We start from the raw sequence: 121,896 nt of genomic DNA, 5'->3' as shown, positions 1-121,896 counted from the left end.
AGCAGTGTCTTTGCTCAAAAATAGACCGTTTCGTTGTAGCCCTTGACAAACACACCTCGTTCAACTCATTGAGGGCTTGATGATTAGTTGACAAGTTGAATCAGGTGTGCATGTCCAGGGTTACAATACAAATGTTTACCTTTGGGGGTACTGGAGGATCAAGGTTGAGAAACGCTGGTCTACGGTAGCTACTGTAACAGATCAAGAGAACTGCTGCCCCCTGCAGACATTTTCTTGTATTGCATCAGCATCTGATAGACTTATTTTACAAAAGTATACAGTAATGAATTTAAAACAGCCTTATAAACATGCTTAATAGGAACATTACACAGTCACTGCTCTGTTAACCATTTGCCCCCCAATATCTCCGCATAACTTAACTATCAGACTGACATACATAACCAATGTGAAACCCATTTCTTCACAGACAAACACAGGTACCTTCTCTGCTAGCAAAGTGATTGTCTTCTCAGGCACTTGCGACGATTGAGAGAAAATAAAGCTGCATTTAAACATCGCACATGTCTAGCTCCAATGTCAGACAAAACAATATGAATACCCTATTCAAGTATAATTCAATAATTGCACAACAAAATAGTAATACAATTCTCACACATGCAACTAGTTGGAGTGCTGGGGATGATACAAAGATTCCATGAGTTCCATGTGATTTCTGTAATAGCTTCAGCACACCAGAACCTTGCAGAAAGAACGATCAATTGACAACAATAGAATGAAACAGTGTGAAGCAACTCTGTTAAAAAAACGTTCTATTTCTGACAGTTAAGATCAGGCTCTATTATTGGTTTGAGATTTACCACACTGAACATGGATCCATATCTCTATGGATGAATGGTAAACAAATGTATTTCAGTCCGCGCCTGGATATCTTTATCGGCAATGAATAAGACTTAACAGGGAATTTGACAATCAGTAACCTTTCGTTGTAATCTATTATAAACCTTTTAAACCTTTTGGGAGTCTTAAACTCTGTCTGAAAAAGAAAGAGACATCCAATCCAGGCCAAGTTTGACATTCAAAATAAAACAGTAAACCACAATTTCACACATACATACAATTGTAAATAAGACAAACATACAGGTAACTGCCAAAATAAATAAAACACCAACATAAAGTGTCTTAATAGGGCGTTGTGCCACGAGCCATAGCAGCTTCAATGCACCTTGGCATAGATTCTGGAACTCTATTGGAGGGATGCGACATCATTCTTCCACGAGAAATTCCATCATTTGATGTTTTGTTGATGGTGGTGGAAAACTCCATCCCCGGTTGAGATCTGGTGACTGAGACGGCCATATGGTTCACATCATTTTCATGCTCATCAAACCATTCAGTGACCACCCGTGCCCTGTGGATGGGGGCATTGTCACCCAGTAGGGCCACAGCCATGGCAGACAGAATTTTGATATATGACCCGAAGCATGATGAGATGTGAATTGCTTAACCCAGGAACCACACCTGTGTGGAAGCACCTGCTTTTAATATACTTTGGATCCCTCTTTTACTCAAGTGTTTCCATTATTTTGGCAGTTACATGTGTCCGCATCTGTTGTATACTAACAAATGTGTCTCATTTACATACATACTTTATGTGCACTTAAACCCAGGTCTCACTCTCATCCTGTTTGGGAGGGTATTAAATAGGTGTGCTATCCAGCTACATGAGCAGGCCATCATTCCTCTTCTCTTCTATATTTGTGGGGGAACTTCCTACTTCCTTCTCTTCATCCCACCCTCCTCTTTCCTCACCCATCTGTGGGGGCACCTTTACCGTGAGTGAGTGTAGAGGAGTGGAAGTATTGTCCCTTTAACTGCAGGTGTCACAGTGTATCCCTTTGCCCTTGGCGTGTGTCACAGTGAAAGTGTTCCCCCTGCACGCGGGGTCAGTAGCGTCCCCGGCCCCCTCTGGACATGGTGAGGGGTAGTGAGACAGAGGAGAGAGAAGATACTTCCCAGTATAAGCTACGGGACAGGAAAAGCTGGTAGAGGATCACCACCGAGATAGCCTGGCATAGAATCACACCGATTGTCACAACCTAGAAACACAGACACACACAAACATCAACAACAAAAACCTTCCGAATGAGTCAGTACAATATATATATATATATATATATATCTCTATCTATCTATCTATATATATATCTCAGATAGATAGATATATATATAGAGATATATATATATAGATAGATAGATAGATATATATATAATCTATCTATCTATCTATATATATATATATATATCTATCTATCTATCTATCTATATATATATATATCTCTATATATATATCTATATATATCTATCTATATATATCTATCTATCTATATCTATCTATATATATATATATATCTATAGAGTGTCGTCCTCTCACCTTTTCTCTCTGATGCTCGTTGAAGATCACAGAGACTAGGACCAGCACAGGGTGGCACAGGAACCAGATAAAACAACCCTGAGAAACAAACTAGTGAGACTGGAATAACCAATCTTATAATGCACTGTAGATGGCACTATAAACGCATGGAAAGGGTTACCAGCTATTCTGTGTTGTATTTCTACGCCTACCTTGGCGAAGCTGAGATAGAAGTCTCTCTTGAGGGCGCTCCTCTCTGTGCTGATGATGGTGTAGAGCACAGAGGCCAGCAACAAGGCCAGGATGATACGTAGAGAAATGAGTAACAGACCTGCTATGCTGCGCTGGGCATGGTAGCTGTGGTGCTCTGTCTCCTCATACTGCTCCCACAGCAGTAGCGCCCCCTAGTGGCCCGGCAGCGACACAGACAGGGAGTCAGTGGAAAGGTATTTAGGTCATTGGTATTGAATGTGTTTTTATTGACTGATCCCAAAGGGGAAATTGAGAGTTAATAGGGGGTTACAGTATTGGTCAGGATAGGGGATGGTGCGAGCAAGGTAGAGGTTAGTGCAAGTAGTAGGGGCTACTGTATCCAGTGAGATGGAAGTCAGGGCTTAGTATTTTGGGGTAAGGGATTAAAGGTCATGGATAGGCTGATGAGGCTCTGACCTGTGTGGCGACCCCTCCCATAGCAAGGGCTTTGGAGGCGGGGGAGGAGTCCCACTGGAGAGGTCTGCTCTGGGGCTTCCTGTTCTTGCTCATGGTCCAGCCCACACACAGACTCAGCAGCATGTACAGCATGGACACTTGGGATACCATGTCACAGACTGCAGCATGGGAGAACAACAACAGGCAACAGTCAGCACAGTCACAAAGGAAGAACGAAAGACAATACGAAGAAAGAAGCAGGAGCGACAGAGAGTGAGAATACAACACTCACACTCTGCCAAGCTGCCCATGACAGGAATGCCCACTCCATCCCTGGCATACCTGTGGAACGAGAGAGACAGGTGTGTGTTTTTACACAACAAGACTGATATTCACTCCTCCAAATATTCTGCAATACAGGATAATCCTGTTATACAGTAACTGATGTAAACCTGAGCAGGGTCGCTGAAAGGTGACTGTAACAATGACTGGGACGGAGTCAACCTCACCTGGCCAGGTGGATGTAGTTGAAGAGGGCAGAGATCCCCTGTAGGGCCAAGGCTGTGGAGAGCACCTTCAGCACCGTTTGCATGGGCCCACCCTTTCTCAGGGCCATCCACAGAGGCTGAATGTAGATACAGGATGCCACAAAGTAGGCCAGGATCAGCAGACAGTAGAAACTATGCAGGCCTGGTAGGAGCAGGGGTAGGTAGGAGGGTGGGGTAGGGGGACAGGGGTAGAAAGGAGGGTGGGTCAGGGTGCCAGGGGTGGGGAGGACACAATCAGTCAAGCATTGCTCCTGTCTGGAGCCCTAGTCATATCTTCAATTCAGAAGTATAAAATGATGTGTTATGACTAGCAGACACTTAGCAGACGCTTAGCAGACGCTTTCATCCAAAGCGATTTACAGTGCACCAAATGCATATATTAAAGTATGTGCATGTACTGACCTGCTTCCTCAGCGCTGAAGTGTTCCAGGGGGTTGCCTGCCGAGTCAGGGTTGAACAGCAGGATGGTGAAGGTCAGGTCCCCGTGGGCAGGGATGATGCCCCCCTCCCCGCAGGTGTAGCGGTCTGCATACAGCGCCATCCAGGCCGTGGGGGAGTGAAGGTGGGGGATGCTCTGGTTGTGCTCCTCCTCACTCAGACGGACTGAGCAGAGAGAGGGAAACAACGTTAGGAGGGAGACAAGCCCTAGGCCTTCGCTAAGAGGGCTAATGTGGCCTTAAGTCATGCAAACGACCAAGGTTTGATAACCAGTCGGTTACATATGCTGATGCAACATACTGCAAGTACATTCAGAATATGTCTTGTAAATGATGGTATTTATACCACTTCCCCAAATGCCTCTTGTTTATGAATGCATGTTTACTACGAGCCAGCGGGACATGAATGCAAACAGCAATACATGTGACAGTCTCAGAGACACTCACTGGAGAGCTGTGCCTTGGAGAGGCGGTCGTGGCAGCTGAGGTTGTCGATGTCGAAGCCGTCCTCCATCTCCGGGAAGAATAGCAGTCTGGACCCCTTCTCCGTGGCCAGGGGAGCATTCTCCAGCCTGCACACCACCAGACCACTACCCACTGGGGAAGAGAGAGACAGAGGGAGGGAGAGACAAGAGAGGGTGTGAGAGAAGAAGAGGTAGTGGAAGTAGATGGGAGGAGAGAGAGAAAGAGGGAATGAGGGAAGAGATCTGACAGGACACTAAATCCACCTTTCAGAGGATTGGGTTTCATTCGAACCTACAGAATATGCAGACCGTCTGTGATAAAGGAAGTAGCTCTATTGATTCTAATGTACTGCCTGGCTATCACATTTGGCAACATGTTGTACCCGGGAACAGAATGACATTGCTGATGCTCATGGGTCTGGACTAATGTAAGACTGAACCAACCTATTATTAAGACACTGCATAGACCTATGTGATTTGATCCCAACTCAACAAACATCTTCCAACGATTTCCCGCTTAAGATTGCAATGCACACAGAAAAATACTTTGAGACAATGATGCATAACACCATGCAAGAGATTAGCACTTTCCAGACTAAGAACACATGATCTGTTGCTTCCTTATTTATGTATGTACATAAGCATTGCAACTATAGTCTATATAAAACATCCAATAATAAAACGCATCACGTCATCTTGGTGCATGTGTATCCATCCACACAAGCCTCCCTCCAGAATTTGTCGCTAGTGTCAGACTGCTACACCTACCGTTGTACATGAATTTTGTGATGTACTGTCCATTCTGCTCTCTGGCTGCATCGCTCTTGAAAACTCCCGACACAGTTTTTCCAAATGTAGCTGGAATGCATAGTAAATAGGCTGTAAGTGTGAACATTAACGGATACATTGTCTCCTAAAAGCGACTTATCAAATTAGATATAAAGAAGATGATTGTACGACAACAATGAATGGTCTAGTCAAAAAGGGTGAGTTCCATCTGCACTGAATGTTTGATTGATTTAGGTTTTACCTAATCATAAAAGGACCTCTGCCCTACGTTAGATCTGTAAGCCAATCAGAGAGCGATAAAAGGGTGGGCACCAAAACGGACCAACTCAACGCAGGCCTCTGAAACGTGTCAACATTGCCATAAACCGACAAAAGACTGTCGCAAAAGTTGCACATTATATTTTGCTGATGTGGTTTGTACAGTACCAGCTGCTTCTGACATGAACTAGTGACAACACAAACATCTCAGTAATGTTATCTAACTGTTCGTTAACGTGTTGTCGATGTGCTTCGCTTTAGAATGGCCTCAATCACTTAAAATCAGTTCCCGCATATAGTTTATGAGATTATCTCTTGTTTACTCAACAATAAGACACTCTCCAGCACAGGTAAGCTAGTTAGCTAGCTAAGGTGGGCATAATTTATGTCACTAGGAGAGTGCCTTTGGGCTTCAATGAAAACTGAAGATCCAGGAGAAGAGTTGTGAGGAGACATCAACAGGTTGTGCGAGGATGGACTTTGTCAAAACGGTCCTGGTGACTGGAGGGGCGGGTTTCATGTAAGTAACAGTTAGCAAATCATCATCATCATAATGACAATCAGTAGTATTCTGACAAAGACTTAAACAACAGAAAACAAGCAAGTTGAATCTACAATGTATGTCAAATATGAGATTTCATTGCATACAATACATGTTTCATCTGTAACTCTTTCCCAATACAGTGGGTCCCATTTTGTCTGCTCCCTAGTCAACAGGCACCCAGATTGGCGTATCATCAACTTTGACAATGTAAGTAGGAGCTAAATGTGCTTTCCTGTAACGACAGATTCAAGCCCTGTTCAAGCTGGGGCCTCTCGTTCCCTTTGCTGCCTAGGTGCAACATAGACATGGAACACTGGTCACTTTAATAATGTTTACATACTGTTTTACCCATTTCATATGTATATACTGTATTATAGTCAAGGTCTATCCTATTCAACTATTGCTGTACATAAACTATTCTATCCTACGTATTCTTCAGATATACTATATATTGTATCCATATACTGTCCATAATTACAGTAGTCCAGCTGTCCATATATATTTATACTCCGGACTCCGACATTGCTCGTCCTAATATTTCTATATTTCTTAATACCATTCTTTTACTTTTTCAGACTTGTGTGTATTGTTAGATATTACTGCACTGTTAGAGCTAGGAACACAGGTATTTTGCTACACCCGCAATAACATCTGCTAAATATGTGTATGTGACCAATAAAATTTGATTTGATTTGACAACACGTTTCACTGCACATATCCGGTGTATGTGACAACAAAATAAAAAATGTAAATAAAAAAACGAAGTGAAGCTTATTTCCCGTACACCCTAACTACTACACTATGTGACTGCAGAATTCCAAGTTGTCATCATTTCCTGGGAGTGACTGTGTAAATTTTCCTGGTCCCATACAGCTGGACTACTGTTCCAATCTCAGGAACCTGGAGTCTGTAGAGGAGAATGAGAACTACACCTTTATCAGGGTGAGAGAACTGCCAAGTCCTACTGTTATGTAACATCACTGTATATGGAGTGCCAGTGTTACGAGACAGGGATGTCCTCTCTCCCCTCCTGTTTGCACTGGCAATTGAACCGCTTGCAGAAATAATTAAACAGAACTCAAATGTAACAGGTATCCGTATTGATAAACATGAATATGAACTAATTTGCTGACGATCTTCTGATATACCTGACTAATATTTGAAACTCAATGTCCCCCTTGTTCAAAATGTTTTCGGGAATACTCAAAAATCTCAGGATATGAAATTAACATTGAAAAAAAATGAAATAATGGCAATTAGAAAAATAATAACTCATGAACTACAGCAATCCTTTGTGGACCACAAAAAATATGAAATACTTAGGATGCTTAATAAGTGACAACAAATATATAAAGTTAACTTTATTCCATTACTCAACAACATGAAAGCAGATCTAATTAAATGGAACAATCTCCCCATAGATTAACCTCTTTAGAATGGTATGGCTCCCAAAGTTTTAGATTTTACTGAACAAAAATATGAACTCAACATGCAACGATTTGAAAGATTTTGCCGAGTTAGAGTTCATGTAAGGAAATCAGTCAATTGAAATGAATTCATTAGACCTGAATCTATGGATTTCACATGACTGGGAGTACAGATATGCATCTGTTGGTCACAGATGCCTTAAAAAAGGTAGGAGTGTGGATCAGAAAACCAGTCAGTATTTGGTGTGACCACCATTTACCTCATGCAGCATGACACATCGTCTTCACAAAGAGTTGATCAGGCTGTTGATTGTGGGCTGTGGAATGTTGTCCCACTCCTCTTCAATGGCTGTGCGAAGTTGCTGGATATTGGCGACAACTGGAGCACGCTGTCGTACATGTCGATCCAGAGTACCCAAACATGCTCAATGGGTGACACGTCTGGTGAGTATGCAGGCCATGGAAGAACTTGAAAATGTTTTGCTTCCTGGAATTTTGTTCAGATCCTTGCGACATGGGGCCGTGCATTGGACTCCATAGTGGCGCAATGGTCTAAGGCACTGCATCTCAGTGCAAGAGGCGTTACTACAGTCCCTGGTTCGAATCCAGGCTGTATCACATCTGTCCGTGATTGGGAGTCCCATAGGACGGCGCACAATTGGCCCAGCGTCGTCCGGGTTTGGCCGGGGTAGGCCGTTATTGTAAATAAGAATTTGTTCCTAACTGACTTGCCTAGTTAAATAAAGGTACAAATAAAATCCAAATTATCATACTGAAATATGAGGTAATGGCGGCGGATGAATTGCACGACAATGGGCCTCAAGATCTTGTCATGGTATCTCTGTGCATTAAAATTGCCATTAATAAAATGCTATTTTGTTTGTAGTTTATACCTGCCCATACCATAACCCCACCGCCACCCATGGGGCACTCTGTTCACAACGTTGACATCAGCAAACCACTCACCCAAACGACTCCATACGTGTGGTCTGCAGTTGAGGCCAGTTGGACGTACTGACAAATTCCCTAAAACAACATTGGAGGTGACTTACGGTAGAGAAATGATCATTCAATTATCTGGCAACAGCTCTGGTGGACAGTCCTGCAGTTAGCCTGCCAATTACATGCTCCCTCAACATCTGTGGCATTGTGTTGTGTGACAAAACTGCACAATTTAGAGTAGCCTTTAATTGTCTCCAGCACAAGGGGCACCTGTGTAATGACCATGCTGTTTAATCAGCTTCTTTATATGTCACATGTCAGGTGGATTATCTTGGCAAATGAGAAATGCTCTCTAACAGGGTGCACAAATGTGTGCACAACATTTGAGAGAAAAAAGCTTTTTGTGGGTATGGAACATTTCTCTGATCTTTTATTTCAGCTCATGAAACATGGGACCAACACTTTACATACATATATTTTTGTTCTGTGTATTTTCAGTTATATACCAATTACCCCACCGAAGACATTATTTACAAATGTATACTCGGCCATAACAGACTTCATGTGGGGAAATACCACTGAATAAAAATGATAGTTTAACATCTTCCTAAGTCTGAGGGTGTTTTTTAACCTTCCAGATTTGGAATTGTATCAACTCGCCACCCAAGGCTTTTACTTGCAACATGTTGTTAAATACACTAAAGAGGAACAATGGGTACATATTGAAGATGCGCATGCTCATCCCCATATTTTTTTACGCGTCTGTTTTCAAAGGATGGAGCTAAGAACATGAACAACTTCATAGTTAACAACACTGTAACAACATGGAAGAACATGAAACGGATTCTACAGGAACCAATTTCACTCCCTCTGGAACAATCCTTGGACAGCTTTTCAGAATTCACTGATAAATTGGCCCACATGGAAAACTAAAGGCATAGAAACCGTAAATTACATGGTAATAGGAAATACAATTATTTCCATGACAGAATTAAAAATACATTTTGGACTGACCAATGTATACAATTTTAAATAAATGCAACTTAAAGTTTTATATTTGAACTTCTACTTTTAAAAATCCACCTTTCTAGAAACAAGTCTCTCACCGTTGCCGCTTGCTATAGACCCCCCTCTGCCCCCAGCTGTGCCCTGGACACCATATGTGAACTGATTGCCCCCCATCTATCTTCAGAGCTCGTGCTGCTAGGTGACCTAAACTGGGACATGCTTAACACCCCGGCCATCCTAAAATCTAAGCTTGATGCCCTCAATCTCACACAAAGTATCAATGAACCTACCAGGTACAACCCCAAAGCCGTAAACACGGGCACCCTCATAGATATCATCTTAACCAACTTGCCCTCTAAATACACCTCTGCTGTTTTCAACCAAGATCTCAGCGATCACTGCCTCATTGCCTGTATCCGTAATGGTTCTGCGGTCAAATGACCTCCCCTCATCACTGTCAAACGCTCCCTGAAACACTTCAGCGAGCAGGCCTTTCTATTCGACCTGACCCGGGTATCCTGGAAGGATATTGACCTCATCCCGTCAGTAGAGGATGCCTGGTTATTCTTTAAAAATGCCTTCCTCACCATCTTAAATAAGCATGCCCCATTCAAGAAATGTAGAACCAGGAACAGATATAGCCCTTGGTTCTCTCCAGACCTGACTGCCCTTGACCAGCACAAAAAGATCCTGTGGCATTCTGCATTAGCATCGAACAGCCCCCGTGATATGCAACTTTTCAGGGAAGTTAGGAACCAATATAAACAGGCAGTTAGGAAAGCTAAGGCTAGATTTTTCAAGCAGAAATTTGCTTCCTGCAACACAAACTCAAAAAAGTTCTGGGACACTGTAAAGTCCATGGAGAATAAGAGCACCTCCTCCCAGCTGCCCACTGCTCTGAGGCTAGGAAACTGTCACCACCGATAAATCCACTATAATTGAGAACTTCAATAAGCATTTTTCTACGGCTGGCCATGCTTTCCACCTGGCTACCCCAACCCCGGTCAACAGCCCTGCACGCCCCACAGCAACTCGCCCAAGCCTCCCCCATTTCTCCTCCCAAATCCAGTTAGCTGATGTTCTGAAAGAGCTGCAAAATCTGGACCCCTACAAATCAGCCGGGCTAGACAATCTGGACCCTTTCTTTCTAAAGTTATCTGCCAAAATTGTTGTAACCCCTATTACTAGCCTGTTCAACCTCTCTTTCGTGTTGTCTGAGATTCCCAAAAATTGGAAAGCAGCTGTGGTCATCCCCCTCTTCAAAGGGGGACACACTCTTGACCCAAACTGCTACAGACCTATATCTATCCCACCCCGCCTTTCTAAGGTCTTCGAAAGCCAAGTTAACAAACAGATTACCGACCATTTTGAATCCCACCGTACCTTCTCCGCTATGCAATCTGGTTTCAGAGCTGGTCATGGGTGCACCTCAGCCACGCTCAAGGTCCTAAATGATATCATAACCGGCATCGATAAGAAACAATACTGTGCAGCCGTTTTCATCGACCTGGCTAAGCCTTTCGACTCTGTCAATCACACATCCTTATCGGCAGACTCAACAGCCTTGGTTTCTCAAATGATTGCCTCGCCTGGTTCACCAACTTTTCCGATAGAGTTCAGTGTGTCAAATCGGAGGGCCTGTTGTCCGGGCCTCTGGCAGTCTCTATGGGGGTGCCACAGGGTTCAATTCTTGGGCCGACTCTCTTGTATACATCAATGATGTCGCTCTTGCTGCTGGTGAGTCTCTGATCCATCTCTACGCAGACGACACCATTCTGTATACTTCTGGCCCTTCTTTGGACACTGTGTTAACTAACCTCCAGACGAGCTTCAATGCCATACAACTCCTTCCGTGGCCTCCAACTGTTCTGAAATACAAGTAAAACTAAATGCATGCTCTTAAACCGATCGCTGCCCGCACCTGCTTGCCCGTCCAGCATCACTACTCTGGACGGTTCTGACTTAGAATATGTGGACAACTACAAATACCTAGGTGTCTGGTTAGACTGTAAACTCTCCTTCCAGACTCACATCAAACATCTCCAATCCAAAATTAAATCTAGAATTGGCTTCCTATTTCGCAACAAAGCATCCTTCACTCATGCTGCCAAACATACCCTCGTAAAACTGACCATCCTACCGATCCTCGACTTTGGCGATGTCATTTACAAAATAGCCTCCAGCACTCTACTCAACAAATTGGATGCAGTCTATCACAGTGCCATCCGTTTTGTCACCAAAGCCCCATATACTACCCACCACTGCGACCTGTACGCTCTCGTTGGCTGGCCCTTGCTTCATACTTGTCGCCAAACCCACTGGCTCCAGGTCTACAAGACCCTGCTAGGTAAAGCCCTGCCTTATCTCAGTTCGCTGGTCACCATAGCAGCACCCACCCGTAGCACGTGCTCCTGCAGGTATATCTCACTGGTCACCCCCAAAGCCAATTCCTCCTTTGGCCACCTCTCCTTCCAGTTCTCTGCTCCCAATGACTGGAACGAACTACAAAAATCACTGAAACTGGAGACACTTATCTCCCTCACTAGCTTTAAGCATCAGCTGTCAGAGCAGCTTACACATCACTGCACCTGTACATAGCCCATCTGTAAATAGCCCAAACAACTACCTCATCCCCTACTGTATTTATTTATTTATCTTGCTCCTTTGCACCCCAGTATTTCTACTTTGCACATTCATCTACTGCACATCTACCATTCCAGTGTTTAATTGCTATATTGTATTTACTTCGCCACCATGGCCTATTTATTGCCTTACCTCCCTTATCTCACCTCATTTGCACACATTGTTTATAGACTTGTTTTTCTACTGTATTATTGACTGTATGTTTGTTAACTCCATATGTAACTCTGTGTTGTTGTATGTGTCGAACTGCTTTGCTTTATCTTGGCCAGGTCGCAGTTGTAAATGAGAACTTGTTCTCCACTTGCCTACCTGGTTAAATAAAGGTTAAATAAAAAAATATCTCAACATTTTGACCTGAAAGCTTTTGGACATCAGAGCAATATTGAGGGAATCCTATTTGAGTCAAGAAAAGATACTCATATGAAAGGTAATATATACAAAACCTTGCACAAAAAAAGCCTATTGAACTAACAATCTCTTAGAAAAAATATATATAACTATTGGAACCAAGACTTAAAAATAACTGACATTGGCACAAGATGGAGGGAGTGTTGGAACATAACGAACAAAATTACAATTATTGACAATATACGCTTAATCCAGTATAAACTAATGTATACAATGTGTTATACAAGAGACAAAATTCACAAATTCTACAGCACAACGGCAGAGTAATGTCTTAAGTGTAAAACTACCAATGGCTCAATAATTCATGCCTTCTGGGAGTGCTATGGTCCAAAAGTTATGGGTGAAGTTAGAAAGCTAGTTGTCAGAAGTTGTACAATGTAAGTTTACTTTTAATCCGTCTTTCTGCATATTTCAAGACATGGTATATAGGAGTGCTGTGAGATACCGGATGGGTTACTATTACTTAAATACTGGCAGTCAAATGATACTCCAACTTTAAGAGAATGGAAGAATCAAATGCTTTATTATTTAAATATTGAAAAAAATCTGTCTTGGACAGAAACAAAATGGGAACATATTTGGGTCTGAGTAAGTATGATGTGATCAGTGTTTGGAAATGTATGAATGTTAAGTTGTTTATTGTTTTTGTCTATGTATGTTTTTGTTTATTGTTAAAAAATAAAAAATCATAAAGACTGTTAGCTTGAATATGTGTCATGTTTTGTCCCTTTTCTTTAACAGGGGGATATATGCAATTCATGCTTGTTAAAACACATGTTTGCCACAGAAAACATCGACATCGTCTTTCACTTTGCGGCTCAAACACATGTTGGTAAGAAATTACGTTTTACTGTTTAGATTGTTTTGGCATGGTAACAACACAATCAAAGGCATTGTTGACAACACTCAGTGACCCATAGAGCAAGACATTCATCCATATGTTTCTGTGCCCCCTTTTCAGAGACGTCCTTCGTTTGGCCGTCCAGATACCACATGGTGAACGTGGAGGGGACAAGGGTGCTACTGAAAGCAGCTTTTGAGGCCAAGGTGGAGAAGTTTATTTACATTAGTACAGATGAGGTGTATGGAGAGAGTCTGTATAAGGTCAGTCCACTCATATCATTTTCACTGATATCCTGACATAATTATCATAACTTTTTGTAAGGTGTATGCCACATTTACATTTGAGCTCCCAAGTTTTTGAGGGCCACTTCTCAACTTCTTTTGCCACTTTTTAAGGTTCTTTGTCTGCAGTACTGTCAGTCCCCGGTGTTAAAAGCGGTCTCTTTTACCCCCATGTAGGAATTAGATGAAACCAGCCCAAGAAGACCCAACAACCCATATTCTGTGTCTAAAGCAGCTGCTGAGTGTCTTGTATTGTCCTACAGGGAGAGACACAAGGTAGTAAATACTGTCAATAGACATACCACAATTATAACCAAGTTTTTCTGTGAGGCATGTACACATTTTTGTATTATTTTGTATTAATATTTGTTTTTTTCTTTCAGTTTCCTGTTATAATAACAAGGAGCAATAATGTATATGGACCCAGACAGTACTTGGAGAAGGTCAATATAGTATCTATATTCTATATCAGTGGTTCCCAACCTTTTTCGGTTACTGTACCACCAACTGAATCTTGCTCTGCCTGGAGTACCTCTGAAGTACCCCCTAATGTCCTAGTACCCCTGGTTGTGAACCACAGTTCTATATATTTCTTTTGTGTGTCTGGTCTTTTAAGATGTCTCAAATGTTGTTTTTTTACCCCCAGGTTATTCCAAAATTCGTGTCCTTCCTTCAGCTGAACAAAAAATGGTAAATACTTATACTTTAAGAGAGCACTGACATCATCCCAGACTATGTGGACATGTCTTACTTCATATGTTATTGTTTCAAATAAAGCCTACATATCCCATGCTCTTCTTTGCCACAGTACCATCCAAGGGACCAGCCCCCAATCTCGCCACTTCCTGTACGTGGATGATGCCATTGAAGCATTCCACACCATCCTGGAGAGGGGGATGGTGGGAGAAACCTACAACATCGGGACCGACTTCGAGATATCCATCATTCAACTAGCCAGAGAACTTATCAAGATGGTAGGATATCCATCATTCAGCTAGCCAGAGAACTTATCAAGATGGTAGGATATCCATCATTCAGCTAGCCAGAGAACTTATCAAGATGGTAGGATATCCATCATTCAACTAACCAGAGAACTTATCAAGATGGTAGGATATCCATCATTCAGCTAGCCAGAGAACTTATCAAGATGGTAGGATATCCATCATTCAGCTAGCCAGAGAACTTATCAAGATGGTAGGATATCCATCATTCAGCTAGCCAGAGAACTTATCAAGATGGTAGTATGTCCATCATTCAGCTAGCCAGAAAACTTATCAAGATGGTAGGATATCCATCATTCAGCTAGCCAGAGAACTTATCAAGATGGTAGGATATCCATCATTCAGCTAGCCAGAGAACATATCAAGATGGTAGGATGTCCATCATTCAGCTAGCCAGAGAACTTATCAAGATGGTAGGATATCCATCATTCAGCTAGCCAGAGAACTTATCAAGATGGTAGGTGAAGTGTGTGTCTGGTCACTCTGTAGTCCTCTTTACTGAGCCACTGAAAGACATCTGCTAATAGTGTGTGTTACAGGTCAGGCATGTCCCTGATGCAGAACTGGACGACTGGCTGGAGTTTGTGCCTGACCGGTGAGTGAAGTATAAAGGAATGACACTTTTCAGAGCCTTTACTTCATTTGAGCATGTCTTTGCCATGGAAACCAGTGTGAGAAAGGCAGGCTGTGTGATTGGCTCCTAAGACACTGACATTGTTGAACCTCTCACCCACCCAAGGCCAGTGGTTGACCTGAGGTACCCTGTGAACTGTGAGAAGCTGTGGAGGCTGGGCTGGAAGCCTGCAGTGTCATGGTCAGAGGGCATCAGAAGGACAGGTACAGTACATGAACACATTACTCTATGGATTCCTTAGATTGACTTTCATATATAATTTAGCACAAGGGGTGAATCTCTAAAGTGTCCTCTCCTTCATTTGTTTTACAGTCAAATGGTACCAAGAGAATCCAGACTTCTGGCCAGATGTCAAACCAGAAGACCAACCAATTACCTTTCAGCCCGATACCAATAAGCACATAGATCGTCTTCCTGTATTCGTGGTCACCAACCCTGTTCCTGGAGCTACAGGGTGTGCTGGCTTTTGTTCCAGCCCTGGTTCAATTAATAAGGGTTGTTGACCTCCACTAGTCAAACCATCTCAATCACTGTGGGTGTGCAAGGGAACACTTATTTTGTAAATGTTTTACTAATGAAGGTGGAATGTAATATATTTATCATAGTCAATAAATAACTTTATAGCGCAGGCTTGAATGTTGAATATTAAACTCCGGATATGCAAAGACAAAATACAAGAGTTGGTTAAGTATTCTCAAGTCAAAACTTTTAATTTGGGTAAAATCATACAATAAATGCACAGGTGTTTTCTCGTGCAGGGCACAGCCTCTAAACTAGTACATAAAGCAAATACAAACTAGTGGGTGACTCAGTGGCGTTCAGGGGAGTGTCTGGCCAGCCGAAAGCTCTCCAACCTCTCCTCTCTGCAGCTTCACATTTCCATTCATACGTTTCATCCAAACCTTTACTTTTCAGACTCAGTCAGCCAATGATCCAGCTAAGACTCACCACACACAACTCCACAGAACAGAGGCCCAAATATGCAAATACAACAGAGCAGAACCACATGTTTTTTTCTCTTAAGATTGCCATGTGCCAGACAGTCACTGGGGGAGGAAAAAACCTCAAAAACAAGGAAAAGCAAATTGAATTGGAGAGAATCTGGACACTTCTTGCACTGGTACAATATTTTTTAGAAAATGTTATCACTTTTATCCAAACCTTGGCATTGGTTGTTTGTTTCGAATTTTGTTTGCCAATTAAACGTTAAGGTTGATTAGACGGTGTGGCCATGTGGCCAGTACTACTAGAAGTAACAGGTGTGGATTTTGATTGAGTCCAATATGACTGACATTAAAAAGCTCACACTACCCCGAAAAATATAAATTTCCACGCATACCGGTGACATTCAACATTCAAGTGCCAGTGTTTTTGTACTGTCTTTTGGTCAAGTTTCTTAAACTATCACTTTAGGCTTATAAAAATAAATATTTCTCAAAAATGCTTAATAAATTACACAAACTAGCAGCAAAAGTAGAATCTAGTAATCTGTGTGCAAATAGCTCAATTCTCAGACTGCTACTGAACTAACCCCTGGTCCCAAATAAATCCTGGTTTAAATAGTGATAACCCTTCCCCTTTCGTAAACAAGCTGCGTTTTTCACAATCTCCTCACACACAAAATTCGGAAGCTTTAAGGACACACACTCAAGACATTTATATAAAACTCTAGATGTGCAATAAAATGTTTGTTTTTTTAAACTTGATGGCCGTTAAGTAACATCACAAAGGGGCCTAGACCTAACTTAGGTAGCACCATTCAATCTGAAGTTAACACAATACCGTCAGTGCATCTGCTTCATAACCACCACCTCACTGTTATTGATTCAAATGTCAAGGCACAACAGACACTGAGAATATATACCTATTGCACTTAAAATGCCATTTTTCTTGCCAACGTTGGGCCTCCCTCCTATATAAGGAGGAAGCCTGGATGCCAGCTATAGTAGTAAACTGGCCAGCTATAGTAGTAGACTGGCCAGTGGTTTTACATAATACACCAAGGCGGCCCAACCCTACAAAGGGAAGAATAGCTGCATTGGTTCTGTCAGAAATGAAGGATAGATAAAGCACCCCCGTCTTTGGCCGGGTCACGTGGGCTAGATTCACTACACAGGAAAACCTCATTGCCTCTTAAAATGGTGCACTGGTAAATAAACTGCACTTCCCATCACCCTTTGCTACGTGTGCAGTTCAGTTTACTCGCCTGTACATTGCTGACCCTTAACTTCTGACCTTCCTACACTCTGAGGAGGAAGAGCTTGTGTCTTTAAACAGTTAACCCGAGAATGTCCTTCGGATTCGAACGCAGCTTGAAAAAGAGAACTAAATTAAAAGGTGTAAGAGAACGACATTTTGTAATGAAATAAAAGCCTGCTGCAGAATTTCCTTTTGCATTTTTTCTTTAAACTCCTTGACCAAAAAACAACAACACTTGCATGCGTATTTCATCCCAGGATGACCTTGACAAAAAGCAAAGCCACCCAGGTTACTGTGTGGTCCTATGGCAACCATTCGAACTTCACTTTCTATATGGCAAGCGCTGTTTTAGAATTGACAATTTTAAGAAACATTCTCTCAGAAGGATGGATATTTGTCAATTTCCATCCTTCAAAATGTTTACGTAAAAAAGCTCAAAAACTAAATTCACCCACCAGGCAGCTAGAAGTTGCCACAATGCCAAGTCAATTTGTAAGTGGGGAACTGAACTTTTGAGCATCGACTTGCTCAAACAGCTTGTATGTATGGACATATCATTTAAATATTCAATTTTAAAATTGTACAACTGGAATGGCTCGTTTAGTGAAGACTACCATATTCCTCTCCAGGATAGAGTGAGCGAAAAATATTTTGAACTCTTTATCCTTGAAGTGCACTTTTGTCACAAGGGTTTGAAAACCTATAATGGAATTCTCATAGGATGTCTGCAACATGAGGTCGGAGCTAGTTTGAGCCATCAGATTACCCTGTGACAAATTTGAAGCTCAAATGGACAAATGACTCACTCAAGTCATGTCATCTCAGTGTTTGCCAAGGTTTGATATTTAGTTCAAGCTTATTTTGTTTTCCTTCCGAATAAAATAACAAAACCACGTTTAAACCCCAAAACAAAAAAATATATAATTTAGTTCTTATTGGCCAGGTTTTAGCCAGTTATGACACTTAAAAGAAAATACAGATAAAACAATCTAATTGTTAAAGGCACAGTACATTTACAAACAAATGATCCTCAGTTTGTTTTGTTACAAAGAAAGAAAAAGCAGTTGTAGTGAAAAAAAGAAAAGAACTGCAAGTCCCAAGATCCTAAATACGCTATAGTCACTACGGGCGACCACACGATGATTCCAGAGCCTGGCGGTGCCATGTTTCTTTAGGAATCGCTCAGTGGCTCCAGCTTTCCTCTTGGTCAGCTGTCCTCTCGGTCCCCTGTCTCTCAGCTCCATTTTTTGGAAAAGCGGTCAGAGAATCACAGCTGGTAATGTACTGCAGTCTGTTTAGAAGCTACACGGGGGTTTCTATAGTCTGGCTTAGGTTACACATGTGGTTTCCTTATCAGTGAGTTTAGCGTGGCGCGACCCACTGCGATGGTGGGGGGAGGAGGGAGGTGTAGGTAGAGGGGGATAGGGTTGGAGGGATGTTTAGTTGCCCCACCAGTCCACTCCCCCCTGATGAGAGTAGTTTCCTCCATAGCCGTCACTGCTGTAGAAGTTGCCTCCAAAGCCACCTGTGATGTGGGGGGGAATCAGGACAGTGTTAAAAGGAGAATAAGGACTGTGTTGGAGCATGGTTGGAATTAAACACTAACTCTTGGACTTGTGTCCTAAGAATTGTAGGATAGACCAACAGTAATATTTACAACCAAATGTTGCTCCATTGTGAGGTTTTAATGGATATTTACCGCCGCCACCAAATCCACGGTTTCCTCCATGTCCACCGGGCTGGCGTCCACCGCGACCCCCGAACCCTCCAGTGCTGCCGCCGCCACTGGTCTGACGGTAGTCCCTGGCTCCAAAGCCACCAGAGGTGAACCTAAACAGAGAGGATGAGTCAGTGATTAAGAGAGTGAATGTCTCTAAAACCTTGTACTTCTGCTCCTTTATGTAGGTGTGTGTAAGTAAGAGTGTGTGCGTACCTCTTGGAGCGTCCGCGGGTGTTGCTCTTGTGCTGGTGTTCATAGGCCAGGCTCTCCAGCCAGGAGGGCACTTCCTGTTTGGCCTCCACTAGGATGTCTAGAAGGTCCTTGGTGATGTTGCCGTTCTTATCGTTGAAGAACGACGTGGCCAGACCTGGGAGAGAGGGTTCACCATGTTACAGTCAAATAGTTATCTAAATAAAAGAAATGTGCATTACATGTCACTGAGTGGTGAGTTGAGAGTTCTTGAAGGTTGTAGAAGCTTACCCAGGTTGCCCACACGTCCAGTACGGCCAATACGGTGGACATACTCCTCTATATCGCTGGGCAGATCAAAGTTGATGACGTGCTTGACATTGGAGATGTCCAGGCCACGGGCAGCCACCTGGTAAAAGAGACCGAATACAACTATTGGCCTTCTTGTTTGAACAGAAGCATGTTAGCTCCCTTTTTAAATGACCCCAACATGCAAACATATTGCATTACAAACACCAGGCCTTGAACAGTATGAGGCCAAACACCTAGTGTGTTTCACTATCATTTGTCAACCAATATATTTTACCTGTAACAGAGCTGTAGAATTCAAACCAAAATGTCAGCTTGCAGACTCACCGCCGTGGCGACCAGGATGGGGCAGCGTCCCGAGCGGAACTGGTGCAGAGCCTCCTCTCGGTCCCTCTGGGAGCGGTCGCCATGGATACTGGTGCAGGCGTAACCCTCACGGTACAGGAAGTCCTCCAGGGCATCAGCTCCCTTCTTGGTTTCCACAAACACCAGCGTCAGAGAGTTCTTACCTGGGGAGGAGAAGGAAGACCGGTGAGTCACTGCTTAAAAATGTTCCGAGAAATTGATTCTGTATAACAGACATGGCCTTGGTTTCTGACATGGGAGGGTTAGCGTCAGGTCTATTCGTGGCATTTCTATCTGCAATGTTCAGCGCTTGCTCAGTACCCTCCTAAACGAGCCCCAGGGGAGACATTACAGGTATGGAAACAGCATCTACCCACTACCCTCTGTGGTTGTGGATCTGAGAAGGAAGGAGGGGGCTGAATCACCAGGGGTGTTTAGAGAGAGGAGAAACATCCATAGTGTTGCTAAGAGATGGAGGCTCTGGCAAAGAAAAGCTGCATATCTAAAGCTGTGTCGGGCTACTCTACAGTGAGTCGTGATGCATGATGACCAGAGGGCTTCTTCAAAAGGTTTAAAATGTTACAGCACATTCAGATAGAGAAACATGTTCAAACATATCTATCTGGTAGAATAGTGGATCATGTTATTGATTTTTCTACCTGCAGTGAACGTTTTGCAAGCTGCCATGGCCATCATAACAAAAGAATAAGTGTAGGAAATAGCATACGGTTGCAGTAGCAAGCAGGGTGTGGGCTAAACAAATCAACAGTCACGGATTCCCAAATCAACACACAAAGGAGACAACACCCTTCAAAAACAGTGAATGACCTCACAATGACAACCACACTAGATGGCTGATCAGAACCAACGGGACCTTCTCATCTGGACACAAATGGATGACTAATATGGGTAACCAACACAGGCCAAGCAATAAACTGAAATATGAAATGAGATACAAGCTTCTACATCCACTTTAGTAATAATAAATTCCTACTTACCAGGTTTCTCTATGTTTTCACCTGCATTGTCCTGAACTTCGCTCGGAATGACTTTGGATAAAACCAAACCCGATGATAAACTCATTGCAGTTTCAACAGTTCATAAGTGACATTAAAAGGGGGAGGCTAGCCAACAGAGTTCAGAAAACCCAATGGCCACCATTAATGGTACCAACAAGTTCCAATACGATCTCATTATTAGAATGTTATTGTTCAGGAACATTTGGTGCCAACATGGAGGATGGTTTCCTAAACTCTGTGTACATGGCTCTGCATAGGAGTAACTGGGGTTTGGGGATACTAGACAGGGTAAGTTTATGATAGCCAACATACCTAAGCTAGAGTACAAGTCTTCACCTCACATCTGACCCTATGACACTACCAGCACTGGGTCACATTCAACACACAACTGCCCACTGAACACAACCCAGGCATATGACCATCTGAAAGAACAGAATACCTAATGCAAGCAATACTAGACCATCACAGCTGAATGGTTACCCATCTTCTAAGTTCTATAGCTTACATCTGACAAGCTTAAAAATCAGGAACTAGCCTAGTGTTAGGAGCAGGTGGAATCTGCTGGGAAGCTGTCCTATCAAAGACATGTCTGCATAATCAATGATTAGCTTCAGGATTTAGTTGGATTTGAATAAAGACAGCTGATGTTGGGAAATCCTGCCGTTGCAGATTCCACCTAGCCCAACTGATCAAGTCAACATATTCATAAGACAACGAGGGGCTATTCAAACACAGGGTTTCTCAACTCCAGTCCTCAAACACCCACTGTCAATGCAGGTTTTCCTTTCAACTGAATTTCAACCAATTTTTTTCAGATAATTGAATGTCCTTACCAACCACATATCAATGTATATACAATTGTTGCTTAATTGGAATAAAATCCAGAACACAGTGAGCGAGTGCCCAGGATGAGCTTTGAGAAACCCTGCACTACAAGTAAAAGTTTCAGTAAGTAACACACTAACAGACAGGGGACAGGAGAGGGGGTTGAGCCAGTGACAGGTATAGTCCAGGTAGTTACCTGTAGCATTGAGCAGGTCCAGGAGGAAGGACCTCTTGTCACCGTCCTCCACCCACACCACCTTCTGGGTGATGTTCTCGGAGGTGGAGCCCACGCGCCCCACCGCCAGGAAGATGTACTCCTCCAGGAAGTCACGCGCCAGGATCTGACCGAGGGGTTCATGTTATTGTTGTGGAGCCAACATGGAGGGCAGTTGATTAAATGTGTGTGGAAAGGTGAGTTAATTCACCATAGAGAGGACAAATGGCAAATAACACCGTCCTTCTTTCCTCATTAAGCACAACACTTTGACAAATACATAAGCAATTGTGGGGACTGGAGAGTAACAATTATTGTCCATGTACCATGATATCTTTAGGAAAGTGAGTTGAACACCATGTGTATACCTGGATCTCCTTGGGGAAGGTAGCACTGAACATCATGGTCTGGCGGATGCCTTTAGGGGGCATGGTGTCCTGCTCCACGATGCGTCTGATCTGGGGCTCAAAACCCATGTCCAACATCCGGTCAGCCTCATCCAGCACCAGGTAACTAAGAGAGACAGGGTCAGGGATTGGCTGTAGACCCGTTTTCCCATCAGTCAGAGATTCATGGGTATGTAGGATTCCTTTCCTGTCCAGCAGGCCAATTCAACTAATCAATAGTCTGATAAGCTGCATCAGGAGTTAGAGCTGGGCTAAGCAATATAGTTTCAGCTCTTGCTTGCACTCTGATGGACTAGGTGGAATGAATCATATTGCCCACATGTACGCAATTCATCTAGAGCTCTATTTGCACAGCGCTAGTACTACTAGAGAACGCTGGTTATGTAATTATTACCCCAGAATGTCTTATTCCAAAGGACGATTCAGATGGGTTATGTTTATTTCCCCAAACTGTCCCGTAATTAATTATTTTCCTACTCAATAAATTGACAGTTATGACGGAAGCCTGGAGGTTTTTATTCTAGGTGTGAAGATATACACTGCTCAAAAAAATAAAGTGAACACTTAAACACAATGTAACTCCAAGTCAATCACACTTCTGTGAAATCAAACTGTCCACTTAGGAAGCAACACTGATTGACAATAAATTTCACATGCTGTTGTGCAAATGGAATAGACAAAAGGTGGAAATTATAGGCAATTAGCAAGACACCCCCAATAAAGGAGTGGTTCTGCAGGTGGTGACCACACACCACTTCTCAGTTCCTATGCTTCCTGGCTGATGTTTTGGTCACTTTTGAATGCTGGCGGTACTCTCACTCTAGTGGTAGCATGACACGGAGTCTACAACCCACACAAGTGGCTCAGGTAGTGCAGCTCATCCAGGATGGCACATCAATGCGAGCTGTGGCAAGAAGGTTTGCTGTGTCTGTCAGCGTAGTGTCCAGAGCATGGAGGCACTACCAGGAGACAGGCCAGTACATCAGGAGACGTGGAGAAAGCCGTAGGAGGGCAACAACCCAGCAGCAGGACCACTACCTCCGCCTTTGTGCAAGGAGGAGCGCTGCCAGAGCCCTGCAAAATGACCGCCAGCAGGCCACAAATGTGCATGTGTCAGCATATGGTCTCACAAGGGGTCTGAGGATCTCATCCCTGTACCTAATGGCAGTCAGGCTACCTCTGGCGAACACATGGAGGGCTGTGCGGCCCCACAAAGAAATGCCACCCCACACCATGACTGACCCACCGCCAAACCGGTCATGCTGGAGGATGTTGCAGGCAGCAGAACGTTCTCCACGGCGTCTCCAGACTCTGTCACGTCTGTCACATGTGCTCAGTGTGAACCTGCTTTCATCTGTGAAGAGCACAGGGCGCCAGTGGCGAATTTGCCAATCTTGGTGTTCTCTGGCAAATGCCAAACATCCTGCACGGTGTTGGGCTGTAAGCACAACCCCCATCTGTGGACGTCGGGCCCTCATACCACCCTCATGGAGTCTGTTTCTGACTGTTTGAGCAGACACATGCACATTTGTGGCCTGCTGGAAGTCATTTTGCAGGGCTCTGGCAGCGCTCCTCCTTGCACAAAGGCGGAGGTAGTGGTCCTGCTGCTGGGTTGTTGCCCTCCTACGGCTTTCTCCACGTCTCCTGATGTACTGGCCTGTCTCCTGGTAGCGCCTCCATGCTCTGGACACTACGCTGACAGACACAGCAAACCTTCTTGCCACAGCTCGCATTGATGTGCCATCCTGGATGAGCTGCACTACCTGAGCCACTTGTGTGGTTTGTAGACTCCGTCTCATGCTACCACTAGAGTGAGAGCACCGCCAGCATTCAAAAGTGACCAAAACATCAGCCAGGAAGCATAGGAACTGAGAAGTGGTCTGTGGTCACCACCTGCAGAATCAATCCTTTTTTGGGGGTGTCTTGCTAATTGCCTATAATTTCCACCTTTTGTCTATTCCATTTGCACAACAGCATGTGAAATTTATTGTCAATCAGTGTTGCTTCCTAAGTGGACAGTTTGATTTCACAGAAGTGTGATTGACTTGGAGTTACATTGTGTTGTTTTAGTGTTCCCTTTATTTTTTGAGCAGTGTATTTCAACATGTCCAGGTGACAACAGGCTACACTGATAACTAGAGCTTAGCTCCCAAATTTCTAAACTATACCAAGCCATCTTTTGATTGAGGAAGTACAATCATAAGGGTATTTTAGCGGTCTGCAGTACAAAATGTCCTAAAAAAGGCCCCCAGTCTACAGATGCGAGCTAAATATCAGACTTGCAACGCATTTTTCAACGCCTGTCAAACTCAAGACATTTCTCTCACAAGACAGGGATATCGAGTCGCACAGTACTAGTATTATCAAAGGACTTTGACGATAGTCAAAAAAATGATGTTTTTCCAGCTGGATTTATTACTCTCCTGCTATTTAAAAATGACTGACATGGAATATTTGGACAGGACTTAAATTACTGATGTGGTGATTTGTTCACAACTCCCATCTCCCCCAGTAAAACTAATCCAATGCGAATGGGGCTTAGGTTATTCATCTAGGTAAAGTGCCTAGTGACTGGGCCCTGGGGCTTTGTAACTTGTCTGCACCTTTTCAAAAACAATATAGTCAAGAACCAGAAGTTGTGTCTCAGACAGCTCAGTCTGCCAGCAGTCCAGACTGTTGGAAGTCTACTCACTTGCAGTAGTCGAGGCCGATCTTGCCCCTCTCCATCATGTCCACCAGGCGTCCAGGTGTAGCCACCAGCAGGTGACAGCCTCGCTCCAGGTCTCTGATCTGCTGGCCAATGTCAGCCCCTCCGTACACCACACAAGGACGCACACGGGACCGGTATGCAAACTACAGCAGGAGAAAGGGGTGGAAGAGGGTGAATACAGGGTACAGAGAGAGAGAAGGCAGGGAAAGGGACAAGAGAAAGGAAAACACAAACAATGATTGTGTGTTACACTGCAGTTCCCCAATACCAACCCTGGCTGGTTGGCCATCAAAACAAAAACAGAGACAAAGAGACAGAGGCCCACTGGCAGACCGCTACCGACCTAGCTGGTATTGATGCTGATGGGATGTCTGTCCTCTCTGTGTGTGTGGTCACATTGTGTGGATGTGTCAAGCATTTTGCTACACCCGCAATAACACGCCAGGTGAGAAGGGGGGGGGGGGCAGTTGCTTACCTTTCTGGCCTCTTCGTAGATCTGCAGGGCCAGTTCTCTGGTGGGGGCCAGGACCAGAGCGAGGGGGTACTGCTTACGGCGACCATACTTTCCGTTGTCCTGTCCTCCAGACTTCTGGGCAGCGAGGGCTTCTCCTGGGCCTTCATTGTAGATCTGACTCAGTACAGGCAACAGGAACCCGGCAGTCTTACCGGAACCTGAGAGAACACAGTTTATATTAGTCATATACCTAAATCAACTACAGTACAATACAGTTGTTGTAAGTCATATCTGCATATAGCTCTCCAGACCAATCCAATTTGGAGTTTGTTCTGGTTCTAACCTGTCTGGGCACAGGCCATCAGGTCCCTCTTGTTCTTGATGATTGGAATGGCGTACTTCTGGACCGGAGTGGGCCGAGTGTAGCGGGTCAGGGCGATGTTACTTATTATGATCTCTCCCATCTCTATGTCTTGGAACTGAAATACAAAGACAAACCAGTCACTCAAATGAACACCAAACAGCTTTCACGCAACTCTGTTTGGGGGGGGGGGGGGGGGGGGGGGGGGTATGTGCAGGGTGAGCAACAGCACCACACAAGCTGCTCAGTAGAGCCCAAGGGAAACACTTCTGGTTTGAAGAATACTAACAAAATGCTGACTAATAGGACATAAGGGCTACTGGATCATTTGGCAAGAATACTTGGAGACTCACGCTGTCAATGTGATGGGGGCAGTTTTGGCCAGTGGCCTCAACAGGAATGTCGTCGTAATTGTCAAAGTTAATCCCTGTGTTGCCACCAGCGAACAGCTCCCTGGGGAGAAGCAGAAACACAGAAGGTCAGGAAAGTGACAGAGAAAGGTCTACGTGACCATTTTAACAAGAGGGGATATTGATAAAGCGGATAGTGATGTATTGTAAAATGACATTGGTAACCCCTCATTATTGAAATATCATTAGTATGCAGAAAGGGGGGTAGGTTAGGTTACTACTCACTGTTCCAGGCGCTCATTGGCCTGAGTGGGTTTGGACCAGTCCTCGTCATCCCTGGACTCCTCCACCCAGCGGCTGTTTCCACTGCCTACAAAACCTCCACGCTGGTAACTGTCAAGCATAACATAACCACAGGGGTCAGGAAAGCTGGCTTGCTAATGAGTTGCCTCATGGTACAGCACTGAACTCTGAGGAACCTGAAAACTGTTGGATAAGGGCTTGGGAGTGAATTATCTAGTTCTCACCTTCCTCGTGGCGCACTCCCGCCGTTGTTGAAAAAAGCAGACTTCCCCCTGTCAGGACGCGCGCCAAAGCTGGTGTAGGCATCTTTAGTTGTGTTCCAGCCGCCGCCATCTTTGTTGTCGTAGACGCCAAACATGCCGGCATTCTGCATAGGCTGTACCGGGTTGTAGGACCCGCCCCTGCCGCCGCGGAAACCTCCACCACCCCTGCCCCTCTCCATGCGAGGCGGGCCACTGTTGTACCGGTTGCCTCCATTCATGCGGTTGTCGTGGTAACCATTCTGCACGAAGCCGTTGTTGCGTCCGCCGTCCCAACCACCAGGCGTATCTTGTGTAAAAACAGAAAGGAAATAGAGGGGAGACATGGTGACTCCCATAGTACAAGAGGGTTTCCTCATCATACGCAGTCAATACAATACTTTGTTTATTGGTCCATTTGCACAGATATTCTTTAGTTTTTGTTGTCACAGTACCCAATCTGACAGACACCACAGGCTGGGAGCAACACAGGGGCAGCGGCAGAGCAGCACCCCTAGAGCACTTAGAGGTAGTGCCTTGCTCAAAGGCACAACGGAAGTAGGCAGTAACGGTAGGCAGTAACGGACCCTATAGGAAGAAAGATTTGGACCAAGTAGGCCTAGTTCCATTTCAGCCTTTAGCTACTTCCCTTTGGCCTTTCTATGTTCACAGATTAGAACGACCTGAATGGCTGTAAGAAATGTGTTGAGGTCCTTTAGAGCTAGTAGGGGTTAGAGGCACAATGGAACCACGCCCTTCTTGGTTCCTTTGACTTTCACATCCCAGACACCCACCACTTGTTACTGCATGGATGCCTCTGAAAAGGGAAATACTTCAATTAAAAACGACCTGGCTTATTTTCCCAGTAAACAATGCGCAATCCATACAATAAAACAGTCTACACAAGTCAATAATTTGTCTCATTAACTAGGGTCCTGATTAAGGAACTTTTGTTATGCAAGCAGCATTAATTTGCTAATACCTACCACTTTAAATTCCACACACAAATAAATGGAAACCTTGCAATTAAGCAGTATGTTGGAATTACATAACTAATGGAGGCTGTTTTTTGTTTGAACAAAATGTAAGCATGTGAGCGGATGCCAACACCCTTAATGCAGGAAAAAGCCAGTCATGTCTTAATTTCACCCATTGGAATGTGGTTTAAAAGATGTAATTTGAGAGCCTCCAGTCCCCTTGTCGAAATGCATGCGGCCTTGTTTTCTAATCAAATTGAGTGAGACCACTGTTCTGGTAGGCAATTTAATTCAAACATGCAGAATAAAATAAAGATAACATTTAAAATAAACGCCAGAGCGTCCCTCAGCCAAAGAGCGGACTGTAAAGGGACTTACAGCTTCCTGGTGCCATTGACAAAGCGCTCGGTCTAGAGAAAACATCTGCTGCAAAAAAAAAAAAAAATCATGGGGGGGCTTCATGATGAAAACATGCTGCCGCTGTACTGCGAAAGTTGGCCAGTAAGAGCATGGAAATGGAGTGGTTGATGGTTTGTCAAAGCAGTTCCCAGATGCTGTCACAAAATGGACATTGGATATACACGGTTTTGTGTCTGTCTTCCTGTAGTGACTTTTGGGATTAAATAAAAACAAGCGGCTGGCTATATAAGATGGGGATTCTAACGCAACCTTTACGCCACTGTTTCCAACTAGTGGAGAAAATCAATACATCCGGGTCTCCCTCTAGCTGACCTTGTCCCAGCCCAGCGAGAAGAAATGGTCAAGATTACACTAAAACTAATTGTCTGCTTTTTAGTTGAGGGAATTTCACAGCATTGTTGCTAGCTCAATCAATTTAGTGAAATGTTTATTATGGTCCACTACAATGCATTATGGCATTCTTGACCACTATGGGGCCAGGGCATTTTTACGGTGTCCAACTGGCATACCTCATAGAGGTGGTAGTGTTGATGGGGGGGGGCGACACTTACCATTTTTGGAAGCCTCTTGGTTCCGTAAATGAGGTGGAATGTAACAGGTCCCTAGAGAGACAGACTTGTGAACACAAGGGCAGTACTGTACACAAACGGACAAACACGTCACAGGTCTAATGGGTTCCTAGTCTTATTCTAGGGATGTCTCAATCCCTTTAATTTAAATAGGGATTAAGTACCATATCTGGCCTGTTTGATAAAACAAATAATAAAAAAATGTTAACCGTCTTGTACCCCAAATGAGGAAACGGAAAACTTAAATGGCATTTATGCTATTTCATAAATAAGAGCATGAATTGGCTAAAAATAAATAAGTGAAATTAAAATCACTTGATGGCATCTTACACCTAAATGAACCTAGTAATACTAATGGAAAATGTGAGTCAGTCCCAATAGTTTAAAGCTCCCTACTCTAGTCTCTTTCCCACAAAGGCCAGTGAAGTCAGGACTGGGATGTTTCGTAGGCCTGTGATTGGATGGTACAAATAATTTATCTGCAGTTTCCTGCAGAACACTAACTCAGCACCGACTTCAAGCCACTACTAAGGTCTGAAAACACCTGACAAGTTTTTGACTTTGGGGTATGAACTATCCATTAAAAAGGCCATCTGGGGGGGGTATATTCAGTCCTTGAACCACCCAATGGCCCTGAAGGAAAGGATAAGAGTGAGGGCTGCTTCAGACCAAGTGATCATAAAAGAAAAGGATCACCATAACACAAACTAGATGTCCTTTGGCTCAAAGAGTAGAGATCACTTACTGCCAGTGCCTCCGCCCTGCCCGTCAGCATTGTTCAAGCCTAGGACAGCAAGCTGAAATAGAAAATGATACGTATAGTTAAGTACTACGGTAAACACTGTTATGAATAAATGTAATTATAAACATGCATATAGGACAGTAAGCTGCAAGACAAAGAGTGACAAACTGGGTAACACTCCATCTATAGATGCTCTACAGTAACATTTCAACTAACAATCTACTAACCCTAACACTTATCCTAACCCTAACCCTTTCCTACGCCAGCAGTTGCTTATCAACAGATGGTCACACTATCCAAATAAAGTGTGACAAACTGTTGATCTCCAGAAAGCAGAAAGACATGAATATCCCTTATACTACAGTGCTTCCCCCATTAAACATATGTGAAGCAGGGAACTCCCGTCTAGTTTCGTTGCCCCCCACCACCACAATCCATACAGTAAATTCCAATTGTACATTTTGCAGAGCAGTCTACCGTGGGTGTACCTTTGCAAGCAACCAAAGATATTTTCTTACAAGGCAGACACTCAAAACTGCCAATAGGCTAGAACAGGGCTGCACAACCCTCTTCCTGGAGATCTACCATCCAACTCTAATTTAACCCACCCGATTCTACCATTTAGCTGCTCAACAACACCTTAACTAGCTGAATCAGATATGCTAAATTTGGGTTGCACTGAACCTACAGGAAAAAAGTACGTGGACACCCTTTCAATTTAGTGGATTTCAGCCACAACCGTTGCTGACTGGTGTATAAAATCGAGCACACAGCCATGCAATCTCCATACACAAACATTGGCAGTAGAATGGCCTCACCGAAGAGATCAATGACATTCAACGTGGCACTGTCATAAGATGCCACCTTTCCATTAAGTCAGTTGGTTAAATTTCTGGCCTGCAAGAGTTGCACCCGGTCAACTTTAAGTACTGTTATTGTGAAGTGGAAACATCTAGGAGCAAGTGGTAGGCCACACAAGCTCACAGAACGGGACTGCTGAAGCACGAAAAAATCTGTCCTCGGTTGCAACACTCACTACCGAGTTCCAAACTGCCTCTGGAAGCATCAGCACAAGAACTGTTAGTCGGGAGCTTCATGAAAAGGGTTTCCATGGCCGAGCAGCCGCACACAAGCCTAAGATCCCCATGCACAGCGCATCGGCTGGAGTGGTGTAGAGATTGCCTCCTTTGGACTGGAGCAGTGGAAACGCGTGCTTTGGTTTGATGAATCATGTTTCACCATTTGGCAGTCCGGTGGAGAAATCTGGGTTTGGTAGATACCAGGAGAACACAACTTGTCCGAAAGCATAGTGCCACCTGTAAAGATTTGGTGGAGGAGGAATAATGGTCTGGGGCTGTTGTTCACCGTTTGGGCTAGGCCCCTTATTTCCAGTGAAGGGAGATCTTAACGCTACAGCATACAATGATATTCTAGATGATTCTGTGCTTCCACCTTTGTGGCAACAGTTTGGGGAAAGCCGTTTCCTGTTTCAGCTTGACAATGTCCCTGTGCAAAAAGCGAGGTCCATACATAAATTGTTTGTGGAGATGGGTGTGGAAGAACTTGACTGGCCTGCACAGAGCCCTGACCTCAATGCCATCCAATTCATCCCAAAGTTCTTCGAACGCCGACTGCGATCCAGGCCTAATCACCCAACATCAGTGCCCGACCTCACTAGTGCCCGACCTCACTAATGCTTGTGGCGGAATGGAAGCAAGTCCCTGCAGCTATGTTCTAACATCTAGTGGAAAGCCTTCCCAGAAGATTGGAGGCTGTTGTAGCAGCAAAGGGGGGGGACCAACTCCATATTAATGCCTATGATTTTGTAATGAGATGTTCAACGAGCAGGTGTCCACATACTTTTGCGATGTAGTGTACGTTATTAGACCAGTAGCTTTCCGTGTTACAGTTCAGACTTAGTGAGAAGTGTGATGTGGTGTGTGCGTTGGGTAAGTGTGTGGGGATGCTGAGAAGTGTGTGTCTTAAGCCTTCTGCATGCGTCAGCAAGCCGAACGAGTGTGCTCATATACTCCCTTAAAAGACCGCTTGAAAAACTAGAAAAAAGATGTAATAGTACTTTTTGTCCATCTTGAGACGCCATAGCCAGTATACACTTGTCAAAATAGACAAGAAATCTGTAACAATCATTGAGGTTGTTGCCAAAGATGTGTTTCTTTTTTTCTTTCTTATATATACACTGCTCAAAAAAATAAAGGGAACACTTAAACAACACAATGTAACTCCAAGTCAATCACACTTCTGTAAAATCAAACTGTCCACTTAGGAAGCAACACTGATTGACAATAAATGTCACATGCTGTTGAGCAAATGGAATAGACAAAAGGTGGAAATTATAGGCAATTAGCAAGACACCCCCAATAAAGGAGTGGTTCTGCAGGTGGTGACCACAGACCACTTCTCAGTTCCTATGCTTCCTGGCTGATGTTTTGGTCACTTTTGAATGCTGGCGGTGCTTTCACTCTAGTGGTAGCATGACACGGAGTCTACAACCCACACAAGTGGCTCAGGTAGTGCAGCTCATCCAGGATGGCACATCAATGCGAGCTGTGGCAAGAAGGTTTGCTGTGTCTGACAGTGTAGTGTCCAGAGCATGGAGGCGCTACCAGGAGACAGGCCAGTACATCAGGAGACGTGGAGGAGGCCGTAGGAGGGCAACAACCCAGCAGCAGGACCGCTACCTCCGCCTTTGTGCAAGGAGGAGCAGGAGGAGCGCTGCCAGAGCCCTGCAAAATGACCTCCAGCAGGCCACAAATGTGCACGTGTCTGCTCAAACGGTCAGAAACAGACTCCACGAGGGCGGTATGAGGGCCCGACGTCCACAGGTGGGGTTGTGCTTACAGCCCAACACCGTGCAGGACGTTTGGCATTTGCCAGAGAACACCAAGATTGGCAAATTCGCCACTGGCGCCCTGTGCTGTTCACAGATGAAAGCAGGTTCACACTGAGCACATGTGACAGACGTGACAGAGTCTGGAGACGCCGTGGAGAACGTTCTGCAGCCTGCAACATCCTCCAGCATGACAGGTTTGGCGGTGGGTCAGTCATGGTGTGGGGTGGCATTTCTTTGAGGGGCCGCACAGCCCTCCATGTGCTCGCCAGAGGTAGCCTGACTGCCATTAGGTACCGAGATGAGATCCTCAGACCCCTTGTGAGACCATATGCTGGTGCGGTTGGCCCTGGGTTCCTCCTAATGCAAGACAATGCTCGACCTCATGTGACTGGAGTGTGTCAGCAGTTCCTGCAAGAGGAAGGTATTGATGCTATGGACTGGCCCACCCGTTCCCCAGACCTGAATCCAATTGAGCACATCTGGGACATCATGTCTCGCTCCATCCACCAAAGCCACGTTGCACCACAGACTGTCCAGGAGTTGGCGGATGTTTTAGTTCAGGTCTGGGAGGAGATCCCCCAGGAGACCATCCGCCACCTCATCAGGAGCATGCCCAGGCGTTGTAGGGAGGTCATACAGGCACGTGGAGGCCACACACACTACTGAGCCTCATTTTGACTTGTTTTAAGGACATTACATCAAAGTTGGATCAGCCTGTAGTGTGGTTTTCCACTTTAATTTTGAGTGTGACTTCAAATCTAGACCTCCCCAAATTTGATTTCCATAGATAATTTGTGTGATTTTGTTGTCAGCACATTCAACTATGTAAAGAAAAAAGTATTTAATAAGAATATTTCATTCATTCAGATCTAGGATGTGTTATTTTAGTGTTCCCTTTATTTTTTTGAGCAGTGTATATACTGCTACCGAAATTCTTCCCCTCGCGTCCTTTACTTTAACAGACAAATACAGGTTATCAAGGAGCGTGACCAACATGGCTCAAAGGGGGTCTTATTTCCTGTGTCAAAATAAATTGGCCCCCACCGACCCAACATCCTTTCACACTGCCAAGCACATGTCAAATGTGCATCTGCTGACTATCAGAAAATGTCATGACAGCTAACTAATTGCTAGGTTTCATCTTCCATGTTTGACCATATTTAACATAGACAAATGTTGCATTTGCAAATGCAGTTATAGTATGACTAATTTTTATAATGCTTCCATACCAAATTAATGGGTGTTTGCCTGGATACTGTCGGCTGGGCTAACGTTACAGGTGACAAAAACAACTGGATGATTTAACAATGACAGGTTCTTTAACATGGCAACAAAATCTATAGCACAACACAAAACCAAACAATGCAGTCGTTGCTAGCCAGCAACTGTGCAAAGCATAAACACGCTTTGTTCATTCGGGATTAAAACAATGTGACAGTGACGCAGAAGAAAATGTAGCCAGCTAGCTTTCATGTTAGCGTACGTACCTAACGCTAACTAGAGGCCAAACTAGCAAGCAGGCTAACAATCATCAGCTCAAGTGAATAAATGCCAGATAAAAAAAAGTGAATGTCACCAACATTGAACATAGGGTTTAGATTGTATGTCTTAGAGGTATAGTTAAGGATCAACCCAATTGTGAGAAATACCGCATTGTTGAACGTGAAGCACCGCCATCGTCACCAACCATTATCACCCACCGGCCTCCATTTTACCCAGAGATTAGACAACACACGCAGTTACAGCTAACGTAGTTAGCGAGCAAAGCTAACCAGCTAGCTTGGTAGCCACGACTGCATTTTCAGACTCGTTCTACTCATTTCTACGTGTTATAGATATGAACACACAACAATAAATACAGAAAACTCACCTGCTGTTCTAGACCGTGTAAATTTTCGACGGCCACATGACTCATAACTAAAGAATATTGAGGAAAAATGTTGTCGTCGAGAAGGGATCTCTTTGTTTGCCGGTTTGTCGACGTCCCTTAGGTTTCGCTCGTCTTTTCTTCTTTTGTCAATTTCCGAATGAATGAACCTTAAAGATACAGTTGATATATATTACTGTAAATTATTTTTGCTTATTTTCATGACACTATAGTTAGGTGGTCTAAAGCCTTTAAACCGACAACGCTTACTAACTGGTGGTGGTGCGTGTCGTTGTGTAATGGAAGCTAGAAGCAGGAACCCAGAGCGAGATTTTATTGGTTGAGACAACCACAAAGAGCAGAGGAGGACATATCGCGCATATCGCGACATTTTATCACCCTTTCAAAAAGTTTGTAAAAGTCTGGCTACATTTGTATAATTTGCTTTACTATTTCATATTCAATTGTGATGTTGTAAAAATCGACAGCGTCATAGTTGAGCTAAAGATATTCAGTAGTATATGACAGTCAATACCTCATACAGTATCAGTCAAAAGTTTGGACATACCTAACATACTCATTCATTCAAGTCCTTTATTTTTTCCTATTTTGTCCATAGAGAAAAATACTGAAAACATCAAAACTATGAAATAATGGAATCATGTAGAAGTGTTAAACAACTCAAAATCTATTTTAGATTTTTCAAAGTGAAAAACATGAGCTGGCGCACACCCAAAATAATAGTTTGTGTGGAGGTGCTGACTAACTGCGAATAAACTATAAACTATCAAAATAAAGAAAGTCGCACACTCCATGTATAATCTCCCATCAATTTAATGGGTATTTACCAACGTTTCGGCATCACTGTGCCTTCCTCAGGGTAATGTCATGAATTATTGAACCAGGTTATGTAGACACACTACAATTAGTGTAACCAATGACAGTAGTGAGATTTTTCAAAGTAGCCACCTTTGCCTTGATGACAGCTTTGCACACGCTTGGCATTCTCTCAACCAGCTTCACCTGGAATGCTTTTCCAATAGTCTTGATGGAGTTCCCACATATGCTGAGCACTTGTTGGCTGTTTTTCCTTCACTCTGCGGTCCAACTCGTCCTAAACCATCTCAATTGGGTTGAAGTCAGGTGATTGTGGAGGCCAGGTCATCTGATGCAGAATTCCATCACTCTCCTTCTTGGTCAAATAGCTCTTACACAGCCTGGAGGTGTGTTGGGTCATTGTCCTGTTGAAAAACAAATGATAGTCCCACTAAACGCAAACCAGATGGGATGGCGTATCGCTGCAGAATGCTGTGGTAGCCATGCTGGTTAAAAGTGTGCCTTGAATTCTAAGTCACTGACAGTGTCACCAGCAAAGCACCCCCACACCTCCTCCTCCATGCTTCATGGTGGGAACTACACATGCGGACCAAAGGACAGAATCCCACCGGTCTAATGTCCAATGCTCATGTTTCTTGGCCCAAGCAAGTCTCTTCTTATTGGTGTCCTTTAGTAGTAGTTTTTTGGCAGCAATTAGACCATGAAGGCCTGATTCACACATTCTCCTCTGAACAGTTAATGTTGAGATGTGTCTTACTTGAACTCTGTGAAGCATTTCTGAGGCTGGTAACTCTAATGAACTTATCCTCTGCAGCAGAGGTACTCTGGGTCTTCCTTTCCTGTGACGGTCCTCATGAGACTGTTTCACCATAGTGCTTGATGTTTTTTGAGACTGCACTTGAAGAAACTTTCAAAGTTCTTGAAATGTTCCATATTTACTGACTTCCATGTCTTAAAGTAATGATGGACTGTCATTTCTCTATGCTAATTTGAGCTGTTCTTGCCATTATATGGACTTGGTCTTTTACCAAATAGGGCTATCTTCTATATACCCCCCTACCTTGTCACAACACTACTGATTGGCTCAAACGCATTAAGAAGGAAAGAAATTCCACAAATTAACTTTTGTTAAAAGTTTATCTTCAGGCTGTATCACATCCGGCCGTGATTGAGCGTCCCATAGGGTGGCACACAATTGGTTTGGCCGGGTTTGGTCTTCATTGTAACTAAGAATTTGTTCATAACTGACTTGCCCAGTTTTTTTAAACAAGGCACACCAGTTAATTGAAATGCATTCCAGGTGACTACCTCGTGAAGCTGGTTGGCAAAGGGTGGCTATTTGAAGAATTAACACTTTTACTACATGATTCCATATGTTAAATCATAGTTTTGATGTCTTCACTACTTTTCTAAAATGTAGAAAATAGTCAAAATAAAAACCCTGAAATGAGGTGTGTCATATTTGTTCATCTTTTTTTTTTTTAAGAAAGCCTTTTAATCAATCACCAACCTACTCTTTTTGTAGTATTCCCCTGCTGTTAATCCAGGTGTTTCACATTGTGACATAACAGGTGGCTGCCTGAAGGCTACTGTACTGACACTCCTTGTTATGTGAATGCAGGGTCCCAAAATGTAGGTGTCCTGAAGTCTCTGCCAGAAGTTCTGGACTTTTATGGCACAGGAGGTAGTGTGCATGCTGAATGCATCGAAAACATTAAGGCCACTGGCTCGAGGTTTTCCTGGCTGCATTGGTTTTAGTCAGATAGGCCTGAACACTGGTGCTGATAATTCTACAGTCATGACTGACTGTGTCATATTAGGTAGAGATCGAGGAATGGATGACAGCTGTAAAGTCTCATTATATCAACACCACATCCCCTTTGCCCTTCTAACAGTCCTTGAGAGAATCTCAATTGCAATTCCTCGTCCCCATTGGAGGAGAAGGTCAGAGGGGAGGGACCTCTGGCTTTCTCGTCCAATTACTTTTGAGGAGGCGGTGAGGAGAAAGGAAGCGAGGTGTACGCAATTGAGATTCTCCCCTTGACATTCCTCCTGTGGGTGAGAATGAGCTAGAATAAACAGTGCCTGAGAGAATAGATGCCAGACATTGTTGCTTCAAAAGCAGATCTAGTATCAGTTTTCACCTACTGAAGGAGGATAGGGCTGGGGTAAAGTTGGCTGACTGTGGATCAGTGGCCGGAAGCCTACTGTGGCAGACCAGCTCATCCCTTCAGAGCGTCTGCTCAAAGTGGGGTTTATAAGCTGTGTTGTAAAGCTTGTCTGTTTGGTTCATTAGATTGACAAGTACAAGGTTAGAGGGGGCATAATAAATAATATAAAGTAATTTCCTCTCCCTTGACTCCTCCCCTTTATCCATGCCAAATCTAAAATAAATAAATAAATAAATATATATATATATATATATATATATATATATATATATATATGTAGGTTCCTCCTTGCATACAGGGCATAATAATTCAAATGACCATTTATTTGTCCTTTTCTTAAAGTATAGTTTTACAGTGTGGTGTGTTTGTAGAGTGCGCCAAGGCAAATGGGGGGGGGGGGGGGGGGGGTAAATAACTATCCATGCATGTGTCAAAAAAAAACACGAGAATTATTCAAACAAAATAAGAAGGCAGATCTGATCCTGAAATAACAGCTTACACTAAGAAAATGTCAAAATAAAACAACAAAAAACAAATCTGTAAGACCTTGCAGTCTAAAAAAATGATGGAAGAAGTGAGAGGAGAGATGACCTGTAGTGCTTTAGGGCAGGGCCTGGAAGGATGACATCAGTCCATACAGCATTCTAACCACACCCCCTCATTAGGTTAGAACCATCTACAGTCTTGTCCTCTCAGGAGGTTCCCAGGTTGCCCCTTTTTTCTCCCCAGTATGCTTTTTGTTTGGGGGACGGGGGGGACCGGTTCCCTCCTCACTTTGCTCTTTCACAGCTTGTCTGTATAGGCTACAGTTTTAGCAGACATTTTGTGTCTAATCCATTGCAGTTTCAACCCAGTCCCTTGGGGCAATGCCATTTACTGTTGGCAAATCCACTCAACGAGATATTGTTTCGTCACTGTCACATATGTCCTGATGATTTTTTTGTTGTTGCGTGCATTAGGTATTTACAATGTACCAGATGAAATATGAAACCACTACAATGTAAAGATTGCATTTTCCATGTATTCTTGGTAGCGGGCACACTGCTGTACAGACAAAAACAACAACTTCGAAGTGTGAATTGTAGCTCCAGAATTCAAAATCACACCATGGCCAAAACTATTGTTAGCAAAAACAGTTCAGGGCAGATGGAACTCAAAACCGTTGTGAACAAAGTATTTAAAAAAAAAAAAAAAAAAAAAGAATTGGACCAAAAAGTTCCTCTTCAATTACTTTCTACTTCCTTTCAAAATCAGCAAAAACAACATCTAGGACATTCAAATAAAATAGCCTACGATTCTTCATATCAAGGGCTTCTTTTTTTGCAGGGATTTTGCTAATTTCAGACAATTCTCCCAGTAAACAAAAAAGAAATTACAACAAACCACACATTCATGTTACCAACTGAAACACAGCCATCTACTTTCGTTGCAGATATAATCCTAAAAGAACAATCAGAAACGCTGGGCGAGTCAGTTAGCTTGTTTACCAGCAGTTACTGTAGATCTTGACCCTGCTTTAGAATGCTTCTTCTGTTATTCTCAACGGGCAGACATTTGTAAGACTGTAGCTGTGTTCAAGTAGGACAAAAAGTGGAAGGGAAAAAAGTAAGAAAACCAAGAAGCAGAGAGTTCTTCTCACTTCAAGTGAGCAGAGATTAAACAAGCCTTCACCCACCCTGCCATTGTCAACTGGTGCACACGGGGTGATACCGGTTTTAATTCTTTATTCAACATGTCCTCACTGCGAGAGGCGTTTGAAACCTACTATAGTATAGTGGTGGAACAGATGACTGCATCAACCAAGACCCGGTCAGCCAGTGACAGGCCAAACCTCACCTCCATGCATTGACTACAAAGCAGAGAAAACAATAGAAACGCTTATTCTTTTCCCCATTTGATTTGACTTTGGTCTTCCTTTTCAGTTTTGAAGTCACATACTAGGGGCCAATCCAGGACAGCCTTGCTGCATCATCGCTGTAGGTTGGGAGGGAGGTCGAGGGAAGGAAGGTTTTAACGATTCCAAAACATTAACATACTATGTACACCTTCCCGTCACCATTTTGTTTCACTTCCTGTACACACATTGCACACAGATCATTGTCTTTCATCTCAAAGTTTCTCAAAAACACTGTACACACAACCCTGCAGACAGGGATGTTTTTTTTCTCTGTCAGCGGTGACGTGTCTCTATGGGGCAGAGAGAAAGAGTAGGTCGAGACTCTTCCAACTCAAAGTTCTAGAAATCATAGAATTCCAATTCTACGATAGAAACAGAGACACTTGAAGAGCTTAATTGGCCCGATCCAGAGGGCAGGAGTCAAGGGTGACAAAGAAGACGCTGTTCCTCCTGGAGAGAAGAGAGCGCTGCGGCCTGGGTCTAGTCTTAAATCGACTGTTTGATCAACCGATCAATGAACTGGGTGTCTTGAAGGTATTGAGTGATATTAGTGTGCACAGAGATTTGGGGAGGTGAGTTGCAGGTTAAGGGGGTTTGGTTGCCCTCGTGTCATGTTGTTACTCTTTTGTCGTCTGGACAGCGGGCGGGGGCGCCACGGGCCCCACCTCCTCTGTGGTGCTCTCCCAGCTCTCCTGTGCTCTCTGTGGGGGCCGCTGGGGCGTGTTCATGTGCTGGGCAGCCGGACCCGTATAGGGCTGGGCGTGGTTGTTCTGCTGCAGAAAGACGTGTCAGCATTCAATATGAGCATTCTGTCAATTCTGGAGCAGTGCCATACAGTGTGTGTGTGTGTTACCTGCTGAAACTGCGTGGCAGGAGCAGGGTTATGGGGGTACAGCGCTGTGTCCTCGGGAGGGGAGGAGTCGTGATCTTCTGTTGCCTCCTGATCATCTGGCTCCTAAAAGAAATACAGACAATGGAATCAGCCAAGGAGAGCTCTGTTACATTACCCCACACACACATACTGACAAAACATGCAAACACCCATCCCACGTGCACACACCTTCCGTACCTCCTCGGGGCAAAGTTCGCAGGCCTTGGCCAGGGTCATGCGTGCGGAATGCGAGCGCTCCAGGAAGTACCCGTTGGAGGTCTCGTTGCTCTGGACGGGGGGAGACCAGTTGTTGTAGGTGTACTGGGGGTTCCCTGTGTAGGGCCTCCTCTCCAGCTCGTCCCCCAGCCACTCCACCGCCCACGTCCACTTACGCTTCAGGTCCCCGTTACTCTGGGAGCACAACAGAGAGAGAGACAGTTCTAATGTTAACACAGTTCTATTCCTGATATCCAGACACAAACATACGGTACATACTTGAAAACACCATTCTAAAATGACTGATCTGGTAGGCAGAGAGAGGTGACTACCATATCTTGTCTACTATTGTCATGTTTACCTGTAGTATCTGGTAGGCCACAGTACAGTTGCTGAACAGGGCCACCATGCACTTGATACACTGGTAGGCCCGTTTCTGGTAGTGGTTCTTAGAGCGCTGAATGGTGTCAAACAGGCCGTCCCTGTCGTCTGGTATACCCTTCAGCACGTTGTGGATCCTGTGGGTCTGCCAGGAGTCCTCTATCAGCAGTATCTGCAGCAGCAGGTCCAGGTAAGGCCTCAGCTCGTACGTGTAGGAGTACGCTACCTAGGGGTTGAGACAGGTAGACGGGTGAGGGAAACGAAAACGGTGTGCGTGAGTGAGAGTCATCAGTGTTAACTCCTTACCTGCCAGAGCAGCTCAGACAGCACGGTAGAGGAGAACTGGGGGTTTTCCCAGCAGCTGAAGCGCAGCAGCTTGACAGTCTCCTCAGAGTTGCTGCAGTCCTCGATGATCTTCTTCACGTAGCTGGTCCTAACGAAGAGGATCTCTGACACCAGCTGTTGCAGGGGCATGATGGGGGTGGTCAGGTTGGCGTCTCCGTACGGGTTGGCCAGGGCCGGGTTACCTAGAGGACAGTGAGATACATTTATATCTATTTGGACACTTCGCTTTATTCTAAGAACGCAAATAAGAGTAAAGAAACAGGAGAATGACAGACAATGAACCCGAGAGAGAGAATGCAACCATTAGAGAATGAATGAAACACAGAGAGAGAGAGAGAGAAAGGAGAGCAGAAGAGACAGCAACCACAAGGCGGTAACAGAGAGAGTGAAACATACCATTGATGGAGGACTGCATGCGTGTGGAGACATCACAGCAGCGCAGTAGCTGGGAGACCACAGCGTAGAGCTTGGTCAGTTCTGCATACTGGTACTTTATGGGAGGGCCAGGCCCCTCGTCTAGAGCCACCAGCATGAAGGTAGCAGGGACACTCAGCTTCAACAACTGGGTCTTCTCTGCCAGACCTGGGGAGAGAGGGAGAGAAACCATGTTTAATTCCAGCAAGAAACAAACCAATAGCGTTTCTCCTGCACACGCAGTCGTCTTACCCAGGTTGGCGTACATGACGAAGAGGTTGAAGAACTGCTGCAGGTGTCGGCCGTGCTCTGACACCTCTCTCCTAAGCAGGTTCAACACAGCCCTCAACAGGTGATCACTCAGACTCAGGTTATCACAGCCCTGATGCAGGAGGTCAAAGGTTACAGGTCATTTTTTAAATTTACCCATGCACCCCCCCCGTCGAACAAATATATACATATATATATTTTTTTTAATACAGCATTTCTGCTACATATATGTACATACATTTAGCATCCATGGGACTTTTATAGAAAGCAGTCACATAACAATACATTACCAACCATAAACTCTTTAATCCCACCTATCACCATTGACCACCCTTGTTTGGTTTCCATATGCCATATATTTTTTTATTGTGCTGTTTAACATAATTTTCTAACCTTTCTAAAACGTATAGTATCCACAGGTTGTGAGCTAAAGATGAAAACCTTTCCTACGAGTATTATACACTGCTCAAAAAAATAAAGAGAACACTTAAACAACACAATGTAACTCCAAGTCAATCACACTTCTGTGAAATCAAACTGTCCACTTAAAAAGCAACACTGATTGACAATAAATTTCACATGCTGTTGTGCAAATGGAATAGACAAAAGGTGGAAATTATAGGCAATTAGCAAGACACCCCCAAAAAAGGAGTGGTTCTGCAGGTGGTGACCACAGACCACTTCTCAGTTCCTATGCTTCCTGGCTGATGTTTTGGTCACTTTTGAATGCTGGCGGTGCTTTCACTCTAGTGGTAGCATGACACGGAGTCTACAACCCACACAAGTGGCTCAGGTAGTGCAGCTCATCCAGGATGGCACATCAATGCGAGCTGTGGCAAGAAGGTTTGCTGTGTCTGTCAGCGTAGTGTCCAGAGCATGGAGGCGCTACCAAGAGACAGGCCAGTACATCAGGAGACGTGGAGGAGGCCGTAGGAGGGTAACAACCCAGCAGCAGGACCGCTACCTCCGCCTTTGTGCAAGGAGGAGCAAGTGGAGCGCTGCCAGAGCCCTGCAAAATGACCTCCAGCAGGCCACAAATGTGCATGTGTCTGCTCAAACGGTCAGAAACAGACTCCATGAGGATGGTATGAGGACCCGACGTCCACAGGTGGGGGTTGTGCTTACAGCCCAACACCGTGCAGGACGTTTGGCATTTGCCAGAGAACACCAAGATTGGCAAATTCGCCACTGGCGCCCTGTGCTCTTCACAGATGAAAGCAGGTTCACACTGAGCACATGTGACAGACGTGACAGAGTCTGGAGACGCCGTGGAGAACGTTCTGCAGCCTGCAACATCCTCCAGCATGACAGGTTTGGCGGTGGGTCAGTCATGGTGTGGGGTGGCATTTCTTTGAGGGGCCGCACAGCCCTCCATGTGCTCGCCAGAGGTAGCCTGACTGCCATTAGGTACCGAGATGAGATCCTCAGACCCCTTGTGAGACCATATGCTGGTGCAGTTGGCCCTGGGTTCCTCCTAATTCAAGACAATGCTAGACCTCATGTGGCTGGAGTGTGTCAGTAGTTCCTGCAAGAGGAAGGCATTGATGCTATGGACTGGCCCGCCCGTTCCCCAGACCTGAATCCAATTGAGCACATCTGGGACATCATGTCTCACTCCATCCACCAACGCCACGTTGCACCACAGACTGTCCAGGAGTTGGCGGATGCTTTAGTCCAGGTCTGGGAGGAGATCCCCCAGGAGACCATCCGCCACCTCATCAGGAGCATGCCCAGGCGTTGTAGGGAGGTCATACAGGCACGTGGAGGCCACACACACTACTGAGCCTCATTTTGACTTGTTTTAAGGACATTACATCAAAGTTGGATCAGCCTGTAGTGTGGTTTTCCACTTTAATTTTGAGTGTGACTCCAAATCCAGACCTCCCCAAATTTGATTTCCATTGATAATTTGTGTGTGATTTTGTTGTCAGCACATTCAACTACGTAAAGAAAAAAGTATTTAATAAGAATATTTCATTCATTCGGATCTAGGATGTGTTATTTTAGTGTTCCCTTTATTTTTTTGAGCAGTGTATTATTTAGTGACTACAGCTTTCCAAATTGCCCAATCCTGCTATTTGTAAGGTTAATTTTAATTGCACGTTATGATTTTTTTAACCATTCCTTGAACCTGTGACCAGAAACAAGCTACATTGTGGCAATACCAGAATAAATGATCTATTGATTCTGTCTCTTCTCAGCAAAGTCTACAGAGCTGAGATTGTTGTGTGCCCCATATATATAGCATTCTGTTGGTGGCAAGAATTGTATATAATTTAAATTGAAAAACAATAAGTGTTGAATCAAGTGTCGTTTTTTTACCATGGAATCGGTACATCGAAAATCTCTTTCCATTTATTTACATCCTGTATGGCACAGCTGTCAACATTTTTGTCCTCAAATGAAACTGGTATATTTGTCTATTTATGCCAGTTCCTTTCAGTCAATTTCTATCTTTAATATATGGCAGACATACAAGTTCCCTACGTTCTCCCTTTTCCACTTGCCTCCTCCATTTTTGTGGTAGTGCAGTTGGTTGTAAACTTGGATTGAGCAGATATTGCCATATATTTTCGATAGCTGCATATGTGACATAACTCTTCCGTTTCTAATCATAATATCATTCATAAATATAATACTATTTTTAAACATTTTTTCCATAAAAATGTTTTTTTTAAATAATCAGTATATTTGAGTTTAACCATAACATTTGTTCTAACTTTTCTGGGGGATAAAACTGAAATTGTAACCAGCTTTGTATGGCTTGTTTAACAAAGGGCAATACTTTAAACAAAATTTCATTTTCAATTAATCAAAAACGAGAATTTGTCATCTGTATAAACGCCGAAAGTCAATTTTTTAACAAAGGATGAGCCTTAATCTACTGGAGAACCATTTTGAGTTTAAGTAGAACTTATACATAAGTGAAGCTTTTAGTGAGCGGTTTAAAGCGTTAATATTTAATCATTTTAGCCCCCCAAAGTGATATTCATGATATAAATAGGTATGTTTAATTTTGTCTGGCTTAGCATTCCAAATAAAATGAAATATTTTTTGCTCATATGATTTTTAAAAACGAGTCGTCTGGAAAAGGCAGTGCCATTAGTAAGTAAGTAAGTAAACTGTGATAGGACCAAAGAGTTAATCAATGTGATTTTTCCATAAATAGACAAGTATTTACCTCTACATGGTTGCAGAATCTTATCTATTTTTGCTAACTTTCTATTGAAATTGATTGTGGTAAGTTCATTCATATTTTTTGAGTTGTGAATACCAAGTATGGTCATTAGTATTACATCACACCCACACACCTTCTCTACTCTTTCCCTCCATCTCTCACTCCCCCCTTTTCTCCCTCCGTACCTGTGTGGACCCCTCAGGGGAGCTGGCGGGGGCGGGGCATGGCCCGTCCACCAGGGAGAAGTGTGCGATGAAGACGATGAGTTTGGCGAAGGCTCCCCGGACCTCGGCACTGGGACACTCCAGCAGGTACTCAGAGAATCGCGTGGGGTACGCAAACAGAACGTTGTTGGCAAACCAGCAGCGGACGTTCTTACTGTGGCGTAGCAGGATGCACAGGGCGTCATACCTGAGAGAGGGAGAGAAGGTGGGGGAGGGAGGAGAGTAGACAGAAAGAGGGAAAAGAAAGAGAGACGAGGGAAAGAGAGTTACAAGGCTGTCTTGCAATATAAAGAAAGCACACTTTCTCCCTCTCACAGACAACCCACTCACCAGTCACCGGCAGGCCCCCGGACTACTTTCTTAGTGTGAAACCCGGTGCTGAAGAGGAACCTAGCTGCTAGCTGGATGCTGATCATGGCTATCTCCTCTGCCTCGGGCAGCAGGTGGTCCTGACCCGGGGGAGGGTTGAGGTAGACACTGTTGCAGGTCAGCAGCTTCTTGACGAACTGGAAGTACTCCAAGCTGTACTGCATGCGGCTGTGCATGAACTGGACATTCTGCTTCCTCACACTGCATTCAATGGCCCCCGGCATCGTCACCTGGGAGAGGAGGGGGAATTCATTAGTACGGTTATGAGCATTACATCATTATACACACAAACAGACTCATTCACACCCACAGGTTCTCGCCTCTGCACTTTGTCACAAACAAATACAGACTATCACACACAGACAGTCCTGATCCCCACCTGTCGTGGTGTAGTGGGAGACACAGTCAGCTCTGAGATGCACCTGGCCAGCTCTCCGTCTGCCTCCACTGCTGCGTCCATCCTCTCATAGAACAGGATGTAGGCGTTCCACCATCTCTTCTGCCTCCTGTAGGACATCTTCTTCATCATGTGGTCAAACACCTCTCCCATGTACTCCCCCCCGAAGCACTGGCTCTTCATCTCCTCGTCGTCGTCCATCTTGCACTCCGTCACGTCGCCGTCGTCAAACTTGTACCAGCGCTCCTTCTGCCCGCTGTCGGCGCTACCGCCGGTGCCGCCGTCTCGCTGGCTGATATAGGAGTAGTAGTGGCCGCCGCTGGCCTGGCCCGAATGCACCAGCACCCCCACCAGGCGGTACTTAGAACTGCAGCCTGGTGGGTCAGGTTCCGATGGTTCGTTCTGCATGATCATCTGAGAGGGAAAGAAGGAGGGAGGAGTGACTGACTAGAGACAATGTTTGGACTAATGATGAGTTTTCTTGCCAATGATGCTTCTGTTTACTCTTTTGGGGTTCAGGCCATGGTTTCTGTTTAGAACTTTGGGAAACATTTATAGAGCTCTAATACACAAATCAAATTTGATATAAAAGTAATCTACCTGGCTCTCCGGGTTGCCGTCGTCTCCCTCCAGCTTGGCCACCCCGGCTACAGTGTAGGGCTCCATGTCCAGCTCCCTGGGGAACTCAAAGTAGTCGTTGAACTTGATGGCACACTCCCTCTCCCAGTCATAGTCAAACCTCTTTAGCTGGATGGCCAGCACTGGAGGAAGCTTCTTTATCAGCAGACGCTTCACTGTGTCCACCTGTAGTGGATAAAACAGAACAATAAGAAATGTCATCCTAAAGTATGAAAACAAAGGACTGAGTACTCAACAGGAATGATGGAGGACAGGAGAAGAGTGAGGTACCTTCTTGTTACACTTCTCACAGTGGTATGCGTTGGCTCCCTCCAGCAGGTCTCCTTTGACGTACTGCTCCATAGAGTCCAGCAGGTTCTGGTGGTTCCTGATGTCCACGTTCAACGTGGTGAATGACTCCTCACACTCATACCTGGGAACAAGATGGTGGAACAGTTTCACTTATTATGTTTCATGCCTGTGATAACTGAGAACTATGTGGTGCCATTTTGTGTCACTAACCACGTTTCCATCCACATTTCTGAGAGTAGTCATACCGTATATACACACACTTTTAAAAAAAACATTTTTGATCACGACAGCTAGTTCCAGTACAATTTTATAAATGGCGACAGACAATTTGTTCGTTCAACATGGTGGGATCTTTGTTACAAATGTATTATGCGAGAAATGGCGGTGGAAACTCTTTTATGCGCAAACAGTTGCATAATAATCATCATATGGAAGTAAACTTGGAGTCATGCGATGACACGGTGTGGGGTCCTCCCACTACGGTTCAGGAAACCATGCAGTTTATTAGGCTACAGACTAAAGGTGATGAGCTTGACGCTCCTTTCCAATAAATATCATGGGTCTTATTCTGGTGACCAGATGATAAATGCTTGACTGCCATTTTACAAATAAAAAAATGTCTCTCGCTTCTCCATAATAATGTCATCATGTAGACTAGCCGACCCACACTGACTCAGAGCTGTTAGCTAGAGCACACATATCAAGACCAGAGTAGGCACATTGTCTATTTAACACAACAGTTTTTGTAACAAAACTATTGGTCTAGTGGAAAATCCAATGGAAACACATTGCACTTCAGATTTTTATTCGATACACGAGAAGTTATGCGAAAAAGTACATTTTGTGTGCACTACGCCATCACGCACAGATTTTTTCCAAAACAAGTCCTTTGGTGGAAATGCCACACAGGTGTGAAAAAGCACATTTTCTTTATGCAGGTTTTAGAATATTCTCATAATAAAAATATGGAGGATGAGTAGTCATTCATTTGGTGCCACCAGTGTTAGTAAGTGGATGAAAATCACTCACCTGTGTGGACAGTCACGGCAGATTTTCTGGTCGGCAAAGGAGCCTCCCAGCACCTTGCTGAGCATGGAGGCGTGGCCCATGGCCTTCAGAGCCTCATCCAGACTGTCCACTAAAGAGTTGAAGAACTCCAGGGCATCGTGCTGCTCTCGCAGATTCACCGGCTCACCCCATAACCTACAGGAGAGAGAACGATAGAGATAGCTCTCAGTCTTCCAAGACCGTTTGTGTGAAATTGGTTTCAAAATAAACAGCTTGTAATCTGTATACCACTACATTCCTTGACATTTCATTGTTTTACCTCAGCCTGCTATCGTTAGCTCACCTGAACTGTTTCCAGAAGCCTCGGGGTACGTAGTACTGCAGTCGGGAGGAGGCCAGGTGACCAAAGATGACCTGTAGGTGGCGTAGCACCCCGATGTTGTACTCCTTCCTGTCCTCCGACTTACTCAGCGAGGGCTTGTCGTCAAACTGGTGTTGGTAGGTGAACACCTCGTCCCGCGCCGTTCCGTCTGCATTAGTCTGAGGAAGGAAAGTAACAATACACCGGATGGATTATTTAAGTTCAAATTGTACATCTTGGTTCTTCTACACAACATCCGTAAACACTCGGTAATATGAACTTCAGAGGGATTTCATTTCCCTAGTCCCTTAGCTCTATACCAAGTGGTGGGGCTGCCATAAAAAGCATCTCAGATTGTAGCTTTAAGCGAGTCATTTTGCAATTATTCAATCTGAAGAGTGAATACAGTTTCGATTGATTCCCAGTCAGCCCGGTCACCTCGCTCTCCTGCTTCTCGTCCCCGGACAGTTCATCGTCCACGTCGGTGCCGGTGCCCTCCACGGCCAGGACGCCGTTACGGATGGGCGGGATCATGTAGAGCTGCTGGATGACCGAGTTCATGTAGCATGTGGCCCCCGCGTTCTTCAGCCCCACAAAGCCTTTGGTGGGCCGCGGGCCCACTGGGGGCAGGTATTCCCACTCTGTCAGAGCCTCACAACCTGAGAGACAGGGAGAGAGAGTTGTTCAACGTTTATCCATTCCACATATATGATCAACACACCAATGACTATCAGAAAAACATTTATAATTCATTGGGGAGAGGTACAATTTACCAGTATAGATAGAGGAATATGTGAAATAAATAATAATTAGGAATTTCAGATTAAGTGACTATGTAGTACATATCTATGAGTGTATAGTTGGTGTACCTAGGTAGTACATATCTATGAGTGTATAGTTGGTGTACCTAGGTAGTACATGTCAGTGAGTGTATCAACAATCTCCTTGAGGTTCCGGACACAGCCGACCGGCAGAGCCACCAGCAACTCGAAGCCGGCATTGATGGAGGCGGGGCTGCTACAGACAGGGATAGCCTGCTCCGTAGGGAACTCCCCACTCTTCACGTACTGCAGGTACACGTTAGATGCCGGGAAGATGAAGTCATCTATCAACTCCTGGAGAAAAAATGGGGTGAATTAGCAGAATGGACAAAGCATCATCCTATGGTGGCTTGTCCTGTGACTATATTGAGTGGACTATTTGGCAACCATATTGGATTTCATAAACAACACAATGACCCACCTTTATGAGGTTGTTCCCACCCTTCTCACAGCCAATGTAGTACTTCTTCTCTGGTGTCTGGAAGGCCAGCAGCTCCTTGGTGACCCCCAGGTGACCTTCTAGAATGGTCTCCTCCACCCCCGTCTCTCCTGTCAGCTTCACCTCATCCTAATGGTAAAAACACCAAACTGCCATTTAGCGGTAATATTTCTGAGAGATATGAAAGCCCATCTTAGGTCTTCTCTAAACGACACCATATTAAACTTCATTTAATTTTCTAACAATGAAAATACTTCTTGTCCAATACCCTGATCTTCTTGAGCCAGTCAATCTCGTTGTTGAGCAGCGCCTCAGCGTTGGGCAGGTTGATGTTGCTGTTGTAGGCGTAGTTCAGCAGGTGCCTCAGCAGCGTAAAGTAGTCCCCTGCGTGCTTCGCCCTCTCCTTCGCCGTGCTCTGGAGGAGCGAGGAAGGACACGGGTTACAACAACAAGGGGTCCCAATGGAGTGGGGTGAAGAGTTTCAGTGTGTTACATTTCCTCCTCTAATGATGAAGGCTGGGATTGAGAGATGGTAAGCTGATCCGAGGTCTGGCCTTAAGGGCAACTTCTACCCAGAGGCCGAAGAATGACTATTGTGTCAGTAGGGGAGATGGAAGGATACTCACCCCTAAGACGGTGAAGAGGAGGGTGATGAAGAAGAGGAGGGGTCTGTGTCCCATACAGCACCTAGTGGCCATGAGGAAGAACTGCTCCTGAGCCATCTGACGAACTGACCTGGAGACAGACAGGAAGATGACAACAGGTTCATTTCACTGTCAAAAGGTGCTTTTAACATGGTCTGATGACAGTTTCATATTGGCTTGTTTTTGTGAGATTAAGTTCGAACACCAAGGGGCGGTTTTCCCGACACAGATTAATCCTAGTCCTATACTAAACTCAATGGAGAATCCATTGAAAATGCTTTTCAGTCCAGGATTAGTCTGTGTCCAGGAAATGCCCTGAATGAACGGATCCACAACACAGACATAGATTAAAAGCCAGATGCAGACATACTTGCTGTGGCAGTGCAGTAGCAGGTCTATGATGTAAGTCTGCCAGGCCTTCTCCTTACTGAGTGTGTCCAGAGCGGTGGGCAGCAGGGCAAAACACAGGGTCATGATCTCCAGCGCCTCACAGCACACCATCTCATCCTCCCCGTCCGGCTCCTTACCCGCATTCGTCTGTAGAGGTGAACACACACCGCTGTGAGTTTATAGAAGACACAGAAACTCCATACAAACCCCTAGAAGTCTGCAATACACACCTTAAGAACCAAGCACACACCATCTCAGTTTAGAAAGGGTTTTACCTTCTCATAGATCTGACTGATCTCTTCATTAGAGCTGAAGACCAGCTGTACCGTGCCACAGCCTGAAGCCCACACAATCTTCTGCACCGCCCGGATCACACAGAGGTCTGGGATGTACTTGGATGCTTGGAAGAAGTTCTGGGAGTTCGGGGGCAGTGACTGCCAAAAAAAGTGAGCAGACGTTTACGGTCTTACTCTTTTAGACTAGCCGTTGTTACCCGTTTGAACGCATGTGTAAGCACTCGTCTCAATAGATAACGCCGTCTCACCTCGTCAGAGATCTGTTGGGCCAGTCGTATGGCCACGTTGCGGAGCATGCACTCAGAGGCGGGGTTGGGGATATTCTGTAGAGCACTCTGGAGGACCAGAGCCTGGTCGTGGGTCGCCTGGTTGATCTGGAGAGGAACAAAAACAAAAGACAGTGGATTAAGAACACCAGCCATATTCAAGCTCATTCAACTACACAGTGAAGGTACGTTGAGGTGATCATGGTCTGTCCATTCGGGGTCTGGTAACAAGGGTCCTGCTACCCTCACTGTTCTGCACTCATCTAAGCTGTAGTAATACAAGGTTTTCCCCGTATTTACAGAGGTAATATAACGGCAATACAAAAGCGTTATTTACCGGTGACGCGGGGCTGGTCCCCTCCACTACGGGCTGGCAGGCCTCGGCCACAGCTTTGACGTGTCCGAACCCCACGGCGGTCAGCAGTAGCTTGGCGATCTTCAGGGCATTGAGGTACGCCCCCCGTCGCGTCTCCATGTCGGCCGACGGCAGGAAGTTGTTCCTGGTGAGCATGCTCAGTACGAGCGGGAGGCCGCCGCTCTTCAGGAAGTTGTACTGGAAGTCGCTGGCGTCCTCGCCGAGGGTGCCGCTGGCCGGCATCAGCAACGCATACACCACCTGTGGAATCAATCCAATCAATGAAACGTGGCAGGAGGATGTGAAGAGGGTAAGGGGTAATGAATCGATCACGTAAACCACCACATACACAGTGGTGTGTGTAACCAACCTCAGTGAGGTAGAGGACTTGTGAGGGCGAGGGGCCAAAGAAGCGGGAGTCCAGTGTGGGGCTCAGGCTGTTCTCTCCCAGCTTGGCATGATCCAGACAGATAGCGCGCAGGTTCTCCACGGTACCGTTGTCTACACACAGCTCAACCAGAACATTAGTAAGTCAGGACAAATCATTTCCAACCACAGTAAGAGAGAGAGACGCAGAGGAAGGATGAGAGATGCTGTTTCGGAGCCACAGAAGGACAGCAAGCCATAATGAGAAAGAATGAGAGCGTGAGCGAGAAAGACAGTGTACCTGGAGGCATAAGCTTCATGAGGAGCCTGGCTCCGTCTCGTAGCAGAGGCATGTTGAGGGTACAGCCCAGGTCTGCGACCTGCCACAGGAACGAGATGTAGCGCAGGTGGAGAGACATGATCTACAGAGAGGAAGACGTTACTCAGGAGAAGACGACACATTTGACATTTGTCAGATGAGGAAAGGTGTGTGTGTGACTTACCACTCCAGGCAGGCAGCCCTCCACCTCTGGGTTGGGCCCTTCGCTGAAGTGGTTGCCGTGGTTACTGGGCGAGCCAGTGGAGGAGTCTGAGGAGCTGTCAGGACTGGAGGGCACGGTGGCACTCACCTGGGTCAGCTTGGCTGTGATCAACTACACACACACAATATACCGATTTGAACCAAACGCTAACAGATACACTGTGCTTTCATCATCTAATCCTAGTGGATTAGTGATTCCAGGACGGAGTCAAATTGTATTTAAACACATCGGAACTAAGCCCCAATTGAAAACCAGAGCAAGGGCCATTGATTACGAAATGACTAGCTCACTGCTTTGTCCTTGAGGTTCAGCTGTCCAATCAGCTTCCTGTCATCCGCCGGGTCGACGACCTCCCCGCCAATGAAGAGCTCTATCTTGGTGTGCGTGGCGTTGGCCTTGATGCGTGTGAGGATGCCGCGGCGCACCGAGCCGATGGTGTCATTGGTGTGAGACCAGATGTCCATGTCATCCACCTGACGACCCTGGTTAGGGAAACGCACAATCAACGTGATGTGCTTCCCCCGGAACGCCCTGAGCGAGAGAAAGGGGAGAAAGAAAGAGAGGGATTGGTCAGTCAAAATATTGGCGCTGAGACTCTGACAAACTAAGTTAGACCTCGCTTTCACAAGTGTGTGTTGGTGTGAGTCCGTGTGTGTGTGAGAGCCTCTCTCCTACCTGGACATAGGCAGTATGGACCTCTCCTCGTGGTAGTCGCTGTCACACTCGTTGATGTACTCCTTGAGGACGGTGAGCACGCGAACCATGCGGATGGCCTCCTGCCGGGCACAGTTGATGCTGTCCTTGTCCCCGTCCAGGACACACAGCGTGTCGTATGACGCCTTCAGACGGTCAAAACACAACTGGATGAAGTCCTCGTGGATCTCCACCTGGTTGACCTGCAGCTTGGGCCCCAGGTTGGTGTAGATCTCCTTCAGCAGGTCGATGGCTCGGCTGGCGATGTCATCAGTACCCTGGATCACCACCTGGTAGAACAATGCAAAGCTGTTTTGTGCACTCTCCCCCTCCAGGGTTAATCCAGGAACCAGATTGTTGTCTACAAAAGCTTAAAACTCCTCTTATCGCTGTTATAACTCGAATGCCTCCCAAGGTAGTCCAGTCCTATGAGCTCCAGGTTTTACAGTATGTTCAGAAAGCTTTATAACATTTATAAGCTTTTTAACACTCACCCTCCACAGGTAGTCCAGTCCTATGAGTTCCAGGTCATCCATCATGTAGGCCCTGCGTTTGGCCACTAGTTTGCCCTCGCGGCAGTTGACGGCCTTGAAGAACCGCTCGAAGCACTTCATGCCGTTCTCCGTGAGCAGGGACGGGTCCAGCTGCAGAACATTGTTCTCAAAGAAGTCCTTGTTGATGTCCGGGTCCAGGTCTGGCTCATCTCCCATTAGCTTAGAGTACCTAGAGTTGGAAAAGACAGTATAAAGGCTCATACTTGCTTATAACAAATGATAAAGTATGATCCCAGCAGGCTTTAAGTGAAGTGCTACCAATAACATTTTAGTTGAACTAACCTGGAATAATTCAAAAGGGAAATCATATTTAATATACATCAAAGACTGGTCTAAACAAATGTGTACGTACCATTTGAAGCACGCCTCCCGGTCACACAGGAAGACGGCGCTCTCAGCCAGACACCTCCAGATCTGCTTGGCCTGAGGAGCACATAGCCACAACTGTCCGTCCTTCAACAGGAACCTGGAGAACAAGATGGTTCAAAGCAATTAGACACTAACAGAGGACTCAGAATGACCACTTTCATTCCCACAGACTGAGAAATGCCTCGCCGCCCAGAAAAGCAGTCAAGAGTCATTGTTTTCATCCTGAGATGCCTGGAGGCAGCTGCCTGCCTTACCTCAGGAAGTTGAGCCTCTCCTGGACCTCCTGAACATGACTGTAGCGACTGCCCACTCTGACCGTCTGAGGGTCAAAGTCTGCGTGTTCAGCTTTGGAGAACGGTCTCATGGTCTCCATGTAGGCAGACAAGTTCTCAGCCACCAGAGTGACCAGGGCATGGTTGTGCTGCAGCTGGTTGATCAGGTCATGACGATAGAACACATGAGGACTCCTCTGGGTCTGACTGTATGGGGAAGGGAGAGGAAAGGGAAGGAGAGAAATGTAATATTTCATCACAAGCTTTGACTCAATGGGAAAAAGAGATGAGACGAGAGAGAAAGGGAGAGAGACAGGGAGGTGGAGAGGGTCTTTTTTTACCTGAGGTTCTGAGGAGCTTCCCCAAACAGGCTGCAGATCTCTCTGATCTGCTTCAGGGCAGGTATGACCCACTTGTCGTTGGTGCGCAGCTCCTCGATGAAGCGGTCTATCCACTGGATCTTCTGGGTGTCTCTGTCCTGTTGGAACACATAGAAGCACAGAGCAGGGTCCTAGTCATTAGGGACCATCGTAGCAAAACATTTTGCAACAGAAAACAAGAAATTCTCATTTGACAAGTTCAGGTAGAACGTCCCAGTTTCAGTCTGTTTTCTTCCATTTGGTGCCTAATGAATACAAACCCAGTAGCAGTAGTTTTACCTGAGAGCAGCTGTAGTCCAGTATCTTGATGTGTGCAGTGAGGGCCTGGTCCATGATGTCCACGGGGACGTCGTCACTGTGAGCCAGGTTCCACAGCAGGTTGAGCACCTTGTGGGCCATCACTCCATCCTTATCGTCCTCCGCCAGACGACGGATCAGCTCCAGCAGCTTCTCACGCTGCTTCTTACTCGCATTCGTCCAACTCTCCTTGAAGCAATCAAAGAGATGGTCGAGCTGCTCTGGAGAGAAGTCCCAGGCCAGTTTGGCCAGAAGGTCATGGACATTCTTCACTATGGCTTCATGCTTACCAGCCTGACATAGAAACAGACACAGAAGACACTTAGGCATGGTTCTAAAAACAACCCCTTCCTTTTTATAAAGGAAAAGGTCTCTCTTGCAAAATATATATTTTTCACAAATGAGAATAAACTGTATAGGTTCAATGAATAGGAAGTATATTAAAATTCAAGATGGAGCCATCCCCATATTGCTTAGACCCATTTTCCCATGACACGTTTAACTCAGTACCTGCGCTGCCCAGATGTTGTCCAGGTCCTGCATGGTGAGGGCTTTCTCCTTGATGACGAAGCGGAGTATCTTCTCTAGTTTCTCTACGTACTGAGGCTGGTGGAGGCTGTCCCTCAGCACGATGGAGAGGATGTGGTTCTGCTGGATCCACTCCTGAGAGAAAGGGAGAGAAAGACAAACGTCAGGCATAGCAGATATAAATGAGAACTTGTCCTCAACTTGCCTAACTGGCTAAATAAAGGTGAAATAAATACAAATAAATTAGCATTCCTGTGGAGAAATTCCATGTCCAATTCCACTGACGGGAATTGACTATTAAACTCTGATGAGCAATTTAAAAGCTCTATACAAATCCAGTCCATTATCATTCATAAGGAGTAACTGTGGTGACTCACCGCCATGCGTTCTGCCGTCAGCCACTCCTCCTCCTCGGGGTTGCCATGCCGATGCGTGTAGTAGGACACGCTGGAGATGACCTTGTTGACCTCATTCAGAGCGTTCATCTTGCCGTTGAATGAGGAAATCTGCAATAACCTGGGGACCAATCAACAAATTAAAAGCATAACCATCTTATGGAAAAGGAAAATTCCACCCAAAAGCTATCTTTTGGTATTTGTTTCATTAGTCCATTGTTGACCGTCCCAAAATGTTTTGCATGTCAGAAAAATACCAGCTGTATTTTGAAAGTTATACATCTTGAAAAATGTTTTGCATGTCAGCAATCAAGTTTGGGATTATGTCAACAATGGACTAATGAAAGAAATATCAAAACATCGTTTTTGGGTGGAGTTTTCCCTTAATAATAAAACAGCAGCTGACTGGCCAAAATACTCGTCATAAGAGGTGCTCAAACCCCAATGTGACAGTTTTAATTCTATACAATAACAACCTAAAAAGACAACAGTTGAAGGAATCTCACCTAAGGATCATTTTCAACCTAAATATCTCCAAGTTCTTGACGGTCTCTTCCTGACCGGGCACCCTGGAGGCCAGGTTCTTCAGGGACTTGATGATCATGGACAGGGCATCGTTCTTGGCCTCGTTCTTGGCCTCCTTCTTCAGCTCCTCGTCCGTCAGGTTCTCCAGGAACTGAGGAACCATCTCGATCACTGGCAGGAAGTACTTCTTCACTGTGTGCAAGGTCAGGAACTCATAGCACTGGCCGAACGGCCTGGAGGGAAGACATACACGGGTTAAGACACGCACACGTCCCTTACATTGGTCCATCTGAATTTAACATACTTGATGAGGGCAGCGATGATCTGTACGTTGAGTGCCTGTCCGCTCATGAAGCGGTCGTGAAGAGTCTGAAATCCATTCAGTGTGCCAAACTTATTAATCAGGTCCACCAACCAGCCCTGAGAGGGAGAGATGGAGAGAGAACAATGAATGGCTAATCAATGACGACAGATTTACTCATGTTGAAAACTTGGATATACTGTATCAAGCGAGGAATCCTGAGTGAGCGAGGGTGAGTTGGGGCCTACCTTGGGTGAGCGAGGGTCGGGTGGGCGGGCGAAGAGCTCGTCATCGGCCAGCGTGGCCCCGGCGGGGATGGTCTCAGAGGGCCGCGTGCCGTTGTAGATGTGGAACTTGCAGTGGGGGTTGGTGGCTGTGGCCAGTAGCTCCAGTAAGGGGAACCAATCCTGAGGAAGCTTGGTCACACACAGCTCCACCAGCCGGTGTGTGTTGGTGATGATACACCTCTGTGGAGGGAAGGACAATAAGCTGTAGTTCAAACAGGAAGTGCTAGTGTGCGCACGCACGCACGCACATATACACACGAGGCCCTTACATGGATCTCAAACTTCCACCCGCTGACAGCCTCGTCTGTGAGGATCTTAGTGAAGGAGATGGTCAGGCCGTCCCTGAAAAACCTCTGGCACGCCTCACACTTCACATCAAGCCCTGCAGAAAGAGGCAACGATTAAAGGCAGAAAACAAAGAGAGATCAATAGAAGACAAATTAAAAAGATGTTGTCCTATACGGATGTATATTGTATACGATGATAGACACACCTTTTTTACATAAGTCTATAGCAGCTTCAAGTAGAACTTCTAATTCCCCCTTTGGCAGGACTGGGACTACCCATCGGGGCCTGTTGATCATGTCATCCAGCTTGGCCAGGTCAGTGTGAGGGAAGGCAGGCTCCTCCTCCTCCAGAGCAGGGGCAGAGTCTCCTTGGCCCTGCTCCTCCTCCGCCGCCGGTGGGCTAACAGGCGACGGCTCCGTGGACGACGGGTTGGGGGACACAGTCTGCAACGAGGACACCGTCTGCAACGCGCACACACATTAATACCAAGCATACTACAGACGCTGATTAAAAGAGATGAACGCTAGTCGGGAACACACACACAGTGAGGAAGGTAGGTAATTAGCCTTGGAACTTCACAGGAAGCACAAAGTCAAACAAACACAATTCATAGAGCATGAGGGACTAAATTAATTTAAAAAAAAACAGATTATAAATAAAGCTTATTCAATTATGTGACAGTAATTAGACTTACATCAGTGATCCTGTCCACAGCTCAGAAACACTTTTAAATGACAAAGAGCTTCTCTCATTGGAGAGCAGCCAGCTGTGGCCTCAACATGACTCATGCCGTTTCATTCTAAAGATGAACTCCTACTACTGTCCTATGCTCCTCATTGGGCGATGGGCCTAAGTCAGTAAGTACTAAAGCATATGGCAGATCGCTCCATATTAGTCAGTCAACTTCACGCAGACATACAGTTGATATGCGGGTAACCTTGTTCACTGATAATTGGGAAACTATCCACAGATAGACACACGTCACCGCCACACTCACCTGTGTGGGTGGGGGCTGGCTCTGAGAATCAGCGGGTGCCTGGCCCTGGCTATCATTGCCCCCCACGGGGGAGCCACGGGTGGTGACCGTCATGATCGACACGGGGCAGATCTTGGCAGTCTTGTCCGCTTTAGGAGGCCCTGGCCTGGGGGGGAATCACTGCCTGGGTAGGGAAGGAGAACCAGAGGCCGGCTGAGAGGGAACGCTCCGGCTGCTGAGGCTCAGGGAGGGTTGCAGAGACCATCGCAGAACCTGTGGGACAGAGACAGGGGGAGAGAGATTGAGAATGGAATGGTTGATGCCCCATTTTTCCCATGCATTTGGGACTGAGGCATGTGCAATTCAGCTAATCTGTGTACAATCTAGTGAACGTCACATGGTCAACTTCAGACCACTGTTGAGGTGTAAAAATAGCTGAGAAACAACACAGGTGCATCCAAAGGCCATGATTCCACAGTATGTTTGCAAGACAGGAGTCTTCAACTAAGCAAGACCAATTCAAATGGCTCTCGCTCTGCCACTATCTGGGTATAGACATTAAAATGCTAATACGCATGCTTGACAACGGGGTGGAATTATTACACAGACACACTCTAGCCCCAATACCGACAGACAGAACCCCCCCCCCCCCATCACCTCTCCTATTTCCAGTTTAGCTGTGCTGTCTATCAACCATACGCCACACTGGCCTATTAATAGTAATTGCCCAAAATTATTCATAATATCATATTGGATTGAAATCAGGCCATCTATGCTTGGCTGTCAGTGCCACTGACAAAGTTGCGGTAGTCCAACAACGTGTCCCAGTACTGTAACAGTGTTTCCCAACTCCAGTCCTCCATTAGCCACAACAACACACATTTTTGTTGGAGCCCCAGACAAGCACACCTGATTCAACTTGTCAACTAATCATCAAGCCCTCAATGAGTGGAATCAGGGTTTTTTGTCCAGGCCTATAAGAAAAATGTGTGATGTTAGGGGGTACTGGAGGACTGGAGTTGGGAAACACTGAACTATAAGTCTGTGTAGAATATTGACCTTACACAACAGCAGAGTGACAAAGCAAAACATCTTAAATCAGTATGAGTCAGGATGGAAGAGATAGCCTAACAACAGGTTTAGGGCCTGAGGCTCCTTCAATCCACTCAAGTGCCTATGAGGTAACATTAAGACTAGGGTTTCTGGGTAGGAAAGGTCTGTGTGTCTAGTTGTGAGACACTGGAAGTCTTGAGACACATTAAGACAGTCTCCAGCTGAGTTACGATCCTCTGGGCTCAGTTTACAGGTTTATTATTGGCCGTCTTCAGTTTCCCGTCTTCAGATGTATCCGCTTCCATCTAATGGAAGAGGTTAGTATTAGGGAAGGGGAATCTGATCCTAGATCTGTGGTTTGGGCCGACTTCTACCTCAAGCATCATCAGGCAAGCCGGCAGGAGTCGGCTACAGCTGACAGCTACAGTGTGAATGGAAGTTAACAAGCCAATAGTAATCACTGACCCAAGGAGCAAGAACGGTTGAGGAACCAATCAGATGAAAAGAAACCTTGAGTCTTGAGAAAGCATCTGACCGGGCCATAAACCAGGGTTTCCCCAACCCTCTCCTCAGCACCCCATGACGTTCCACATTTGTGTTCTAACCATAAACTGGCACACCTGATTTAATTAGTCAAGGCTTGATGATTAGTTGAATAACTGAATCAGTGGTGCAAGTTTAGGATTAAAACTTAAATGTGAAAACTTCTGGGGGGGTTGAGAAACACTGGTTTTCAGCTTGCTGAAAATATAGTAATTACAGCTGGCACAGCTGCCATGGTAGTGTGTATACACAGCTAGTATGCTACAAGTATTCAGGTCATCATGGTCAAGGCTTAGTTTTGCTGACTTGAGTAAAACTTGAAGTGAGCATAGCTAGGTCAAAACTGAGGAAACGCAAACCTTTCAGGTGGAATGAAGTCATTTGTATCCAGAAATGCACAAAGTAAGCATATTACCAGGCCTAAAAATCGGAAAAAATGACTTATATTGACAATGCCTTGCTTGCAAATAACTCAAATCTAATCTTTGTCAATAGATCCAATGCCAGCCTCCACCTTGGCTAGTCTCAAAAACCGACACTAGGCAGAGGCAACTAGGGTCGGGTTGTCAAGACTACCCTTGGCTACACCTTCAGTTTCCGTTTTGGAGACAGTTTGATGCAGACAGACATGTCAAGACATTTGGACATTTCTTGTGACAGCCGTTGGTTTACAAGGAGCTTGGCACAAAGGAAAACATTATGTAACGACAAATGACAAGGTTGCTTGCATGATGTGTGTGAATAAAAATGTACTTGGTCCTAGGCTTACTAATCATTCTTGTCACGATCCGCTATCCTCACCAGAACATCTTTCTGTGAGGACACGTCATTGAGTAACATTGTGCAGCTAACTAGTTAAATCAAGTTATTTGGGGAAAGGAGTATAAGGAAAACTTGATTTAGTTACAGCAAACAACTCGATCTGAAAATAAGTGTCACTGTCACATTGTATGATGTATTCTAGATATGAGAGACCGCTAACGAGCTAGCAACTATCTAACTACACTTGCTAGATTGCGTAGCATTAGCCAAATATTTCAAACAATGCGAAAATAACCAGCCTGCAAACACTGCCTGGAACACGGTTAATTGATGTGAAAAATAACTTAATGCAACAGGAGTCTGGACGATAACTAATGCATAACGTTAGACAAGGCCCGTAACGTTAGCTAGCTAGATACTGACAAGCATTGCAAGGGCCTTCTCCTTATTCAACATCGGTAGTAGCGCTAACGTGCTAGCTAGTTAACGTTAGCTAATGGCGCTGCCGTCGCCAGGGCCACAACAATCAACAGTCTGTATGCATTGATAGGTTGTTGATCAAACACCAGCCCATATCTGTCAACACCACTAGTCCAAGAAGTTAGCCAACATCTTGTCTGGTTGAGACTGACCTTGAACTAGTTAGTGGAAACCGTTATATTTCAAAATCCAAACAATTAACAGGTTGGTATGGTAAACGTCAGCCATTTTGCCACAGACAAAAATAATAGCTAACTTAACTAGCCAACGTTACATACAGAAACAAACCGGCATTTCAGCATTCATTCTGTCGATGTCAGGCACCTTGCTTGCTATTACTCTCTCTTTATCCAATGAAAAGCATATGTGTAACGTTACACCTTGTAGCTAGACAGCTATAACGTTTCATTGTTAATGATTACTCAGATATGTCGTTATCTAGCTATACTAGCCAGTTAGCACCATTGTTGCTAGCTACCCAATGTTACTTACCCCAAAATTTGATGCAACTTCCTTGAGTTGACTTGTCCTGTCTATGAATCTTTCTATTCTGGGTTTCGCTAAGTGTCAACGTGTGTTACATAATATTTTCATGCATGCATCCAGATCTGCTAATATGATCTCTCTTCCTTGCTTATTTTTTTGTCTGCACTTGGGTGTTTTTCCTGCGTCACCATCAACCCCCCTCTACTGTAGTCTAGCACAGTTTTCCCAGCCAGTCCGTGGTAAGTGCAGCTGACGGAGGCCGTGTTCGAGAGGATCAAAACCGTCATGTATCATGGGTAAATTGTGACTTACTGACTGATCTACAAATAATAATGAGCAGTTATTTACAATGCAAAGTTCTTTGTAGATCAGTCAGTCGGTCGTCGCCTGCACTGTCAGCGCCAATGTCGAACAAGCCCATTAAGGTAACGTTTTACAATTAAAGTGATAGTTCACTTCACATTTAGTTTGTCAAAAAGGTTCCTTCAGAAAGTATCCACACTCCTTGACTTTTCCCAAATTTTGTTGTGTTACAGCTTGAATTTAAAATGTATTAAATTGAGATTTTGTGTCACTGGCATACACACAATACCCAATAATGTCCACGTGGAATAATGTTTTTAGACATTTTTACAAATTAATACAATTTAAAAGCTGAAATGTCTTGAGTCAATAAGTATTCAACATATTTGTTATGGCAAGCCTAAATAATTTCAGGAGTAAAAATGTGCTTAACAAGTCACGTAATAACTTGGATGGACTTACTCTGTGTGTAATAATATTGTTTAACATGATTTTTAAGACACTGCATCTCAGTGCTAGAGGCGTCACTACATACACCCTGGTTCGAATCCAAGCTGTATCACAACCGGCCGTGATTGGGAGTCCCATAGGGCGGTGCACAATTGGCCCTGCATCGTCCGGGTTTGGCCGGTGTAGGCCATCATTGTAAATAAGAATTTGTTCTTAACTGACTTGCCTAGTTAAATAAAACTTACAATTATCTGTTAGGTCCCTCAGTCAAGCATTGAATTCTAAACACAGATTCAACCACAAAGACCAGGGAAGTTTTCCAATGCCTTGCAAAGAAGGGCACCTGGCCACTTTTCATCTATCAGTGAAGATCTGTGGACCGACCAAGGTCCACTGTCACCCAGGAGCCTGTGTCCATGACATCAACTCCCTCCTGCCCATGGTTCTGGCCAACTACTCCCATATTGACACCATCGTCACTCACGTAGGTTTTAACGACCTTTGTTTTAAGCGATCTGAGGAACTGAGTGAGGACTACAAACATTTTTAAACACTCTCGCTAGCACAGGGAAGAGATTAATTCTCTGGCTCCCTCCCGTGCTACTGAAGGGTTTCAGAACGTTTCAGTTTACTCTTTGCCCTGAATGAGTACATTAATAAACTTTGCAATGACAGGAATGTCTCTTTTTTCCCAGTAACATCGCAAACTGTTTTGGTAGTGCTCCAGTTCTCCCTGTCAGAATAAGCAACATAGGACTTGGAAATCATATCAACTCCTGCAGAAAAGGCACTATGGTTATTGTGAGTAACCTAATTGATGTTCCTTTAACTCCGCCTTCTAGTGAGTTTATTCAAACTGTTATCTCCTACCATTCTGATAAAACGTGGTTGTAATGATAATCATTTGGTTTTTATTCCATTGGTCACCTCAAGCCAGATGGCATTGAATATGGCGCTTTTAAATGTTAGAGCAATCACAAGTAAAACCTTTCTTGTGAATTACCTAATTACTGAGCGCAAAGCTTATTGCATGTTACTCACTGAAACATGGCCATCATCAGACTGTAGTGCTGCTCTTATTGAAGTCTCCCCCCGGACTACAGCTTTTCATGCTCTATCAGAAAAGGGAAAAGTGGAGGGGGACAGCCTCCATTTTCAGTAATGCTCTCAGCTGTAAGGACTTTTCGTTTGGCGACTTTGGTTTTTTTGCGCATCATGTTATACTGTTTAAATGTCAGCCACCAGTGCTGGCCATAAGACTCAATAGGCCACCAAAGCACTGCCCACTTTCTTTATTGATTTATCTGAACTATTGTCTATTGGTCTTGAGAACTATGATAAAATCATGTGTTGGGCGATTTTAATATTCATGTTGACAAAGAGACTGACTCCAAGGCCATTCAACGTATTAATCTTTTAAGTTCTATGGACTTTATCCAACATGTTACTGGGCCCACCCATAACCGCGGCCATTCTCTGGACCTGGTTATTACCAAGGGGCTTTCTATTGACATATCCTCCATTGTTGGTGTTGCTTTATCTGATCACCACTTTCTATTTCTTGCTACCTTGTTGCCCATAGCACTGAACGCATTATTAAGAAATGCTATCTTACATTGCTGCAGATTTTTTTGAGTGTATGAACAATTCTCCACCACCTCTTGTGATTATTTAGTTTATAACTTTAATAGCAAATTAAGGGCAACCATTTCCAATGCTACTCAGACGATACACAACTTTACATTTGTGTGTCACCAAAGGATTTTAGCTCCAAGGATAAATTATTAGACTGTATTAGTGATTTAAATACTTGGATGGCTCACAACTTCCTCCAGCTAAATCATCATAAGATCAAGGTACTTATTGTTGGAGCCAAAGCACAAAGAGAGAATCTAGCCGTACATTTTAATTCATGGGCAATAAAGATAAAACACCAGGTAAAAAACCTAGGTGTTATTTTAGATTCTGAACTAAATTTCTAATCACACATTTGGAATGTGACCAAAATTCATTTTTACCATCTGAGGAACATTGCCAAGGTGCGTCCATTTCTCTCTTAGGCTGATACAGAGAGATTCATCCATGCTTTTATTACAAGCAGGCTTGACTACTGTAATGCTCTCCTGTCTGGTCTACCCAAAAAAGCCATTGATCAACTGCAAAACATTACAGAATGCTACAGCATGGGTACTGACAAAGACCAGACGGAGAGAACACATTACACCGGTTTTAAGGTCTCTGCACTGGCTGCTTGTGAGTTTTAGAATACATTTTAAGATTCTTCCATTGGTTTTTAAATCAATCCACGGCTGTGCACCCCAATACATGTCAGACATGGGGGGGTGGACAAAACTTTGGACATATTTAAAAAATATATTTTTAGCTTTGCTTTTCCTTAGGGTTCTTTTTGGTTGTTCAGTTGGGTGTCATTATTTTTCCTGTAAAGCACATAGTGTTGCATTCCATGTCTGAAATGTGCTGTATAAATAAAGCTTGATTGGATTTGATTTGACCTATTGGTAGATGGGTAAAAAAATTCAAAAGCAGACATTGAATATCCCTTTGAGCATGGTGAAGTTATTAATTACACTTTGGATGCTGTATCAATATACATCCAGTCACTGCAAATATACAGGCCTCCTTTCTAACTCAGTTGCAAGAGAGGAAAGAAATCTCTCAGGGATCTGACCATGAGGCTAATGGTGACATTAAAATAGTTACAGAGTTTAATGGCTCTGATAGGAGAAATCTGAGAATGGATCAACAACATTGTAGTTACTCTACACTACTAACCTAAATGACAGAATGAAAAGATGGAAGCCATTACAGAATAAAAATATTCCAAAACATGCATCCTGTTTGCAATAAGGCAAAAAAGTAAAACTGCAAAAAATGTGGCAAATACATTAACTTTATGTCTTGAATACAAAGTGTTATGTTTGGGCAAATCCAACACAACACATCACTTAGTATTATCTTCATATTTCCAAGCATGGTTTTATGGGTAACCTAAAACACAAGGCCAAATATACGCTGGGGTTGCTGACCAAGATGACATTGAATATTCCTAAGTGGCCTAATTACAGTTTTGACTTAAAATCGTCTTGAAAATCTATGGCAAGACTTGAAAATGGCTGTCTAACAATGATCAACAACCAACTTGACAGAGCTTGAAGAATAAAATTTAAAAAATGGGCAAATACTGTACAATCCAGGTGTGCAAAGCTATTAGACACGTACCCAGAAAGACTCACAGCTGTAATCACTGCCAAAGGTGACTCAAGGGTGTGAATACTTAAATTAATTAGATATTTCTGTACTTAAATTTCAACACATTTGCAAGAATTTCTAAAAACATGTTTTCACTTTGTCATTATGGGGTATTGTGTGTAGATGGGTGAGGTTTAAAAAATATATTTAATACATTTTGAATTCAGGCAACAGACTTTGACAACAGACTTTCAGCACACTTATAGGGAAGGACACTAAACAAGCACAGCGCTTACACAAATGACTGATGATTGGCTGAGAGAAATTGATGATAAAATGATTGTGGGGGCTGCCTTGTTAGACTTCAGTGCAGCTTTTGAGTCTGCTGGAAAAGCGTATGTGTCATGGCTTTACACACCCTGCTAAATGTGGATAAAGAGTTACTTGTCTAACAGAACACAGAGGGTGTTCTTTAATGGAAGCCTCTCAAGTATAATCCAGGTAGAATCATGAATTCCCCAGGGTAGCTGTTTAGGCCCCTTGCTTTTTTTCAATCTTTACTATCAACATGCCACTGGTTTTGAGTAAGGCCAGTGTGTCTATGTATGCGGATGACTCAACACTATACACGTCAGCTACTACAGAAACTGAAATGACTGCAACACTTAACAAAGAGCTGCAGTTAGTTTCGGAATGGGTAGCAAGGAATAAGCTAGTCCTAAATATTTCTAAAACTAAAAGCATTGTATTTGGGACAAATCATTCACTAAACCCTAAATCTCAACTACGTCTTGTAATGAATAATGTGGAAATTGAGCAAGTTGAGGTGACTAAACTGCTTGGAGTAACCCTGGATTGTGAACTGTCATGATCAAAACAGTTTACAACAGTAGCTAAAATAGGGAGAAGTCTGTCCATAATAAAGCCTTCTTAACAACACTATCAACAAGGCAGGTCCCACAGGCCCTAGTTTTGTTGCACCTAGATTACTGTTCAGTAGTGTGGCCAGGTGCCACAAAGAGGGACTTGGGAAAATGACAGTTGGCTCAGAACAGGGCTGGCCCTTTAAAGTACAGCAGCTAATGGGGATTCCTAATAAATACAAATACAACAAAATGTGAAATAAGTCAAGGGCTATGAATAGTTTCTGAAGGCACTGTATGTTGTGCCCATATGAATGGTAGTAATCATTGAATAGTCTAGACTTGTTTTCTGGTGGAGTGACAACAGCTACTTTCAAATCAAATAAAACAGAGAGAATTTTAGCAAAATATGGTGTTCTGTTTCTAAGAAAAATTACTGAACATAAATGTACAACTACATTTTACTCTCGTAAGTGCTTCCTTATGATCCTGGATCTGAGGGCAGTTATGGTAACTAACATCTACAGTATTTTCATAGACCTAGATAGATATTTCATAGACCTAGATAGATATCTTCATAGACCTAGATAGATATTTCATAGACCTAGATAGATATCTTCATAGACCTAGATAGATATCTTCATAGACCTAGATAGATATTTCATAGACCTAGATAGATATTTCATAAACCTAGATAGATATCTTCATAGACCTAGATAGATATCTTCATAGACCTAGATAGATATCTTCATAGACCTAAATAGATATCTTCACTATCTGGAATGAACCTAGATTGAATGGAAAGGAATAATGATAAGAAACAAGTGCAGGCCTATTCTATCCCTATTTGTTAATAACATCAACACAGAATAGAGTACAGGATTCATTCCATGCCATCCTGTCACAGTGTTCCAGTGATAGTGAATGTTAAGGCTGGCTTCGTCTCCATCAATAATAAATAGTTGAAAGAACAATGTATAAACACTGCACATTTAGTCAATAAATGAACATCCTTCAATCAAACAAATGCAATAAGCAATAGGCCTATAGGGCTATTTAATTCACAGGAAGGGTTGAACAGGATATCAAGCACAGGTTATTATAATTTTTGTTGGTACTTTTTACCCCTTTTTCTCCACATGTTCGTGATATCCAATTGGTAGTTACAGTCTGGTCGCATCGCTACAACTCCCGTACGGACTCCAGAGAGGCGAAGGTCGAAAGTCATGCGTCCTCCGAAACAAGACCCTGACAAGCCACACTGCTACTTGACACACTGCTCGCCAAAATCCAGCCACACCATTGTGTCGGAGGAAACACCGTACAACTGGCGACCGTGTCAGCGAAAAAGCACAGGTTATGAAGGATAGTGAAATGACATACAAAATAAATAACATTGTTCCATAAGCCACTGTTAAATATGTCCATGGAGAATGAAGAGGCGGGCTTTACACTACATAGTTTTTAGTGCGACTCTGTGAGAGACTTGGAGATGAAGTCTGACAGGGTACCAGTGTCTGTCCGGCTCCTGATGACTTCCCTCTCCCTGTTGGTCCAAGCCGCTCTGTAGAATGGGGTGATGCCATATTCCTCACTAATTCGTCTCCTGGGACCAGTCCCTTTTCTTGATGAGCCGATCTCTGTTTCACCGCCTCTTTCCTTGTATGGTTTTCCATATTTTCACTGCCATCAACCTCGATGTTGGCGCATTCGGAGAGATGAGGGTAGAAACTACCCCGGTCTGATGTTGGCTCTGACAGGGACGCGTGAGGAGGAGTGAGTTCTCTTGCCAAGTCTTCATGGTGATCCATGCCCCAGAGTGCGCTTTCACACAACATCCCTGTGTAGAACAAGACAGTAAATATAGTATGAGTTTATACTGTATGTTCCGCTGTAGTTGAAGTGTTACTCGAATTACAACTGAAAAGCCTCCATGCTCTAAACTGTATTTTCGCTGTGTTGTAGTACCTCTACCTTATCAGTCACACCATTGTCATTTCATTGCTCTCCATGTCAAATGACTCACGCTGATTACAAAACCCATATAACACAAAAAGTGTTGAGAATGGCTGGGATTTGTTGTCGATTGTAAAAACTCAGTATTTAAAGAAATAAACGTTCAAGGTCTTACCTGCTTCTCCTTTGGCAACGCTGCACTTGATTCAGCTGTAGGCTATTGATTATTCTCTTCCTGAAGTTACACCAGAGATGGTCTGGGAAGGATTTCTCCTCTGTCTCTGGATACACACCGCGCATAAGCACTTTACTGATGGAGGGGATTTCTTTTGGAAAAGTACATTGAATTAAAGATTAACAGAAAATACTGCCAACTGTTATGATCATTGTAAAATAAAAATTGCTGTGACGTAATGTCAGAGCAATTTTAAGTTAGTTAAAAAAAATAGTAGTTCACGTGTTGGTTCACTCCAAATCAATGTTTGTTTGATTCCAAATCATCTTGATATTTGACCCTCCTTGAGGGGTCTGGAAACTGAACATGAACGTTACTTTGATCCTGAGCAAATCCACCTTTTACAGCAATGATCAAAGTAACTTTGCGTCAGTTTACACTTTATTTTAGGGAGCCATATAGAAAGCATACCAGGAAGTATTAGTTTTTACAATTTTGTGTCTTGTCTTGTGTTACACGTGATGTGTTGTGACACTTGTAAAATTTTATTGCGGGAACAACAGCATTTATAGCTCGTGGGAAAGCATAGGCAGCGCAATCATAATTGTTTCTTTGAAAGCGTTGGGATTCAGAACACAACAGTGTAGTTTATATTGCCACTACAAAATGCAGGGCCTAATCTATGTGTTCAGTTATGAAAACGCTCGGAAAAGACAGACATCTAAACTTTACAACTGTTTATGGTTTTTGCAGACTATGTCAAGTAATAATATATTAGAAAAATAAAATAGCTTCCTTTTGCATCCAAGGACTGAAATGCGTTATTTACTTAAAATACACCATATTCCTATGAGGCTGTTAACCCTTAATCTCACATGCAGCCTGCAACATTGCCCTGGACACTATTTCAGGACCACGGACAAGGACTTCCAACCAATAAAAGTTCAGGCAACTGTGTGTTCTATACTACTGATATACAGACCTACAAAACAATTAGGAACACCTTCCTACTATTGAGTTGCACCCCCTTTTGCCTTTAGAACAGCCTCAATTTGGTCGGGGTATGGACTCTACAAGGTGTCGAAAGCGTTTTACATGGATGCTGGCCCATGTTGACTTCATACTTCCCACAGTTGGGTTAAGTTGGCTGGATGTCCTTCTGGTAGTGGACCATTCTTGATACAGATGGTAAACTGTTGAGCGTGAAAAACCCAGCAGCATTGCAGTTCTTGACACAAACCGGTGTGCCTGGCACCTATTACCATCTCCCGTTCAAAGGCACTTAAATATTTTGTCTTGCCCATTCACCCTCTAAATGGCACACACATACACAATCCATGTCTCAATTATCTCCAGGCTTAAAACCCCTTCTTTAACTTGTCTTCTCCCCTTCATCTACACTGATTGAAGTGGATTCAACAGATGACATCAATAAAAGAACATGGCTTTGACCTGGATTCACTTTATCATTTTATGTAATATTTTGTACACTCAGTGTATATTGTATCCACAGGAGGTTGGTGGCACCTTAATTGGGGAGGACAGGCTTGTGGTAATTGCTGGAGCAGAATAGGCAGAATGGTATCAAATACATCAAACGTGTGGTTTCCATGTGTTTGATTGTCATTCCATTCACTCCAGACATTATTATGAGCCGTCCTCCCCTCAGCAGCCTCCACTGATTTTATAATCTACCAAGAGAAAGAATACACATTGAGAATAATAAAATAATTGGAAGAATTGAAGACAGGATTCATGCAACAAGAAGATGGGACTGGATGCCATGCAATGTCTAATTCTCACCATATGGTGGCAGAGTAATTCCATCGTGTGCGTGTGTGTGTGTGTGTGTGTGTGTGTGTGTGTGTGTGTGTGTGTGTGTGTGTGTGTGTGTGTGCTTGTGTGTGCTTGTGTGTGTGTGTGTGAGAGAGAGAGTGAGAGAGAGAGGAGTTAGGGGTTCTGTACATAGAGAGTACAAACCAGGAGGACGAGGACAGAGAGATACCAGAGAGATGGTGAGTACCAAGATGTCTGTTTGTTGATTTTAACATCAAGTCATTCTAGTTTTGCTTTAGACAACTATGATATCTCATATCGCTCTCTTCTTCTTCACTGTTTGTGTTCGCAGTACGGATTCATAAACACCTGTCTGAAATCTCTGGTCATTGAGAAATTTGGTGAAGAAACATGGGAGAAACTGAGGTCTGGTATTTTGTGTACTAAGTAACTGTTGATGTAAATTTGAAACGATTCAGGACATGAGTATGCCAATTCTCTCTATCTCTTCAGGACCCTGGCAGAGGTCCAGGACACGTTTATGACTTATGAGATATATGATGATGTCATAACTCTGCGTCTGGTGCAGGAGGCATGTTCTATGCTGGGTAAGTTCCAGTCTCTACGTTCTTTACAATTCTATAACGGTGTTTAATCTTGAACCAGAAACACAGGTCAGTGTTTTTGATACCCTTATATCAGTGGTTAGGAGTGTCTACCTCCTCGGGGGAGGGGGTGTGTAAGGCCAGGTGTTAACAACGTCCCTGCTGAGGCCCTCCAGGTGAGGTCAGGTGTTAACAACGTCCCTGCTGAGGCCCTCCGGGTGTGGCACAGGTGACCCAAGTGTGGCCCAGGTGTCCTGTACCCGAGGGGTCACCTCAGAGCCTGTGGACATGACACGGTGTCAGGGTTAGAATTACGGGACAGTCTACAGTCCCAAACTAAGGGGAGAGATAGGCACCATTTAGTTTGACAGGTGGTGATGATATAGTGATGACAATGATGATGATGTGGTGGTGTTGTGGCCACAGACATGTCTTCTGAGGTGGTGCTGAAGCTTTTCGGGGAGTACTTCTTCAGCTTCTGTAAGATGTCGGGGTACGACACCATGCTGCGTACGCTAGGGGGGAACCTGGTGGAGTTCATTGAGAACCTGGATGCCCTTCACAGCTACCTGGCTCTCTCCTACCAGGTGACCTTCTGTTTACGGCCTCTACAATGGATTATCTACTATGTATTTCAATCCATTAGAGCCCAGATTTAAAAAAAGATGATGTATGCAATAAATATCCTTCTTCCAGGAGATGAACGCTCCCTCGTTCCGTGTGGAGAAGAACGACGATGGGAGGATGTTGCTTCATTACTACTCGGACAGGAAAGGCCTATATCACATTGTGCCAGGTACGGTAGTCATCCATACCTAAAATGTACCTTTAATCTAAGGAGGTTATCTCTTTTCTCTCTGTGCAGGCATCATTGAGGCGGTGGCCAAAGACTTCTTTGACAGCGAAGTGAGCATGACCATCCTTAACCAATCAGAGGAAGACGAGCGCACAGGGAAGAAAGAGCATGTGGTCTTCCTGGTCTCTCAGAGGAGCAGAGGGCCAAAGAGGGATTTCCGGCCCCAAAGAGAGAAGGAGGTAACCAAGGAGGATGAGGAGATTGATAGGAGGGTGAGAAGTTTATTTTTTTATTTAAATTTGTCATGATTCAAAACAAGAGTCAAGTAGCAGTGTTTAACTATTACATGTTTTATAATGGAATGAAAATAGAATTATGTCTAGAGGGTTAAAAAATAAGAGCAAAGTAGTCTACACCCAGCAGACACTGTGGCCTCCAGGGGTTCAGTGTGAGATCTCTGGTGTATTCCTCTGGTCTGGTAACAGCATCAGGCAGAGGCATTGGAGAGAATGAGAGCCAGGTGTGCCAGTCTGCCCCACTGCCCTGCTGGGAAAAGATCACGCTGGGACATGGTTAGGAGCATTGTCATGTTTGGAAAAGGTTGGGCTCTTTCTTTACTTGAAGTGTTCACTCCAAAAGCAAAGTTTGCTGGACGCTTTCATGTTGATATGAGAACATCTAATGAGAATGATTCTTCTGCCCCCCCCCCCCAGACAACCTTCTGAAGTCGTTCACACCCTGCTACCCAGATAAGCTGTGGATGGAGGAACAAGCATTCTGCAATGCCTTCCCTTTCCACATTGTCTTTGATAAACAGGTAAGGCAACTTGTATCTTTCTAAGTTTATGCAAAACGATAATTAAGCAGTTATTAGTCCTATTGGTACATTGTTACCAGTACTCTTCTCTATGTGTGCCCAGCTCAAGGTGAAGCAGACTGGGATTAACATCCAGAAGTTTGTCCCTGGGCTGCAGACGATGGACATCCGTCTGGATGAGTACTTCAGCATTGTCCATCCGCAGGTGACCTTCAACATCGAGAGCATCAGGAAGTTCATTAACAGCCAGTTTGTCCTGAAGACCAGACGGGAGATGGTGCCACTGGCCTCTCAGCATCAGTCCATGCTCAAACTCAGAGGTTCAGTCAAACTCCCCTTCTCTGATCCGATGTCTGATTGTGCAGGTTGGCTCTGCATTGTGTCCATGGTATGACTGAATAACGCCCCTGTACCCAGGTCAGATGGTGTGGATGGAGTCTCTGGGCTGTATGGTGTACCTGTGCTCCCCGAAGCTGCGCAGCCTGCAGGAGTTGGAGGAGAGGGGTCTGCACATCTCCGACATCGCCCAGCACGACACCACCCGGGACCTCATCCTGCTTAACCAACAGCGTCTGGCCGAGATGGAGCTGTCCAATCAGCTGGAGCGCAAAAAGGCACATACATCTCTCCTTCTTTGTCCGTTTCTCATCTCACTGTTTTCTCATCCTCTTTGTCTATCATGTTGTAATTTCATAGGAGGAGCTGAGGATCCTCTCACGCCACCTCGAGACGGAGAAGAAGAAGACGGAGACTCTGCTCTACGCCATGTTGCCTCGCCACGTAGCCAACCAGCTGAAGGAGGGCAAGAGGGTGGAAGCAGGTACGATGGCAATGTCTGGCTAATTCCATATCTACCTGGTCCTCCAGACAGGGCCAGCATATCTGCTGCCTTTTATTTTGTTCTACTCTTCAAATGAGCTAGAAGACCTGTGTAATGAAAAGTATAGCCATTACAAACGTCTCTGCTTCACCTTTCTCCCTCTATTTCAGGTGAGTTCCAGGTGTGCACCATCCTGTTCAGTGATGTGGTCACCTTCACCAATATCTGTGCTGCCTGCGAGCCCATCCAGATCGTCAACATGCTCAACTCCATGTACTCCAAGTTCGACCGCCTTACCAGCGTCCATGACGTGTACAAGGTATACAGAGAGAAAGAGCGAGGTACATGAAGGGGTAAATGAAAGTTTATTTTAATTTTTTATTTTATCCCCTTTTCACCCCAATTTTCGTGGTATCCAATCGCTAGTAATTACTATCTTGTCTCATCGCTACAACTCCCGTACGGGCTCGGGAGAGACGAAGGTCGAAAGCCATGCGTCCTCCGAGGCACAACCCAACCAAGCCGTACTGCTTCTTTAACACAGCGCGCCTCCAACCCGGAAGCCAGCCGCACCAATGTGTCGGAGGAAACACCGTGCACCTGGCCCCCTTGGTTAGCGCGCACTGCGCCCAGCCCGCCACAGGAGTCGCTGGAGCGCGATGAGACAAGGAAATCCCTACCGGCCAAACCCTCCCTAACCCGGACGACGCTAGCCCAATTGTGCGTCGCCCCACGGACCTCCCGGTCGCGGCCGGCTGCGACAGAGCCTGGGGGCGAACCCAGAGACTCTGGTGGCGCAGTTAGCACTGCGATGCAATGCCCTAGACCACTGCTCCACCCGGGAGGCCCAGGTAAATGAAAGGTTGAATGAAGGAGAGGAGATAAGGAAAGGAAAATACTTTCAACTATTGAGATGCAGCCAACCTTTCAACGAGTGCTATGAACGCCTCGGCTCTTCCAGGTGGAGACTATTGGAGACGCCTACATGGTGGTGGGTGGGGTTCCCATTCCAGCTGACAGCCATGCAGAGCGGGTGGCCAACTTTGCCCTGGGTATGCGTATCGCTGCTCGGGAGGTGACCAACCCTATCACTGGGCAACCCATCCAGGTGACATTATAGTCCAAAATGAGCTGTTCTTTAATGAAGCTATGGAATTGTGATTTAAAGTGACGGTGTGTGTGTGTCTGTGTGTGTGGTGTGCGTGTACCAGATTCGGGTGGGTCTGCACACAGGTCCAGTGCTGGCTGGTGTGGTTGGGGACAAGATGCCTCGATACTGCCTGTTTGGAGATACGGTCAACACTGCCTCCCGCATGGAGAGTCACGGACTGCCTGACCACATACACCTCAGCCCCTTCACATACAGGTAGTGCCAACATGGCTCCCATTCAGATTTGCCAATAAAGTTGGCCGAAGAACTTAGTTCTTATGATTCCGATTCTCTCTAACTATACCTATCTGCAGTGCGCTGGAAGATAAGGGCTTTGACATCCTGGAAAGAGGAGAGATCCAGGTGAAGGGAAAAGGCCTGATGACTACCTACTTCCTGCTGCAGAACCTGTGTGTGTCTGAGGACACCATCATGGCCAGAGGGACAGGAGAGCCCTGCGTGTACAGAGACAACCAGCAGGGGGCGGGAGAGAGCGAGAGAGGTTAGGCAATTTGGGTTTGTTCGAATTGCTAGCTAGTAGGGAGAAAAGAAAGGTTATTAAACAACAAAATGTGTTTATTATTGGACAAGTTATACAGCCTTCATTACATATCAGAAGATATGAAAGACTCAGTTTCATATGATACAGCCAGATAAAGGAGTCTTTCTTGTCCCATTTAGACACAGAAGAACCAGACAATGTGAGAAAGGAAGAAACGACTGGCCAAACCACGGCATCTGCTTCTTCTTGCAGTGACCTCACCAACGAAGACACAGCTTTTCTGGGAGACACTACACCTTTTCAAAAGGGCTACCTCAACGACGTGAACTCACGATTCTGCCGACTGCTCTAAGTATGTGGAGTTGGACTCCATTTGGAAGCACATCATTTGAAAATCTGAGACCATTTAGGAAATGAAATGTTGAACTCCACAAAGGCATGCTAGTTCTGACAGTTTTCAAAGAATCAACAATGTTTCTACACATGCTTGCTAACCCACTGGGCACAGATGTCAATTCAATGTCTATTTAATGCTGGTTCAACGTAATTTCATTGAAATGACGTGGAAACAACGTTGATTCAACAACTGTGTGCCCAGTGGGAAGTTTTATAAATACTGTAGATAAAAAGTGATAAATCGATATCTCAAATTTTTTGTCATTAACATGAGGATGTTTAGATATTATAAACAGGTTGATTCAATCTGTGGGAGACTCCGGGGTGAGCTCTGTGTTGTTGTCGTGACTGCTGCCTGCTGGGGGACACCTGGGGTTGCCATGGGGTGGGGACACCCTGTCGGTGCATCATTGCCTTTTCCTCATTAGCACTTTCCTGGGCCTTCAAATGAGTGTAAATGAAATAAGAGATGAGGAAAGGTAGCAGCCATTATAGAAAAGACAAGCTCCATGTGCAGCTGCTGTCAACACCAGAACTCTGCCATAGCTAATACAAGCCCCCCAGGCTTGTATTCGATAGCAGAAAGAAAGCAGAGAGACGGATCTATTGAATAGAGATGCTGTAGTTTTGGGCTCCCGAGTGGCGCAGCGTTCTAAGGCACTGCATTTCAGTGTAAAAGGTGTCACTACAGTCCCCGGTTCCAAGCTGTATCACATCCGGCCGTGATTGGGAATCCCATAGGGCGGCGCACATTTGGCCCAGCGTCGTCCGGGTTTGGCCGAGGTAGGCCGTCATTGTAAATAAGAATTTGTTCTTAACTGGCTTGCCTAGTTAAATAAAGGTTACATACATTTTTTATAGTTTGGGGTCTGCTAGACAACAGCAAGGAAAGTCTCCTTTCTCTCCTCTCAGCCTTTCCAGATGCTAATCATGAGTACACAGTAACTGTAATCTGCATAAGGAGGTGTTGATGTGTGATCTTATACAGTCTAAACCTTGTACAGTTGGGATGTTCTTAGACAGGTTTAGTTTAGGTCTGGTTCCTCATTTTCCAACTCCCTGTGGCCCTTTTCGCTGACTAAAGTAAACAGATAACAGTTGAGAAAAGGGGTCATGTGGTGTGTGTGTGTGTGTGTGTCTATGTATGTGTGTGTATGTTGGGAAAGTGGCTGTCATTAACATTTAATTACCACAAATACCAGCGATAGCGCAACAATTGACGCGTGAGTGGGAGAGGTGGAGACTCTTGTGACTTAAGCGCACCTAGGTGCTCCGGAGTGCTACAGCGCTACAGACAGCGACACAGAGAGGGGCCCAAATAGAGACAGCAACGTTGCTGTACAGTCCCATGGAGCACCAAACAGAAGCACTGAAGTTGCTACAGAATGTGCGCTCCCACCGAACAGCGATTAGTAGGCCCACTAAACTTGGACTAGAAAAACAAGTGACAACCATCCAAGACTCGTCAGCAGCGGCCCACACAATAGCAGAAAAGGCGCGTGAAAGTGTCATTACGCAGCTAATCGATATTCTAACCCAAATACTCACAGTCGAGGAAGAAATCAGTCAATGTTCGTTTCAGGATCTGAGGACATTTCTGCGTCCTAAAGTGAGTGTTTTATCCCTTATATGAAATTATAATTTCTTGGTGAGTGATGGTGTGCATCTGCTGGTTTGCATAATTTGTCAAAAATGTTTGATATCTTTCCATTTGATTGATAGGCTAGAGATTAGAATAAAAATGATTATGAATGAGAAAACAATATTGTATGGTATGGATATCAAAATATTGTGTATATGTTAAAAAGAAACACTGAATTTAATATGACTGACTCATGTTGGCTAGACGTAAAAGCTTACCATACGCTTCCCAGTCGAAACAGTTCACGGATATATTATGACGACGTTCTTGTGACGTTTTGGTCTTTTTTTTCGTGAAGGGTATAATTGCAGACCACAATTAGGGGCGTTTTCTTGATATCAAGTTACACCAATTGATGCTAGCCGTTGGTCTGTGGCTGTTATTTTATGTCGGGACAACAGCATTGTAGCTAAGCCTAACCCTTTTCCTAACTTTAACCGTTAATTATCCTAACCTTTATTTTTTGTATTGTAAAGCAATTCAAAATGTCAAATATAGAAAGAACAAAGAGTATACAAACAACATTCCTTGTTGGCTCTTACCAGAGTTTCTTAACGGTCGTCACTAGTTACCACAGCCACAAAGTCCTAAGGCTTCATATTTCTACAATTTCTCTTCTTAAAATGGGATTTTGAACCTAACCATAACCACATTGCTAACCTTATGCCTAACCAAAAACTAAGACCAGTTATAGATCATTTGTAGTCAGCAATGGAGTGATTGCTTCCTACAAGAGCACAAAACAAGTACATTTCTAGACATATTTGAAAGCAAATCTAGAGCCGATTCTGTAATAATGGTATGTTAATAATAATGCATTTTATTTTGTAAAGTGGTTTCTTGCATCAAACAACAAGAACATTTTCAGTCACCTCCTTGTCTAAAGGACAAGTTGATAAACAGGTTAATGTCAAACCCAGATTTATTTTTTCAAAGGTCTCATGGAATGTAGGCCTACATTGAAAACAACACATTGGCTGCTACTGTAGGCTGAATGATAGAACAGCCATTTCCAAGTTAAAATGTTATGGAATGCATTTTCTCAGTTGTTTTTGATGGTAGGCGACACTGGTAGGCCTATATTATGATCAAATAGCCACAGTAGCTTACTTGACCACTGTCTGAAACTGTAACTTAAAGCGGGTACAGCCTCAGTGTTCACAGTAAACTCGAGCTGGAAGTTGAAATTTGTTCAGTGGCAAAAACATTTTGAGGAAACATTGCTTCTCTTACTTTATTATTTATCAAATATTTATGTGGATTAGTCCACATTAGTTATCCTAAACTGCGATGTAAACAAATCATCTGTGGTAAGAGCCCATCAGTCTAGTCTGACTAGTTTTCATGCACATTATTTCACTAGAGAAATACTGCACCAAACATCTAGATGTAAATAGACATTAAAAAAATTCAAATTATAACAGATTTCTTGATTTACCTTAAAACTGTATGGAGATTTGGTTTCATCAGCCAAAATCCATCTCGCTCCATCTTCTCCCACTGCCGGCCACTGGGTTTCCTCTCATCACCATATTTGGTAGTGAGTGGAAATGCTAACCTGATACTTCACATATATACTTCCGGTGAAATATCTGGCTCATTGTTCTATCTGTGGCTCTACTCTCTCCACCTAGGAAAGCATAGAGCTGAGGAACATCTGTATGCGCATGGCAATGAGGGACTGACTGTCAGAAGGACCGGGACCTTAGAGATCTGCAGGACTGTTTAAAAGCCATGGTGGACAGTCTGGTGTCTTCTCTCATCAACATGAACCATCCCGTGGCCATTCAGACATCATGCACGCTTGAAGAGATATATCTGAGCTTCCCTGAAATCTGAATAGCTAATATCTCACTTTACCTAATCTCAGGGTTGATAGCCTATTGTTCACTTGAATGTACTTTTTAAATAATTTATTTTATTTCAAATTATTGGAGGTGCAACTATGTAGGCCTACTTTGTAAAAAGGAATGTCAGAAGAAATGATACTGGGACAAAAATGTGTGTTATGCAAAGTGTTTTATACAAATCCTCCTTAAAGGCCTGAAGTTTCTGTCAATTTGAAAAACCTACCAGGAATTCCAGTTCCCAACAGTTGTGTACTGTAGACCTGCCCATGGTGGGTTGGCCTTTCCAAAGTATAATTATGTTTCATTGGGTAATAAACATTGATTGAATCGTTGTATGAAGTTGTTGCTTCACATTTTCGTGGATATATGTTTAGATCTGACCTTTTATACAAGGCGTGACTAAAACGGCTATGTGGATGGATGAGAAGCATGGGCATGCCAGCACACTACAGGGTGGATCCAAGCTGTTGTCACCAGATGGCGCTATTGATCAAGGATGTAGTTCAACTCCATTATCTCAGTAGTTTGTGCTAGCCCAGCACTAAAGCACCTGATTCAACTAATTTACTATATATCAAGCCCTATAGCCCTTGTTTAGACTTTGTGGATCCCAGGGCCAGGATTGAAGAGCACTGCTCTTAAGAAATAGTGGTTCTTAAAGGCTACAAGTTGTAAAATGTTTTATAGTTAGACAGTTTTTTGATAGTACTGCATACTCCTACTGTAGATAGATACTGCATTGAAGCAAGTTAGTCGACAGCCCTATCAAATATAGTTGTGAACGCGAGTTCTAATACCCGGGTCGGCCGTTCACGGGTGGACTCCATTACACGGGCACATACAGAACTCTAAGCTTGTGACACATCCTGTTCTCAGGGTCTCAGACGGTCCTAGACGGCTGAGTCAGGGCTCGGGTCAGGGCCCACCATATGGTGCGTGGGTGTCTGGAGCAGTCTGCAGTCTGGCTTTAGAAGTTGTCCCAGGATGTATGGACCCCCATCCCCCTCGTTCCACACTAGCATGTCTCCATTGTTTCCTAGGAGTTCTAGATAAAGTGCAAGATGATTAATTCAATAATTAATTAATCATTGAGTCATCGTCTGTAATCTGAATTTCATTTATCACCAGTTGTGGCTAATTGAAGACAATGTAGACTGGCAGGTAGCCTAGTGGTTAAGAGCGTTGGGCCAGTAACCAACAGATTGCTTGTTGGAATCCCCGAGCCATCAACAGGGTGAACAATGTGTCCTTGAGCAAGGCACTTAACCCTAATTGCTCCTGTAAATCGCTCTGGTTATTAAGAGTGTCTGCTAAATGACGTTAATGTTCTGTGTACGTGTGTTGTCTTTATGTACACTATGTATTTGACTAATAGGTAATGACAGCCTTCTGAACTCTGATCCAATCTATACTGCAACTCTGGAAGTATTACAAAAAGTATCCTTTCTTTTCAAATGATATTCTCTAAACCCTGCATCTGTATGGGGTGATGTGATGTGTGTATACTGTGTCTATGTTCATTTGAATGGTTCCAGACAGCACCTGTGTGATAGCGGGAGAGCCATGCAGTGACTCACGATTGTGGGAAAACTGTCGGTTCAAGAATCAGTCCCACAACAGCATAGTACTGTGGAGGTGCTAGACAGTGGGCGGTAGGTGGTGGTCAGAGGGAATTTCCCCCCCTGGTCTGATATGGGTCTAGGTAGGCCCTGACAGCTGATTGGACCTGTAACATGTTCTGTTTTGGTAGTTTAGTGTTATCCCTGTAAACCACATAGAGGGTTGTTGAAACGTCCTGGCAGTTTCGATACCGTTATCGAGTTTCTACGTCTAGCTGAATGAAATCCCCGGGAAGAGAGTCACCGACTGACGGACAAGTCACGAGTCACCTTCTCTCCTGGGGTGGGAAGGGTGATGTCATGGCTTAGATGTTGGTTGCCATGGTTGCTGCACACAGAGCGTATCTCTCTGTGTGTGTGTGTGTGTGTGTGTGTGTGTGTGTGTGTGTGTGTGTGTGTGTGTGTGTGTGTGTGTGTGTGTGTGTGTGTGTGTGTGTGTGTATGTCTCTCTCTGTGTGTGTGTGTGTGTGTGTGTGTGTGTGTGTGTGTGTGTGTGTGTGTGTGTGTGTGTGTGTGTGTGTGTGTGTGTGTGTGTGTGTGTATGTCTCTCTGTGTGTGTGTGTGTGTGTGTGTGTGTGTGTGTGTGTGTGTGTGTGTGTGTGTGTGTGTGTGTGTGTGTGTGTGTGTGTGTGTGTGTGTGTGTGTGTGTGTGTGTGTGTATATAAATGTATGCGTGGGTGGGGGACTGAATTGACTAGTGGGTTTTCGTCCATGATGTCATTCTTGCAGGGTGACTTTGGCAAGTGTGAATATGTGACTGATTGGGATCTGCTTTTTACCCCACAGAAGCAGTCCAAGAAATGATGTGCCTGCTTGAGGCGCCATTCACAAAGGTACCCAATTCAATTCTCACTAATTGGTCTTTTGACTAATCAGATCAGCTCTGAAAAAGAAAATATCTGGCTTGATTGGTCAAAAGACCAATTAGTGCAAAAAATATCAGAATTGGGCTGTCTCTCTCAATTCAATTCAAAGGGCTCCATCTCTTCATCTCTCTCTCTCTCCCTCTATCTATCTCTCCATCTCTTTCCATCTCTCTCTCTTCTCATCTCTCTCACTCGCTCTCTTTCCATCTCTCTCTCTCTCTCTCTCTCTCTCTCTCTCTTTCCATCTCTCTCTCTCTCGCTCTCTCTCCATCTCTCTCTCTCTCTCGCCATCTCTCTCTTTCCATCTCTCTCTCTCATCTAGCTCTCTCTTTCCATCTCTCTCTCTCATCTCTCTCCCTATCTTTAGCTGGAGGGTAGTAAGGCTAGTACAGAGTCAGTGTACACTTTTAGGAAGGAATCACATTCATTCTCATTAGATCTGGATTATGTCAGATGGAAGGAATCACATTCATTCTCATTAGATCTGGATTATGTCAAATGGAAGGAATCACATTCATTCTCATTAGATCTGGATTATGTCAAATGGAAGGAATCACATTCATTCTCATTAGATCTTGATCATGTCAGATGGAAGTGGAGGGAGCATGACAGGGCAGAAATCCATAAAACCCAAACCACCTCCAGGCTTCATGATGACCTCATACAGATACAGAACACCCTGACGCCATCAGTCTGTCAGTCTCACCTTCACTTATTGAGGGGCAGGGCCGGCTCTAGCCTTTTGTGGGCCCTAAGCGAGATTTGGTAAGTTTTAGATTTAATTTCTTGCAATTCTACCCATTTTGCCATAGGTGTAGAGAAAGTGTTGCAGTTTTATAACAGATTACATGCAATTCTACCCATTTGCCATGGGGCGGAGAGAAAACATTGCATTTTTATGACAAATTTCATGCAATTCTACCCATTTGCCATGGGATGTAGAGAAAACTTAGCATTTTTATAACAAATTTCATGCAATTCTACCCATTTGCCATGGAGTGGAAAGAAATGGTTGCAGTTTTAAAGCAAATTTCCTGCAATTCCACAATTTCTTTAATGACTTATGCCATGCTAACATGATATCTGAGTGAGAATGACTAACAAAATTAATGGGGCCTCCTGGAGGTCAGGGCCCATGGGCAAGTGCCCTGTGTCCCGGATCGGTATTCGGCCATGACTTACTACAAGTTTAGATACCATTCAAATCATTGTTAGCTGACATGGCTAATGGAGGGACTGACATACAGTGGCAAGAGAAAAACTGCTGATAAACAACTACATTTCAAAATTGCACCTGCTGTATTCTAGTATTCTTAGTATATTCAATAGTAAGTGGAGACCCCGGGGGCCCTAAGCAACCGCTTATGTCCCTTATGCTTATATCGCTTAGGACTTTGACCCTGTTGAGGGGAAACATCTAATGGACATGAAACAGCTAGAGACGGTTCATTTAGATGAGGATTTAGAATAGACTACAAGGGAATCAGTGAGTCAAGTTTCACTGAGGGGGTTTTCCGTTTGTTGTAGTGTATTAACAGTAGTAGTTCCTTATTTTTAGTCGAGTACACTACCATTGCTAGCCAAGCAAAACTTTATGACTCTTATAGCACTTTGTTTTCCCAAAGCAACTGCAAGAACAGACCCCTGCATTGAACGAACTCCCAGCCCAGGTCTCTAGGGACTCACTGGTCTCAGTCTTTGTTTAGTCTACTACTGTACAACAGACAAAACACACCACTGGGGACGAGATGATGAGACAATCACTCGTCACTTCACTTCTGACCTCTCAGCTCTCTCAACACTATCTTTACCAACCGATACTGAGCCTAGTATCTGTGTTGTCATGACAACGGTATACGCTTACAAGAGATTTCCATGTCAACGGATGAATACGTGACAAGAAGCCTCAATGTGTATCTCTGTGTTTAACAATCCAGCAACGGTCGCTTAAGGTCGCTGCAATCATAAACCTTTGTTGCAATCATGATTTTTTTTGTGACCTTACAACATAATTGGTTTCTATGCTGACCCCAAAGACATCTGTGACACAGGAGACCAGACCCGGTCCACCAGTAGACCCCGGTCCACCAGTCGGAAAACTCACTCTCTGCACTACAATGCCTGTCACACGATCCAATTTTCCAATCAGAGTGATTGATAACCTTGTCTATACCAATCACCATGAGGGGCTCATTGTCTCATTCAGCAGATTAACAAAAGTCAGTGAGATGATACATTTTCTTTTCACTCAGTCAGTCTGCAAAGCGATGATATCATCCTATAGAATGAGTGTAATAAATGCTATGACAATATAGGTCCAGTATTCATCCCAGTAGTTCTATAATATACACTCATGGCTCATCTTCTGTTTTGATAAGCATTGCATTGCTTCAAAACACCCATATTGATTTGAAAACCATGTTGAACTGTTGTAAAAGGAACCAATGAAATGTATGACTGGGGAATAAAAGAGCAACAATCCAGGGAGATAATCAATGTCAGTTCTCTCAGTCTGAGACGTGATGATGTCACCCTGTTCTGTAGAGTGCAGTGGGAACGATAAACTGAGGCAGACTGATAGACGGTATTTATCTCATTAGCTGTTTTTAGACTCATGAATCATTTCAGACTCTGGGGATCAGGGTGAATTACAGGGGCATTCCCATTAAAACCTCAGACCTCAAAAGAACCTTCAAATGCACACACACATGCACACATGCACACACGCACGCATACGCACGCACACACAAACACATGGTTTTTAGGTCAACCTGAGTCAATGTGTATGAAGCCCAGCTTGGGACATCATACCAACACTACTATCTTATATTAGCAGATAAACATTCTCCCTTCTCTTTGTCTGCCACAGACTGAATGTAATTTCTCTCCCAGTGCATTTGTTACAAAGGATGCTCATTCAGACATTCACAGTATATACACCAGGGAGGGGTCAGTTAAACTCATTTAGACAACAGTGCTAACTAACCACGCTTAATTGTACCATATACACTGCTCAAAAAAATAAAGGGAACACTTAAACAACACAATGTAACTCCAAGTCAATCACACTTCTGTGAAATCAAACTGTCCACTTAGGAAGCAACACTGATTGACAATAAATTTCACATGCTGTTGTGCAAATGGAATAGACAAAAGGTGGAAATTATAGGCAATTAGTAAGACACCCCCCAAAAAGGAATGGTTCTGCAGGTGGTGACCACACACCACTTCTCAGTTCCTATGCTTCCTGGCTGATGTTTTGGTCACTTTTGAATGCTTTCACTCTAGTGGTAGCATGAGACGGAGTCTACAACCCACACAAGTGGCTCAGGTAGTGCAGCTCATCCAGGATGGCACATCAATGTGAGCTGTGGCAAGAAGGTTTGCTGTGTCTGTCAGCGTAGTGTCCAGAGCATGGAGGCGCTACCAGGAGACAGGCCAGTACATCAGGAGACGTGGAGGAGGCCGTAGGAGGGCAACAACCCAGCAGCAGGACCGCTACCTCCGCCTTTGTGCAAGGAGGAACACTGCCAGAGCTCTGCAAAATGACCTCCAGCAGGCCACAAATGTGCATGTGTCAGCATATGGTCTTACAAGGGGTCTGAGGATCTCATCTCGGTACCTAATGGCAGTCAGGCTACCTCTGGCGAGCACATGGAGGGCTGTGCGGCCCCACAAAGAAATGCCACCCCACACCATGACTGACCCACCGCCAAACCGGTCATGCTGGAGGATGTTGCAGGCAGCAGAACGTTCTCCACGGCGTCTCCAGACTCTGTCACGTCTGTCACATGTGCTCATGTGCTCAGTGTGAACCTGCTTTCATCTGTGAAGAGCACAGGGCGCCAGTGGCGAATTTGCCAATCTTGGTGTTCTCTGGCAAATGCCAAACATCCTGCACGGTGTTGGGCTGTAAGCACAACCCCCACCTGTGGACGTCGGGCCCTCATACCACCCTCATGGAGTCTGTTTCTGACCGTTTGAGCAGACACATGCACATTTGTGGCCTGCTGGAGGTCATTTTGCAGGGCTATGGCAGTGCACCTCCTTGCACAAAGGCGGAGGTAGCGGTCCTGCTGCTGGGTTGTTGCCCTCCTACGGCCTCCTCCACGTCTCCTGATGTACTGGCCTGTCTCCTGGTAGCGCCTCCATGCTCTGGACACTACGCTGACAGACACAGCAAACTTTTTTTGCCACAGCTCGCATTGATGTGCCATCCTGGATGAGCTGCACTACCTGAGCCACTTGTGTGGGTTGTAGACTCCGTCTCATGCTACCACTAGAGTGAAAGCACCGCCAGCATTCAAAAGTGACCAAAACATCAGCCAGGAACCATAGGAACTGAGAAGTGGTGTGTGGTCACCACCTGCAGAACCATTCCTTTTTTGGGGGTGTCTTACTAATTGCCTATAATTTCCACCTTTTGTCTATTCCATTTGCACAACAGCATGTGAAATTTATTCTCAATCAGTGTTGCTTCCTAAGTGAACAGTTTGATTTCACAGAAGTGTGATTGACTTGGAGTTACATTGTGTTGTTTAAGTGTTCCCTTTATTTTTTTGAGCAGTGTATATACTGAACAAAAATATAAACGCAGCATGTAAATTGTTGGTCCCATGTTTCATGAGCTGAAATAAAAGATCCCAGAAATGTTCCATGTGCACAAAAGCTTCTTTCTCTCAAACTTTGCCAAGAGAATCCATCCACCTGACAGGTGTGGCATATCAAGAAGCTGATTAAACAGCATGATCATTACACAGGTGCCTCTTGTGACCAGATCCTGAGGACCATTTATTTAAGGTATCTATGACCAACAGATGCCTATCTGTATTCCCAGTCAAGTGAAATCCATAGATTAGGGCAAAAAATTTTTTTTTCAATTGACTGATTTCCTCATATGAACTGTAACTCAGTAAAATCTTTGAAATTGTTACATGTTGCGTTTACATTTTTGTTCAGTATATTTGGGTGACGACATTCCTGGGATGCTTTGTGGCTCTGTGTCATCACACCAGGAGCAGTTCATTGTTGGGAATGACCTCATCAGAATGCTGAGGTGATCGTATTCCTGTTTGACTGTCTTACGTTCTTGCGGTCAGGAACGTAAGACAGTCAGTAATGAATTCCGAGGTTGAGGAATGAATGGAGAAATACAGGCTTAAAGACCCCAGACTGCGACCCAAACGTTGACAGTCGGAATGAACGGCAGGATGTGTGGATCATGTCTCATTAGACATTGCAGGTTAGTGTGACTCACTGAGACCCCAATAACCACTCATACACACATGCGCGCGCACACACAACACAACACACATACCACTGATATACAGACAGGGTATTGTGACCTGTTGCTCTTAGGTGACGTGAGATTTAACCGGTAACGTGTCTTCCAAGAGGCCCAGAAGACTAACTGATTTTATTTTATATGTGGCTGTTTTCTAACAGTGTCGTATTCTAGGTTTCTAATTTCCTCCCTGCCGCTCTCCTCGGAGGCTTTTTGGATATGTTTGCTGCAAGTCTTAATTGCGGTTGAGAACAGTTTATGTAAGAAGAGACATGGAAGAGTTTGTTGAAAACAATAATTACCGAGGCAGTTTGTAAAATGTAGCGTGAGATAGTTCATCTAACAAGGCCCATCTTTGATGATGTTCTCTCCTTAAAGTAACTGTTCAGTGTTTCCAGATTTCTATGCAATACGACCTAAAATGAACTACAATATGAGTGAAATCGTTTTCCTTTCAAACAATTGTAATGAAGTATGTTTAAAGATTTTATGTGTTTGAATGGTGTGGGCGTACCCCAACAACAGAATGGTGTGGGCGTATACCGGTCGTTAAAAATATTTACGTGAGTAAACCACTGATTGGCCGGCTCAGCCAATGAGCCAACATGACATCATGTTCTATGAGGGAATAGCAAGCATTTTTTAAATGTTCTGTTTGAGATACAAGTTTTGAGGTGGAGTTTTTGAAGTGTTTTTTCTCCAATATATGTTTTGGCCACATATGAGTATAGGAAAAGTCAACAACATTATTTGGGTATGAGTTAACAGAATATGAACTTTTATAAGTATAAGCTAAGGAAACATGTAAACCTCCATGTACTGTAACTCACCAAGCCTTTTGGAAATGTGCTGAGGGCTTATGTCAGCATTCATTTAGTTTTTTGGTTGTAAGTCACAAATTGACGCTGGCCTGTTTTTCCAAATGAAATATGAAAGGAAATGTGTTCTGTTCTTTCAAAATAAGGATGTTGTTCAGTACTACAAGTCCCAGGTCACATACCTTTGATCCATCATGAAACAAAATAAAAGATTATGGAAATAGTTCCACAAACAACAGCCAGTTCTACTAACAAATAAACCATGTTGATCTGTTAGTCAGAATGAAGCATGAAACAGTGTATACTGCAGTATTATAGATTCACCATGCATCTCAAGAAGACAGGTCATCAACCGTGCAGGGATGTTTTGGTGGGTTATTCTTTTAGCTCTGTCTTGGTCTTGGCAGGCATTTTCCACACTTCAGAGCTCCTAATGTAAACCTTGGTGGGTTTGAAAACAAACAAACAGCAAAGCCAGAGATTATAATCAGGGTGAATGTGGAGTTTAACAGCACTCAGATTCAACTGTTGTTTTTCCATTCTCTGGACACGCCCAATCCCAGAGGAATATGGTGATGCTGGCTCTTTTGTTGCGGGGTGGGCGGTGGGGAGGGTTGGAAAGCGGGGCTGTCTAGGGAAGTTTGTGGCCTGTCTGCCACTTTTTGGGGCACTGACCAATGGAGCCGACCAAGGGCTGTATGCCTTTTAATGCCAAATAGTTTCCCCCTCTACTCTGCTCTCTGCCCTTGTTCACTTCTTGTCACAGATCTGGCTAAACCAAATAGGTGAATTGCAATATAGCCTCAGCTAGGTGGACCTATCGCTAACTTACTTGAAGGGAAGTGACGGAGAATAGAGGGCATAGGAGGAAAGGGAGCAACTTTCGGGATTGAGACGAGGCTCTGGGCTTGAGAGCAGTGAAGAGAGAGAAAAAGGCCTGTTATTTCCCTGGCGCCCACGGGACTGAGCGGTGTGAGGGAAGGAGGGAGGGAATGACGCCTGTCCTTTAATTAACTTCTACTACAACTCCATCATCCACTAGAAACCAGCAGCAGCGGGCTGGTTGGGTACACAGATCAACAGACTGCTGTACTGTGGAAATGGTTTGTTTTCTAGTTGAGCTGTATATGCTGTGAGCTGTGGCTATATGAAGCTATGGCTATAATAATATTGCTATGAATTTGGTTTATTTGCTATTTAAAAAAGTACTTTAAACACTTAAATTAACAATCATGTGGATTTTAGAACTGTGTACACTTCTATTGGTTCTATTTCTATATTTGGAGTTCCCAGCCTCTCTAACCGACTCTCAGGATAAAGACTCCCTTTGTTCTCTTGCAGACATAAAGAGAGAGCGAGAAAAAATACGCGTTTTTTTTAGGAGAATATAAAAAGGAAGGCCTCCCGTAGTTCCTCTCAGACAGCTACTGTCACGGCGCGTTACTAGCTTTCCCTGAAGATGAAGACATCGGGCCAGCGTCAGAGAGAGAGAGAGAGAGAGAGGTGGAGAGAGAGCGTCCACCTACGCCTCCATGTACAGTGAATGATTCAGTCACCCATGGTGTTAGTAGCTCTTCAGAGATATTGTAATAGAATGACTTCAAAGCTGCCCTGATCACATGGTTGCCTTTCCCTAGCCTTGGGGTAAACAAGCTAGTTAGCTAACACCAAGTTAATAGGCCATGCCATTGAAGCCATTAAGATTAGTGGGCTTTACACACGGTGTTGGGCAATGGAGACATGTGGTAGTACAGTAATGTTGGTGGTTAAGAGACAGACACTTTGGGCTGTGGTGCACCTAAAGTGGTGCACAAGGGGGGCGACGATGACACTGCATGGTGAGGTCATTAAACATGACATCATTGTCTGGACAGCAGCCAGGAGAGATGGTAGGCTTTCATCTCTCTCTTTCTCTCTCTCTCTCTCTCTCTTTCTCCTCTCTCTGCGCCCATTTCTCTCTTAAGACAAGACAGACTACCTCTGTCAATCAGTCTCTATTTTCTGTCTCTCTTTCTATCTCTTTGTTTTCTCTCTCTTTCTTTCTTTTTAAGTGTCTATATTCGGTGTAGCCTTTTACCTAGCCAGGCTGCCTGACTGCTTCTACATTCAACAACGAGTTAGCCCAAACAGAAACGGAAAAGACTCTCAGGAAACCAGGCAAGCCACTATTCATACTTCTCCTCAATTCATACAAGTTGGTGTTCACCCCTGAGGGCAGATTGTGACTGTTGGGCCTCTCTGGACTGTGTTCAGAGTCACGCGATGGGGGCAATGGTCCCCTCCAGAGGCCAGTGGCCCCCCTCTATTTATACAGAGCCCTGTTCTGGTGTGACGGCTGCTGTTGTCTGTGGCCTGGCTCTGTGAATAACCAGCTTTCTCCTCTGTAGGACCACCATGCTAATAGGGAGCATGGGTTATAGGGGGACAGAGGGGCACTGTGGACTGGGCGCTAATGGAACACGCTAATAGAATGTTAGACTGATCCTCTATCTCTTTCTGTCTCTTACACTCTCAATAAAGCTTTTTATCTCTCTTATTATTCTCAACCACACTCTCTCCCTGTCTTTCTTTTGCTTTCTGTCTCTTTCTCTCTCTTTCTTTCTTTCTCTCTCTCTCTTTCTCTCTCTCTCTCTCTGGCATGTTATCCTTCTTGGATGTCTGCCAACATACAGTATGGTTGCATAGGTTTTTGATGTACTAACACACACACATACACACACACACGACTAATGCCACTAACGCGTGCCCAAACTTGCGCCATGCGTCAGATTACTTCGACTGGGTGGAGCGTCTGCTGAACGAGGGAATATTCCAGAAGTCAGAATTTCAGGCATTTGCTGTCGTTTGCTCCGGCAGCTTGGTTATGCAGGCAGGGAGCAGCTGCTGTCATTACAGACACTGTACTGTGTGTGTGTGTGTGTGTGTGTGTCTTTCCCTACCAACGGCTTGGGAGAAACACTCTTGTTGCATCAACCAGCCACTCCCACACAGGGAGGAATGGGAATAGGATGATGTTGACCCCAAGCCACTGATCTTTGTGTTTTATATGGAGTTTTTATTTACGTACATTTCCACATGAAGTAACAGAAAACTAGTACTAAAAAAACGAACCTAATTGGTCCATAAAAATGTACTCATAACAGAATACCTGAGAGACTAACTACAGGTTTATAACCATAATTAAAACTAAGGTTTGGTTTGGACTACATAGATATGAGACTACTTTTAAAACCTGACGATGTTCTCAGTATCAACACACAGACACACGTTATTCCCCATATCGCCTCTCACAGCCCCACACTGCACTTGCTGGACATTCCCCAAACTTAAAGAGTTAAGATCTGGTGACAACTTGTTCTGGCTTTATTTCTGTACATCGCGTTTGTCGGCCATATTTGTTTATGCTGTGGTGTCTGGTGATCACAACCCTGGATCTGGATTCTGTGTCCTGTTTTGTGTTGCATTGACGGGTTGGGCTACTGCTACTGCATGGATACTGTTAGGCCCAGTCCTAAAAGAAACTCTAGAACCTTTTCTCCCTACAGATGTAGGATCTTAAATTGATCAGCCTGTTGCAAGAGAACTTTCCTGCAGCCTCAACGCAGGGGGGGGATTTAAAACTTGTGGTTTATTTGAGGTTTAAAATGTATTCTGAAGTTTGTAATTTCCACGGTTAAATTGCGGTCTTGATTTTCCCTTCCAAAGAATGTATCAACCCCTTCAAAAATGTATATTAATTATAATCCACATAATAATTCAAATGTCCTGATGCTGCAGGATTATTTTCTGGCTCAAATTAAGATCCTACATCTGTAGTTCCACCCTATGGTGTTTGTAGATCTGAGGGAAGTGGATAGTGGTAAGCAACATGGTGGAAGTTACCCAAGTCCATTTGTAAGACTAATAAAATCCTTACTTTATTGCTTAAACCTATCCAGCCCCTTCATATTTGAAATCACTAAATGGGAAGGGGCCTATGGCTAGAGGATAGGTCTCAGTATGGAAAGGGATGGGGACTAGTGTAATCGAAGAGGGTAGCAACTAGTCCTTTATAAATAGACAGGAAGCAAGCACACGTGGAATGATTGCTCAGAAATGCAGACAAACATTTAACCTGATGGGACATGAAGAAAGATAAAGATAGACAGAGAGAGATAAAGATAGACAGAGAGAGGGGTTGAGAGGTGCACAGGGGACATAGGACACCTTTTGCTCCTGTCTTGTCTCCATGGACTTTAGTCCACCATTTTTACCTTATCAGTTGCTTATACAGAAATGAGCTTCATTATCTTCTTTAGTTTTCATAAACTAATCTATACTGAACAAAAATATAAACAAAACATGTAAAGTGTTGGTCCCATTTTTCATGAGCCGAAATTAAAGATCCCTGGATACCACGAATTTGCGGAGAAAAACGGAGAAAAAAAAGAAAAAATAAGAACAAAAAAGTTTTTTTACATCCTATTAGTGAGCATTTTTCCTTTACTGAAGATAATCGATTAACCTGACAGGTGTGGCATATCAATAAGATGATTAAACAGCATGATCATTACACAGGTGCACCTTGTGGTGGGGATAATAAAAGGCAACTCTAAAATGTGCGGTTTTGTCACACAACACAATGCCACAGATGTCTCAAGATTTGAGGGAGCGTGCAATTGGCATGCTGACTGCAAGAATGTCCACCAGAGCTGTAGCTAGAGAATTTAATGTTAATTTCTCTACTAACATTGTTTTAGAGAATTTGACAGTACATCCAACCGGCCTCACAACTGTTGACCACGTGTAACCACGCCAGCCCAGGACCTCAACATCCGACTTCTTCACTTGCGGGATTGTCTGAGGAGGGGGATGGGGGTGCTGAGTAGTATTTATGTCTGTCTGTGAAGAAAAACTCATTCTGATTGGCTGGGCCTGGCTCCCCAGTGGGTGGACCTGGCTCCCAAGTGGGTGGGCCTATGCCCTCCCAGGCCCACCCATGGCTGTGCCCCTGCCCAGTCATGTGAAATCCATAGATTAGGGCCTAATGAATTTAATTAAATTGACTGATTTCCTTCTATGAACTGTAACTCAGTAAAATCTTTGAAATTGTTGCATGTTGCGTTTATATTTTTGTTTAGTATATACTTTATTCATACAGGGGATCCCCCACTCTACCACTTCCACTGAAACATGGGCTTTTAGTTGTCCCTGTAAACTGGGTAAATTTCAACATCATTGAATGTAGGCTATGTTTGTTGAGAGGATCCACTGTCATGTTTTGTTTCACTTATGGGACATCAACTGTTTCTGAGGTTGGCCTTTTGCAGATACTGTGGGTCTTCTGTTGCAATAGTAGACATGTCTGTCATCTCTGATGCCTTTTGTCGATACAGACACATCAGAGAAAGTGATGCATCAGTTTGTCTGTATGCCATGTTGTTACTGTACTTTGGTAAGAATGTAGCCCAATTAATCAGCTGTAGTTGCAAGTAAAGTATAAGACAATGACTGAATTGTAAGAAAACTGGATGAATTTATGTTTCAAATTCGTTCCATGTAGAGTAAATAAAGTATTAAACATGAATACAGTCTTCAGGTTGCACGCGGACGGCAGGTGTCATAGATTAATGCGGGATTTAGTAATAGGCATGATATTTTACAGTATTTTATCCATAGGCCTATAATGAAGATTTGGATAAATGAAAAACACCTTTGTAAGACCAATGTTCCATTACATAGGCCTCCGATACATTACATACATTATTTCAAGGATTACAAGGGTTCATAGACTATAACCTATATAACGCATCCCAAATATTAGCTTATTGCTATTTAAATGAAGACGACAAATTCAGAGTTTTGTTTTCCAACACATTTTTCTTTTCGATAATCAGACTGGGCTAACTTATTTCAGTGAGCACGCGAAAATACTCTTCCAAGCAGAGTTGATGATCGTTTGTTGAGTAGCCTTACTGTGTCTGACTGCAAATATTTTCGAAAACGAATTGTTTCTATTTCTTGTATATTCCTATCAGATAGGATTTACGCTATAGCTATAGGCTGAAAGTCTATCAGATAGACTTTCAGCCTATAGCTATAGCGTGTACATTAATTGAACTGTAATGAAACAAATTATGTTTTAATTTAACAACTAGCTAGAAATGTACTACATTTCATGTAGCCTAAGTAGTGTGACATCAAAATGTAACATTAAAATATATTATTTCAAATAAATTAATAAACTAAGCGTGAAAATGTATATAATTTACGACTAAACACATGCACCTTCAAAATACTAAGTTTTGCTCTTACAATTTTGATCACAGAAAACGAGAAACAAAGTGATGATATTGAAAATGTGTGCTACACGGAACGAGAAGGATGTGGACAACAATGTAAAAATTGAAAAGATTAAGGCAATTCCACCAACAACACTTTCACCTGCTATTTCATTTTATTAAGCAACTTTAAAACGACATTATCAACGAATGGAATATTTTCATCATCATTGCAATGTAGTGCAGGCAGCGTTCGTTGGCGTTGACGCGCGAGATACAATTCCCCACTGTAGGGCCTCGGCTTATCCAACCACGCAAAATTACGCCCCAAATAGTGCATAATACAGAGTTAAAGAAAAGGCCTGACAGCTCCTGACGACCAGCGGTGGAACAAGTACTCAATTAGAACCTTAATAGAAAATGACTCAAGTAAAAGTGAAAGTCACCCAGAAAAATATTACTTGAGTAAAAGTCTAAAAGTATTTGGTGTTAAATATACTTAAGTATCAAAAGTAAATGGAATTGCTCAACTGTACTTAAGTATCAAAAGTAAAAGTACAAGTATAAATCATTTCGACTTCCTTATATTTAGCAGACCAGACGGCACAATCGTCCTTTTTTTATTGGATAGCCAGGGGCACACTCCAACACTCAGACATAATTTACAAGCAACGCATTTGTGTTTAGTGAGTCCGCCAGATCAGAGGCAGTAGGGATGACCAGGGATGTTCTCTTGGTAATTATGTGAATTTGACCATTCTTGTCAAAATGTAACGAATACTTTTGGGTGTCAGGGAAAATGTATGGAGTTAAAAGTACATTATTATCTTAAGGAATGTAGTGAAGTAAAAGTAAATGTTCCATAAATATAAATAGTAAAGTACAGATACCGAAAAAAACGACTTAAGTAGTACTTTCAAGTGTTTTTACTTAAGTACTTTAAACCACTGCTGAAGACTATAGTCATCACTTAACCGAACTTCGAAATGTGACTTCTTCTCTCCCCGAAGCGCACGTCTTTGGAAGAGGGCTCGCCGATTATGGTTTTATAGAGATGGGGGGTGGTGGTTGCGCTCTGTCTATATATAAAGTCGATGGAGGATGCGTTGATGTATTGGTTCGTGTGTATTATCTCTTGTGTCGGCTGAGGTCAAGTGATCTCCCTTTTTTCTTCAAATGCCTTCGCCCCGCCTCCCTCGCAAAACTAGCGCTATGGGGTAGCTTATAAATAGGCTACTACAGTAGTAACAAAAGAATAGAACTTCCTTGAAGCGTGATGTCCGGCTGGTTAAACTCACTGGAATATTATGTCGTTTCAATCCGCAGCTTCCTGTGCACATTGGGAAGAGTCTGAACGGGATCATTGGCTATAGGCTACGGTCTCCAGGTGTCATACGCGCAGGTAAGTAGTACGATGTCTGCTCATTTATTCTCACTCAGTCGGTCTGTAAACATTTTTTTCGTCAAGTCGGTGTGTGACAGTTGTTTTGACCGTTATTCTCACTTAGTCGGTCTGCACACTTTTTGTCATCAAGTCGGTGTGTGCAGTTGTTGTTATGATCGCCGTGTGTGTTCCTCAATAAATACATTGCTTGAAATAGCCTACCTTAAAATATTATTACATTTCATAAATTACAATTATACTATAGCCTGTACACTTCCTTATTTGTATTTGATGTGGAGGGTCGACTAATTACAATAACAATGACCTCGTGTAACAGACAGTAGACTCAGCCACAGGGGAAAAACAACTTTTGAGGCATCAACAACTAGATCAATTTAAAAACGGGTTAAAAAAATAAAAAATAAAAACGGGTTACATCATCAACTGTAACCAATAAAAGGCGGGACTTCCGTTTCAGTTGCGGTGGAGTTCTCCACATCAACTGCTGTTTTATCACTGCCAGAGCCTAAGAAAATATGTAATAAGTGATAGAAATAAATATAAATTATTTAAAAATATATACATTATATTATATAATGCAACAATACATGGGCTTGTCAATCTCAACTGTTCATTTCTGTATTATCAATAGTGGTGCTTAGGGTAGACCGAGGCTAAATTAACACTTTTTGCCTTTTACTTATTTCTGAAAAGATTGAGTTAGATTAATAATATTTTTATACAAACAACACACATGTCTCAGCTACCATTACACACTGTAACTAAGTTTCTAGGACACACAGACGTTTACAGTTCAACGAGAGTGGCGGAAGTGAAATGCTACAAGTAAATGTAACATGCTGCAGGGTTCAATTTAACGTTCTCTTCAATTGTAAAAATAGGTGGTAATTGAAAAATGTTATGATTTGAAACTGAGATTTAGATGGAAATACACTAAGTTGTCAAAAATATTTTGATTACATTTTTTGGGCATGTCATATTGACCAACAACTAATTATCAGCATTCAAAACTATGACCTGTACTTTAAAAAAAAATGTATTGAAAAAAAAAAAAAGAAGTGAAATGTTATATCATTATGTGAATGTGTCTAAATACCATATAAAATTCCAAATTATAAAATGTTTCATTTGACCACCAATTACTAATTTTAATTCTAATCTGAGTCTTTTGAAAAAAATAATACAATAATTATTGTCATCAACTAATCAAAAGATCTATTCTTACGGATAAATTATATATGATTAGATACATGGGGAATTTTCCACTGGTCACAAAAAATGGAGGCATCAAGACTATTCACGTTAGGCCTCAAAACACTTTTTGGTCAATAAAATAAAAAATTATTGACTGGTGCTCCTAAAACGTCTCAGGTATGTAGAGACATTAACAAATTATTAGCACATTGAATAACAGCTTTCTAAGTGGTTTATGTAGCTGTTACAACTGACCCTGTGTATACTACCACTTGTGCCATAAAGGCCCATACTTCATGGCAGAGGACGCAGCAGGCTGTTATTGTTCCATGACCATACTATCCTAACTCATTGGCTTTTCTTGTCTTGTTTCAGATAGAGGAGAACTAGTCATCCTTCATACCCAGCTGATGGGTATGTGTGAATGTGTTAGTGTAGATGTGTCAGGCCTTGCAGTGCTGAAGCAGCACAGAATGGTTTGTGGGTAATACAGGGATACAGGCTGTACTGTGCTGTTGCAGTAACGCCTGGAGAAACATGGAAAAAAAGGATTGGAAGAGTGAAAGCAATACACAAATAGTTCCACCTGCTAAGCTAAGTCCTGGAGTGCCACGGTGTATGCAGGCTTTTGTTACAACCCAGCTCTAACACACCGGATTCAACTAATTGTGGTTTAAGACCACAATCAATTAAATCAGGTGTGCTGGAGCAAAAGCCTGCATACACCATGGCCCTCCAGGACCAGAGTTGCCCATCCTGTGCTTACACCCATACTATCCTCTCAGACCTATGATAAGTGTCTAAGGCAAGGGCTTGAGAGTTCAGACTGGGTACAATAAAGATGGCTGTGGTGTTGTGCATGTCTGTGACAACGTGAGCGAAGTCTGGACATCCGAGGCTTGTGACCGCCATTCTGTGACTGGCTGCCTTGCTGTAGCAGCACGTAAATATTGGAGTTCACCACTGCTGAAGCCTCCAGTATTGATGGTGCTGTTGAAGCAAAGCATTGCCGTTCGACATCAGTCTATGAGCTACCTGGTTGAATTAAACAAATAGTTTATTTTTTATGTTTTATTTGTGTTCTTGATCAAATACATTCTCAATTCTATTTCAATTTAGAGAATTGTACTTTTGGAAATAGGAAATTGATGTCAAATAAAATATACTGTATAAAATTGAGACTAATGGTGAGGTGAAGCATATTGACATTATGGCCCTCAACATTATTATCCTTTGTCGCCATCTGCTGGTCAATCCAGTCTGACTCTCAGAGAATGGATCCATCTCAATAGTCTTAAGTCCACGGATATTACAGAACTGGACATGGAAAGGGAACCACTTTAGACTTTTGAGATGCACCCTGACACCGAGTTCACTTTTTCTTTCCTTCACCAAGCAGGCTCTGTGTGTCCTCTCTTCTGAGATGTTCTGCCCTGGGGGTTTCACTCAGTACAATGATCTCAGTATCCCTGCTCCTTTCAAACATGTAGTATTCAATCTTCTCCTCTTGGGAAACTGTCCTTGTGTCGATCAGGCGAAACCCATCCTTCAGAAGGGTGTCTACCAGCAGGCCCAGGACGTTGGTGCTGTTGAGAAGCTTTCTGTCATCCGGCTCAATAGTTACAAACCTGTAAGAGTAAAACAATGCAAGTTTGGTCTTTAAAAACTGTGCATAATATAGTGCTTTGAATAAACATACAAGAGTTATTACAGATCCAGTGTTTCCCCTAACATTACACAGTCGAGTGCCTATACACTAGGCAGCTACCTGCTCCCCCTGTCCTCCTCCTGCCCCCCGGACTTCTCACTTCCCCTCTGCTGCTCCTCCAATGTACAATCCCTCAGGGACATTCTACCTGCCCCAATGGACATTTACCCTGCCCCCACCCCCCAATGGACATGTATTAGTGTTACAGTTGTAAATATGTGTATATTTTAATTATTATTTGTATTGTTTCATTCACTTCTCTTTTTGACCTGCGCTGTTGGAGCTCAGAGCTTAAGAATTTCACTGTACCCTGCAATTACATCTGCAACTCTGTGCATGTGACTAATAAACTCATCATACAGTATGGAGCCCTTGAGGAATTGGCCAATGGGATACACTGAGATGGGTATAATAGCCTACAGGTGAGTGTAACTTCCCCTCACCTGGCAGAGAAGTCATCCCTGGCTAGTTGGTCAGTCCCACATTGGAACACCATGTCGTGGTGAGAGGGTCTCTGGACCGGTACAGGATGAGGTGTGCTGGAGTTCTGAGGCAGGTGTGAGAAATTCCCATTCAGATTTGGATGTGTCACAAAAATGGATATCCTTGTCTCCAAAGCCTCCAGAGTTTTGTTGTTGGAGCAGAATATTTGGAAGAATCCGTGAGTTTCCTGGACAGAGAAGCGCAATTCTAGAACCTCAACTCTGGATCGATGAATGTTCCTCTCAACCCAAAGTGCCAATGGATAGAACTGTGCTTCTTGAGCCAAGCCATTGTAGTCAGAGAATTCTGCTGGCAAGGTGATTTGACCTGTCCTCATATAATCCAGGATGTATTTAAAGAAAGTCCAATCTCTATCTACAAAAACTTGTCCACTGATAACTTTAAAATCTGTGTCTTTGCCATCCAGGATCCTAGCTATTCTTTAGTCTTGGTGTCTTCTGAGAGTTGACAGAGTAGTGGTGAATTTTTGACCTCCAATATTGAATGATATTAAGTCCTGGGCACTCATGTTTAGATGACTGACAGTTTAAATCATTGCAGACAAGAATGGGTCTAAGGAGAGGAGTGGTATTCAGTGAACATATCCTGGCAACACCAACTGTAAACAAAACAAATCTCATGCTAGGTGAGTGCAGTCACATAACTTCAGTTGGAGAGGCTGGTGACAGTACAGAATGTTACCACCAGGGGCTAATATGAGCCACAAATTGAGATCGATCATTGAGCCCCAATGGAGAAAATTGAGTAATAAAACACAGGAGGTTGGAGGCACCTTAATTGGGGAGGACGGGCTCTTGGTAATGGCTGGAGCGGAATAATATCAAATAAATCAAACACATGGTTACCATGTGTTTGATGCCATTCAATTCATTCGGTTACAGCCATAATTATGAGCTGTCCCCCCCTCAGAAACCTCAGGTGGTACTAAAGTTACTAAATGGAGTAGTGAGGTTGGCCACCCAGGTGGTAGTTTGGCGCTAGACAGTAGATATTGGTCTAAAGTTACATCTACATTCATTCAACATGGGATTAGCATTATCCTTTTTTTGTTGCATTGTTTTTTATGTTTTAGCTTTGTCTCTCTTTTATTCAGAGTACCCTCCTGTCTGTTTAGTAAAGTAAATGACAGTGAGTGGCACTTAATCTGCACTCATCTGAAAAAACAGGAGGGGTAATATGTGAGAATATGTTTCTGTAGTTTCCCCAGGTTCAATATGATAATGTTTATTTAGTTGTAGGTAGTAAATTAAAGCAATGCTAAACAACAAAATGTAGTAGTGATTTTGTTTTTTGTTTAAATATTAGTGTAGCTACATTTGTGTGGATTAACAGTAAAGTCAATTCATTTTTTGTTTAATGTGTGAAGCATTGATCTTCAGTGATTCTTCATAATGAAGTCCTCCCTTTGGGCTCAAATCAAACCTATCTGTCAACAACAGCAAGCAATCAGTGTAAAGTAGCCAGCCATAGCATAGTTGATTAACAAGTCGTTTGGTAATAATGTACAGTATCTTCATTTGAGACTAAAAAACTGGATATATTGCAGCAATTTAAGGGTATCAACTAGTAACATTGCGCAACAATGTTGCAAGGAAGTCGGTTACACCAGGGGATGCACACATACTAGCCATAGGTCCTCCTCCCCCAATTGACAGGATTCCGTGGCTCCTCCTTGACGAGATTATCCCATCGCGGTGTATCACGTCTGGCCAGCCACCCTTCGGCAAAACAGCAGTACGTTTTCTCTTTTCCCACCGGAGCTTCAAGCGCAGGACTAGCTAAACATCCCGAACACAGACAGTAATGGCAGAAAACGCCGACTTGGATAACCACCGAATTAAGAGCTTCAAAAACAAGGGGCGCGATGTCGAGGTGAGTCTAGCTAGGCTAAAGTTAGCTGGCTGGCTAACTAGCCGTTAGCAACGAGTGCTAGCGAACACTCGGGGTTACCTTGTTCTCAATTCGGTTTGGTTGCTGCAGTATTCATTGTCCGTCCTTGTTCACGTTTTCTTTTTCTATAATGTGTCGCTGGATATGATATATCATCCACATTCACTAACTAGCTAAAGTTTATCATGCGGAGCGGGCGCGGCTTTCGCAAGAAGGCCTGCTAGCTAGCCAGGAAAGTTGCTAACTCTGTGCTAGCAGCTAGCTAGGTTGTGAGAAACATATTTTTGGAAATTAACTCTTTTGGCATCAACTAAACTAAATGAAAGTAATAGTTATAATTGGTAAAAGGCACCAGACAACTAACTATCTTGATGTTGGTCATGGGCATGACATTTGATATTTCGAGTTGGCAAGTCAGTCACTGTAACTTAACTGAGCTAGATACACTTACCAGCTAACCAAACCAGCTAATTATAGCTAGTTGTATGTGTCAAAATGGGCGGATGATGCACATTAACTGTTACAAAACAACTAGCACAACTCAACTTCCACGGCTGCAACAGCTGAGATTCAGCGTTATTAATCAGTTTATAATAATATACCCAGCTAACTCATATGTGAATAAACAGCTTGCAATTCAATATCCCAGTGACCGCAGGGTGGGTGTTTAACAAACAGTGAGTTAGAGCAGTTGCACCATAAACACCATAGCACATCTGGAACTAAAGCTAATGATGCTACTGTCACCATGCAGCGGTCTAAGGCACTGCACCTCAGTGCTAGAGGCGTCACGACAGACCCTGCTTCGAATCCAGGCTGTATCACAACCTGCCGTGTTTGGAGTCCCATAGGGCGGTGCACGATTGGCCCAGCGTCGTCCGGGTTTGGCCTGGGTAGGCAGTCTTTGTAAATAAGAATTTGTTCTTAACTGACTTGCCTCCTTAAATAAATGTAAAATTGAAACCCGATACTCAATGATTAGGGCCACACATTTATTTCAAAGGGACATGCCATTTCCCTTGTATCTGTATTGATCACACATCCTTAACATAAATATTAAACTTTTGGGACTACATAACATGTTGACTATCCCATATTCTTATGTATTAGAAACACAGTAATCTCGGATGGAGGGCATGATGGATTACTGTCCATCTGGTATGTGCTATATTGAGCGGAGAGGAAACAGAAGTGCGACATGGTTGTTTTGGGGCCAGTGTGACTTGCACATGTCTGACGACCCACCAGCCCCGCTGACAAGCTTGCAGCAGCTAAGCCAAGAATACGAGATGGATCACTTGTTGTCAGAGACGAAAGGCCTTGTCCAGATACAGGCCCTATCCTTTAAGCACAATAACCTATCAGATCTATAGAAGTGCCCCAGGCCAGGGCAACACACACTTACCCTGCTCCTATGGTGCTGAATTCTACTGCATCAGAGAGGACACACACACACACACAGCATATTCAATGAGATTTAGGCTGTGTTTAGACTTCAATGAATGTTAAAAGCTGTAGGTTACAGAACCACAGAGGGCCACAGTGACTGCCGTGTATGACGTTGTTACAATACAATAATAATCCCAACATATAACAGGATACTCCGCAATCAACATTGGCTATGCAGAATTAGTAGTATTCAAATGTAAAGAAAGGTTGAAGACCTCTGGTGTGTTGTCCAGGAGCTGAGGCAGTCTTCACAGGAAGTCACCTTCTTGTCCCAGCATGGAATGACTGTCCCAGAGAAATGCCTGGAATTCCATAGATTTGATTGATCGTTGTTGAGTTTCAGAGGTCTCTGACTACCTCCTGCCAGCTGAGCCACTCTCAGGCGTTCTCTCATGGCTGATTCACTATCCTCCCTAAACACAGTTCCCACAAAAGGCAGTGTTGACAAAACATTGTGTTCCGTCTTCAATAGATGGAGCGTTTCAAACACATACGGAACCACATCAGATTTTTACTGCGACCTTGAGTTCGGGTGTCAGGGCAGGGTTTTGCCTGCAGCAGCGGGTCACACCTTTGAGTTGGTGGATAAACGTAAACAGAATCATTGCTTGCATGAGGGAGGTTACACAGCGTTAGTAATATGAACCAGGATGCCCCAACTGGCAATCAAGTTAACATGATCCTCTGCCGCCTGTTGCCAACATGCAGCAGTACACTTGTAATCTAAAGCCCAGTCTGTAAACAAAATGGAGCCAGTTCCAATTGACCAACACTGCAAGGGGTTTGTTTGAGTGTATGGGCTGTCTTTTTAATGCTCCAGTAGTTAGGCTCTTCTCTGACTGTTCTCCTCTCTCTTACAGACTATGCGAAGACATCGCAATGAAGTGACAGTGGAGCTGAGAAAGGTGAGCCGAGCATCTCAATTGACTGTTTATAGTTCAGTCGCATCCAATGGACTAACCCATTAGCCTATTTCTGCTCCTTCCCACACTGAAATTTGAAAGGCTAGATCTCCACACTATCCTCTTGAGTTTCACCCTTCACCTCTCCCACCCTACCACACCTCTCTGGTCTCTGTTTGTGTCCTGGCCCACTCCACAGATGCCATTCCAGGGCTGCCGTGTCTGTCATGTACCTCTTATTTTGGTATGCGTGGCACAACAGACATGCACTGTCATTTTAATTGATACATGCAGGTCCTTTTTCCAGCCTGTTAAGTCTCTCTGGGACTTGGATGTTAGGTGGAAGCAGGGTTATATAAGTAATTCATATTTATTTTGATGGGAAATGTTGCAGTCTCTTTATCAAATAGGCGGAGACAGAGCAGCCTGGTCCACCCCCTGCCCCTTATGGGCTGCTCTGTCTGCTGAGTCGTTTTGTTTCTAAATAGGTATGTGTGAGGAAACTACCCCCCCTCTTATGCTCAGGTTGTTGAAGAGTCGGGATGCCTTGGCTGTATTTAGGTCATCCCTCTCTTGCTCTCCCACCCTGTCAGAGAGGCCGGACTGGTCTTACCCCTCAGCCTTGGGGAGGGTTTCCCTCTCCTGGCCTGCGGAAGCGCAGAGCTCTGGCCAGGGGCCATTAAGCAGGTTCATCAGACACACAGGCTTGTCTTGGACGTATGACTCTATAACAGCTTTTCTGGGTAGAACCATGACCATTCCTCTGGATGTATGACTCTATAGCAGCTTCTCTGGGTAGAACCATGACCATTCCTCTGGATGTATGACTCTATAGCAGCTTCTCTGGGTAGAACCATGACCATTCCTCTGGATGTATGACTCTATAGCAGCTTCTCTGGGTAGAACCATGACCATTCCTCTGGATGTATGACTCTATAGCAGCTTCTCTGGGTAGAACCATGACCATTCCTCTGGATGTATGACTCTATAGCAGCTTCTCTGGGTAGAACCATGACTATTAGAGGGGATGGTGCCAAACTGAATTTAGATCAGCGTCTGGGGGGGACTTTCATTCCACTGGAATATGACTCTGAGCTAGAGCTGAGATGATACAATAAAAATGATTGACACCGACCATACCGGTCACTTGTTGCAGGCATTTAGCTGATATCGTTCATTACGATAAGAAGCCAATATTAGAGAAAAGAGAAGTTTGAAATCAAATACATTTGCTACAATGGGTGATTTGAGAAAATGTACAAGCATCATACTAGTAGTTTAAAGGATCATTTTAAACTGTGGTGCACATCAATGTTCTGAACTTATCATTATTGCATCAATTCAGACAATTTATCGCGGTATGGATTTTTTTCCATATCGCCCAGCTCTACTCTGAGCCCTTGGTTTTTGCACTAAGGCCCTAACGTGTCGTCTGAATGCGACTTGCAGAAGTGTTTCAGGAAATCTGAGCTGACCAGCAGTTTTGTAGAAACGTATATACAGGCCTGTATGATTTGACGAGAAGTGTGAGAACTTCTGTTTTTTTCTGCTAAAAAGCCATGTCCTACCCTTACAGAAGAGCAAACCACTAATGTAGGATGAGTGCCACAGCAGTTCTCTCATATAGCAGCATGTGTGCTGCAGAAGGGAACCGTCTGTGCAGAGATGGATGCATTCCTCCCTCGTGCTATCTGCCACTAACGTCACTGGGAGGTTATGGGAGCAGTCTTAGCCTGTAGGAGTCAAGCAGGGAATCTATTCCCTCACTGTGTGGGTGAATGTTTCCAATAGCATTCACTCCTATATTCCTTCTAGGATTCAACACTTAAAATGTATATATACATTTTTTCCCCCAGAACAAACGAGATGAGCACCTTCTGAAGAAGAGGAACGTTCCACAGGAGGAGAGCCTGGAAGACTCGGACATAGACTCTGACTTCAAAGGGGTGAGTCAGTCCTCATTCTCTCTCACACTACGACTTCAAGTTCAGGAATGACAGGAATATGTTTCCTAGCTCTAACCTTGCAACATGTAAACGCGTAGCTACAGAAAATCTCACAACTCTAGTTTTTTGTTTTGCAGCAAAATGTAACATTGGAAGCCATCTTACAGGTAAGCCTGCATTCTGTCAGTGTTTTTGATCCATCCCGTACATACATCTTGAACTGTTGGAGCTTATCTTGTGTTCTCGCTCTCCTTCCTGTCAGAATGCTGTCAGTGACAACGGACTCATCCAGCTCAGTGCCGTGCAGGCAGCCAGAAAACTCCTGTCCAGTGACAGAAACCCCCCCATCGACGACTTGATTAAGTCCGGCATCCTACCCATCCTGGTCAAATGCCTGGAGAGGGACGATAAGTAAGTCTGCTTTGGGGGGGTGGGGGGGGGGTGGCTGTATGGGTCATGGGGCACCTTTGCCCTGGAAGAGTAATTGAAAGATGAGGGTGGTAAATTGCCCCTGTGGTAATTCTGTGTGATGCCCCCGTTCAAAAGCCGGAGAAGTGCGAAAGGATAGAAGGCTGAAAACCGGAGCGTGAATGAGTGGGTAGACTAGCCCCGTATGTGTCAGACTGCTCTCTCTCCATTCTCTCTCTCTCCATTGTCTCTCTGCATTCTCTGTCATGCTCTGGGGCTACTGGTGTGCCCTCCCTCTCCTCCGCATGGCTGGGCTGATGTGAACACTGTAGCAGGCTGCAGACACACAGACGGATAGGAGAGAAAGTGTGTGTTCCGCTCTACTGCTCTAGCACTGCCCCACAGCTGACAGCTCTGTCTCTTCAGTGATGGGGGGGGGTGGGGGGGGGGTGGCTGTATGGGTCATGGGGCACCTTTGCCCTGGAAGAGTAATTGAAAGATGAGGGTGGTAAATTGCCCCTGTGGTAATTCTGTGTGATGCCCCCGTTCAAAAGCCGGAGAAGTGCGAAAGGATAGAAGGCTGAAAACCGGAGCGTGAATGAGTGGGTAGACTAGCCCCGTATGTGTCAGACTGCTCTCTCTCCATTCTCTCTCTCTCCATTGTCTCTCTGCATTCTCTGTCATGCTCTGGGGCTACTGGTGTGCCCTCCCTCTCCTCCGCATGGCTGGGCTGATGTGAACACTGTAGCAGGCTGCAGACACACAGACGGATAGGAGAGAAAGTGTGTGTTCCGCTCTACTGCTCTAGCACTGCCCCACAGCTGACAGCTCTGTCTCTTCAGTGATGGGGAGCGATTAGGGGGGACTCCCCTGGACAGGGACTGGTGGATGGGGGTGGGATGAGGGGGAAATGGATGGGCTTAATGTGCAGGGTGGGGTGTCAGGCTTGGACAGGCGCAGGGCTGCTGGAGACGTGGGGGATTTATGTGTTTTGTAGACAGGGGAGGGTAGGGGAGGTTGGGTGATAGACGCAGGAGCGTGAGGCAACGCCAGAGAGAGACAGAGAGAGATAGATATACACACACTACTGGCCAATAAAAATAAAAGATTAAGATGGGCAAAACCACACAGACACTGGACTGAGGAACTCTGCCTAGGCCAGCATCCCGGAGTCACCTCTTCACTGTTGACGTTGAGACTGGTGTTTTGTGGGTACTATTTGATGAAGCTGCCAGTTGAGGACTTGTGAGGCATCTGTTTCTCAAACTAGACACTGCAATGTACTTGTCCTCTTGCTCAGTTGTGCACTGGGGCCTCCCACTCCTTTCTATTCTAGTTAGAGGCAGTTTGCGCTAACACAAGGTGCCATTGGAACACAGGAGTGATGGTTGCTGATAATGGGCCTATGTAGATATTCCATTAAAAATCTGCCGTTTCCAGCTACAATAATCATTTACAACATTTTTTATTTTATTTATTTTTTTACCGTTATTTTACCAGGGAAGTTGACTGAGAACACGTTCTCATTTGCAGCAACGACCTGGGGAATAGTTACAGGGGAGAGGAGGGGGATGAATGAGCCAATTGTAAACTGGGGATTATTAGGTGACCATGATGGTTTGAGGGCCAGATTGGGAATTTAGCCAGGACACCGGGGTTAACACCCCTACTCTTACGATAAGTGCCATGGGATCTTTAATGACCTCAGCGAGTCAGGACACCCGTTTAACGTCCCATCCGAAAGACGGCACCCTACACAAGGCAGTGTCCCCAATCACTGCCCTGGGGCATTGGGATATTTTTTTTTTTTAGACCAGAGGAAAGAGTGCCTCCTACTGGCCCTCCAACACCACTTCCAGCAGCATCTGGTCTCCCATCCAGGGACTGACCAGGACCAACCCTGCTTAGCTTCAGAAGCAAGCCAGTAGTGGTATGCAGGGTGGTATGCTGCTGGCTCATTAATAATGTCTACACTTCATTTCTGATCAATTTGATGTTATTTTAATGGACAAAAATGTAGCTTTTCTTTCAAAAACAAGGGAATTTCTAAGTGACCCCAAACTTTTGTGTGTGTATGTGTATATATATATTAGACAGAGGTGGGGGTTAGTGGTGATGCAGGTTGATATGGATTGTTGATCAGTAGTCATGTGCTGTTGATGGGCTTATTGGTCGTGTTTTGTTGTCTGGGGACAGCTTCTGTTTGTCTCTTCATATAGCTAGGCTCATTTACTCTCTCCTCTTCCCCAGTCCCTCTCTCCAGTTTGAGGCTGCCTGGGCGTTGACCAACATAGCATCAGGGACGTCACAACAGACTCAGGCTGTTGTCAAATCTAGTAAGTAGTTTCTCGTTCTTCTGTGGCCCAGTTTCAAACTGACCCATCAGGCATACATAATGGACCTGTCTATATGAGCCAACCTATCCATCTGGTTCCTGGAATAGAAACGCCTGCTCTCAACTGTCTTCCCCATCTCTCTGTCTCGTCTGCCAGACCCTCACTCTACCTCTTGTCTAACTAATCTCTCTCTCTACCTCTAATTTATGTCTCTCTCTCTACATCTAACTGATGTCTCTAACTGATGTCTCTCTCTACCTCTGTCTAACTGATGTCTCTGTCTCTCTCTGTTGTCTGCAACGTTGTCTAACATATGGGTCTGCCTTTCTCTCTATATGTCCAGATGCTGTGCCTCTATTCCTGCGGCTGCTACAATCTCCTCACCAGAACGTATGTGAACAGGCCGTGTGGGCGCTAGGCAACATCATCGGTGAGTGAAGGCTCACACACATGCATACACACACACACTGCCGATGCCAGTCAATGACACACCTGTGTTCTTCCTGTGCAGGCGATGGGCCGCAGTGCAGGGATTACGTAATTTCCCTGGGTGTGGTCAAGCCCCTGCTGTCGTTTATTAACCCCTCCATCCCCATAACCTTCCTCCGCAACGTCACCTGGGTCATTGTCAACCTCTGCCGCAACAAGGACCCACCACCCCCCATGGAGACAGTACAGGAGGTAAGACAGACAGAGGTGTGAGACCCAGCACAGTCATTCAATCTAACTGAATTTCTTTGATATCCATCTTGTCTCATCGCTGCAACGGGCTCGAGAGAGGCGAAGGTCGAGTCAAGCGTCCTCCGAAACGTGACCCGCAAAACCGCGCTTCTTAACACCTGCCCGCTTCACCTGGAAGCCAGCTGCACCAATGTGTTGGAGGAAACACCGTCCAACTGATGACCGAAGTCAGCCTGCAGGCGCCCAGCCTGCAATGAGTCGCTTTAGCGCGATTATCCAAGTAAAGGCCCCCCGGCCAGTCCCTCCCCTAACCCAGACGACACTGGGCCAATTGTAAGGCAGGGACTCCTGGTCACGGCCGGTTGTGACACAGCCTGGAATCGAACCTGGGTCTGTAGTGACATCTCAAGCACTGTGATGCAGTTCCTTAGACTGCTGCGCCACTCGGGAGGCCAATCTGACTGAATTATGATCTTCACATAGACATTTGTATCGTAAATTTTAGCTGAACCCTTTGCCCAACAGCGCTGGCTGTGTTCCATGTGTTTGGCTCTGAGGACAATCAGACGATGGGGGGTTTGATTAGGGAAGTGGTCTGGCCTGGTTCTGGAGGTCTGCAGTGTCTGCCTGCTGAAACAGAAAACACCCTGGGTCCTGTCTGTTGATCTGCTCAATAGAGTTGCCTCATTATTACGCCTCCACTCATTATGCCTGACTCTCTCTCCTCTCTACCTCTTCCAGATTCTACCTGCTCTCTGTGTATTGATATACCACACTGATATAAATGTAAGTATCACCCTACTATCACAGCAGCAAAGCTAGTTGCTTTGCCATTTCCTATGGAAATTCCTTGGTTCTAACGCCGTCCTCTCTCTCTGTGGTCAGATCCTAGTGGATACAGTGTGGGCCTTGTCCTATCTCACAGACGGAGGGAATGAACAGATCCAGATGGTCATCGACTCGGGGGTCGTCCCCTTCCTCGTCCCCCTGCTCAGCCACCAAGAGGTCAAAGTTCAGGTATGTCTGCTTCCTTTCCACTGATTGGAAGTAGGATTAGGGCTGTTACGGTGACCGTATTACCGCCACATCAATGGTCATTAGTCATGTCCCTCTTGACCGTTTAGTCAGGGTAACGAGGCTTCTCAAGCTCTGATGCTGCTGCTGGTAATTAGTAGCCTACCAAACTTGCTAACTGCCTGGTACTCAGCACTCTATTGTCCCTTGAATAACTCTGAAATCAGTGCAAATGTATTTGAAAATCTAATCAAACACTTCATGAGAGCTCATGTTGCGCAACATTTTAATAGGCTATGCAATTGCGTGAGAACAGTGATGGCTTCTATTAAAAAGAGGAGGATCCCATCAGCTTTCTATAGGCCAACTATGTTTATTTCTCACCTTTCCTAATATTAAGCACATTGCTTCTCTTTACAACAGGAGTATAGGGTACCTGCCTGGCATGAAAATAAACCACGGGGAAAGCGTCCTTCATTCGCTATACAAGTGCATAGATTGCATAATTTTTTCTCCCCTACACCTGTTCCGAGACAGCATTAAATCAAGAATAGTCTGATGGGTGACAATATTAGCCTATCAATTGTGAGTGATGTATTATCACTTGTGAATGATGCCCAGCGTGTGCAGTAAGACAAACAGCACATGCTTTTTTTGCCCGGCTTTTTGCAATCACCTCATGTAGCCTAGCCCATGGGCCTATATGTTTTGATAAGGTTTGTATCACAACTAAAGTGGCCAAATAACTTCTAAAAATGAAGCACATGAATCTGCTTTACAACCGGTGTAGTGCCTAACTGGCATACATAGGTGGCGCTTAAGTTTCAAGTTTGAGGAATTACATTTTCACCATAGAAATGCACCTTTTTTAATATTAAAGCATTACATGCAGAATCACATTTACGTTCACTTTGAGAACAGTTTTCCTGCTAATTGATTGCATTTTGGAACATTCATGCTTATGGCCTACTGCCGTGTGCGCTTTGCTGCACTTATGTGATGAAATAGCCTAATAGTTTATCAACATTTTAAGATAAATGCTCTGATCTGTTCCATCAACCACATTGCTTTTACATTTTTTTTGATGCGAGTGGTTTTATTAATTTGGGCTTTATCACATTCCACCACGGTCCCAGAGTATATTGAGAATAATTATTTATTTCACAGAAAGACACGCTGACCAACAGAATAGGTAAAGTTTTGTACTATGGGGGATAGTAGATTGACATAGGATAGTGGTTTTGCTGTTCGTTAGGCCTACTCATCTTGTTGGCTGATGAAAAGTAAATGTGGACAGTTCTAACATAAGAGCGATGCGCGCAGTTGCGTCACGATGTGTCTGTCTTCACTTGTAGCCTTCTGCTTAGCTGAGAAGGACCTGATCACGTGACAGGCATTGGCTAATTAATAAGACTTGAAATATGAGAGAACCACGTGAGGGGGAGGTGCTTTGGAGCCCGGCAGCGGGAGAAAGGATTTATAATTGTTATATTCAGCCCAAGGGCACAACGGCCACTTTGGCGGCAGAAGGCATAGATTTTATTTAGGGGATTAAGGCCACACAAGGGGATGCCGCTGGGAAATTTGAGGCCTGTTGAGAATATTATCAAGTGCTTGTCAAATTGTGAATGAGAGACTGATGGTGTGCAGCCTGCACCAGAAACAGAGCGCATGCCATTCATGCGACTTTTCAAATCATCATTAGTCGCATCATGCAGCCTTAGAATGTATTAAAAATGAAAACATATCTCCCAATGTTGGTGTATCAACTAAAGTTGTATACATAACTAAATGAAACCTATAGGAGTACCTGTTTTTTTTTATTTTTAATTGCCCAACACAGAATAGCAGCATTTGCAAACAACTTAAATTGTTTGGAGAAAATATCCTTTATTTAATTTAGTTATGTTCAATTGTGTTCTTCATACTATAAAATAATGCCATGGAATTCTAAGTAAATCTAGTCTGCTAAACTAGTGTAGCCCACAGCCATATGGCATAGCCAGGTCAGGACCTAACATAAGGACAACTCGGAGTATGCCATTCTGTTCTTCTGAAATAGACTACATTTTCTTTAGAGCTGTCTAAAATAGTGGATTTATTGTGAAGGTGTAGGCTATATTACATGGATTTATTAGATGTTCCAAAGGTCTGCATCAGTGTCTTGTAGGCTATGCGTGGAAGCCAGGAGATGCTAAATGTGTTTATGTTAAGGTCAATTACCGTGTGATTGACAGTTTATTTGCTTGACAATCACCGGCTGACAAAATTTCATGACCGCCTCAGCCCTAAGTAGGATGAAGTCGCCCCTACCCTGATCTAAGGTCAGTTTCCAGTTTTCCCTCTAATGGTTGAGGTTAGGCTTGTGGGAAGGGTAATATACCTGGAACTTACTGTACGGAATGTGTGACGTCATTAACCACCTATGATGTCATATCCTGTAGACTGCAGCTCTGAGGGCAGTGGGGAACATTGTGACGGGGACAGACGAGCAGACGCAGGTGGTGCTCAACTGTGACGTCCTCTCGCACTTCCCCAACCTGCTCACACACCCCAAGGAGAAGATCAACAAGGTAACAGCCACACGTTTAGATGCTTATGGTGGCATATGTTTGTTTTGCTGTAACTAAGTCCTGTAGCGTTGCAATGGGATGGACGCCAGTCTCGTTTATTTCCAACAGTATCTATACCTCTGTGTAACGGTCTCAGTCGTACTCATGTGGTCCATGGTGTGCGTGTCTGTGGGTTTCTCTCAGCTGAATGGCTTCCTGTGTGTGTGTGTATCCCTCCCGCCCACTAGGAGGCGGTGTGGTTCCTGTCCAACATCACAGCAGGCAACCAGCAGCAGGTGCAGGCCGTCATCGACGCTGGCCTGCTGCCCATGATCATCCACCAGCTGGCTAAGGTGAGTCACTGAGCCCTTATGTAGCCCTACGAAGCATTATGTAGCCCAAATGTCCTTGTGGAGATCTGTAAGGAACACTACCCTAACCACTGACAACCTCTCTCTGTGTTTGTCTGCAGGGAGACTTTGGCACACAGAAGGAGGCAGCCTGGGCCATCAGCAACTTGACAATAAGTGGAAGAAAAGATCAGGTATGTTCTACCCGGGCTGTTTCCATCAATACCCAATCCATACAGCGTTGTGTTTTATATGGTCCTGATTGGCTGGTTAAGTTCACCTGTCTGTAGGCAAAGCAAGGCCCTGATAGGCTGATCTGCTATGTTCTACCCGACCCTATAGGTGGAGTACCTGGTGCAGCAGAATGTGGTTCCTCCGTTCTGCAGCCTGCTGTCTGTTAAGGACTCCCAGGTGGTTCAGGTGGTCCTAGACGGCCTCAAGAACGTCCTCATCATGGCCGGGGAAGAGGCCAGCACCATCGCTGAGATCATAGAGGAGTGTGGAGGTCAGTGTGTGTGTTAGAGGGGGGAGTGCTTGTGTGTCAGTTCACCATGTTGCCATTGTATGACAGTGTAGTGTTGCTACTGTGAAGCACACATTCTAGATTGATTCACTGTGATGGACTTCCATGCTAATTTCTCTCTGCCCATCAGGTCTAGAGAAGATCGAGAACCTTCAGCAGCATGAAAACGAGGACATCTACAAACTAGCCTTCGAGATCATCGACCAGTACTTCTCAGGAGACGATGTGAGTACCTCTGCTCTGACAGAAGCCCTACAGTTTGCACACCGTTAGAACCCAGCGCTGTCCTGACAGTGCTGTGCTGGGTGTAGGATGTGTGCTACAGAAACGCAGGGCCTTTTTCCTACACTTCCTCTGTCAATGGGGTAAGATGGAGGAATCGGCTATAGGCCTTGCTACATAATTCTATATAAAATCGAATGAAAAATTGACCTATGTTTTCTGTAGTGACAATGAATCTCGTCTCCACTCTGTGTGTTTGTTCATCTATGGCACCACCCTGATCAATTTCTTCTTTTCCTTCTCTCTTTTTAGATTGACGAGGATCCCAGCTTGATCCCCGAAGCCACCCAGGGTGGAACCTTCAACTTTGACCCCGCCACCAACCTGCAAGCAAAGGAGTTCAAGTTTTAAAGGCAATCGTCCACCTAGTAGGTCTAACTCTCTAGCTGCTCTGAACCCTCCAGTCACCTCCTTCCCAACATCAATCACTGACTCACTAACAACAACAGTTCAAGCACTGAAGGAAGGATCATTGTTATCCATCTCTTTTCAAGCATCTCACAGCGATGCTTATAAATGTTCCAGAAAGAGAAAACGCCTCGTCCGTCATTCCTGCAGTTGCCAAAAAGTTGCTATTATCCCCTCTTACTCAGACATGTTCACACACACATACACCCTGAAGAGACTGAGGTCATCTGTGTGCATGGGCCAATGATCTTGTTCTACCAATCATCATATCAGCAAAGAAGAGGAATGGTCTCATTTAAAGGCGTGCTCTTTCTCTGGAGTCTGGTCTCATGGTCTGGGATCAGAGCACGTTGGGCACAGCGACTGAAGACACTCAACCTCCGAGTTAATTGACTCTTGAGGAGTACGGACAGCATCTAGGCCGTCCTTTGTTAAACATTCTAATTGATGACCTCATCAAAGGGCTGTTAATTATTTAGTCCTCATTGAACTACAGTTTTTTTGGAACAGAACACTGAGAATGAATGCTCTCAAAACCCTTCTCAGAGGGTAGAGAAGTGAGCAGTCGACATATACCCAAGTGGACTGAACGGAATTCAACAACCACCCACCACTATAATATTATCCCTTTTTTCCTTTTAGTTGTGAAATCATCATGAAAAACAATGGATTTAAAGTACAAAAAAGATATATTTAAAATTATGCAACAGGGAAGTTCTGAAATGAATAACAAGGAAGACTTTGTAGCATTGATCTATGTATGGCTTGCTGATGGAAAGGTTTTTGGGTTGAGAGGAGGGGGAATGGGAATGGAGTTGAGCTGGAACCAAACGCACCTCTCCTCAACCTCTAAACTGGGTTTTGGATCAGTCCCTCTTACCAGGTTCTATCCTCTGAACGAGAAACCCCTCAACAACGAATAAGCCTTAAAAACCAGGCTTCAACTGGGCTTTTCCAAAAGACACATCTCCTCTTGCAGGGGAGACATAGTCGGACATTGAATTTAATGACTCAAGAATGAGAAAATATTTTGGAAAGATATATCGGTAGAGGGACAGAGAAAGGCAATGTAACACTGATTTCATCTGTGTAGATTCCACATCTGCAGTTTCTATTCAGTCTTATGCACACTTCAGAGTCACCCCTCCCTCTGCTTACTGTGTGTGGAAAGCAATGTTTGCTTCAATAAGTCAAAGCTATGGTTGCATTGCAATGATCCATTGACCATACAGTTGTTCTATATGCTACATCTAATTTTACAATTTAAGAGTATTTCCCCAACTGTCTGAAGTTCGGTCTGTACAAAGCAGCTGCATTTTGCCAGTCATCCATCGATCGGTTCACTTTGCGAGGCTGTAATGTTTTTACTGTTAAAAGATTAACAGGGAGTTTGTTTTTAAACGTGTAACTTGATCGATGGCTTGATTGAAAATTCTCTCACTCTCTTGTGAACTGGACTTTTGTCTTGATTTCACTCAAGCATTTATTTGTGAAGGGACCGGAAAAAACAAAAATTACATTTGGACTAATGTAGTTATGTTTTGGCTGCTAACTACTGAGAAGGAATGGGGATTATTTCAGGGGAGCGGCCCACGCCTTTTTGGACTAGCCATTCACAACTGATGAACAAAGTCTAGCTGGTGTACAGTCATTGATCTAGATTCTAGAGACATAGAATGAGAGCCACTTTAAAGAATGGAATTTTTTGTCTTGTATCAGAAACTGATACAAGCTTATGCTTTTGGGCAAGATTTTTACTTGCTAACGAAACATGTACTAAAGACGAAAAAGCAACAGATAGCATTTTGGCCTCTGTCTTACTTTTTATACATTTTAGAATCCATATCTCTTTAAGGTGGCTCACAATGTTCCTTTCAACTCTTGTGCATATTAAAGAAAATGAGTTGAAATCCATTTTGCCTTTTTGTTTTTTAATTTTGGTAACTTATGTTTATTTCACTAGGTAGACTGAGAACCATGGCAAATGCACACTGTTTATTTGGATCCCCATTTTGTTTTTGCAGAAGCCGCAGCTACTCTTCCTGGGGTTTACAAAACTGATAGACAAGGACAGTCGCACAAATGTAAAATACCAGTGGTGGAAGAAGTACCCAATTGTCACACTTGAGTAAAAGTAAAGATACCTTAATATAAAATGACTCAAGTGAAGTGAAAGTCACCCAGTAAAATAATACTTGAGTAAGTCTAAAAGTATGGGTTTTAAATGTACTTAAGTATAAATAATTTCAAATTCCTTATTATGTAAACCAGACAGCACCATTTTCTTTTTTTCTTAAATTTACGGATAGCCAGGGGCACACTCCAATAATCAGACAATTTAGAAATGAAGCATTTATTTAGTGAGTCGGTCAGATCATAGGCATTAGGGGTGACTAGAGTTGTTCTCTTGATAAGTGTGGGAAATTAACCATTTTCTGTCCTGCTAAGCATTCAAAAGGTAATGGGTACTTTTGGGTGTCAGGATAAATGTATGGAGTAAAAAGTACATTATTTTCTTTTGGGATGTAGTGAAGTAAAAGTAGTCAATATGAATAGTGAAGTGCAGATACCTAAAACTACTTAAGTACTTTACACCACTGTAAAATACGATATACAAACGATATAAAAAGTTTGACTATTCAAATATACTATGCTTTATTTATACTATTGTCAATCGCTGTCCAATCTGCTGTCCGAGGTCCTGATTCCTGACTCTCCTGGCTTAATCTACATTCGGCGTGGCAAGATGGTCGACTGACCGCTCAAACAATTTCGCAAAGGCGAAAGGCTTGCGGCAGGCGAGAACATTCTAGCCAATGAGAGTGCAGAGACCCGTGTGAACTGGCACAACTGATTTTAAAAAATCGTCGCAATGTCACGTGCAGTACACAAGTACACTCTTAATAACTTAAGTATTATGAAACTTATTTGATCAAATAAGCCTCACCTATAAAATTAGCAATTAACTTGTATCTTCACTAGATTCGACACTCATTGCTGCCCCCTCCCCCATACAAAAACTCACTTGGTCTGCTTAAACGCTTATTTTCACGCGGACATATTTTGGGCGGAGTCGACATTCGCTTCGCTCTGGTTCACCAACTTCAGCTCCCCCTTAATTTTCTCTTAGGAGGGCCCACAAGTGTAGATTTATCCGACAGCCAATCATGTACTTCTCACAGCGTGACACTGTGGGGCAGGGGGAAGACTACGGAATCCATTTGGGACAAGACCATAGAGAATGATAGAGGCCTCTAAGTGGCCCAAAATATTTATTAGGATGGGAAGTGCCATTGAGGGCTTCCACCATTGTAATGAAGTCAACTGGGTGGGACTTACAACTTCATTGAATGATCCCGCCTGGGGACCCTGTTAGCGTCATGTCCAACCGGGTCATCAGGACGGATCAGCCAATCATGAAGGAAATGTACTACTTCAAAATTGAGATTGAAAGAATCGGCAGGGCAGGCAGACGCTATAATGGCACAAATACAAAGATGAGTCCTCTATCTAGCTTTATGGACGAGACAATAGGTGCAAGGTCAAAGAGTAATTTGCATGGTTTGAGTCGAGTTTTCTGTGAAAATGGCATCAGCGGCGTTTAAAGAAGCCCAATCGCTCTTTACTCCCGTGACGGTTTATTCTCTGCTGGCCTGCGCCGCTCAATTCGCAGTGGGATACATCCTCGCGCAGATATGGGGAAGAAAATGCTCTGGAACTGATAGATGGGTGCTCGTGTGGCTTTTCTACGACGCAATTGTTCACATTACCTTGGTGAGTGTGTGACGTGAGTGAGAAGGCGTTGTCAATATAGAAAGTTAATTTGCAGCTCTTATTTGTCTCTTTCTACTGTTTGTTCATACAGGAAGGACCCTTTGTTTACATGTCACTTGTTGGAACCGTGGCAACTTCAGACAATATTTTTGCTGAACTTTGTAAGTGGGCTACCTGTGCAATGTAAAAAATATATATACATTTAAAAAAAAAAATATTAAAACAAAATAATTTATAGTACTGTGTATTGAACATGTTTTTTTTTTAATCATGCAAAATATAAATTAAATTAACAATGGTGTGTGTGTGTGAGATGGGCTTTGGAGCCTGGTTGTGGGGAGACATCTAGTGGACATAGTATTAAAATGCTCACATTAAACTGAATAATATACAGGCATGGACTATCAATCACGGTTAGTGCTGGAGTAGAACAAAAACGTGCACTCTCTGGCCCTGGGGTTCCCCAGGAATCTATTGAGATACTGCTCTAACATATCCTGTCCATGTAGGGAAGGAGTATGGAAAGGCAGATGAGCGCTGGCTCCACTCTGACCCCACCATCGTCTCCTTGGAGCTGCTGACGGTGGTCCTGGACGGCATCCTGGCGCTGGTGCTTGTCTATGCCATCGTCAAGGACAAACACTACAGGTAGGAACACTGGTACTAAATATGCTTCATTCTCAGGCTTTTCTCATGCTTTATGCCATTCATTTCTATATTGGAACCATATTTCTTTATGGAGAACACTTATTATATTCAGAATTGTCCCATTACACAAACAAGTGTTTACATCCCATAGCAAGTCACAATTGACATTTTTATAGCGTCTGTCTTCAGCATGTGATGTGTTGAATGACCTATTACCATATACATAGATGCATTTGGAAAGTATTCAGACCCCTTTTGTTACAGCCTTATTCTAAAATTGATTAAATACTGGTTCCCCCTCAATAATACAAACAATACCCATAATGACAAAGTGAAAACGGGTCAAACATTTCTTTAAACATTTATTAAATATAAAAAGATACCTTATTTACGTAAGGATTTTTTGCTATGAGACTCGAAATTGAGCTCTGGGGGCGTCCTATTTCCATTGATCATCCTTGATGTTTCTACAACTTGATTGGAGTCCACCTGTGGTAAATTCAATATATTGGACATGATTTGGAAAGGCACACACCTGTCTATGTCTCACAGTTGGCAGTGCATGTCAGAGCAAAAACCAAGGCATGAGGTCAAAGGAATTGTCCGAAGAGCTCCGAGATAGGATTGTGTCAAAGCACAGATTTGGGGAAAGGTACCAAACATTTTCTGCAGTGTTGAAGGTTGCCAAGAACACAGTGGCCTCCATCATTCTTAAATGGAAGAAGTTTGGAACTAGTAAGACTCTTCCTAGAGCTGGCCGCCCGTCCAAACTGAGCAATCAGGGGAGAAGGGCCTTGGTCGGGGAGGTGACCAAGAACCCGATTGTCACTGACAGAGCTCAAGAGTTCCTCTGTGGAGATGGGAGAACCTTCCAGAAGAAAAACAATCTCTTCAGCAATCCTCCAAATCAGGCCTTTATGGTAGAGTGGCCAGACGGAAGCCACTCCTCAGTTAATGGCACATGGCAGCCCGCTTGGAGCATGCCAAAAGGCACCTAAAGACGATCAGACCATGAGAAACAAGATTCTCTGGTCTGATGAAATCAAGATTGACATCTTTGGCCTGTATGCCAAGTGTCACGTCTGGAGGAAACCTGGCACCATTCCTATGGTGAGGTATGGTGGCAGCATCATGCTGTGGGGATGTTATACAGTGGCGGGGACTGGGAGACTAGTCAGGATTGAGGGAAAGATGAACGGAGCCAAGTACAGAGAGATCCTTGATGAAAACTTGCTCAGGACCTCAGACTGGGGTGAAAGACTGGGGCAACAGGACAACCACCCTAAGCACACAGCCAAGACAACGCAGGAGTGGCTTCGGGACAAGTCTCTGGATTTCCTTGAAGCCCAGCCAGAGCCCAGACTTGAGCCCGATCGAACATCTCTGGAGAGTCCTGAAAATAGCTGTGCAGTGACGCTCCCCATCTTGAGAGGATCTGCAGAGAAGAATGGGAGAAAAACAGGTGTGCCAAGCTTGTAGCATATCCAAGAAGACTCGAAGCTGTAATCGATACCAAAGGTGCTTCAAAGTACTGAGTATAGTGTCTGAATACTTATGTAAATGTGATATTTCAGTTATTGTTAATACATTTGCAAAAATTTCAAACCTGTTTTTGCTTTGTCATTATTGGGTATTGTGTGTAGATTGCTGAGAACCCCCCCCCCCCCCCTCCCAATTTAATCAATTTTAGAATGTGGCTTTAACGTAACAAAATGTGGAAAAAGTCAAAGGGTCTGAATAGTTTCCTAATGCACTGTACATGGAAAGTATAGCCTGGGCGCAAGTTGGTTATCAGCCTAAGTAACTTTGTCATTGTTTGTTTTTAATCTCAACGGTCAACATGTGTTTTTAGCTTGTCTTGTTGTTGCACAATCTGGCCCCCCGGGTGAATAGTTCTCCATGTTTGTTTTCAGGCACTTTGTCCAGATCACGTTGTGTGTGTGTGAGTTGTACGGAGGCTGGATGACCTTTTGTCCAGACTGGCTGGCAGGCAGCCCCAACCTCAACACAGACCACTGGCTCTACTTATGGATCTACCTGGTCTTCTTCAATGGGGTGTGGGTGGTGGTGCCTGGACTGCTGCTGTGGCAATCATGGCTGTCACTCAAACGACTTCACCAAGCCCCGAAGAAGCAGAAATAGACATTATTTTGTATGTACATAATAGGCATTAGTAAACCCACTACACAGAAAGCCTGGCTACACACAAATAATAATGCCATTTAACAGACAGACATTTACATTAGGTTTAGCATGTTTTATTAGTTTATCATTAATATAAATAAAGTTATGGATCTGCAAACAATTTGTTTCCCTAGCTATCTTTCCCCACATCTCCACAGTGTAACAATACTCTCCAGTCTCCCTTAGCAGGCACATTTAACTGCTGTGATAAGTGTTAAATCTCAACCATGTTGATCGCACAATCGAAATGCCCAAATATGAATCCTGCGCTTAGTTCATAATTGGATTGAGAATCCTGGCTCTTCCACAATCATTGTTCTGTTATAATCTGCATTTCAAATGGCACCCTATTCCCTTTATAGTGCACTACTTCTGAGGTACTTTAATATTGTTCTAGTTTAAGGTAGTGCACTATACAGTCAGTATCTCCGACTTGTCAAGTGTCTCTCACACAGTGATATCTCCACTGACGTGTCTCCTCTCAGCTCTTCTTGATGAGTTTGGCCACAGAGAGGAAGGCTTGCTGGAGCCCCATTCCCTTCAGGCCGCTGCATGCCTGGATCTGCCAGGCTCGGTCTTTGTAGCTGGGCAGCTCCAGCTGGTTGGACACCTCTCTGATGTTCATGGTGTTGGGGAGGTCCTTCTTGTTAGCCAGCACCACCAGAGGTATTCCCTTCATGTTGTCGTCGGACAGGACATTCTTCAGAGCCTTCTGAGCGTCCCCTATACTGGCCCGGTCACTACTGTCCACCACGAACACCATAGCCTTACAGCCCTCCAGGTAGTACCTGCCAATTATAGAACTAGGGTAGTGTCTAGCTAATGATATTGCAATTTTAGCAAGTCATTAGTTGAGGATAAAAGGTTATTCTATTCCAGTAATCTACCAACCTGATCATGGGACTGGAAACAGAATGTGCATTTGTTCTAGACTTTAACTGTCACACTACACTGAACAAAAATATAAAATCAACATGTAGTGTTGGTCCCATGTTTCATGAGCTGAAATATAAGATCCCATACATTTTCTATACGCACAAAAAGCCTCATCTTGAGCACAAATTTGTTTACATCCCTGTTAGTGAGCATTTCTTCTTTGCCAAGATAATCCATCCAGCTGACAGGTAACATATCAAGAAGCTGATTAAACAGCATGATCATTACACAGGTGCACCTTGTGCTGGGTACAATAAGGCCACTAAAATGTGCAGTTGTCACAAAATTCCACAGATGTCAAGTTGAGAGAGCATGAAATTGGCATGCTAACTGCATAAATGTCCACCAGAGCATTGAATGTTAATTTCTCTACCATAAGCTGCCTCCAACGGCATTTTAGAGAAATTGCGTCCAACTGGCCTCACAACCGCAGACCACGTAAAACCCTGCCAGCCCAGGACCTCCACATCCGGCTTCACCTGCGGGGTCGTCTGAGACCAGCCACCCAGACATTAGCTGAAACTGTAATAAAGCCCTTTTGTGCAGGGATTTTTTCCCCCCTGATTGGCTGGGCCTGGCTCCCCAGTGGATGGGCCTATGCCCTCGCAGGCCCACAGGCCTGCCTAGTCATGTGAAATCCATAGATTAGGGCCTATTTAATTCAATTGACTGATTTACTGTGACTAAGTAAAATTGTTAATTGTTGTTTATTTTTTGTTCAGTCTAATAACAGGCATTATGATTAGTGGAATGAGATGTGTATGTAGTACTGGGCTAAAACAGAAATAGAATAGCACAGAACCAACAACTCACCTCCAGTTGGCCCTCATCTCCCCCTGTCCGCCCACATCCCACACGGTCAAGGCCGTTTTCTTGTTCAGATCCAGGGTCACCACGTTGAAGCCCACGGTGGGGGAAGTATCCATCACCAACCCTGTCTTGAGCCTGAAGAGCAGGGTGGACTTCCCAGATGAGCCCAGGCCCATCAGAACAACCGTGGGAGTCCTCTTGGTGTCCCTCTTGGATAGAAGCAGCCCCATGACAGACACACTTGGCTTGGCAAAGCAGGGTCTGAGGTAGAAGGTAAAGAGGAAGTACGGCAGTCCCACCTCTGCTTCTGAACAATGTTGGGTCTTCCTCGGTAGTCTCT

The 121,896-nt window shown here is 44.1% G+C and overlaps 9 protein-coding genes and 1 pseudogene across 16 annotated transcripts; 5 read left to right on the top strand and 5 right to left on the bottom strand.

Annotated features, from left to right (window-relative positions):
- Positions 1-221: 221 nt before the first annotated feature.
- LOC129859841 (integral membrane protein GPR180-like) lies at positions 222-5,495 on the bottom strand. Its single transcript, XM_055930011.1, has 9 exons — positions 5,237-5,495; positions 4,452-4,601; positions 3,970-4,170; positions 3,529-3,709; positions 3,312-3,361; positions 3,041-3,198; positions 2,584-2,775; positions 2,393-2,470; positions 222-2,057 (listed from the first exon to the last, which is right to left on the bottom strand). Exons 1-9 carry the CDS (start codon positions 5,373-5,375, stop codon positions 1,905-1,907), a joined length of 1,302 nt encoding a protein of 433 aa, XP_055785986.1. The 5' UTR covers positions 5,376-5,495; the 3' UTR covers positions 222-1,904.
- Positions 5,496-5,611: 116 nt separating this feature from the next.
- LOC129859842 (dTDP-D-glucose 4,6-dehydratase-like) lies at positions 5,612-17,635 on the top strand. Of its 2 annotated transcripts, none has more exons than XM_055930013.1 (12): positions 5,612-6,035; positions 6,200-6,266; positions 6,933-7,001; positions 13,229-13,319; positions 13,449-13,591; positions 13,790-13,888; positions 13,996-14,055; positions 14,259-14,302; positions 14,421-14,586; positions 15,141-15,208; positions 15,353-15,450; positions 15,560-17,635. In XM_055930013.1, the coding sequence occupies exons 1-12, from the start codon at positions 5,989-5,991 to the stop codon at positions 15,748-15,750; spliced, it is 1,143 nt and encodes a 380-aa protein (XP_055785988.1). In that variant the 5' UTR covers positions 5,612-5,988; the 3' UTR covers positions 15,751-17,635. The 2 variants fall into 2 exon arrangements, with proteins under 2 accessions (XP_055785988.1, XP_055785989.1); XM_055930014.1 differs by having other exon boundaries at positions 5,613-6,035; positions 15,153-15,208.
- LOC129859839 (ATP-dependent RNA helicase DDX3X-like) lies at positions 15,932-34,664 on the bottom strand. Of its 3 annotated transcripts, XM_055930008.1 has the most exons (17): positions 34,321-34,664; positions 29,603-29,654; positions 28,840-28,890; positions 26,877-27,201; positions 26,635-26,742; positions 26,353-26,452; positions 25,982-26,117; positions 25,660-25,856; positions 25,167-25,327; positions 22,436-22,580; positions 22,050-22,194; positions 21,008-21,058; positions 19,992-20,173; positions 19,647-19,764; positions 19,380-19,533; positions 19,146-19,276; positions 15,932-18,971 (listed from the first exon to the last, which is right to left on the bottom strand). In XM_055930008.1, the coding sequence occupies exons 1-17, from the start codon at positions 34,363-34,365 to the stop codon at positions 18,886-18,888; spliced, it is 2,187 nt and encodes a 728-aa protein (XP_055785983.1). In that variant the 5' UTR covers positions 34,366-34,664; the 3' UTR covers positions 15,932-18,885. The 3 variants fall into 3 exon arrangements, with proteins under 3 accessions (XP_055785983.1, XP_055785984.1, XP_055785985.1); XM_055930009.1 differs by lacking the exon at positions 21,008-21,058; XM_055930010.1 differs by lacking the exon at positions 28,840-28,890.
- Positions 34,665-38,326: 3,662 nt separating this feature from the next.
- Positions 38,327-61,753, bottom strand: LOC129859838 (probable ubiquitin carboxyl-terminal hydrolase FAF-X). Of its 4 annotated transcripts, none has more exons than XM_055930005.1 (42): positions 61,501-61,753; positions 58,192-58,443; positions 57,400-57,655; positions 57,176-57,288; positions 56,868-57,086; positions 56,623-56,738; positions 56,300-56,551; positions 55,776-55,914; positions 55,381-55,533; positions 54,853-55,164; positions 54,535-54,671; positions 54,176-54,400; positions 53,905-54,018; positions 53,493-53,721; positions 52,981-53,288; positions 52,596-52,836; positions 52,267-52,416; positions 52,065-52,185; positions 51,768-51,898; positions 51,380-51,658; positions 51,025-51,150; positions 50,756-50,914; positions 50,461-50,627; positions 50,073-50,181; positions 49,715-49,861; positions 49,429-49,575; positions 49,094-49,301; positions 48,625-48,845; positions 48,169-48,365; positions 47,847-48,020; positions 46,797-46,938; positions 46,488-46,691; positions 45,870-46,301; positions 45,452-45,720; positions 45,083-45,308; positions 41,702-41,831; positions 41,432-41,617; positions 40,997-41,217; positions 40,671-40,916; positions 40,283-40,504; positions 40,076-40,177; positions 38,327-39,992 (listed from the first exon to the last, which is right to left on the bottom strand). In XM_055930005.1, exons 2-42 carry the CDS (start codon positions 58,282-58,284, stop codon positions 39,840-39,842), a joined length of 7,776 nt encoding a protein of 2,591 aa, XP_055785980.1. In that variant the 5' UTR covers positions 58,285-58,443; positions 61,501-61,753; the 3' UTR covers positions 38,327-39,839. The 4 variants fall into 4 exon arrangements, with proteins under 4 accessions (XP_055785980.1, XP_055785979.1, XP_055785982.1 ...); XM_055930004.1 differs by having other exon boundaries at positions 38,327-39,995; positions 61,501-61,752; XM_055930007.1 differs by having other exon boundaries at positions 40,292-40,504; positions 61,501-61,752.
- Positions 61,754-70,409: 8,656 nt separating this feature from the next.
- On the top strand, positions 70,410-75,610 carry LOC129858861 (guanylate cyclase soluble subunit beta-2-like). Its single transcript, XM_055928096.1, has 16 exons — positions 70,410-70,466; positions 70,580-70,653; positions 70,741-70,835; positions 71,259-71,419; positions 71,529-71,628; positions 71,698-71,900; positions 72,114-72,228; positions 72,342-72,445; positions 72,549-72,765; positions 72,863-73,059; positions 73,142-73,265; positions 73,436-73,584; positions 74,227-74,373; positions 74,477-74,631; positions 74,730-74,917; positions 75,097-75,610. Exons 1-16 carry the CDS (start codon positions 70,464-70,466, stop codon positions 75,267-75,269), a joined length of 2,205 nt encoding a protein of 734 aa, XP_055784071.1. The 5' UTR covers positions 70,410-70,463; the 3' UTR covers positions 75,270-75,610.
- A 1,017-nt stretch (positions 75,611-76,627) lies between these two features.
- On the top strand, positions 76,628-78,794 carry dleu7 (deleted in lymphocytic leukemia 7). Its single transcript, XM_055928095.1, is given in 3 exon segments — positions 76,628-76,922; positions 78,590-78,636; positions 78,638-78,794. Coding segments are annotated over 3 exon segments (465 nt in total). The 5' UTR covers positions 76,628-76,661.
- Positions 78,795-96,477: 17,683 nt separating this feature from the next.
- LOC129859837 (putative potassium channel regulatory protein) lies at positions 96,478-99,997 on the bottom strand (annotated as a pseudogene).
- Positions 99,998-100,131: 134 nt separating this feature from the next.
- LOC129859832 (importin subunit alpha-4-like) lies at positions 100,132-115,118 on the top strand. 2 transcript variants are annotated; one of them, XM_055929998.1, is made up of 16 exons: positions 100,132-100,335; positions 102,663-102,707; positions 104,561-104,650; positions 104,788-104,817; positions 104,913-105,061; positions 107,309-107,394; positions 107,738-107,824; positions 107,906-108,075; positions 108,817-108,861; positions 108,961-109,092; positions 111,534-111,662; positions 111,890-111,994; positions 112,114-112,185; positions 112,334-112,496; positions 112,645-112,739; positions 113,049-115,118. In XM_055929998.1, the coding sequence occupies exons 1-16, from the start codon at positions 100,267-100,269 to the stop codon at positions 113,145-113,147; spliced, it is 1,566 nt and encodes a 521-aa protein (XP_055785973.1). In that variant the 5' UTR covers positions 100,132-100,266; the 3' UTR covers positions 113,148-115,118. The 2 variants fall into 2 exon arrangements, with proteins under 2 accessions (XP_055785973.1, XP_055785972.1); XM_055929997.1 differs by having other exon boundaries at positions 107,309-107,396; positions 107,734-107,824.
- A 91-nt stretch (positions 115,119-115,209) lies between these two features.
- Positions 115,210-119,931, top strand: ebpl (EBP like). The gene is made up of 4 exons (XM_055930002.1): positions 115,210-116,978; positions 117,070-117,139; positions 117,488-117,626; positions 119,540-119,931. The coding sequence occupies exons 1-4, from the start codon at positions 116,790-116,792 to the stop codon at positions 119,766-119,768; spliced, it is 627 nt and encodes a 208-aa protein (XP_055785977.1). The 5' UTR covers positions 115,210-116,789; the 3' UTR covers positions 119,769-119,931.
- LOC129859836 (ADP-ribosylation factor-like protein 11) lies at positions 119,863-121,793 on the bottom strand. The gene is made up of 2 exons (XM_055930003.1): positions 121,560-121,793; positions 119,863-120,598 (listed from the first exon to the last, which is right to left on the bottom strand). Exons 1-2 carry the CDS (start codon positions 121,784-121,786, stop codon positions 120,292-120,294), a joined length of 534 nt encoding a protein of 177 aa, XP_055785978.1. The 5' UTR covers positions 121,787-121,793; the 3' UTR covers positions 119,863-120,291.
- Positions 121,794-121,896: the final 103 nt, after the last annotated feature.

This window comes from Salvelinus fontinalis, chromosome 7 (genome assembly GCF_029448725.1).
Source record: "Salvelinus fontinalis isolate EN_2023a chromosome 7, ASM2944872v1, whole genome shotgun sequence".
NCBI classification, from domain to species: Eukaryota; Metazoa; Chordata; class Actinopteri; order Salmoniformes; family Salmonidae; genus Salvelinus; species Salvelinus fontinalis.
This window is presented reverse-complemented; position numbering and strand designations above follow the sequence as displayed.

Bases quoted from the DNA above. Each gene is read 5' to 3' on its own strand.
- LOC129859841 (XM_055930011.1), bottom strand. From the start codon at position 5,375: ATGTATCCGTTAATGTTCACACTTACAGCCTATTTACTATGCATTCCA. The intron at 3,362-3,528 runs GTGAGGTTGACT...CTCGTTCCACAG, and splicing joins AACTACATCCACCTGGCCAG to GTATGCCAGGGATGGAGTGG. The intron at 2,058-2,392 runs GTGAGAGGACGA...CTGTGTTTCTAG, and splicing joins ACGAGCATCAGAGAGAAAAG to GTTGTGACAATCGGTGTGAT.
- LOC129859842 (XM_055930013.1), top strand. From the start codon at position 5,989: ATGGACTTTGTCAAAACGGTCCTGGTGACTGGAGGGGCGGGTTTCAT. The intron at 6,036-6,199 runs GTAAGTAACAGT...TTCCCAATACAG, and splicing joins ACTGGAGGGGCGGGTTTCAT to TGGGTCCCATTTTGTCTGCT. The intron at 6,267-6,932 runs GTAAGTAGGAGC...GGTCCCATACAG, and splicing joins GTATCATCAACTTTGACAAT to CTGGACTACTGTTCCAATCT.
- LOC129859839 (XM_055930008.1), bottom strand. From the start codon at position 34,365: ATGAGTCATGTGGCCGTCGAAAATTTACACGGTCTAGAACAGCAG. The intron at 19,765-19,991 runs GTGAGTCTGCAA...CTCTTTTACCAG, and splicing joins CCATCCTGGTCGCCACGGCG to GTGGCTGCCCGTGGCCTGGA. The intron at 18,972-19,145 runs GTAAATATCCAT...CCCACATCACAG, and splicing joins CCGTGGATTTGGTGGCGGCG to GTGGCTTTGGAGGCAACTTC.
- LOC129859838 (XM_055930004.1), bottom strand. From the start codon at position 58,284: ATGACGGTCACCACCCGTGGCTCCCCCGTGGGGGGCAATGATAGCCAG. The intron at 40,917-40,996 runs GTAAGGAGTTAA...CTCAACCCCTAG, and splicing joins TGTCTGAGCTGCTCTGGCAG to GTAGCGTACTCCTACACGTA. The intron at 40,505-40,670 runs GTAAACATGACA...TTGTGCTCCCAG, and splicing joins TGGCCTACCAGATACTACAG to AGTAACGGGGACCTGAAGCG.
- LOC129858861 (XM_055928096.1), top strand. The intron at 71,629-71,697 runs GTACGGTAGTCA...CTCTCTGTGCAG, and splicing joins CCTATATCACATTGTGCCAG to GCATCATTGAGGCGGTGGCC. The intron at 74,374-74,476 runs GTGACATTATAG...TGCGTGTACCAG, and splicing joins TCACTGGGCAACCCATCCAG to ATTCGGGTGGGTCTGCACAC.
- LOC129859832 (XM_055929997.1), top strand. From the start codon at position 100,267: ATGGCAGAAAACGCCGACTTGGATAACCACCGAATTAAGAGCTTCAAA. The intron at 104,818-104,912 runs GTAAGCCTGCAT...CCTTCCTGTCAG, and splicing joins CATTGGAAGCCATCTTACAG to AATGCTGTCAGTGACAACGG. The intron at 112,186-112,333 runs GTATGTTCTACC...CCGACCCTATAG, and splicing joins TAAGTGGAAGAAAAGATCAG to GTGGAGTACCTGGTGCAGCA.
- ebpl (XM_055930002.1), top strand. From the start codon at position 116,790: ATGGCATCAGCGGCGTTTAAAGAAGCCCAATCGCTCTTTACTCCCGTG. The intron at 116,979-117,069 runs GTGAGTGTGTGA...TTGTTCATACAG, and splicing joins CAATTGTTCACATTACCTTG to GAAGGACCCTTTGTTTACAT. The intron at 117,140-117,487 runs GTAAGTGGGCTA...CTGTCCATGTAG, and splicing joins CAATATTTTTGCTGAACTTT to GGAAGGAGTATGGAAAGGCA.
- LOC129859836 (XM_055930003.1), bottom strand. From the start codon at position 121,786: ATGGGGCTGCTTCTATCCAAGAGGGACACCAAGAGGACTCCCACGGTT. The intron at 120,599-121,559 runs GTGAGTTGTTGG...TATAATTGGCAG, and splicing joins GAGATGAGGGCCAACTGGAG to GTACTACCTGGAGGGCTGTA.